We start from the raw sequence: 111313 nt of genomic DNA on the forward strand, positions 1-111313 counted from the left end.
TGATCTTGTGATTGAGGGTCCGTAGACCATCGATGGGCTCTTGTCAAGCTGCCATCTGAAGCAGTATTGTTTGGAATGTATGTACAACATTGTTCTCCAAACATACCGCAAACACCTCCCTCTCTTGCGAGGACAGCTATGCGGTTCTGGAACAATCACACCTCTGACCTCTGCGTTAACCATCCATGAACAGGATGTGAGACGCATCTTCAAACAACAAAAGATTAACAAAGCGGCAGGCCCGGACCACGTGTCCCCATCCTGCCTCAAAGTCTGCGGGGACCAGCTCGCTCCAGTCTTCACTCAGATCTTCAACAGATCTCTGGAAAAGTGCGAAGTTCCATCCTGTTTCAAACGCTCCACCATCATTCCAGTCCCCAAGAAACCTGCAATCTCGGGTCTGAATGACTACAGGCCTGTCGCTTTGACATCTGTGGTCATGAAGTCCTTTGAACGTCTCGTGCTGGACCACCTCAAGAGCGTCACAGGTCCCCTGCTGGACCCTCTGCAGTTTGCCTACCAAGCGAACAGATCTGCGGATGATGCAGTCAACATGGGACTGCACTTCATCCTAGAACACCTCGACAGTACAGGGACCTACGCGAGGATCCTGTTCGTGGACTTCAGCTCAGCGTTCAACACCATCATCCCTGAACTCCTTTCATCCAAGCTTCTCCAGCTCAGCGTCTCACCTGCCATCTGCCAGTGGATTTACAGCTTTCTGACGGGCAGGACACAGCAGGTCAGGCTGGGGAAGGCCACCTCATCCACACGCAGCATCAGCACTGGGGCGCCCAAAGGTTGTGTCCTCTCTCCGCTGCTCTTCTCTCTCTACACGAACGACTGCAACTCAGCGAACCCGACTGTCAAACTCCTGAAGTTTGCAGATGACACCACTGTCATCGGCCTCATCAAAGACGGTGACGAGTCTGCATATCGACAGGAAGCGGAGCGGCTGGAGCTGTGGTGCGGCCGACAACCTGGAGCTGAACACGCTCAAGACTGTAGAGATGATTGTGGACTTCAGGAGGCATCCTTCGCCACAGCTGCCCCTCACGTTGTCCAGCTGCCTTGTGTCAACCGTCGAGACCTTCAAGTTCCTGGGAATTACAATCTCCCAGGACCTGAAGTGGGCGACCAACATCAACTCCGTCCTCAAAAAGGCCCAGCGGAGGATGTACTTCCTGCGGCTTCTGAGAAAGCACGGCCTGCCACCGGAGCTGCTGAGACAGTTCTACACAGCGGTCATCGAATCAGTCCTGTGTTCTTCCATCACAGTCTTGTTTGGTGCTGCTACAAAAAAGGACAAACTCCGACTGCAACGGACAATCAAAACTGCTGAAAGGATTGTCGGTACCCCCCTACCCACCCTTGAGGACTTGCACGCTGCCAGAACCAAGACAAGGGCGTGCAACATCCTCTCGGACCCTCCCCACCCCGGTCACCAGCTCTTCCAGCTCCTTCCCTCAGGTAGGCGCTACCGATCAATGCAAACTAGAACTAGTAGACATTCCAACAGCTTCTTCCCTCTTGCAATCAACTTCTTAAACAGCTAACTTATAATTCCATTACAACAAGCTGGCGATTTTTTGACTTGAGTTCGTTGTCACATTTCTGTGGGGCCAATTATGTATTACTAGTGCACTCGCTGTAGTTGTCTCGCCATGCTGCACTATTTGCATATACTGGCCACTCATGCCAGAGTAGCATCTGCTCCATTTGCACACTGATTGAGGAGTATCCGTAACATTTGCACAACCATTGTCCCAGATTATCGCACTACTCGTCACTTTAAACCGCAAACACTCCTTGAAGTCTCAGTGCCCTTTGCACAATGGTCATTGCACCGGACTATTGCGATATTAGTCATTGGAACTGCTCTAAGTGCTAGAGGACTCTGCATCTTTTTGCACAATTGTTTTTTGTCAATGTCTTTATGTCTCCAAAGTGTTCTGTAAATTGACTGTCTGTTGTCGTACTAGAGCGGCTCCAACTACCGGAGACAAATTCCTTGTGTGTTTTGGACATACTTGGCAAATAAAGATGATTCTGATTCTGATTAAAGAGGTAGCCTTGATCTGCTCATGCACAGCTTCCAACCCACTCTGAGTCCAATTTCCTAATCTCTGTACATTGGAGTGGATATAGTTTATCCCATCAACATTTTTATTAATCGTACACCACCAGCATATTCAAATCCTCCTGCAACTTGGTCAGCTAAATTGTATTGATTAGGAACCCCACGAGGAACACCTATGGCGTCGATGTATGTTTTATGTTGGATAGTTTTGCCTCTGCCAGGATAAATCTCTTTTTTGTCTATGTTCTAGATTTGACAACAACATTGGTGCTTTTCCCATTAAATCTTGAACAGGCATAGGGTATACAGTGGTCCTAATTTCTTGCCTTTACTAATCATGTATATACAAGTAAAATTACTTGGTGCTACTAAAGTGGAAAACATTGGTTTGTGTTTGTCTGCTTTTGTTACGGGATATATAGGATCCCATGATTTACACCTCTCAGTTGGTATCATTCAGGGTGGGACGTCCCATATACCACATAAACAAAACCAACACCATAGTAGCCAAAGTTGCTACGTAACCACTTATCGAATGTCGTAACCACCGTGGGTGTGCCTTTCTGCTGAGTTCTCACTAAACGGGTTGGTGTCTTTTTTCTTCACTGACCAGCAAGCGTTTTCAGAATCTCCACATCTGCTCCCGCTCCGTTATCAGACTTTTGCTCACCTTCCCTATTTGAGTACCCAGCTGAAATGACTCTTTTACAGTGTGTTAAATGAACCCACGTATTTCTTTCTGCTATTTTTAGGGCTGTAAAGTGTCTGTGCCACCATCCCTCCGGTTGGGACGTGACACACCATGGCTCAATATATCAGTCCATTTGAATAGTTTTTTTTTTTTGAAGTGTTTGTTTCCCTTCTGTGCTAATGTAAATTTCATTTTGTAGTTTTGCACCTTGTTTTTCCCAATAATTGCATTCTTGTTGTGGACTTTGTTGTTGCACGTCTTTTAGTGTTTGGTCATCTAAGGTTTGTTGTTCAATTTGTTTTTTTAAACCTAAAAATGGTTTATAGGCTGCTTCTCTCGCAGCTTTGTCAGCAAATGCGTTTCCTTTAGAAACCTTGTCAGTGCCAGATGTATGTGCAACACATTTACAAATTGCCACTTTTCGTGGATGTTGCACTGCGTGGAATAATTGTTTAAGTAATTCAGCATGTGTTACTGGCTTCCCTGTTGACGTAATCATTCCTCTGTTATCCCAATATTGCGCAAACACGTGAACTGTGGAATACGCATATTGGCTATCAGTATAGATTGTAACATCTTTATTTATCATGAGTTTGCATGCCTCGGTTAATGCTACTAATTCAGCAGCTTGGGCAGAGTAATGTGACGTTAGTGACTCAGCTTTTAGCACAATAGTATCAGTTACCACCGCGTATCCTGTTTTTACCATCTACATATAGAACCTGTCCGTCACTTAATGGTTGATCTTTCAAATCACCTCTACATTTAGCAGTTTGTTCAGCCAATTCCTGACAATCATGCTGCGTGCCTTCATCAGGTCAGGGTATTAGTGTGGCTGGATTTAAGGTTGTGCATCGCTCAACAGTCAAATGTGGTTGTGACAGCAAGATGGCCATGCAAGATAAATGTCTTGCAGGTGATAAAAACGCCATATTGGTTTGCAATAGGAGAGCAGACACTGTATGTGGGACCTTAAGAGTTAATCGATGAAATAACACAATTGTGGAACTGCTCTCTACTGCCGTCGTGGCTGCCACAACTGCTCTGACACAATGCGGTAATGCACACGTCACGCTGTCCAATTTAGTTGAAAATTAAGCTATTGGTCTTAGCTTATCACCGTATTGTTGTGTAAGTACGGAGATCATGCAATAGCTTTTACAATCTACCATTTGAATGAATGTTTTATCATTACATTTGGAAGGCCTAGTGCAGCACTGGACACCAAATGTTGTTTAATGTCACAGAAGGCCTTTTCTGCCTCTGTACTCCATTAAACAGGTGATGTCATTTTAAGGTTGTCTTCATAGATTAATTTTGACAATGGTGCAACAATTTCAGCATAGTTTGGAATCCATGCTCTACAATAATTTGTCAGACCTAAAAATGATTATTATATGTTTCTTCGTCTGTGGTTTAGGATTTTTTAAGACTATAGCTTTCCTGTCTTCTAATATAGTCCTTCCTCCTACACTTAAATTATGGCCTAGATATTTGACTTGCCCTTTTACACAATTGCAATTTATTTTTGTTAACTTTATGTCCCTCTTCTGCTAGATGATGCAGCAAGGCCAATGAATCTTGGCATGTCTCTCCATCTGGAGATGCCAGGAGAACATAATCTACATTTAGTAAAATTTGGATCCCTCCTCTGGGAGTGAATTTCGACATGCGTGTTGTCATTACTTGTGAATAAATGGTTGGACTTTCACAGTAACCTTGTGGTAATCTAGTAAATGTATATTTTTTGCCCTCAAATGTGAATGCAAACCAAAATTGACTGTTCTTTTCTACTGGTACAGAAAAGAATGCATTACTTATGTCCACCACTGTAAACACAGTAGCGTCTGTTCTTAATGAATTTAACAATGTGTGTGGATCTGGTACGCATGCTGCTCTCTGTATTACTGCAGAATTTACTGCCTGTAAATCTTGCACCATTCGCCCAACCGACTGAAGGTGGGGCCTTTTTTACGGGGAAAATGGGTGTGTTACATGGTGATTCTGGACACTCCACTTTAACTCCTGTCTTAATTAGTGCTTCAATTACCGGTTTGATTCCTTCACGTGCATCTGGTTTTAATGGATATTGACGAATGCATAGTCTATATTCTGTTTTGGGTCTAGTTTAGTATATTTCTGTTTCTTCGTTGAGGAAGACATCTATCTTCTTCTTTTTGAGCCCAAACACTCTCTCTGCGTGGAGGGCATGATTAACATATTCCTCCAGAGGGCCAGTTGCTAGGTTTATCCAATGTTTCTCTACCCATCTGTTAATGTGTTCTTTCGAATTCGCATGTAAAGCATTTTATAACTGTTGTTGATAAGGGCCCTGAGGATTGGCATCCTCATTCAAGCCACTGTTTGTTTTAAAACAACCGGTCATTCTAACCCTATACAGTTCAAAAGGTTCCTCGTCTTTTTGTTTCACCCTCCTAATTTCCGTGTAATTTGCCCTTTTGCGGAACCTGGCTGTGGTTCTTTCTATTAAAGCCCTAACTCGATGTTGTAATTCTCTGTCATTATGTGGTATTACAACACCATGGTGTTTTGGGTCCCAATCTCCTCGGCAAAGGTGCCAATCAGGCACCATTGCAGTCATCCAAATTTGTTGAGTTTCTGTTCCATTTAAATGATAGGACTGTCTAAGATTTTCCATTTCCTCAACAAACTGGACAATGTCTACTTTTTACGGTGTGATGCCGGCTACGGCCTTTTTCACATCCTCATTAGTCCAGGTCCTATAGACCAAAATAGTTTCTTTGTGGTCCTCTTGTACGTTTGGATTTGCCACCTCTTCTTCTTCTTCTTCTTTTCCTTTCGGCTTGTCCCGTTAGGGGTCGCCACAGCGCGTCATCTTTTTCCATGTAAGCCTATCTCCTGCATCCTCCTCTCGAACACCAACTGCCATCATGTCTTCCCTCACGACATCCATCAACCGTCTCTTTGGTCTTCCTCTCGCTCTCTAACCTGGCAGCTCCATCCTCATCATCCTTCTACCAATATACTCACTCTCTCTCCTCTGGACGGGTCCAAAACACCGAAGTCTGCTCTCTCTAACTTTGTCTCCAAAACATCGAACCTTGGCTGTCCCTCTGATGAGCTCATTTCTAATTTTATCCAACCTGGTCACTCCGAGAGCGAACCTCAACATCTTCATTTCCGCCACCTCCAGCTCTGCTTCCTGTTGTCTCTTCAGTGCCACTGTCTCTCATCCGTACATCATGGCCGGCCTCACCACTGTTTTATAAACTTTCCCCCTCATCCTAGGAGAGACTCTTCTGTCACATAACACACCTGACACCTTCCTCCACCCGTTCCAACCTGCTTGGACCCGTTTCTTCACTTCCTGACCACACTCACCATTGCTCTGGACGGTTGACCCCAAGTATTTAAAGTCCTCCACCCTTGCTATCTCTTCTCCCTGTAGCCTCACTCTTCCCCCACCGCCCCTCTCATTCATGCACATATATTCTGTCTTACTTCGGCTAATCTTCATTCCTCTTCTTCCCAGTGCATGCCTCCATCTTTCTAACTGTTCCTCCAGCTGCTGCCTGCTTTCACTGCAGTCCCACGTCCACCTTAAATTCTTCTGTCACACCGACAGCACACCTCACCGCTGTTCTGCTGCCCTCGTACATGTCCTGTATTATTCTAACATACTTCTCTGCCACTCCAGACTTCCGCATGCAGTACCACAGTTCCTCTCTGGGTACTCTGTCATAGGCTTTCTCTAGATCTACAAAGACACAATGTAGCTCCTTCTGACCTTCTCTGTACTTTTCCATCAACATCCTCAAGGCAAATAATGCATCTGTGGTACTCTTTCTAGGCATGAAACCATACTGTTGCTCGCAAATACTCACTTCTGTCCTGAGTCTAGCCTCTACTACTCTTTCCCATAACTTCATTGTGTGGCTCATCAACTTTATTCCTCTATAGTTGCCACAGCTCTGCACATCACCCTTGTTCTTAAAAATGGGCACCAGTACACTTTTCCTCCATTCCTCAGGCATCTTCTCACGCACTAGAATTCTATTGAACAAGCTGGTCAAAAACTCCACAGCCACCTCTCCTAGATGCTTCCATACCTCCACAGGAATGTCATCAGGACCAACTGCCTTTCCATTTTTCATTCTCTTTAATGCCTTTCTAACTTCCCCCTTACTAATCATTGCCACTTCCTGCTCCACCACACTTGCCTCTTCTACTCTCCCTTCTCTATCATTTTCCTCATTCATCAACTCCTCGAAGTATTCTTTCCATCTACCTAGCACACTGCTGGCACCAGTCAACACATTTCCATCTCTATCCTTAATCACCCTAACCTGCTGCACATCCTTCCCATCTCTATCCCTCTGTCTGGCTAGGCTGTATAGATTCTTTTCTCCTTCTTTAGTGTCCAACCTGCCATACATGTCATCGTATGCCTCTTCTTTGGCCTTTGCCACCTCTACTTTTGCCCTGTGTCGCTTCGCAATGTATTCCTTTCGCCTCTCCTCGGTCCTCTCAGTGTCCCACTTCTTCTTAGCTAACCGTTTTCCTTGTATGATTTCCTGTACTGTGAGGTTCCACCACCAAGTCTCCTTCTCCCCTTTCCTGCCAGAAGATACACCAAGTACTCTCCTGCCTGCTTCTCTGATCACCTTGGCTGCAGTGGTCCAGTCTTCTGGACCACTGTCTTCTGAACACGTCCTGTCTCAGCTTCCACCACATGGTTCTCTTCTCTGCCTTTGTCTTCCTAATTTTCATCTTACACACCACCATCCTATGCTGTCTAGCCACACTCTCCCCTACCACTACCTTACAGTTGGTAACCTCCTTCAGATTACATCGTCTGCACAAGATGTAATCCACCTGTGTGCTTCTACCTCCGCTCTTGTAGGTCACCCTATGTTCGTGCCTCTTCTGGAAAAAAGTGTTCACTACAGCCATTTGCATCCTTGTTGCAAAGTCTACCACCATCTGTCCCTCCAAGTTCCTTTCCTGGATGCCGTACTTACCCATCACTTCTTCATCACCCCTATTACCTTCACCAACATGTCCATTACAATCTGCACCAATTACGACTCTCTCTCTGTCTGGGATGCTCAGAACTACATCATCTAGCTCCTTCCAGAATTTCTCTTTCACCTCTAGGTCACATCCTACCTGTGGGGCATAGGCACTAATCACATTACACATAACACCCTCAATTTCAAATTTCAGCCTCATCACTCGATCTGATACTCTTTTCACCTTCAAGACATTCTTAGCCAACTCTTCTTTTAAAATAACCCCAACTCCATTTCTCTTCCCATCTACACCATGGTAAAATAATTTAAACCCTCCCCCTAAACTTCTAGCCTTACTGCCTTTCCACCTGGTCTCCTGGACACACAATATATCAACCTTTCTCCTAATCATCATGTCAACCAACTCCCGAGATTTTCCTGTCATAGTCCCAACATTCAAAGTCCCCACATTCAGTTCTAGGCTCTGTGTTTTCCTCTTCTCTTTCTGCCGAAGAACCCGCTTTCCACCTCTTCTTCTTCTTCTTTGACTTCGACTTCGACCCACAGTAGCTGAATTTCCAACAGCGCCCTGCAGGTTGACGGCGCCGGTGGCGGACGTTGTTAACCCGGGCCACGACCGATCCGGTATGGAATTCTTTGGATGAACGCTCATATTTGTTTGGCAAGGTTTTAAGCCGGATGCCCTTCCTGACGCAACCCTCTGCATTTATCCGGGCTTGGGACCGGCCTACAGTTTGCACTGACTTGTGCCCCCCATAGGGCTGAATTTGGATTTGCCACCTCAATCATTGGATATAAATCCATGTCTCCCTCGTCTGTGGTTATATTTGTAATTTTGGGAATGGGAGACAATGTTCCTCCCATAGTTTTAGACCAATTCATTTGTGCCCCTTCTGATCGTAAAACTCGTTGAGGTTCTGACTCATGAGTTGGAGGAAGTTCATGAGGTGGCAAAAACGGGTACAAGGGTGCTGATGCCTTTGTTCCCTCATTCTTTTCACACCTTTCTTCAACCATCTTTTTCTCGCTAACTCTTACCACTGGTCCTGTCTCGTCATCTTGTTACCACTGGTCCTGTCTCGTCATCTTTGAAACAACATATCCCTACCTGCCTGCTCTTTCTGTTCACTTGCTAAGTCCTTCTTTTTCTTACTTCCTTTTTCTCTTTTAGACGCCATGTTTAGCCAGAAGAATAAGTCGTCATATCCCTCTTTTTGATATTATTTTTGCGTCGACATTTTATTTCGTCTCGAAGTTGAACCAATTTTTGCGAATTTAGCTGGCCAGCGAAACCGTATTTGGTTATCCACGTGTTTAAATGTTTTATTTTGGAAAGGTTTTGGAGTTGAACATATTTCCAGTCTTTACACGTTAGGCGTTCTTTTGGATCTGTTTTACTGTTATTTTTTCCCATTTTGTGAATTTGGAAGTCAGTTTATTTGCACCTAGAGTGACCTAAATACTGACTTTATTCAAAATGACAGGGTGACAATGAATGTCTGAGTTTTGGTAATCCTCAAACTTCTACACACACGGGGCGGAGGATTCTTGCATTTGCTTCCAAACCCAGTTGTCACTTACAATCCTGTCTTATACATTCATACTTTTACACATTCACACGATACTAGTAACGTTTTTACAAACACACGAAAACACGGAATTTAAGTACGTACAGGACTCCGCCGTCCTCGCGGAATTTGTCGGACTCCGCCGTCCCTCTTTTACTTGCCAGTGACTAGTATTACACAAGGTTTATTCTGCCGCAGACTTCTTTGTCGCGCAATTCACTCACTCTTTAATCCTTTTTCCTAAATTTTTTTTTCAAATTTAACTCACCAAAGTCATCTTCAATCCTGTGGATTGTCGTCAACCTTCAGATCCCAGTTGAGGAGAACGAAGACCAGTCCCGGAAAGGGTCTCACTTGCCGTGGACACGGTCTCTTAAATGGATGTCGGCTCCACAACTGGAATCCTCGGGTGTATTGACATCCGGCTCGAAGGACCGATTTAATGTTGGATCTATCTTACCCAACACCTATCAAAAATAGACACAAAAGGAATGAAGACGCTGGTTTCTTTTTCGCATGAGGAGGGCGTATGGGAGATTGTTCAGATCACAGTCTCTCAACACGCTCTAAACAATCTCTCCCGTCGCTCCTGCATTTATTTGAACTAGGAAGGTTTTACAAGACATAACGTACTAAGCAACAAGATACAACACACTAAGGGGAGGGTTTCAAGGTGAAGACATGGGACCAACACCTGCCACGTCCTTGGTCAAGGCGCCCTTCCATCAGATGATTCCTGCTGAGTCATCTTCTTGAAGGAGAGATATCTTCCTTTCTCAAAATCGTCTATAATACTAACGCAAGCTAAGTAAATAAATCATAACTTCTACAATACATTTAACAAAAAACAACAACAAAAAAACAGCTTGCTTGAGTTTCCAAACACCGCTTTGTTCAAGCTGGTATTACATCTTACATTGCTGTCATATATCATTGCACCACATGAACAACAGCTGGTACCACAAAATTATGTTCAATCACTAATTGAATGGGCTGAAAAATTGCTAATTTATTAGGGTGTCACCATTAAAATCATACCAACACGGTGGGCGAGTGCCACATCCTTGCAAGCCTCATGCATGAACCCCAAAAAAACATGGCTTAATGTCCAAAAACTGTCAACAATTTATGCGGACATCTTTACTCTTGGCAGCTTCAACCTCTGAAAATATTACAACAATAAATCCCCCCTTTTTTTATTTTATTTTATGGATCAGATAAGTTCAAATCAGATCAGCTGCAGTTTCGGGACATGAGGCGTCAGGCTTTAACAGGCCGACATGTACAAAATATGGGCGGGCCAAAATCTGGCTGAAAATCAAATAGTTTATCAGTATAGGATTCTAAAATTCTGATTTAATCTATTTTGGAGGGCTTTTTTTCTCCTGCAGATATCATTTATGAGTCCAGAACTATGGAAGAAGTGTCTATGTTCACACCATTAACTTGTCCCTTTCAAGTATTTTGGCATCAGTGCTAATTCTCAACATTTGCCCGTGGGAGGCTTTTCGAAAATATATGGACAAGAAGAAGATACAGTAAAAGCTGGGATACAAAAATCTGCATTCAGTAAATCCTTTTTAGATTAAACATTTCCATTAAAAGCATCTTGATCACTGCTATTCTCACCAGCACACTTGTGTGTCTTAACCCGAGACTTACGAGAGAATCTCTGACCGCAAACTGAGCAGGGAAAAGGTTTCTCACCAGTGTGGGTTCTTGTGTGTCTTTTTAAGTTTCCCTTGTCAGAGAAACTTTGACCACAATCTGAACAAGAAAAAGGTTTCTCACCAGTGTGAGTTCTTGTGTGTCTTTGTAACCTTCCTTTATGCGTGAATCTTTGACCACAAACTGAGCAGGAAAAAGGTTTCTCACCAGTGTGCGTTCTTGTGTGTCTTTTTAAGCTTTCCTTCACAGAGAAACTTTGACCACAAACTGAGCAGGAAAAAGGTTTCTCACCGGTGTGGGTTCTTGTGTGTATTTTTATGTGTCCCTTAACAGAGAATCTTTGACCACAAACTGAGCAGGAAAAAGGTTTCTCGCCAGTGTGGGTTCTTGTGTGTATTTGTAAATGTCCCTTTTCAGAGAATCTTTGACCACAAACTGTGCAGGAAAAAGGTTTCTCACCAGTGTGGGTTCTTGTGTGTATTTTTAAGTGTTGTTTCTGAGTGAATCTTTGACCACAAACTGAGCAGGAAAAAGGTTTCACACCAGTGTGGGTTCTTGTGTGTCTTTTTAAGTGTTGTTTCTGAGTGAATCTTTGACCACAAACTGAGCAGGAAAAAGGTTTCACACCAGTGTGGGTTCTTTTGTGTATTTGTAAATGTCCCTTCTCAGAGAATCTTTGACCACAAACTGAGCAGGAAAAAGGTTTCTCACCAGTGTGTGTTCTCACATGTTGTTTCATAATGCTCTTATAAGCAAATGTTTTCCCACAATGAGAACATTTCCATTGTTTGTTGTCAGTGTGACATGTCCTATCACCTTCAGACTGTTTATCATCATCTTCAGTGTGAGGAGAGTGTGACGTCATGTCGTCACTATCTGACAGTGGAGCTAAGAGTCCGTCTGCTTGTGATCCTCCACAGCGGTCTCCATCACCTTCTGTTGCCATGTGTTGACTTGCGCTACTGCTTGGAGGCTCCGCCCCTCTGCTCTCCTCACTTTGACCTGCATCTTCACACTTCAAAGGGACACCAGTCGATGGAAATGTGGTGATAGCCTCCTCTTCCTGTTTGATGTGGGACCGCGCTTCTTCCTCCTCTTTTTTAATCGAAATGGGCTCCTCTTCCCCTTTGATGTGGTGGACCTCTTCGTCCTCCACTTCATCTTTAATGTGAGGGGGCTCTTGCTTCTGCTGCTCAGTACGAAGATCTTCAGTGATGTCTGCAAGACAAGAAGACAAACACACACGGTTTGGCAAGTCTTTACTAACGTTATGACTTTAATGTTGTGTATGATGGTCTAGATTTATATTGAAGGTTAATGTGAAAGCCAGATGAGTTTGATATATGGGAAATAATAAAATTGGGCAGGTTAACAACAACAATAAAATGTGGAAAAGTGTAAAATAATAAAGTTCATAAAAACAAGTTGTCACGATTCAAATTCGTATGTGAATTGGACTGGACCCAAGAGCAGACTGAGGCGGAGGGAGTAGATTTAGAATGGTTTATTGCGGACTGTCTCACGGTAAGGATATCTTAGGCGAGGTGGTGGACCGTCGGGACAAGGAGTGAGCAGGAAGCGGGAACGTTAGCAGGTGATGAAGCTTGGCGGTGTAGTTGGAGCAGACAGCAAGGGCGGAAAGGCACTGTCGGAACACTGGAGACGGAAGAGAACAAAATCGGGTGAGTCCAGATACAGGTAGTCGGATGGTTACGGATGAAGTCTGTACACACTGAGGACAAGAGGGCAATTTGGGAAGAGGTCTATAGCAAACACACTTGGAGAACCGCTCAATAATGTTGAGGATGACGGTGTTACTTTCAGATGGGGGTAGGCCGGTGACAAAGTCCAGGGAGATGTGGGACCAAGGGCAGCTCGGAATGGGTAAGGGCAGACCAGCTGGGGGTTGATGTGAAGCCTTACCTCGGGCACAGACGGAATAGGCTAGTACAAAGTCTCGGGTGTCTTTGACTAGGCTGGGCCACCAGAAGTGCTGGATGAAATGGGTGGTTCGGGTGATGCCGGGATGACAGGTGAGCTTGGAGTTGTGGGGCCACTGAAGGACATCAGAGCATCCGGAATCGGGTACAAACAGCCAGTTAGGAGGTCCAGTCTTGGGATCCAGGTGAGTCTTCTGAGCCTCTTTAACCACCTGTTCGATCTTCCAAGTCATTGGTCCCATGAAGCACGAGGAAGGGAGGCTGGATTCTGGTTCTGTTGGACTGGAGGGGGGTGAAAACATACAGGAGAGGGCTTCAGGCTTGCCACTGCACGAACCAGGGCAGAAGGAGAGGCAGAAATTTAACCAACTGTGAAATAAAGCCCAGCAAGCCTGTCGGGGATTAATGGTGGAACGGAGATAAACCAGGTTTTTGTGGTCAGTCCATTGAAGGGAATATAGAATACTTTATATTGTAATATGTAATTCTAACTAGTTTGGAAGAGAATGTGTATTGGAGTATAGGAGTATATTGCAGGAAGGCCCCCATCGGGGGGTATTTGGAGACAGATGTCAAGGAAGAAAGGAACTGCGGGGAGCCACTATAAACATTGAATGCAGGAATCTGCAGGCGACACCTGGAGCAGAAGTCTGGAGCCAGATCAGATGGTCCGCAGAACAACGATGACGTCAGATTACGGACCAATCAGACGACAGCGATTCCATACTGGCCTGTTTGAAACATTGTATAAAGTCTGTGGTAGAGTCAGATAGTTTTTTGTTCGACTACTTTATCTGCTAAGGATAAAATATGGTAGTTACGAACCCAGAGCTCTGCAAATGTATAGACTCCTCTGTCGGGAATAAATTGGTTGGTTTTGATACATTGTTGTGAACGAAGTTCTTTCACGAAAACGAACACGCTTGGAACCACGGGAGTTAGGAGATTTTAAAACACAGGTTCCTTCACCATATAATAAATCAGAATCAGAATCATCTATATTTGCCAAGTATGTCCAAAAACACACAAGGAATTTGTCTCTGGTAGTTGGAGCCGCTATCGTACGACAACAGACAGTCAATTGACAGAGAACACCTTGGGGACAGAAAGACATTGACAAAAAAAAAAAAAAAACAGTCACTGAGCAGTAAAGGGTAAGTAAAGGGTGTAACGGTCCCCTCCAACCAGTGCCTCCACTTCTCCAGGGCCCAAACGATGGCGAGCAGCTCATGGTTCCCGACATCATAATTTTGCTCGAATGTGGAACGGTGACGGGAGAAAAAGGCACAGAGATGTAGTTTTGGGGAAACTGGGTCCCGCTGGTAGAGGACGGCTCCCGCCCCTGTGTTAGAGGCGTCAACCTCCACCACGGAGGGAAGGTTGGGGTGTCGCAGGATGGGAGCGCTGGTGACCAGTTCCTTGAGGCGTCCAATGGAAAGGGGTGCTGGTGGAGGCGAGACTCGTGAGCAGTATGGCAACCTTGCTGTAGTCACGGATGAAGCGGTGGTATAAATTGGCGAAGCCTAGGAAAGGATGTAGCTCTTTGCAGGTGGAGGGAATGTGCCAGTTGACGACTGCTTGGATCTTTGCGGATGATGCAGTCAACTTGGGACTGCACTTCATCCTAGAACACCTCGACAGTGCAGGGACCTACGCGAGGATCCTGTTTGTGGACTTCAGCTCAGCGTTCAACACCATCATCCCTGAACTCCTTTCATCCAAGCTTCTCCAGCTCAGCGTCTCACCTGCCATCTGCCAGTGGATTTACAGCTTTCTGACGGGCAGGACACAGCAGGTCAGGCTGGGGGAGGCCACCTCATCCACACGCAGGATCAGCACTGGGGCGCCCCGAGGTTGTGTCCTGTCTCCGCTGCTCTTCTCTCTCTACACGAACGACTGCACCTCAGCGAACCAGACTGTCAAACTCCTGAAGTTTGCAGATGACACCACTGTCATCGGCCTCATCAAGGACGGTGACGAGTCTGCATATCGACAGGAAGCGGAGCGGCTGGAGCTGCGGTGCGGCCGACACAACCTGGAGCTGAACACGCTCAAGACTGTAGAGATGATCGTGGACTTCAGGAGGCATCCTTCGCCACAGCTCCCCCTCACGTTGTCCAGCTGCCTTGTGTCAACCGTTGAGACCTTCAAGTTCCGGGGAATTACAATCTCTCAGGACCTGAAGTGGGCGACCAACATCAACTCCGTCCTCAAAAAGGCCCAGCAGAGGATGTACTTCCTGCGGCTTCTGAGAAAGCAGGGCCTGCCACAGGAGCTGCTGAGACAGTTCTACACAGCGGTCATCGAATCAGTCCTGTGTTCTTCCATCACAGTCTGGTTTGGTGCTGCTACAAAAAAGGACAAACTCCGACTGCAACGGACAATCAAAACTGCTGAAATGATTGTCGGTACCCCCCTGCCCACCCTTGAGGACTTGCACGCTGCCAGAACTAAGACAAGGGCGTGCAAAATCCTCTCTGAACCTCCGCACCCCGGTCACCAGCTCTTCCAGCTCCTTCCCTCAGGTAGGCGCTACCGATCAATGCAAACTAGAACTAGAAGACATTCCAACAGCTTTTTCCTTCTTGCAATCAACTTCTTAAACAGCTAACCTATAATTCCATTACAACAAGCTGGCAATTTTTTGACTTGAGTTCGTTGTCACATTTCTGTGGGGCCAATTATGTATTACTCGTGCACTCACTGTAGTTGTCTCGCCATGCTGCACTATTTGCATATACTGGCCACTCATGCCAGAGTAGCATCTGCTCCATTTGCACACTGATTGAGGAGTATCTGAAACCTTTGCACAACCAACATTGTCCCAGATTATCGCACACTCGTCACTTTAAACCGCATCCACTCCTTGAAGTCTCAGTGCCCTTTGCACAATGGTCATTGCACCGGACTATTGCGATATTAGTCATTCGAACTGCTCTAAGTGCTAGAGGACTCTGCATCTTTTTGCACAATTGTTTTTTGTCAATGTCTTTATGTCTCCAAAGTGTTCTCTGTCAATTGACTGTCTGTTGTCGTACTAGAGCGGCTCCAACTACCGGAGACAAATTCCTTGTGTGTTTTGGACATACTTGGCAAATAAAGATTATTCTGATCTGATTCTGATCTTTGCCGGGTCTGCTTGTAACTGTACTTTGGGGATGATGTATCCCGAGAAGTGAACGGACGAGAGGGGGAATTCACACTTTTCAGGTTTCGCAAAAAGACAATTTTCGAGTTGGCGTTGAAGGACTTGACGGACGCACTGGCGATGTTCTTCGGGGGAGCGGGAGAAGATGAGAATGTCGTCTAAATATACAAAGACGAACAGGTTGACGGAGGACGTCATTTATGGCGTTGGTTAACCCAAACGGCATGACCAAGTATTTGAAGTGTCTGAGGGGGGTGCTGAAGGCACTTTTCCATTCGTCCCCTTCTCTAATGCGGATAAGATGCTACGCACTCCGCAGGTCCAACTTTATGAATATTTGGGTGTCACAGAGGGGCTCGAAGGAGGGATCGATGAGGGGCAGCGGGGCTTTATTTTTCACTGTTAAGTCGTTAAGACCGCACAAGTCGATGCAGGGGCGAAGAGCGGTATCTTTCTTTTCAACGAAAAAGAAGCCGGCTACCGGGGGGCAAAGAAGAGGACCGGATGAGTCCGGAGGCAAGGGAGTCGCGGATATAATTTTCCATAGCTTCTTTTTCAGGAAGGGAAAGATTAAAGAGGCGGCTGGAGGGAAGAAGATGCCTAGGTCCTTGCTGAAAATGGGGGAGAGGTCATGATATTCTTCAGGTACCCGGGAGAGGTCGGTTGGAGGAACTGGTGGAGGTCGGGACGGCCGAAAAGAAGACAGTGGGAATGGCAGAAGTGACCACCCGTCTCATTCATGCACGTATATTCTGTCTTACTTCGGCTAATCTTCACTCCTCTGCTTTCCAGTGCATGCCTCCATCTTTCTAACTGTTCCTCCAGCTGCTCCCTGCTTTCACTGCAGATCACAATGTCATCTGCGAACATCGTGGTCCACGGGGATTCCAGTCTAACCTCATCTGTCACCCTATCCATCACCACTGCAAACAGGAAGGGGCTCAGGGCTGATGCCTGATGCAGTCCCACCGCCACCTTAAATTCATCTGTCACACCTACAGCACACCTCACCGCTGTTCTGCTGTCCTCGTACATGTCCTGTATTATTCCAACATACTTCTCTGCCACTCCAGACTTCCGCATGCAGTACCACAGTTCCTCTCTGGGTACTCTGTCATAGGCTTTCTCTAGATCTACAAAGACACAATGTATCTCCTTCTGACCTTCCCTGTACTTTTCCATCAACATCCTCAAGGCAAATAATGCATCTGTGGTACTCTTTCTGGGCATGAAACCATACTGTTACTCGAAAATACTCACTTCTGTCCTGAGTCTAGCCTCCACTACTCTTTCCCACAACTTCATTGTGTGGCTCATCAACTTTATTCCTCTATAGTTCCCACAGCTCTGCACATCACCTTTGTTGTTAAAAATGGGCACCAGTACACTTTTCCTCCATTTCTCAGGCATCTTCTCACGCGTTAGAATTCTATTGAGCAAGCTGGTCAAAAACTCCACAGCCACCTCTCCTCGATGCTTCCATACCTCCACAGGAATGTCATCAGGACCAACTGCCTTTCCATTTTTCTTCCTCTTTAATGCCTTTCTAACTTCCCCCTTACGAATCATTGCCACTTCCTGGTCCTCCACACTTGCCTCTTCTACTCTCCCTTCTCTCTCAATTTCCTCATTCTCAAATACTTCTCAAAGTATTCTTTCCATTTATCCAGCACACCGCTGGCACCAGTCAACACATTTCCATCTCTATCCTTAATCACCCTAACCTGCTGCACATCCTTCCCATCTCTATCCCTCTGTCTGTCTAGGCTGTATAGATCCTTTTCTCCTTCTTTAGTGTCCAACCTGGCATACATGTCATCATATGCCTCTTGTTTGGCCTTTGCCACCTCTACCTTTGCCCTGTGTCGCATCGCAATGTATTCCTTTCGCCTCTCCTCGGTCCTCTCGGTGTCCCACTTCTTCTTAGCTAACCTTTTTCCTTGTATGATTTCCTGTACTTTGGGGTTCCACCACCAAGTCTCCGTGTCTCCTTTCCTGCCAGAAGATACACCAAGTTCTCCGAATCAGAATCATCTTTATTTGCCAATGATGTCGAAAAAACACAAGGAGTTTGTGTGCCTGCCTGCCTCTCTGATCACCTTGGCTGCAGTGGTCCAGTCTTCTGGAAGAATTTGCACTGGCTTGTGCCCCCCCCCCATAAGGCTGCATTCTGAAGAAATTTACCTGTCCAATTTCAATTTCAGTCAGTCCTTTTCAGCTAGCTATAACAGCAGACGAGTAATCGCAATACTAATTCATAATACACTACTTTTACACTAAATAGCACAATAATTGAACCCAGAAGGCCGACACTTATTTTTTCATTCAACTATATTTAATAAATTATACAGATTAGTTAAGCTATATGCCCCTAATATTGATGATCCAACTTTTATTCACATTTGACCAATTTGTCACCTAATTCAACAATTATTATCGGTGGTGACTTTAACATAGTACTTAATCCAACCATCGACCTCTCAAATAAAAAACATAATTCCAAACAATCAGTCTTCCCAAATATTAGATGAATATATGCACAAATTCGGACTCGCCGAGATACGTCGGGAAAAAAAATAATAATTTCAAAACAAAAAGGTAACACTTCTGTTTACCGCTCCTTCTCTAGAATTGATTACTTTCTTACAAATAACAAAATTGCTCAAAACAGCACTTCGAAAATACATCCAATAATAACTCGAGATCACGCTCCAATTTCTCTCTGCCTCAAACATGATACCTTCCCCAACCTGCCGCTGTAATAGTTCTCTACTGAAAGATCCAGAATTCGATATATTTGGAAAGGAAGGAATGGGGACATTTTCTACATATGAATGAGGGGGGGGTCCGGTGCCCGTTCCCCTACGTTTGGGACTGGTCGGGGCGCTTCGGTCGGGCTGAGGACTTCACTTTCTCAAAACACGCCAGTTCGAAGTGATCAGCACAGTTTGGAATGCTTGCTCGGCACCCGTAGCTGAGCACGTTTCTTCCCCTGTCGATTGACTTTCCCTATCCGCTGGTCACACATTCATTTTTCTGCCTGAACCATTTTTACAACCAAATGCCACACAATAAACCATCGTGACATCGCTAAATCACACAACAACAAATATACAAGGACGGGAACAACAGCATGGAACAATAACACACAATGCCGTTTGGCTCGTGTGACGTCACGGCGCCGGAAAGAGACGAAGACCGGAAGGCGCCGGATGCAAAAAGCACAAGACGCATCCTGCACCATATTGAGCGATTTAACTGCTGTATATCTGCTATATAATCACTTCCAAATGGCAGATGTGGCTTGTCAAGGGCTTCAAAAGTTCTCAAGAAAAAGTTTCAAATCTCTGTCCTCTGAACTGTAAAGTTCGAATGCATGCAACAAGTGAACCAACCTGCTCTGCGTAGCACAATTCGAGGCTGCAGATTGAACACGGCGTCCACGAGTCGGCGCCGTGGCTCCTTCTCCTCTTTTGGGCCGCAAAGTTCCTCCTCGTACGCCGCTGTCCTTCTTGCACACATTTTCATCCGCCGATCACGACACTTTCTGCTCTACGTTGGAGAGATGAGAAAAGCAAGTGCAAGTCAGATATGTGAAACAATGACATCAAGATTAAAGGCGTCTTTATACTCCCGCCCGCATTGCATCACGTGAGCGACGAATTGCTGCGCGCGGCCCCTCTACAAGACAAAAATAGTTGCTGCGCGTCGAACGCCGCAGAGATCGTCTCTCGTGATTGGTCCGTTTTTGTCACGTGCCGCGATGACGTACTCGGCGTCCCCCTCGGTTCTACCGAGCATCTACGCCACCGCCATCTCGATTGATTTTGCAGCATCGTTAAACATATCATCTGGTCATCTCGGTCCATTTGTTCTCGCAGACACTGGTCCACGGTCGCCATTGTTGTTGCTCTGTTCCTTGTTCCGGAAAGGAAAGGAAAAACGGCTACCGGAAAATATGCAGAGGAAACGCCACCCTGTGGTGTCCTCGCCAATGCCTGCAGTAGCGACCCCCTCGACTTGGAGGTGAACTGCAGTACATTTTCAAAAGTGCGCGCGTGGGTTGCGCTCGAGTTTGAAGGCAAACAGTTTCAAGCAGCCTTTCAGATTTGGACACTGTGGGCGAAATACGACGTGAGTTCAAATGGCAAAGCTCCAAAGTCAACACGAGGAAATAGGGGAACGTAATTATGCATTGTGAGAAATATGACACGGAAAGAAGGCGGCTAATTTGTGATGGAACATTCTAGACGGTATTCTTCCGAAAATAATTGTTTCAGGATAATATTTCAGTATGTCAGACAAAGGAAGCTAACAGAACAACAACGTTGTTGTTTTGATTCGGGTTCATTGTTTTGGTGTTATCGTGAAACATTGTGGTCCCCACTCCTTACTGGTAGGTGGCGGAAAGAAAAACACTTTACCTCACGCTCAGTTTTGATCACAAACGCGTCTCTTTGTTAGCAAGCTAAGCTAAGCTAAGCTAAATTAAGCTCGGCCGAGAAGCTTCAACGTGCACGAGACGACTCCAACCGAAGTGACGAAGATTGCACGAATGATGTTTTCGTCCACTAAAGTAGTGATGAGGGGCGTCCCGCGTGGAGGATTCACAACATTCGCTCCAAATTCAACAAGATGGACTGAAGTACGATCGAGCCTCCTGCCGCCTCGCTCGTCCGTCGAGCTGCTGCTGCTGCTGCTGCTTCTTCGTCGTCTTTTTTTCAGTGTTCTGTGACGGTTGGCAAGAAACTTCTCAGTGCATTACCGCCACCTACTGGTATGGAGTCTTCGAAGCATCCATCCATTTTCTGAGCCGCTTCTCCTCACTCGGGTCGCCGGCGTGCTGGAGCCTATCCCAGCTATGATCGGGCAGGAGGCGGGGTACGCCCTGAACCGGTTGCCAGCCAATCGCAGGGCACATACAAACAAACAACCATCCGCACTCACAGTCAAACCTACGGGCAATTTAGAGTCTCCAATGAATGCATGTTTTTGGGATGTGGGAGGAAACCGGAGTGCCCGGAGAAAACCCACGCAGGCACGGGGAGAACATGCAAAGTCCACACAGGCGGGGCCGGGGATTGAACCCCGGTCCTCAGAACTGTGAGGCTGACGCTCTAACCAGTCGCCCACCGTGGTTATCAGCGGTTCATTAAATACACTGGTTAACAAATGAATTCTCAGTCCTCGCCTCAATTGCATTGTTGAAATCAAATGTTGAATCGGGCATGAATTGCTCATCAGTGCTAATTATTCACGTGTCTCTGGTGTGCAGATTTAGGAGAACAGTTTCCCAGCATCACCTCGAAGTGTCGCCAAAGCACCAACAGCTGCAGAAACCTGCGTACGCCAGCCGTGCAGTTGGCGCGAGGGACCGCACATTTCCACGCTCATGTCACTCTTGATACATCGGAACTTTACCGTGGAAAAGAACGGACGCCACGTTTTTGTGCGTACGCACCTTTTGGACATGAGGCCCCTGGGGTGGTGGAACAGATTTGTTTCAGTCAGGGCTAATGACAGCAAAATATGCGGTTTTCAGAGACTTTTATTTTGAAATCCAATATCAGATCTTCATCAAACCTCTTTTAGTGGAGTCCTTGGCGTTCTGTCACACAGATCTGGCCTTGTCTTTCGATACCAACGGGATTATGTTGGGGTGGCTTCGGCTCAGTAGGTAGAACAGGTTCGAATCCCTGCTACGACTGTCCGCATGTCGAAGTGTCCTTGAGCAAGACACTGAACCCTAATTTGCTCCCAGTGGGCCTGGCAGCGCCTCGCATGGCAGCAGTCGCCCATTGGTTTATGAACGTGTGTGTGAATGTGAGGCTTTGTCAAGCGCTTCGGGCGCCGTGATGATGTCGATAAAGCGCGACATAAGTGCAGTCCATTACCATTTATTTTTCCTAGAAGATCAACTAAAGTACATTTTTAATCTATCTCAAGATTCAAAGGAACTTTGCTGGTTGCATTCCTTAACCGAAGAGCACTGACGTCCGTATTATTGGCAAGCTTTTATTTTGAAGGTGGCTTTCGCCTGAGTAGGCGGCCTATTACCGTAATTTTTTTTCCCAGTCAGAAGTAGTGTATCACTGGGCTGGAGTCGGTGGCCTGTCGCTTTAAATAGTTCTGCCCTAAAGGATCACGGGTAATATAGCTCCTTTCCCTTCTCGCTCTGCGGGAGGAGGCACAATCGCGCTTCAGCAAATCTTCCTGAATTTGGACCGAATGTTGTGAATCGTCGACGCCGGGACGCCCCTGATCACGACTTTAGTGGACGAAGAGGAATTCGTGCAATCTTCGTGTCCGGTTGGAGTCGTCTCGTGCACGTTGAAGCTTCTCGACCTAGCTTTGTTTAGCTTAGCTTAGCTTGCTAGCAAAGAGACACGTTTGTGATCAAAACTTCGCTAAGCAGAGATCAAGCGGGAGGTAAAGTGTTCCACAATATCTAAACACGCACACGCTCACGTTCTATCAGCTTTGTTTGTCTGAGATACTGAAATCATATCTTGTACCAATGGTTTTCTGAATCATCATTATTATTGTTCTTATTAACCTAATTGAATTGTGAATCCTTCTGTAGAATACTGTCTATAATGTGTCAACGCAAACTTCCACTCACAAATTAGCTGTCTCTTTTCTGTCTGGTGTTTCTTACGACGCATAATTAATGACACATTCTACTGTTTTCTTGTTGACGACTTTGGTCGTTTAGCATTGAGGTGGATTTTTTTCGTCTCTGGTTCCGAGTCGGAGGTCAGCACGTCCGTTGGGCAGGGATGACTGAAGACTTGGAGACACGTTTGGGCTAATTGGATTTATTGAACAAGCCTTAGTGTCATAACAGCTGCTTACATTGCCAGAACAACGAAAAAGCCCCCGAAAACCCCTGGATCTCACTTTATCAAGGTTGAATTCTCTGGGCGTGGAATTAGCCCCTCCCTGGGTGCACCCGGAAGGCGGTGCTCCTCATGACCATATTTGGAGGGTTAAGCCGGCCTCTGTGTCCGTGAAATAACCCTACCCGCCTGTTGCCACCTCTCGGTCAAGCCCTTCTCTGCTATAATGCAAAACAGTCCTCTTTGAAGACCGGGACGCCTGTTGTAAACCCAAGACGGGTTACTGTGTGGGAGGAGCAGGACAACCCGAATAAACATACAATCGGTTAAAGGACGTCCTTTGATGTAGAATTCCAAAGAAAAGATGGTTGTTGCGAATACAGATCGCCAAACATTTGGCCCTCTCAAAGGAAGTCTGCCTTCAGTACTGTTGAAATATAATACACCATTTTAACTCACGTGCCGTTTAGCCCACAATGTCCAAATCTTTCACCTGTCCGATTTGCACTGGCCTTTTTCATCCCTCCGATGTAGAGCGGAAAAGCGGTGTGATCGTCGTGTGAAAATGTGTTCAAGAAGCACAGCGGAGTACGGGGAGGAACTCTGCGGCCCAAAAGAGGAGAAGGAGCCACGACGTCAACGACTGGACGTCGTGTTCAATCGGCAGCCTCCAACTGTCCCACGCAGAGCAGGTTGGTTCACTTGTTGCAGGCATTCGAACTTGAATGTCATCCAATAATGTGTACCATGTGGTTCTGTGGCAGGGGCAGAGCTACGTGGTGGCCGCTGCCACCCTGGACCGGGGGGGCCGGCCGCCCCGACGGCAAACCCCCGAATCAAAAAACGGTTAACAATTCTCTTAGCCTACCCCAATAGGAGTAAAGATGCGATCACGTACGTTATGCAGCTTACACAACGTGAGGACCAGCTGACATCCGTGGAATTCTTCCGTAATTCTTAAATACATCTTTCTAACCATTCTGAGTAAAGGAGCCAGGTGTTTTGAAAGGCTGCATTGTAGTTTGAATTCTTGAATTTTTTTAAAAGCACTCAAATAAGTAAAAGAAATGAGAATTAAAAGGTCTTTCCAGAGATGCTCAATTGGGTTTAAGTCGGGGCTCTGGCTGGCCATTCAAGAAGAGTCACGGAGTTGCTCTGAAGCCACTCCTTCGGTATTTTAGCTATGCGCGTAGGGTCATTGTCTTGTTTGAAGGTGAACCTTCGGCCCGGACTGAGGCTCTGAGCCCTCTGGAGAAGGTTTTCTTGGATGGATTTCCTACTAAAACATGGCGTACGCTCAAATCCAGAAAACGTCGTACGCACAAAAATATCCAGATGTATGAATCTGTGCGTACGCATGATTCAAGCGCATTTCCTTCGTACATTCCAATCAACGCGATCATGGGTGACGCTACTCTTTCGGGTGGTGGGAGCACATGTGGCTGACTCTGATCACCCAACAAGGTTATAACTCATAACAAATGTGTTCATCCGGTAACCTCCACTCAGCCCTGCGAGATAAAGGTTCATGCGTATATGTTGGATGTGTGGTATTTGTAATGAATCTTCATCCGTCCATCCATTTCCCAAGCCGCTTATCCTCACAAGGGTCGCGGGCGTGCCGGAGCCTATCCCAGCTATCTTCGGGCGAGAGGCGGGGTACACCCTGAACCGGTTGCCAGCCAATCGCAGGGCACACAGAAACATACAACCACATTCACACCTACGGGCAATTAACCTAGCATGCATGTTTTTAACAAATGAATTCCGAGTCCTTGCCTCAATTACATTGTTGTCATCAAATTTTGCCGGGCATTAATTGTTCATCAGTGCTAAATGTTCATGTGTCTCTGATTTATTATAGAGATGATGCTCGGAAACGGTTAAAAGTGTCGCCAAAGCACCAAAGGCTGTAGAAACGTGCGTACGCCAGCCATGAAGTTGGCGTGAGGCACCGGCCGTTTCACCCTTGATACATCTGAACTTTGCCGTGGAAAAGAACGTACGCCACGTTTTTTGGACACGAGGCCCCTGGTCTGCTTGACACATGCTAGCTATCACTGGATATGTTCTTCAGCTGGTAGAAGGCAGTTTTATTACTTGATTTGACATGAATGTTGAAAGTCAGGGCGGAATCTATCAGAACACTAAGGTTTCGGACTTGGTCTTTGAGTTTTAAAGAGAGTGACTGCAGGTATTTCCTAACAGCAATCCTCTTTTCTTTATTTCCAAAAATAAATTATCTCATTTTTTTTGTGGTTTAATTGAAGACATTTTTGGCTCATCCAGTTATGGTTTAGACCATGACACAATACCTCAATTGAACTCTGGTCATCTGGAGACACTGTTAGATATATCTGTGTGTCATCTGCATAGCTATGATAGTCAAAATTAAAGTTCTGGAGAATTTGACCCAAGGGTAGCATATATGGGCTGAACAGGAAGGGTCCAAGAACTGACCCGTGAGGGACCCCATAGGTCATTGCCATTCGATGAGATTGAACACTTCCATCCATCCATTTTCTACCGCTTACCCGGGTCGGGTCGCGGGGGCAGTAGCTTCAGCAGGGACGCCCAGACTTTCCTCTCCCCCAGCCACTTCATCCAGCTCTTCCGGGGGGATCCCGAGGCGTTCCCAGGCCAGCCGAAGGATGTAGTCTCTCCAGCGTGTCCTGGGTCGTCCCCGGGGTCTCCTCCCGGTGGGACATGCCCGGAACACCTCACCAGGGAGGCGTCCGGGAGGCATCCGAATCAGATGCCCCAGCCACCTCATCTGGCTCCTCTCAATGCGGAGGAGCAGCGGCTCTACTCTGAGATCCTCCCGGATGACCGAGCTTCTCACCCTAATCTCTAAGGGAGAGCCCGGACACCCTGCGGAGGAAACTCGTTTCGGCCGCTTGTATCCGGGATCTTGTTCTTTCGGTCACGACCCACAGCTCGTGACCGTAGGTGACACTTCCAATGGTTACAATAGAACTCCTTTCCTCCAGGTAGGACCTGAACCATTGAAGGACTGTTCCATTTAGTCCTACCCACCTTTCCAACCTGTTCAGCAGTATGTAATGATCTACTGTATCAAAAGCCGCACTGAGGTCCAACAAGACCAGAATTGACACCTTTCCCGAGTCAGTGTTCAACCTTATCATTTAGCACTTTGATAAGAGCAGATTCTGTACTGTGATGAGTTCGGAAACCTGATTGAAGTTTGTCAAAGTGTCCATTTAAGTTCAAGAAATTGCTGAGTTGATGAAAAATAACTTTCTTTCAACAATGTTGACTATGAAAGGGAGATTTTGAGAGGGGTCTATAGCTTGCTAACATGGAAGTGTCCTGCGTGCACACAAAATATTAAATGCCCACCAAATTCAATTGTATTAGTGCGCTTTTGCGCACCACACATCATTTTATTTTTTGGGGTGGAGCGCAGCGGTAGACGGCACTCGAGCACAGTGAACAAGTTTTTTTTTTCTTCACACACATATAAGACCTTATGTGTATAATTAATCTGATGTTAATTGAAAATGCAGTTTGACAGAAAAGCGTTTCAAGTTAAGCGTCCGTCGTGAGTAGGGTTGGGCATCGAGAATCAAGAACCAACCGGGGCCATCGCGCCGGCCCCCGGGAACCGCCCAAACCCCCCAAAAAATAAAAATACCCAACGCCCACAGTCCGCCCACCCCGAAGAAGAATTGGCGAAAACCAACGAAGAATCAGAATCATCTTTATTTGCCAAGTATGTCCAAAAAAAAACACACACACAAGGAATTCGTCTCCGGTAGTTGGAGCCGCTCGAGCTCACAGTTCTGAGGACCGGGGTTCAATCCCCGTCCCCGCCTGTGTGGACTTTGCATGTTCTCCCCGTGCCTGCGTGGGTTTTCTCCGGGCACTCCGGTTTCCTCCCACATCCCAAAAACATGCATTAATTGGAGACTCTAAAATTGTCCATAGGTGTGACTGTGAATGCGAATGGTTGTTTGTTTGTATGTGCCTTGCGATTGGCTGGCAACCAGTTCAGGGTGTACCCCGCCTCCTGCCCGATGACAGCTGGGATAGGCTCCAGCACGCCCGCGACCCGCGTGAGGAGAAGCGGCTCAGAAAATGGAAGGATGAATGGATGGATCTGAAATTGTTTGAGAGGCCACTGTTATGTAAAAAACCTATCCAGAAAAATTTGCAAATGCCAAACCGGGTGTATGCAGGGGTCCACTGTATTAGCTTGATTGATACTTGTTTTAATGAACTTGATTATTTTCCACTTTTTCCAGTTTTATTTTTGTTGATCTGCCCAATTTAATGATTTCCAATCTATCAAACTCATCTGATTTCACATTAACCTTAAATATAAATCTAAACCATAATACACATTAAAGTCACAATGTGAGAAAAGATTGACCAAACTTTCTTTGTTTTCTTGTCTTGCAGACATCACTGAAGATCTTCGTACTGAGCGGCAGGAGCCAGAGCCCCCTCACATTAAAGAGGAAGTGGAGGACAAAGCGGTCCACCACATCAAAGAGGAGGAGGAGCCCATTTCGATTAAAAAAGAGGAGGAAGAAGCTCGGTCCCACATCAAGCAGGAAGAGGAAGATATCACCAAGTTTCCATCGACTGGTGTCCCTATGAAGAGTGAAGATGAAGGTCAAAGTGAGGAGAGCAGAGGGGCGGAGCCTCCAAGCAGCAGGTCAAGTCAACACATGGCAACAGAAGGGGATGGAGAGCGCTGTGGAGGATCACAAGCAGACGGACTCTTAGCTCCGCTGTCAGATAGTGACGACATGACGTCGCACTCTCCTGACACTGATGATGATGATGATAGACAGTCTGAAGGTGCTATCACATGTCACACTGCAAACAAACGATGGAAATGTTCTCATTGTGGGAAAACATTTGCTAATAAGAGCATTTTGAAACAACATGTGAGGACACACACTGGAGAGAAACCTTTTTCCTGCCCAGTTTGTGGTCAGAGATTCACTCAGAAGGGACACTTAAACAGGCACACAAGAACCCACACTGGAGAGAAACCCTTTTCCTGCTCAATTTGTGGTCAAAGATTCTCTGAAAAAGGAAATTTTAAAAAACACACAAGAACCCACACTGGTGAGAAACCTTTTTCCTGCACAGTTTGTGGTCAAAGATTCTCTGTAAACGGAAGTTTAACAAAACACACAAGAACCCACACTGGTGAGAAACCTTTTTCCTGCACAGTTTGTGGTAAAAGATTCTCTGAAAAGGGAAATTTAATAAAACACACAAGAACCCACACTGGCAAGAAAACTTTTTCCTGCACAGTTTGTGCTCAAAGATTCTCTGAAAAGGGAAGTTTAACAAAACACACAAGAACCCACGCTGGAGAGAAACCTTGTGCCTGCTCAGTTTGTGGTCAAAGATTCTATTTGAAGGGAAGTTTAATAAAACACAAAAAAACCCACACTGGAGAGAAACCTTTTTCCTGCCCAGTTTGTGGTCAGAGATTCTATTTGAAGGGAAGTTTAATAAAACACAAAAAAACCCACACTGGAGAGAAACTTTTTTCCTGCCCAGTTTGTGGTCAGAGATTCACTCAGAAGGGACACTTAAACAGGCACACAAGAACCCACACTGGAGAGAAACCCTTTTCCTGCTCAATTTGTGGTCAAAGATTCTCTGAAAAAGGAAATTTAAAAAAACACGCAAGAACCCACACTGGTGAGAAACCTTTTTCCTGCACAGTTTGTGGTCAAAGATTCTCTGTAAACGGAAGTTTAACAAAACACACAAGAACCCACACTGGTGAGAAACCTTTTTCCTGCACAGTTTGTGGTAAAAGATTCTCTGAAAAGGGAAATTTAACAAAACACACAAGAACCCACGCTGGAGAGAAACCTTGTGCCTGCTCATTTGTGGTCAAAGATTCTATTTGAGGGGAAGTTTAATAAAACACACAAGAACACACACTGGAGAGAAACCTTGTGCCTGCTCAGTTTGTGGTCAAAGATTCACTTGAAAAACTCCCCACTTGTCCGATTTGGAGATGAACGTTTCTCTTGGCTCAGTCAATTAAATAAGTGGCTCAAAGAAGTGTGTACTCCGTTGTCCGTGAGTTTCATTGACAATTTCTGAGCACAGACATCTTTACAAGGCAGACTGTTTCATCTAAATAGACAAGGGGTTAGGTTATTCGCTGCCAACATTTTTTTACTGTGTACGTCATTTACCGGCCCGAAAAGAAAACAGTGGCCATTTTGACACGGCTGAAGGACAAAAGGATGCAGTTGTTCCCGAGAGATAAGGCGACATGAGGCGCAGACGGATTCATCAGCGTCATCCAAACTATCGGAGGATTCACACCACGATCTTCCTCCCATCCCCCCTCGCCTGAAACCGCCATCCACTAAGATGCGAAGGGCCCTTCCTCCCACCCATGAAGAATCTTATCTGCAAATCTGACTGATATCTGCGGGATCTTTTCCATAATAAGTCAGACTCAAAAGGAGATCAGGCATTTTTTTTTTATCCCTGTAATTACAAGGGACAGAAAGTTGGTCAAAGAAATATGGCACAAAAAATGTAGAACTACAAATTTAGTGAGGATAAAATGTGAGTCTATCAAACCACTGTCTCCAGTTATCTCTGCGAGACTTGCTCTTTTCAGTATCAGGTCACTGGGTAATAAATAAATGATGATGAATGACATCATTACAAACTATAATCTGGATCATCACCTGCCACCGTGCGGGACCTAGGTTCAAGACCCCGACCGGACCATCCTCCAACATCCCCCGGACTCACGGTGTCGAATAGGGTGGTATTGCTGTTATTTTTGTCATTATTTCAGTGTAAAGAAATTATACTGGGTGATTTTTAGCTCTTTTTTTAAGTTTTTGTTTTTAAGTTGAAGGTGACCCAAAGGTGATTGTTTTAATAATTTATGGACCTCCAAGATACAATGGAAAATTTATGGAGGATTTTTCAAAACTGCTGTCAGTTATTTGTCCTGACTCCAACTATTTTGTCATAACGGGAGACTTTAACATTCATGTTGACAATAACATAGGGAAAAAAATCGAAAGAACTCCCTGCTATACTAGACACACTTGACCTCTCTCAACATATTAAGTGTCAAGGTCACATCTTAGATCTGGTCATCTCTAAGGATGTTGAAATTCTATCAATTGACATAAAGGATTTGGCTATTTCTGACCATTTTTGGGTATTCTTTGAATTCCAGATTCTTCCAAAAGTTCAGACAACCTCTATGTCTATTCAGAAAAGGCACATAAATGTGAGCACCGCCACTAAGTTTATGGAGACCGTTGCTGTGCCACAAACTGTCAATGCTGAGACCGTTGATGATGATCTTTTTGACAATTTCACCTGGAAAATCTCAAATGTCATGAATGCTGTCGCTCCTATTAAAACTAAGACAATCTTGACAATCTCCCTTTCATAGCCAAGATTGTTGAGAAAGTTATTTTGAATCAACTCAGCCAATTCTTGAACTTAAATGGACTTTAATAAATACCTGGAGTCACTCTCTTTAAAAAGCAACGACCAAGTCCGAAACCTTGGTGTTCTGATAGATTCCGACCTGATTTTCAACAGTCATATCAAACCAATTACTAAAACTGCCTCCTACCATCTGAAGAACATATCCAGAGTGAAGGCTTGCATGTGTCAAGCAGACCAGGAGAAGTTCATCCATGCTTTTATCTCAAGTAGACTTGACTGTTGTAATGGTCTTCTGACTGGAATCCCTAAAAAGAGCATTAAACAGCTGCAGCTCCTTCATAATGCTGCGGTTCGGGTTCTGACCAGAACAAAGCGGTCAGAGTATATTACTTCAGTTCTAAAGTATTTACACTGGCTTCCAGTCAGCTTTAGAAAAGATTTTAAAGTTCTGCTACTGGTCTATAAATCACTAAATGGTCCTGAATACATGAATGAAATGCTAATGGGATATTGTTAGATAAATTGTAGAAGTTATCATTTATTTGCTTAGCTTGCATTAGTATAATGGACAATTTTAGATGTCTCGCCTTCAAAAAGAAGACTCAGCATCATCCGATGGAAGGGCGCCTGGACCAAGGACGTGATCGGATGTGGTCGGGTCGTGACAGGTGTTGGTTCAATATTATGTGTTGTGTCTTATTACTTAGAATACTATGTCTGGAAAAAACCCTCTTATTATCAAATATTTTGTGTTGTGTCTTATTGCTTAGAACATTATGATTTGTAAATCCCTCCTATTTCAAATAAAAGCAGGAGCGAGGGGGGGGATTGTTTAGAGCGTGTTGAGAGACTGTGATCTGAACAATCTCCCATACGCCCTCCTCATGAGAAAAAGAAACCAGCGTCTTCATTCCTTTTGTGTCTATTTTTTATAATGTTGGGTAAGATAAATCCAACATTAAATTGGTCCTTCGAGCCGGATGTCAACACACCCGAGGATTCCAGTTGTGGAGCCGACTTCCAGTTAAGAGACCGTGGCCACGGCAAGTAAGACCCTTTTACGGGACTGGTCTTCGTCCTCCTCAACTGGGATCTGAAGGTTGACGACAATCCACAGGATTGAAGACGAGTGGTGAGTTAAATTTTAAAAAATTTTTTGGGGAAAAAAGGATTAAAGAGTGAGTGAATTGCGCGACGAAGAAGTCTGCGGCAGAACAAACCTTGTGTAATACTAGTCACTGGCAAGTGAGATGGAGGACGGAATCCGATAAAATCCGTGGGGACGGCGGAGTCCTGTACGTACTTAAATTCCGTATTTCTGTATTTCTGTATTTCTGTGTTTCTGTGTTTCCGTGTTTTCGTGTGTTTATAAAAACGTTATTAATATCGTGTGTATGTGTAAAAGTATGAATGTATAAGACTGGATTGTAAGTGACAACTGGGTTTGGAAGCAGAAGCAAGAATCCTCCCCGTGTGGGTAGAAGCTTGAGAATTACCAAAACTCAGACATTTATTGTCACCCTGTCATTTTTGAATAAAGTCAGTATTTAGGTCACTCTAGGTGCAAATGAACTGACTTCCAAATTCACAAAAATGGGAATAAATAACAGTAAACAGGATCAAAAAATAGACCTAACGTGTAAAGATTGGAAATATGTTCAACTACAAAAAACACGTGGATAACCAAATACGGTTTCGCTGGCCAGCTAAATTCGCAAAAAATAGTTCAACTTCAAAACGAAATAAAGTGTCGACACAAAAATGATATATCACAAATACAAAAAGATGGATTTGACGACTTACTCTTCTGGTTAAACTGGACTAATGAGGATGTGAAAAAGGCCGTAGCCGGCATCACACCTTATCAACAACAGTTAAAAAATGCTTTACATGCGAATTCGAAAGAACACATTAACAGATGGGTAGATAAACATTGGATAAACCTAGCAACTGGCCCTCTGGAGGAATATGTTAATCATGCCCTCCACGCAGAAAGAGTGTTAGACAAAAAACAAAAAGAGAAGATAGATGTCTTCCTCGACGAAGAAACAGAAATATACTATCAAGGCAGAGAGAGAGATAATTTTAGAGGGCACGGCAGAGACCGTGGGAGAGTAAGATATGGTAGAAATCGAAATTATTATGATAATACCATCTGTTGGTGCTGTGGAAACAAAGGCCACATTGCACGTGAATGCCCTAAAAAAGAAAAAGAAAAGAGAATACGGACAAACTACTGCATGACTAGGCCAGCCTGCTTCCCAACTCAACAAATCCTCTTGTGTAAACATTACAGAGAATGAGGAGGTGGATTTCAATTTACAGGACATTCTGAGTTTGGACACTGAAAAACCTGAAATAACCTTGTAGAATGCCCATTTTCGAAGTCCCGGAGTGCCCTGTGAATTTGTTGGGAAGAGACGGCTTATGCCAACTAGGACTTGTACTCAAACATAAATTAAAAAGAGAGGACCTCGATGTAACACTGGAAAACAGAGAAAGTACATTCTATTACACAATCGATATCCCAGACAAACCACAGTTAAACATGGGGAAGGCCCTGTTGTCTGCAGCCTTGCAGCTTATCACAAAAATAAAAGATAAAAAAGAATGTGATGAGCTGCAGTAATACAGAGAGCAGCATGCGTACCAATCCCACGCACATTGTTAAATTCATTAAAACCAGACGCTACTGTGTTTACAGTAGTAGACATAAGTAATGCATTCTTTACAGTACCAATAGAAAATAACAGTCAATTTTGGTTTGCATTCACATTTGAGAAAACAAAAATATATATATATACTTTTACTAGATTACCGCAAGGTTACTGTGAAAGTCTAACTAATTATTCACAAGTTATGACAACACGCATGTCTTCTGGCATCTACAGATGGAGAGACATGCAAGGATTCATTGACTTTACTGCATCATCTAACAGAAGAGGGACATAAAGTTAACAAAAAATAAATTGCAATGATTTAAAAGACAAGTTAAATATCTAGGCCATAATTTAAGTATAGGAGGAAAGACTATATTAGAAGACAGGAGAGCTATAGTCTTAAAAAATCCTAAACCACAGACGAAGAAACATATAATAATCATTTTTAGGTCTGACAAATTATTGTAGAGCATGGATTCCAAACTATGCAGAAATTGTTGCACCATTGTCAAAATTAATATATGAAAACAACCTTAAAATGACATCACCTGTTTAATGGAGTACAGAGGCAGAAAAGGCCTTCTGTGACATTAAACAACATTTGGTCTCCAGTGCTGCGCTAGGCCTTCCAAATTTAATGATAAAACATTCATTCAAATGGTAGATTGTAAAAGCTATTGCATGACCTCCGTACTTACACAACAATACGGTGATAAGCTAAGACCAATAGCTTATTTTTCAACTAGAGAGCAGTTCACCCTAAAGGTCCCACATACAGTGTCTGCTCTCCTATTGCAAATCACCTGCAAGACATTTATCTTGCATTGCCATCTTGCTATCAGAACCACATTTGACTGTTGAGCGATGCACAACCTTAAATCCAGCCACACTAACACCCTTAATGACGAAGGCACGCAGCATGATTGACAGGAATTGGCTGAACAAGCTGCTGAATTAGTAGCATAAATCGAGGCATGCAAACTAATGATAAATAAAGATGGTACAATCTATACTGATAGCCAATATGAGTATTCCACAACAAGAACGCAATTATTGGGAAAAACAAAGTGCAAAACTACAAAATGAAATTTACATTAGCACAGGAAAAAAAAAAAAAAAAAAAAAAAAAAAAACTATTCAAATGGGCTGCTATATTGAGACATGCTGTGTCACGTCTCAACCGGAGGGATGATGGCACAGACACTTTACAGCCCTAAAAAATAGCAGAAAGAAATACGTGGGTTCATTTAACACACTGTAAAAGAGTCATTTCAGCTGAGTACTCAAATAAGGAAGGTGAGCTAAAGTCTGATAACGGAGCGGGAGCAGATGTGTAGATTCTGAAAACGCTTGCTGGTCAGTGAAGAAAAAAGACACCAACCCTTTTAGTGAGAACTCAGCAGAATGGCACACCCACATTGGTTACGACATTTGATAAGTGGATACGTAGTAATTTTGGCTACTATGGTGTTGGTTTTGTTTTTGTGGTACATGGGACGTCCCACCCTAAATGATAAAACCCATTTTTAGATAGAAAATCACCTACCAACTGGACCAATATGACAAACCCAATAATAAAAAAATTTGAATCATTAACTCGTGTCAAAAGGAGTACAGCTGATGATCAAAATTGTCCGCATGGCCTCCAAACGCGGCAAAAAGGTTTAATATTTTGTGCCCCCCAAAATCAAGCTGCTTTAATCATAATTCCATATGCGGCTTTCACCAATGATGCTCAAGAGAATGGGCAGAATTGGGGATTTGGATATGACTGGTATGCAACTATAGGCTTTGGATGGGAACACCTCATTGGTGAAACAAGTTATGATTGGTCCAGTTGGTCAAAAAATAAATAAAAAATAAAAAAACAGCAAAATAACATAGAAAGGAGTTTAACCTAAGCAAAACGGCTTGTGTTATGTTGTGTATTGTATATTGTGTACTGTGTTATAGGAACAGTGTTAAACCAAAAATGCCATTGAAAACTTCAAAGAAAGGTGGACAAATTTTAATTTAATTTTAACAACATAACTACTGATTATTGGTTCCTTGTAAATCATGGGATCCTATATTTCCCGTAAAAGAAGCAGATAAACACAAACCGATGTTTTCTACTTTAGTAGCACCAAATAATTTCACTTGTATAAACATGATTAATAAAGGAAAAAAAATTAGGACCACTGAACGACACACAGTTAAAGTAATCTTAAAAGTCAAACCAAATTTTGTGCCAGTGGCACGGAGCGACATCTGGTGGTGGTGCGGAGATGATAGACTGTTTGATAGATTACCTAAAGATATATCTAGATTATGCGCTATTATCACTTAGATATTGCATGTGTCAGTATACCCTATGCCTGTTCAAGATTTAATGGAAAGGGCACCAATGTTTTTGTCCAATCTAAAAACATATACAAAAAAGAGATTTGTCATGACAGGGGCAAAATAATCCAACATACATCAACGCCAGGTGTTCCTCGTGGGGGTTCCTAATCAATACAAATTGGGTGACCAGGTTGCAGGAGGATTTGAGTCTTTCATATGCTGGTGGTGTACGATTAATAAAAATGTTGATGGGATAAACTACATCCACTTCAATGTACAGAGATTAGGAAATTGGACTCAGAGTGGGTTGGAAGCTGTACACGAGCAGCTCAAGGACGTTCCAAAGACTGCATAGCTGTCAACATGCTCCTCGCAAGAGAGGGAGGTGTTTGCGGTATGTTTGGAGAACAAACAATACTGCTTCAGATGGCAGCTTGACCAGAGCCATCGATGGTCTGCGGACCCTCAATCAACACTCCTTGTGGGACAGCTCGAATGGACGTTTTTGGTAAATATAAAACCCTAATTACACCAATATTGATATCAATTGCTGTTTTTGCAGCCATTCTGACATTATGTGGATGTTGTTGTATCCCATGCATTCTGGCATTAATCAGTAAATTAATCACCACAGCCATAACCCCGATGGAGAAATCGTATGGAGCTGATGTATACTGTATGATGATAATGATGATTATGATGATAATGATGATTTTGCTTTACCTGATTTGTTACCTAATACAGATGATTACAATGTTTAAACTACAACATTCATATATGACAAGTTACTCTGAGTGTAAATGTATTTGTTTCATAAAAATGATTCTACAGTTAAAAATCGAAATGAAGTGACTGTAAAATGATATGAGAATTTGTGCAAATACATGATAAACAGGAGGGAAATGTTAGATAAATTGTAGAAGTTATCATTTATTTGCTTAGCTTGCATTAGTATAATGGACAATTTTAGATGTCTCGCCTTCAAAAAGAAGACTCAGCATCATCCGATGGAAGGGCGCCTGGACCAAGGACGTGATCGGATGTGGTCGGGTCGTGACAGGTGTTGGTTCAATATTATGTGTTGTGTCTTATTACTTAGAATACTATGTCTGGAAAAAACCCTCTTATTATCAAATATTTTGTGTTGTGTCTTATTGCTTAGAACATTATGATTTGTAAATCCCTCCTATTTCAAATAAAAGCAGGAGCGAGGGGGGGGATTGTTTAGAGCGTGTTGAGAGACTGTGATCTGAACAATCTCCCATACGCCCTCCTCATGAGAAAAAGAAACCAGCGTCTTCATTCCTTTTGTGTCTATTTTTTATAATGTTGGGTAAGATAAATCCAACAGATATAAACCCAGTAGGGCTCTGAGATCAACAGACTCAGGCCAAATAGTGGAGCACAGAGTCCAAAGCAAACATGGGGAAGCAGCATTTAGCTATTATGCTTGGCAGGGACTTGGCATGTTAGGCGAATGCAATAACCACTCCACTCAGGAAACTGTTACTCGATGCAACATATACAACGTGACCAGTAAACCACATACAACAGCTCCCTGACAGATGAAATATACACTGTTTACTAGGCTTTACACGATCAGGATTTTTGGGGCCGGTCACTCCTTTCGACTTTAACGGTGAAATCCGATTTACGCGGAAATTCGTGTTACGTCGCCAGCGTAGGAACGGAACTCGTTGGTAAATCGAGGACTTCTTGTATTCTCATCAGTCAGGTCAAACCAACATTACAGAAATAATGGGTGCTAACTTACTGTAATTAAATTACTCTTCTTTTTAATGAAAACGCCCGCGACCCTAGTGAGGAGAAGCGGCTCAGAAAATGGATGGATGTACCGGCATTACCAGATAACTAGTAACCCTTTACTGCTCAGTGACTGTTTTTTTTGTCAATATCTTTCTGTCTCCAAAGTGTTCTCTGTCAATTGACCGCCTGTTGTCGTACTAGAGCGGCTCCAACTACCGGAGAAAAATTCCTTGTGTGTGTTTTTTTTTGGACATACTTGGCAAATAAAGATGATTCTGATTCTGATATAAGTTGCAAACTGACAAGTGTCGAGGCTCTTTCTCTTTTAAAGGTTAGCTACTGAGGTCTTATGCTTATTGTCTTTTCTATTTTTGTGTAAAACGCAGTATGACGAGAGATGTAGCTCCAAAACAAATTGGATATCTTCTTGAGAATAGGTCAAACTAAAATAGAGGAGTTTAGCTTTTACTATCTCCCTCGATCTCTCTCTTCTGTGTCATTGCCTATTCTTAACTCGTAACTTCGAGGTTTTCGAAATATTGGATCCGATCAATCAAATGTTTCTTTTTCCATTTGAAGGGCATTTTATTCATTCATTCATTCATCTTCCATACAGCTTCTCCTCACTTGGGTCGCCTATCCCAGCTAACTTCGGGCGGGAGGCGAGGTACACCCGGAACCGGTCGCCAGCCAATCGCAGGGCACATATAAACAAACAACCATTCACACTCACATTCACACCCGCGGGCAATTTAGAGTCTTCAATTAAGCTACCAACCAATTTATTCCTGACAGAGGAGTCGATACATTTTGCAGAGCTCTGGGTTCGTAACTATCCCTATCTTATCCTTAGCAGATAGAGTAGTCGAACAAAAACTACCTGATTCTACCCCAGACTTATACAATGTTTCAAAAAGTGAAAGTATGGAATCGCTGTCGTCTGATTGGTCCATGGTGCCATCTGACGTCATCGTTGCTCTGCAGAATGATGACCATTTGCCGCTGGCTCCAGATGCCGTCTCCAGACAGATGCCGTCCCACAGTCTTTCATCGAATGTTTATAGTGGCTCCCCGCAGTCCTTTTCTTCCTTGACATCTGTTCTTTATTGTCTCCAGATACACCCTGATCGGGGGGGCTTTCCTGCAATAAACTCCTACCCCCTTATCTGATTATACTGCAATACACATCCTTGCTTACCTTCCAAACCAGTTACACCTTGAAACTCTATATTATATTATATTACATATGGAATTACATATTAGAATATAAAGTATTCTATATTACCTTCAATCTCAAAGGGAACATTTTATCTCATTGAAAGTGAGTCGGTTTCTCACTTTGTTCCTTTTTGTGAATTTCTCTAGTTTTAGTTTCATCATTTGTTCCTTTTTGTAATTTTAATATTTTATTTTGATTGAAGCTTTGCCTTTGCCAAATTCTGTCAATTAAATTAGCTTTTTCCAAAATAGAAAAATGTCCCTTCATTTTCTCTTACGAATGATTAGTCCAGTGTCGTCAATGTTAGCAGATTTAATATATAGATGCTACCAACGCAGTCATTACTTATTCTATCTCTCTCTTTGAAAGGTTATTTCGCTAGTATATTTTAAAGTTACAACAGGTCCTGGGTGTCGTATCGACACCGTCTAATCAAACCGAGGTCAATTACAAGTGCTCTAGACCTAAAAGAAGCGTGGTTAGAGTTGTATTTAAAACCAAATAAAGGTGACTCTATTAAGTAAATGTCATGGGTGTGGGTTAGGGTTGTTGTCTTCCCCCTGTCTCGTACACACCTGATCCTGAGAACATCTTCCCCACCTGTGCCTCGTTTACCCTAATCACCCCATGCATTTAACCTCCTGTCTCATTCTTTCTGGTCACCAGTTCGTTGTACCTTGTTGTCACATTCCGGCATTCCTTGTTTCCACGTCACCGACTCATAGACCCTGTTCTGATTTTTGACCTTGCCTCTTTGCCTCACGTTTTTTTGGTTACTGTTGCCTTTTTCGGATTGCCTGCCTGTGTACCGACCTCTGCTAGTTTATTAAACCTCTCTTTTTTTAAACTGTCCATCTGTTTTGGAGTCGTGCATTTTGGGTCCCGTCTTCTGTTCCGGTCTTGACAGAACGAACTGGCCATAACATGCACCCAGCAGACTCAGACCCGGTGCGCAAAGCCCTTCAAGCGCAGGGTCAACGCATCTCGAAGCAGGATGAGCAGCTTGCTGCCCTCCACCTTCATCTAAAGGGACTGTCAGAGCATCAGGACATTATGATGAGACAGGAGGCCTCACAGTTTGAAGTGCTAATGAATATGCTTCAGAAGAAGGAACCAGCTGGCACAGCATCCGATGCCGCCACTGTACCACCGTTTCCAGGTGAAGCGGTCACCATGCAGCCACCTGCCACCTCCACTGCTGTCTGTCCACAGCTCTCTCGACCGGACAGGTTCTCTGGAGATTCTGGGAACATTAAGCCATTTATCACTCAGTGCGAACTGGACTTTGAGTTCCAGGCAGCCGCCTTCCCCACCGAGCGGGCAAAAATCCCTTTCATTTACCACCTGACTGGTCGTGCGGAGGCATGGGCTACTGCTGAATGGAGCCGCAATTCCGCCGCGTGTCATTCTTGGGCTTCTTTCGTAAAGACTATGGAGCAAGTTTTTCAGTATTCCACACCAGATCGTGAGGCAGCTCGCTCCCTTGTCACCTTACAACAAGGCAAGCGCAGGGTGTCAGATTACGCGATTGAGTTTCGCATTCTAGCAGCTGAGAGTCAGTGGAACAACAGGGCACTACTCTGCATTTTTTTTTCAAGGACTATCCCCCGCCGTTAAGAATCATTTGGTCCCACTGGACCTGCCGACCGACTTGGACACACTCATCGCTCTCGGCGTAAAGATCGACAAAAGGCTTTTGGATCGCGAGCTTGACGGAGATCGGCGGAGGGATGCGTCACCGCGCACTTGAAGGACGAGCCTCGGTGACCAGCCAAACCAAGGCAGATCCCCTGTTGCCGGTCTCAATCCACTGGCTAGCGTCACCACGGATGAACCCATGTAACTGGGCAGGTTCCGTCTCTCGCCTGAGGAACCTCAACGTCGGCTGAGGGAAGGGCGGTGCTTCTACTGCGGGCAGTTGGGTCATTCCGTGAGCACATAGAAGTTGCCGGTGCCGGTAACAAAGGTAAGAGTCTAAATATCATTAAGGAAGACGCTACCCAGGTTCTTCTTAAAGTGACACAATCCTCTCCAGATCAAGAGATTCATACATCTGTATTTATTGACTCTGATCCTGTCTTGTCTCAAGTGCCCACCTGTTACCATGACATTAAATAAGTTTTTTTTCCAAATCCAAAGCTAAATCCCTTCCACCCCACAGCAGTTGACTTGCTACCTGGAACCACAGGTTGTTCTCTCTTTCAGGGCCGGAACACAAGGCCATGAAGGTGTATGTGGAAAAATCACTGGCAGCCGGGATCATTCACCCATCTTCATCCCCTGCGGGAGCAGGACTTTTCTTTGTGGACAAAAAGGACAAGACCCTGCGACCCTGTATCGATTACCGGGGTCTCAACGAGATAACTGTAAAAAACAGGTACCTTCTTCCTCTCATCTCCACCGCCTTTGAGTTCCTGAAGGGAGCCAATGTTTTCACCAAACAAGACTTAAGAAATGTGTATCATCTTGTCAGAATAAGGGAGGGGGATGAATGGAAAACAGCATTCAACACACAAACGGGACATTATGAGTATTTGGTAATGCCTTTTGGACTCACTAATGCTCCAGCTGATGATGTCTTGCGTGACATGTTGAATGTGTATGTTTTTGTCTATTTGACGATATTTTGATATTCTCCCCGGATGAGGAGACTCACATTATTCATGTCCGCTCTGTGTTGCAGCAGTTACTGCAGAATCAACTATATGTCAAGGCTGAGAAATGTGAGTTCCACAAGCCGTCCGTTTCTTTTCTGGGTTTCGTGCTGGGTCAAGGTGAAGTCAAAATGGACCCTTGCAAAGTTGATGCCGTGATTAATTGGCCCATTCCCACGTCACGCAAGGATGTACAAATGTTCTTAGGGTTCGCAAACTTCTACAGAAAATTCATCAGAAATTTCAGTTCTATAGCCACGCCTTTGCATGATCTTACCTCGCCACACACACTCTTTGTGTGGAACCCGTTTTTTCAGTCAGCTTTACAGAAACTAAAATCGAGCTTTACCTCCGCTCCCATCCTTACTTTGCCAGATCTCAAACAGCAGTTTGTGGTAGAAGTTGATGCGTCTGATGCTGGTATAGGAGCAGTGCTCTCCCAGAAGGTGTCAAGGATGGTAAGTTACATCCTTGTGCTTATCTCTCTCAAAAACTGACTCCAGCCGAGAGAAATTATGACATAGGTGACCGTGAACTGCTGGCTGTCAATGTGGCTTTAGTTGAGTGGAGGCACTGGCTAGAGGGGTCACAGACTCCGTTTTTAGTATGGAGAGATTAGAAGAACCTTGAGTATATTAAATCTGCTAAAACATTAAATGCGAGGCAAGCTAGATGGGCTCTGTTCTTCACTAGATTTAATTTCATGTTATCCTACAGACCTGGTTCTAAAAATGGTAAGCCAGATGCTTTATCACGTATTTTCTGCGAGGAGAATTCTTTGTCCGACCCTAAGACTATTTTGCACAAGTCATGTTTCATTTCTGCTTTTGTTTGGGACATTGAGACTGCGGTAAAGGAGGCTCTGAAGAACACTCTTAGCCCTGAAGATTGCCCTGACAACAGGCTTTATGTGGTTCCGACCTTAAGGGGAAGAGTCATCCACTGGGCTCACACTAACCGGACCGTATGTCACCCAGCCATTGCCAAAATGCAATCTGTGGTCGAACAGCGCTTTTGGTGGCCTAATGTTAGAAGGGATGTTATCGATTACTAACCATGGGAGAGAGCCCACCAGATGCTGCTACGCCAAGGACGGTCCTACAAGACCGCAGCTGACCGTAGGAGGACACCGGCCCCAGACTACAAAGTGGCTCAGCGTGTTTGGCTCTCCACCAAGCATATTACACTCGCGTGGAAGCTCGCTCCCAGGTTCGTTGGGCCCTTTCCCCATCACAAAGTTCATCAACCTTGTCACCATGAAGCTTAGGCTCCTGTGGTCGATGCGGCTCCACCCTGCATTTCACGTCAGCCTGCTCAAGCCCGCCCGGGAGTCCCCTCTGGTCCCGCCTTCCAGGCCCTCTCATCCCCCCCGGTTCGTGGATGGGGGCCCTGTCTTCACGGAGAGGCGGCTGTTGTTGTCTCGTCGGAGGGGGAAGGGGTTTCAATATCTGGTGGACTGGGAGGGCTATGGGCCTGAGGAACGTTCATGGGTGCCGTCTGCGTTTATCATGGATGATTCGCTCATTCGGGACTTCCACGTTGCGCCATTCTGGGGCTTCAGGGCCATCTGGGGCTGGCCATTCCGGGGGGTGGGTGGGGGGGGACGGGTGGGTGTACTGTCATGGGTGTGTGTTAGGGTTGTTGTCTTCCCCCTGTCTCGTACTTACCTGCTCCTGAGAACATCTTCCCCATCTGTGCCTCGTTTACCCTAATTACCCCATGCATTTAACCTCCTGTCTCATTCTTTCTGGTCGCCAGTTCGTTGTACCTTGTTGTCATATTTCAGCATTCCTTGTTTCCACGTCACCGACTCATAGTAAGACTAGACCCTGTTCTGATTTTTGACCTTGCCTCTTTGCCTCACGTTTTTTGGATACTGTTGCCTTTTTCAGATTGCCTGCCTGGGTACCGACCTCTGCTCGTTTATTAAGCCTCTCTTTTTTGAAACTGTCCATCAGTTTTGGAGTCATGCATTTTGGGTCCTGTCCTCTGTTCCGTTCTTGACAGTAAAGCCTAACATAAGTGGGGCCGACGCTTCATATTTTGCTGTGAGAACCGAGTCTCCCTCAACACCAGCTTAAGCAAGGACCATCGGGGAGCTTTAACCCTTTCAACGGAGAGCTGGTCAGAACTCCCTTAGTTCGAAAGAACAGGGGAGCCTGGGGTAAGTGAGGCCTGGCTCAGGGCGGCTGGCTTGACTACTTTTTCTCGATTGGAGGTTGCCTTGACAGCAGCTATCCGGGGTGCTGGATCCTATCCCAGCTGATTTCGGGTGAAAGGCCGACTACACCCTGAACTGTTCACCAGTCTGTCGCAGGGCTCATATAAACACAAACGTTTAAACCGGGAATGAAAGGAGTGTGGAAATGTTATTTTGAAATGATTCTCCATGCCTGATGTTGGAGGTTGAGGTCTGCAGGATGGGTGAGGTGAGACGTGAGGTGGACGGGCCTGAGAGGTGAGGTCTGCAGCCAGACTTTGAGCTTATCGCTTTAACTTCAATTTCCAAGTGTCCTCAAGACTTTAGGATTTGTTTCCCCTGGGGTTATGTGAAACTTGTTGCTGGCTGGAATTGCGTGGGCCGCTGTCAATAACTCCATGTCTGCTCTTTGCACTACAGTCACAGTAGTTTCCATAGTGTAGTTGTTATCACGTTCGCCTAACATGTGGAAGGTCCCTGGTTTGAGACTGGGTGGAAACAGGCTGCTTTTAAGCTGTCTTGTCAGGCACCTGTTGTACGTGATTTACTGGTCACGTTATAAATCTCAATTGGAGTGGAAGTTACCATAATTTGTTGGTGATCATGTGTACCTCACATGTGTGAGGTCCTTGGTTCAAAACTGGGTGTGAGCTAGCCCATATATATATATATATATATATATATATATATATATATATTTTTTTTTTTTTTTAATTTTTTATTTTTTTTTTTCAAATCTGCCATGAAAAACAGCTTCACCAAAAGGTGAAGCTGACAGAAACCCTCCGTTGGGGAATCGAATCCCAGTCTCCTGCGCGGACACTGTGAATAGTTTAGCCAGTGAAGTGGAATCAGGATTGAGAGGCTGTAGACTGAAAGTGTACATATTTTTGACTTATTTATTGAGCTTTTTTCTTGTTTAATTTTGAAACAAAGGCCAATATACATTTTTTTTTTAACATGGATATTATATTTGTGGCGGCACGGTGGACGACTGGTTAGAGCGTCAGCCTCACAGTTCTGAGGACCCGGGTTGTGTGGAGTTTGCATGTTCTCCCCGTGCCTGCGTGGGTTTTCTCCGGGCTGCGTGGGTTTCCTCCCACATCCCAAAAACATGCATTAATTGGAGACTCTAAATTGCCCGTAGGTGTGAATGTGAGTGCGAATGGTTGTTTGTTTGTATGTGCCTTGCGATTGGCTGGCAACCAGTTCAGGGTGTACCCCGCCTCCTGCCCGATGACAGCTGGGATAGGCTCCAGCACGCCCGCGACCCTAGTGAGGAGAAGCGGCTCAGAAAATGGATGGATGGATGGATTATATTTTTGTGTTAATTTGCAGTTTAAATGTGACAGTGTAAGATATGCTGCTTCCAATGAACATTCCAACATGCCATCTGAAACAAATGCGGCCATTGTTTCTCCTTTTTTCCCTCTGATAAGGCATTCAAGCGTTCCTCTACCTGCAACTGACCGTGACACCAAGAGATGGACCTGCTCTCAACACCAGGAGACGTGGATGAAGACAGAGCTGCAGGATCTGGGGCCGTGGCCGGGATGTTGCCCGGTGCGCAGAGCGGGCAACCCCGGCGCTTGACAAGCAGCTCTCGTGGCACTCTCTGACTGAGGGCAGCCGGACGGCCAGCGTTCCAGCGGTGAAGATGGAGCCGGCCGTCACGTGCAGAAACAAGGACCCGGCGGCCCTCGCTTTCACACGGCCTTCCAGGGGTAAGCGGGCAAGTACGTTTATTGCCCAACCCACGTTGACACTCTGTATAAGGGCACGGACAGGGAGAGGACCTGGTTCCAATTTCAGACATCCCCCTTCTATGACACAGCAGCAGCGATGGATGGACAGTCGTAAATGACTGTGTGCTTGTGTGCAATGTATTTATGTGAATAGTGTGTGTGCATAGTGAGTGTATGTGTAATATTGCAAATTCTGCATGGGTATAATGTCCTTTTTTTACTGTATGTTCATTGTATTATCTTTTGTCATGTTGATTCTTGTAAAAGTGGGCTAAAAAGATATCTGTGTTTTGTTTCTAAATACATTCAATATGTTTGAAATGCTGAAAACATGCAAAGATTTATAACAATATACAGCTGAATTGTTGAGCTATAGCTTATGCATCTTTTTCACCGTTTGAATTTATCTGATTTTGTGGGTGGGGCTCAAACAGGGCGTATACTTTCACAACGCGAGTTCCCCCCCCCCCCCACGATATAAGGACAAAGTGACGTCGTTTCGTTTGGCAATGCTGCTCAGTTGTGAGTTAGCTGTGCCGAGCTTCCATAACAAGGCCCATTTACCACTCCAGCGTGCAGTCAGCAGGCTAACGATGGCTACACCCCGATGAGGCGTCTTCGCCACATGCTTCGATTTTACAAAACAGCTCGGTGACGTTATTTTAGCTCGCCAAAAATGAAATAAAAAAGCGATGCGTTGACTTTTTGAAGACACGCAGATGGCGAGCTGAACATCACCACCACCAGCCGACGCTACAGTGCTCATTTTACGACGGATACTTTTGTAAACTTTCACCAGACAACATGGCTTCGTGGGTAACTTAATACTAGTGAATGGCGCAGTGGCGACTATCTAACTACCGTCCCGCTGTCGTCAGGTGCCGTGTTCGGCTGTGGCATTATGTCATTATTTTATTCATTCAAATTTGTCAGCCTTATTAACATTACTCTTCTCTGTGGTGTGTCGCATTTACGTGCCATTTTTTGGGGTCTGCTTAGTGCCACTTTCAAGGCGTTTCTATTCTTTTCAATGGGCAAAATGGATTTGGGATACAAGTAAATTGAGTCACTCTCACTGTTCGAAGAAGCACATTTTATTATGGATCACATGTACTGTACACTTTACAGTTTACCACAAAAAGTCAATGTTTCTTTACAGTCTAGTTCAATCAATAATTCCTTTATTTGACATGGACATCAATAAATTATTGGAAAACAAGGCATGCATTACTTTGTGGGTTTTGGCACCAGTGCTATTTCTTAATATTTGTCCAGAGGAGTCTTTTAGAAAAGACAAAGACAACACGAAGATAAAGGTGGTAGGTAAAATGCACAAATATAGATTTTGCCATTACTTTTGATATTAAACATTTACATTTTCAATGAAAGCTTCTTGATCACTGCGATTCTCACCAGCACACTTGTTCATTAACCCAATACTTAGTGGAGAACGTTTGACCACAAACTGAACAGCCAAATGGTTTCTCTCCAGTGAGTCTGCCCATGTGTCATTTGCTTTTACAGCAAACGTTTTCCAACAATGAGAACATTTACATACTTTGTTGTCAGTGTGACATGTCATATCACCTTTGGACTTTTTCTCATCATGATCTTGGTCAGTGTTGTAATGTGGCATCATGTCGTCACTATCTGATAGTGGGTGGGGCAAAAGCTGGCTGAAAATCAAACATTTCATCAGAAAAAATTCTTCAATGACTACAGTCTATTTTGGGGGGCTTTTTTGTCAGCAGACATCATCTATGAGTTCAGAACAGTGGAATAATTGATTGCTCACCTTGAAAGAATTTTGGCACCCGTGCTAATTCTCAACATTTGCCCACAGGAGGCTTTTAGAAAATGTATGGACAAGAAGATGCAATAAAAGCTAGTACAAAAGTCAGTAACATAGTAATTACTTTTTTTAAAACATTTACATTAAAAGCTTCTTGATCACGAATCACTTATTACCAGCACACTTGTGTGTCGTAACCCGATCCGTAGAAGAGAAGCTCTGACCACAAACTGAGCAGGAAAAAGGTTTCTCACCAGTGTGCATTCTCGTGTGTATTTTTAAGTATACATCCCGAGTGAATCTTTGGCCACAATCTGAGCAGGGAAAAGGTTTCTCACCAGTGTGGGTTCTTGTGTGTGATTTTAAGCTTTCCTTCAGAGAGAATCTTTGACCACAAACTGTGCAGGAAAAGGGTTTCTCACCAGTGTGGGTTCTTGTGTGTAATTTTAAGCTTTCCTTCACAGAGAATCTTTGAGCACAAACTGTGCAAGAAAAAGGTTTCTCACCAGTGTGCATTCTTGTGTGTATTTGTAAGTGTCCCTTCTGAGTGAATCTCTGACCACAAACTGAGCAGGAATAAGGTTTCTCACCAGTGTGGGTTCGTGTGTGTAATTTTAACCTTTCCTTCACAGAGAATCTTTGACCACAAATGTTGCAGGAAAAAGGTTTCTCACCAGTGTGCAGTCTTGTGTGTATTTTTAAGTTTCCCTTCCAAGTGAATCTTTGGCCACATTCTGAGCAGGAAAAAGGTTTTTCACCAGTGTGGGTTCTTGTGTGTAATTTTAAGCTTTCCTTCACAGAGAATCTTTGACCACAAACTGAGCAGGAAAAAGGTTTCTCACCAGTGTGGGTTCGTGTGTGTATTTTTAAGTGTCCCTTCTGACTGAATCTTTGACCACAATCTGTGCAGGAAAAAGGTTTCTCAACAGTGTGGGTTCTTGTGTGTAATTTTAGCCTTTCCTTCACAGAGAATCTTTGAGCACAAACTGAGCAGGAAAAAGGCTTCTCACCACTGTGCATTCTTGTGTGTCTTTTTACGTGTTCCTTCCTTGAGAATCTTTGACAACAAACTGAGCAGGAAAAAGGCTTCTCACCAGTGTGTGTTCTAATGTGTTTCGATTTACTCGTTTTAGCCAATGTTTTCCCACACTGAGAACATTTCCATTGTTTATTGTCAGTGTGACATGTCATATCACCTTCAGACTGTTTATCATCATCATCATAGTCAGAAGAGTGTGACATCGTGTCGTCGCGATCTGATAGTGGAGCTAAGAGTCCGTCTGCTTGTGAGCCTCCACACTGGTCTCCATCAGCTTCTGTTGTCATGTGTTGACTTGAGCTGCCGCTTGGAGGCTCCGCCCCTCTGCTCTCCTCACTTTGAGCTGCATCTTCACTCTTCAAAGGGTCACCAGTCGATGGAAACTTGGTGATATCCTCCTCCTCTTCTTGTTTGATGTGGGGGTGCACTTCTTCCTCCTCTTCCTCTTTAATGTGAGGGGGTTCTGGCTCCTGCCACTGAGTAAGAAGATCTTCAGTGTCTGCAAGACAAGAAGACAAACACATGGTTTGATAAGTCTTTTCTCATGTTCTGACTTTAATGTTGTGTATTATAGATTAGATTTATATTTAAGGTGAATGTGAAAGACAGATGAGTTTGATATATTGGAAATATTAAAATTGGGCAGGTCGACGACAACAATAAATGTGAATAAGTGTAAAATATTAAAACTCATCCATCCATCCATTTTCTACCGCTTATCCGAGGTCGGGTCGCGGGGGCAGTAGCTTTAGCAGGGACGCCCACAGTTCCCTCTCCCCAGCCACTTCATCCAGCTCTTCCGGGGGGATGCCGAGGCGTTCCCAGTCCAGCTGAAAGACGAGTCTCTCCTGTGTGTCAAGGGTCGTCCCTGGGGTCTCCTCCCGGTGGGAGGTGTCCGGGAGGCATATCAATTATCTGCCCAGCCACCTCATCTGGCTCCTCTCGATGTGGAGTAGCAGCGGCTCTACTCTGAGTCCACCCGGATGACCGAGCTTCACACCCTTTCTCTAAGAGAGACCACAGACACCCTGCAGAGGAAACTCATTTCGGCCACTTGTATCTGGGATCTTGTTCTTTCGGTCACAGGTGAGTGTAGGAACATAGATCGACCCTTAAATCGAGAGCTTCGCCTTTCGGCTTAGCTCCTTCTTTACCACAACGGACCGATGCAAAGTCCGCATCACTGCAGAAGCTGCACCAATCCGCCTGTCCATCTCCCGTTCCATTCTTTCCGCACTTGTGAACAAGACTCCAAGACACTTGAATTTCTCCAGGATATAAGCCCCAACCTGGAGAAGGCACGACACCCTTTTCAAACTGAGGACCACGGTTTCAGATTTGGAGGTGCTGATTCTCATCCCAGCTGCATCACATCGGCTGCGAACTGCTCTAGTGAGAATTGGAGATCACGGCTTGATGAAGCCAACAGAACCACATCATCTGCAAAAAGCAGAGATGCAATACTGAGGCCACCAAATCGGACCCCCTCTATGCCTCGGCTGCACCTTGAAATTCTGTCCATAAAAGTTATGAACAGAATCGGTGACAAAGGGCAGCCTTGGCGGAGTCCAACCCTCACCGGGAACGAGTCAGACTGCCGGATATGCAGACCAAACTCTGACTCCAGTCGTACGGGGACCGAATCAGGGGTTTCGTTACCCCATAATCCCGAAGCATCGCCACAGGACTCCCCGAGGGAAACGGTCGAACGCCTTCTCAAAGTCCACAAAACACATGTAAACTGGTTGGGCGAACTCCCATGCACCCTTGAGGACCCTGCCGAGCGTGTAGAGCTGGTCCACTGTTCCACGGCCAGGAAGAAAACCACACTGCTCCTCCTGAATCTGAGATTCGACTTCCCGATGGACCCTCCTCTCCAGCACCACCGAATAGACCTTACCAGGGAGGCTGAGGAGTGTGATCCCCCTGTAGTTGGAACACACCCTACGGTCCCCCTTTTTTAAGTGTTGGTGGTTCGCTGCTTCCCCCTCCTGAGACGCCGGATGGTGGAGCAGAACTTCCTCAAAGCCGTCCGGAAGTCTCTTTCTCCATGGCCTCACCGAACTCCTCCCATACCCGAGTTTTTGCTTCAGCGACCACCAAAGCTGCATTCCGCTTGGCCAGCCAGTGCCCATCAGCTGGCTCAGGAGTCCCGCCGGCCAAAAAGGCCTGATAGGACTCCTTCTTCAGCTTGACGGCATCCCTCACCGCTGGTGTCCAGCAACGGGTGAGCACAGAAGTCCAATAACAGAACACCGCTCGGGTTCTGATCGGGGGGGTCGTTCCTCCCAATCACGCCTTTCCAGGTCTCACTGTCATTCCCCACGTGAGCATTGAAGTCCCCCAGCAGAACAATGGAGTCCCCAGCGGGAGTGCTCTCCAGCACCCCCTCCAAGGACTCCAAGAAGGATGGATACTCTGACCAGCTGTTTGGTGCATAGGCACAAACAACAGTCAGGACCCGTTTCCCCCCACCCGAGGGAGGCTACCCTCTCGTCCACCGGGGTGAACCCCATCGTACAGGCGCCAAGCCGGGGGGGCAATAAGTATACTCACACCTGCTCGGCGCCTCTCACCGTGGGCAACTCCAGACTGGTTAGAGCGTCTGCCTCACAGTTCTGAGGACCCGGGTTCAATCCCCGGCTCCACCTGTGTGGAGTTTGCATGTTCTCCCTTGCCTGCGTGGGTTTTCTCCGGGCACTCCGGTTTTCTCCCACATCCCAAAAACATGCATTAATTGGAGACTCTAAATTGCCCGTATGTGTGAATGTGAGTGCGAATGGTTGTTTGTTTGTATGTGCCCTGCGATTGGCTGGCAACCGGTTCAGGGTGTACCCCGCCTCCTGCCCGATGACAGCTGGGATAGGCTCCAGCACGCCCGCGACCCTAGTGAGGAGAAGCGGCTCAGAAAATGGATGGATGTACAGTTTGCTTTGTAAACATTGTACAGTTTGCTTTGTTTGCATTTGCTTTCATTTTGCTTTCAATCAGCCCCTCTGAACAATTCCAAGTGACATAATATTGACAATTTGTTACTTTTTATTTCAGTTTTGATGTTTAATTCATTCAATACCATGTCTTGGCCCCATAATTGCTATTCTCACACGCAATAATGTGGTGACAGTTTTATTTACAGAATCACACACGAGAAGAAATATCAGGTTGAGTGATATTTTAAGCGAGTTACTGGAGTAGTTTTCCAAGTCAACAAAAACATGATTCTTCAATGAAATTAATGTGATTTCTCACATAGATTAATTCTGGATAATTTTACGAGGATTGGGTTGCTGCAGAAGCCTTGAGAGCAAAAAAACATTTGGAAATAAGTCTTGGGGGGAATCCCTATTCTGGCTGAGGATGGAGGATTGTTAACCTGACGTGCAAAAAAAAATAAATGTGCGCAGTGCAGTAACATTGCTCAATCGATTTACTGTAGTAGTAGTAGTAGTGGTGGTAGTAGTCGTATTTGCAGTTATTGGTGGTGGTCGTCGTAGTAGTATTAGTAGTAGTCATGATAGTAGCAATTGAAGTACAACCCCAATTCCAATGAAGTTGGGATGTTGTGTTAAATAAAAACAGAATACAATGATTTGCAAATCATGTTCAACCTATATTTAATGGAATACACTACAAAGACAAGATATTTAATGTTCAAACTGACAAACTTGATTGTTTTAAGCAAATAATTGTTAACTTAGAATTGTATGGCTGCAACACGTTCCCAAAAAGCCGGGACAGGTGGCAAAAAATACTGAGAAAGTTGAGGAATGCTCATCAAACACGTGTTTGGAACATCCCACAGGTGAACAGGCTCATTGGGAACAGGTGGGTGCCACCGATTGGCTAGAAAAGGAGCTTCCCTGAATTGCTCAGTCATTCACAAGCAAAGATGGGGCGAGGTTCACCTCTTTGTGAACAAGTGCGTGAGAAAATAGTCCAACAGTTTAAGGACAATGTTCCTCAACGTACAATTGCAAGGAATTTAGGGATTTCATCATCTACGGTCCATAATGTCAGCAAAAGGTTCAGAGAATCTGTAGAAATCACTGCATGTAAGCGGCAAGGCCGAAAACCAACATTGAATGTCCGTGACCTTCGATCCCTCAGGCGGCACTGCATCAAAAACAGACATCAATGTGTAAAGGATATCACCACATGGGCTCAGGAACACTTCAGAAAACCAATGTCAGTAAATACAGTGCGGCGCTACATCCGGAAGTGCAACTTGAAACTTTACAATGCAAAGCAAAAGCCATTTATCAACACCCTAAAATGCCGCCTGCCTTCTCTGGGCCCGAGCTCATCTAAGATGGACTGATGCAAAGTGGAAAAGTGTTCTGTGGTCCGACGAGTCCACATTTCAAATTGTTTTTGGAAATTGTGGATGTCGTGTCCTCCGGGCCAAAGAGGAAAAGAACCATGCGGACGCAAAGTTCAAAAGCCAGCATCTGTGATGGTATGGGGCTGTTAGTGCCAATGGCATGGGTAACTTACACATCTGTGAAGGCACCATTAATGCTGAAAGGTACATCCAGGTTTTGGAGAAACATATGCTGCCATCCAAGCAACGTCTTTTTCATGGAAGCCCCTGCTTAATTCAGCAAGACAATGCCAAACCACATTCTGCACGTGTTACAACAGCGTGGCTTCGTAGTAAAAGAGTGCGGGTACTAGACTGGCCTGCCTGCAGTCCAGACCTGTCTCCCATTGAAAATGTGACAAATACGACAACGGAAAACCCGGACTGTTGAACAGCTGAAGCTGTACATCAAGCAAGAATGGGAAAAAATTCCACCTACAAAGCTTCAACAATTAGTGTCCTCAGTTCCCAAACGTTTATTGAATGTTGTTAAAAGAAAAGGTGATGTAACCCTGGTAAACATGAGCCTGTCCCAGCTTTTTTGGAACGTGTTGCAGCCATCAAATTCAATGTTAATGATTATTTGCTAAAAACAATAGTTTATCAGTTTGAACATTAAATATCTTGTCTTTGTAGTGTATTCAATTAAATATAGGTTGAACATGATTTGCAAATCATTGTATTCTGTTTTTATTTATGTTTAACACAACGTCCCAGCCGGGCTGTTCGGTCCCTGTACGACCGGAGTCAGAGCTTGGTCCGCATATCCGGCAGTAAGTCGGACTCGTTTCCGGTGAGGGTTGGACTCCGCCAAGGCTGGCCTTTGTCACCAATTCTGTTCATAACCTTCATGGACAGAATTTCTAGGCGCAGCCGAGGCGTAGAGGGGGTCCGGTTTGGTGGCCTCAGTATTGCATCTCTGCTTTTTGCAGATGATGTGGTTCTGTTGGCTTCATCAAGCCGTGACCTCCAACTCTCACTGGAGCAGTTAACAGCTGAGTGTGACGCGGCTGGGATGGGAATCAGCACCTCCAAATCTGAGACCATGGTCCTCAGTCGGAAAAGGGTGGCGTGCCCTCTCCAGGTCGGGGATGAGATCCTGCCCCAAGTGGAGGAGTTCAAGTATCTTGGGGTCTTGTTCACGAGTGAGGGAAGAATGGAACATGAGATCGACAGGCGGATCGGTGCAGCGTCTGCAGTGATGCGGACTTTGTATCGGTCCGTTGTGGTAAAGAAAGAGCTAAGCCGAAAGGCGAAGCTCTCGATTTACCGGTCGATCTACGTTCCTACCCTCACCTACGGTCACGAGCTGTGGGTCGTGACCGAAAGAACAAGATCCCGGATACAAGCGGCCAAAATGAGTTACCTGTTGTTTTATTTATATCTCATTTATGGCAAAAAGAGAGGACCGTGTTTATGTCAGCCTATAGTGGGGGAAAAGGAATATAGTCAGCCACCGATTGTGCAAGTTCTCTCACTTAAAAAGATGAGAGGCCAGTTTTTTTTATTTTATTTTTTTTTATAAATCATAGGTACACCTCACCTATGAGAGAAAATGAGGGGGGGAAAAAATCCAGAAAATCACATTGTAGGATTTATAATGAATTAATTGGTAAATTCCTCAGTAAAATAAGTCACCTACAAACAAGCAAGATTTCTGGCTCTCACAGACCTGTAACTTCTTCTTTAAGAGGCTCATCTCTCCTCCACTTGTACCTGTTTTAATGGCACCTGTTTGAACTCGTTATCAGTACAAAAGACACCTGTCCACAACCTCAAATTGTCACACTCCAAACTCCACTATGGCCAAGACCAAAGAGCTGTTAAAAGGACAGACTTGAAATCAACTAAAGGAGCAAGTATTAGAAAATGGAAGACATATAAAACCACTGCTAATCTCCCTCAATCTGGGGCTCCACCCAAGATCTCACCCCGTGGGGTCACAAGAACAGTGAGCAAAAATCCCAGAACCACAGCAGGGGACCTAGGGAATGACCTGCAGAGAGCTGGGACCAAAGTAAGAAAGGCTAACATCAGTAACACACTACGTCACCAGGGACTCAAATCCTGCAGTGCCAGACGTGTCCCCTCTGCTTAAGACAGTACATGTCCAGGCCCGTCTGAAGTTTGCTTGAGAGCATTTGGTATACCTCACCTATGAGGTCTGGGAGAATGTCATATGGTCAGATGACACCAAAATAAAACGTTTTGGTAAAAATTCAACTTGTGTTTGGAGTACAAACCCTTCCACTGCCCTGTTGCATCCAAAGAACCCCATACCTACTGTGAAGCATGGGGGTGGAAACATAATGCTTTCTGGCTGTTTTCCTGCAAAGGGACCAGGACGACTGACCGGGGAAAGGAAAGAATGAATGGGGCCATGTATCATGAGATTTTGAGTGAAAACGTCCTCACGTTGTCCAGCTCCCTTGTGTCAACCATTGAGACCTTCAAGTTCCTGGGAATTACAGTCTCTCAGGACCTGAAGTGGGCGACCAACATCAACTCCGTCCTCAAAAAGGGCCAGCAGAGGATGTACTTCCTGCGGCTTCTGCCACCGCAGCTGCTGAGACAGTTCTACACAGCGGTCATCGAATCAGTCCTGTGTTCTTCCATCACAGTCTGGTTTGGTGCTGCTACAAAAAAGGACAAACTCCGACTGCAACGGACGATCAAAACTGCTGAAAGGATTGTCGGTACCCCCCGACCCACCATTGAGGACTTGCATGCTGCCAGAACTAAGACAAGGGCGTGCAAAATCCTCTCTGACCCTCCGCACCCCGGTCACCAGCTCTTCCAGCTCCTTCCCTCAGGTAGGCGCTACTGATCAATGCAAATTAGAACTAGTAGACATTCCAACAGCTTCTTCCCTCTTGCGATCAACTTCTTAAACACCTGACCTACAATTCCATTACAACATGCTGGTAATTTTTTGACTTGAGTTCGTTGTCACATTTCTGTGGGGCCAATTATGTATTACTCGTGCACTCACTGTGGTTGTCTCGCCATGCTGCACTATTTGCATATAGTGGCCACTCATGCCAGAGTAGCATCTGCTCCATTTGCACACTGATTGAGGAGTATCCGTAACATTTGCACAACCATTGTCCCAGATTATCGCACTACTCGTCACTTTAAACCGCATACACTCCTTGAAGTCTCAGTGCCCTTTGCACAATGGTCATTGCACCGGACTATTGCGATATTAGTCATTCGAACTGCTCTAAGTGCTAGAGGACTCTGCATCTTTTTGCACAATTGTTTTTTGTCAATGTCTTTATGTCTCCAAAGTGTTCTGTAAATTGACTGTCTGTTTTCGTACTAGAGCGGCTCCAACTACCGGAGACAAATTCCTTGTGTGTTTTTTGGACATACTTGGCAAATAAAGATGATTCTGAATCAGATTCTGATTCCATCAGCAAGGGCATTGAAAACGTGGCTGTCTTTCACCATGACAATGATCCCAAACACACCGCCCGGGCAACGAATGAGTGGCTTCAAAAGAAGCATTTCAAGGTCCTGGCGTGGCCTAGCCAGTCTCCAGATCTCAACCCCAGAGAAAATCTTCAGAGGGAGTTGAAAGTCTGTGACAGCCCCAAAACATCACTGCTCTCGAGCAGATCTGCATGGAGGAATGGGCCAAAACACCAGCAACAGTGAGTGAAAACTTTGTGAAGACTTACAGAAAACATTTAAAATCTGTCATTGCCAAGTATTGAGATTAACTTTTAATAATGACCAAATACTAATTTTCCACCATAATTTGCTAATAAAGCAAAAAAATAAAAAGTGATTTCATGGATTTTTTTTTCTAATTTTGTCTCTCATAGGTGAGGTATACCTATGATGAAAATTACAGGCCTCTCTCATCTTTTTAAGTAGGAGAACTTGCACAATTGGTGGCTGACTAAATACTTTTTTGACCCACCGTATACTATACCATTAGCAATAATGGGGAGGAGGAAGATGGTGGGGGGCATCGAGGGGGCTTGCAACAGGGTGCCATTTAAGGTATCACCGCCCCTGACTTGCAGTATGGGACACCGTGGTCATCTGATTTTGCACACTTTTCTGCGTGCCCGAATCATTTTTGCGCCACGGTCCGATTTTCAAGACATTTTGATGGAGCGTCATAGCTGCTGTCCAGCAAAACATAGGCGCCTGCACACTCCACGAAGCCTGCCGGGTTAGGGTTATGTGTGCCGCCTCGTTGGCGGTTACTGGGCGTACTCAAACACAGATGTCGGCTTCTGCCAATGTAGCGCCATTTGCGGACAACTTTCGTGTGCGCCACAGGCTCGCGGCTGTGTTCAACTAAAGTGAGGAACGAACAAATTAATTCGTGAAATGATTCTTCAGTACGTTCACTCAAACGATTGGATTGTTTGAACGAACCAGGAGGTGACGTGTGACATGCTCTGACACTGCGAGAGAATGAGAGATTTCCCAGACAAAATTTTGGCGGCCACGCTGAAAGATAAGATTAGCAATCCTTTGGCTTAATTTCCTCCTCATCCATTGTTTTTTCCTCTTACTACGGGGCTGATTATTATTGATTAATTTTTTCAAATGCCTGCTGATGCCAAGATACCATTGTGTCCGTTGTGGATCCACTTGACCATTTCATCGATGGATCTTTCGATCGCTTCATCATGCAAGCTAGCGGAGCCCACTATGACGACTGCGGCAATCCACTGAAAAGAGAGCTCGGAGCTGAATATTCAAGTCCTCTCCTCCATTGACAAAAAGCTGTTACTTCTCGATCTCTTACACCAGGAGATTAAGGAGTTCAAAACCATCTTGGAGTTCACGCACCAAGAAGTCAGAGAGCTACAAGAAGACTATGCCGAACTTCAGTCAGCCATGAAAGCGATGACAACGGAGGTAGAAGTTCAAGAAAAATAAAAAATAAATCAAAGCAATGCTGAATTTACAGTCAAGAAGCACATGGGATAACATTTTTCAGGCATTTCCGAGAGTACACCTGATAATCCAGATGCTCAAGTAAAAAAAACTTCATGTCGACAGTGCTGAATATCCGGGAGACACTCGCTAACATCACCTTCCACTGAGTTCACAGGCTCGGAGGACCGCGAGCAGGAAGTAATACCCATCCAATCATCGCCAAATTTGAACATTTACAGCAGAAAGTCTTTGTAAAGTCAAAAGGACGGGAGCTGAAGGGTACACAGCTTGGGATGAATGACCAGTTTCCACGCAAAATCAACAAGTGATGCAAACTTTTGTACCCTCTAATGAAGAATTACAGTTAACAAGGAAAACGCGCCTCACTGGTTGTGGACAAACTATACACAGATGGTCAACTGTTCCGCGATTCCAAAGTCACCCCTTGGCTCGTCTAATAGGAGTATTCTTTTCAAATACGTTTTAATATTTGGTATATAGTGTAGGAAAAAAATGAATGCAGCCCTAGGGGGGCACAAGCCAGTGCAAACTGTAGGCCGGTCCTAAGCCCGGATAAATGCAGAGGGTTGCGTCAGGAACGGCCTCCGGCTTAAAACTTTGCCAAACAAATAATTCCATACCGGATCGGTCGTGGCCCGGGTTAACAACGTCCGCCACCGGCGCCGTCAACCTGCAGGGCCCCGGTGGAAATTCAGCTACTGTGGGTCGAAGTCGAAGAAGAGGTGGAAAAAAAGCAAAAAGAAAAGCACAGAGCCTAGAACTGAATGTGAGGACTTTGAATGTTGGGACTATGACAGGAAAGTCTCGGGAGTTGGTTGACATTATGATTAGGAGAAAGGTTGATACATTGTGTGTCCAGGAAACCAGGTGGAAAGGCAGTAAGGCTAGAAGTTTAGGGGCAGGGTTTAAATTATTTTACCATGGTGTAGATGGGAGGAGAAATGGAGTCGGGGTTATTTTAAAAGAAGAGTTGGCTAAGAATGTCTTGGAGGTGAAAAGAGTATCAGATCGAGTGATGACGCTGAAACTTGAAATTGAGGGCGTTATGTGTAATGTGATTAGTGGCTATGCCCCACAGGTAGGATGTGACCTAGAGGTAAAAGAGAAATTCTGGAAGGAGCTAGACGAAGTAGTTCAGAGCATCCCAAACAGAGAGAGAGTCGTGATTGGTGCAGATTGTAATGGACATGTTGGTGAAGGTAATAGGGGTGATGAAGAAGTGATGGGAAAGTACGGCATCCAGGAAAGGAACTTGGAGGGACAGATGGTGGTAGACTTTGCAACAAGGATGCAAATGGCTGTAGTGAACACTTTTTTCCAGAAGAGGCACGAACATAGGGTGACCTACAAGAACAGAGGTAGAAGCACGCAGGTGGATTACATCTTGTGCAGACGATGTATTCTGAAGGAGGTTACCAACTGTAAGGTAGTGGTAGGGGACAGTGTGGCAAGACAGCATAGGATGGTGGTGTGTAAGATGACTCTGGTGGTGGGGAGGAAGATTAGGAAGACAAAGGCAGAGAAGAGAACCATGTAGTGGAAGCTGAGACGGGACGAGTGTTGTGCAGCTTTTCGAGAAGAGGTGAGACAGGGTCTCGGTGGACGGGAGGAGCTTCCAGAAGAATGGACCACTGCAGCCAAGGTGATCAAAGAGGCAGGCAGGAGAGTACTTGGTGTATCTTCTGGCAGGAAAGGAGAGAAGGAGACTTGGTGGTATAACCTCACAGTACAGGAAATCCTACAAGGAAAAAGGTTAGCCAAGAAGAAGTGGGACACTGAGAGGACCGAGGAGAGGCGAAAGGAATACATTGCGAAGCGACACAGGGCAAAGGCCAAACAAGAGGCATACGATGACATGTATGGCAGGTTGGACACTAAAAGAAGGAGAAAAGGATCTATACAGGTATGCCAGACAGAGGGATAGAGATGGGAAGGATGTGCAGCAGGTTAGGGTGATTAAGGATAGAGATGGAAATGTGTTGACTGGTGCCAGCAGTGTGCTAGCTAGATGGAAAGAATACTTCGAGGAGTTGATGAATGAGGAAAATGAGAGAGAAGGGAGAGTAGAAGAGGCAAGTGTGGTGGACCAGGAAGTGGCAATAATTAGTAAGGGGGAAGTTAGAAAGGCATTAAAGAGAATGAAAAATGGAAAGGCAGTTGGTCCTGATGACATTCCGTTGGAGGTATGGAAGCATCTAGGAGAGGTGGCTGTGGGGTTTTTGACCAGCTTGTAAAGTTGATGAGCCACACAATGAAGTTATGGGAAAGAGTAGTGGAGGCTAGACTCAGGACAGAAGTGAGTATTTGCGAGCAACAGTATGGTTTCATGCCTAGAAAGAGTACCACAGATGCATTATTTGCCTTGAGGATGTTGATGGAAAAGTACAGAGAAGTTCAGCAGGAGCTACATTGTGTCTTTGTAGATCTAGAGAAAGCCTATGACAGAGTACCCAGAGAGGAACTGTGGTACTGCATGCGGAAGTCTGGAGTGGCAGAGAAGTATGTTAGAATAATACAGGACATGTACGAGGGCAGCAGAACAGCGGTGAGGTGTGCTGTAGGTGTGACAGATGAATTTAAGGTGGAGGTGGGACTGCATCAGGGATCAGCCCTGAGCCCCTTCCTGTTTGCAGTGGTGATGGATAGGCTGACAGATGAGGTTTGACTGGAATCCCCGTGGACCATGATGTTTGCAGATGACATTGTGAAGTGCAGTGAAAGCAGGGAGCAGCTGGAGGAACAGTTAGAAAGATGGAGGCATGCACTGGAAAGCAGAGGAATGAAGATTAGCCGAAGTAAAACAGAATATATGTGCATGAATGAGAGGGGTGGTGGGGGAAGAGTGAGGCTACAGGGAGAAGAGATAGCAAGGGTGGAGGACTTTAAATACTTGGGGTCAACCGTCCAGAGCAATGGTGAGTGTGGTCAGGAAGTGAAGAAACGGGTCCAAGCAGGTTGGAACGGGTGGAGGAAGGTGTCAGGTGTGTTATGTGACAGAAGAGTCTCTGCTAGGATGAAGGGCAAAGTTTATAAAACAGTGGTGAGGCCAGCCATGATGCCCGGATGAGAGACAGTGGCACTGAAGAGACAACAGGAAGCAGAGCTGGAGGTGGCGGAAATGTAGATGTTGAGGTTCGCTCTCGGAGTGACCAGGTTGGATCAAATTAGAAATGAGCTCATCAGAGGGACAGCCAAGGTTCGATGTTTTGGAGACAAAGTTAGAGAGAGCAGACTTCGATGTTTTGGACCCGTCCAGAGGAGAGAGAGTGAGTATATTGGTAGAAGGATGATGAGGATGCAGCTGCCAGGCAAGAGAGCGAGAGGAAGACCAAAGAGAAGGTTGATGGATGTCGTGAGGGAAGACATGATGGCAGTTGGTGTTCCAGAGGAGACTGCAGGAGATATGCTTACATGGAAAAGGATGACGCGCTTTTTTCCACATCTGACCAATTTGTTGACTAATTCAACAATTATTATCGGTGGTGACTTTAATATAGTATTTAATCCAAACATAGACCGCTCAAATGAGAAAAAAAAAAAATCAAAACAATCACAGTCTTCCCGAATATTAGATGAATATATGCACGAATCCGGACTCGCCGACATATGGAGAATAAAAATCATACAAGAAGGTAATGCACTCTCTTTTCTTCGGTTCAACGCTCCTTCTCTAGAATTGACATCTTTTTCACAAAAAACTCAATTGCCCAAAACAGCACTTCCAAAATACATCCAATAATAGTTAGCGATCACGCTCCAATTTCTCTCTGCCTCAAACATGATACCTTCCCCAACCTGCCGCTGTAATAGTTCTCTACTGAAAGATCCAGAATTCGATATATTTGGAAAGGAAGGAATGGGGACATTTTCTACATATGAATGATTCCACAACTATATCCCCATCCTTACTTTGGGAAACCGGGAAAGCTTTAATTCGAGGCAAAATCATTTCTTACAAGAAAAAACAAGATAAAAAATGACCAAGAGAATTGGAGATGAAAATCAAACAAGTCACAGAGGAATATCCAATGATCCTTCCTCGATGTGCCGGCTCAGCAACTCCATATACCAGTTGACAACAACACAGGTTATACTAACAAATCAACTCACAGGTTCTTACAGGTGTTTAGACACCCACCGCATCACTCGTCAGTAGGACTGCCTTGCTCATTTTCCCCACATCCTGTCCTGCCCTTTTCTGTTCTCTCTGATCTCCTGATCTTGTTCTCTTGGTTAGTTATTGCATGTCCTAAACGGGTCGCCACAGCGCGTCATCCTTTTCCAATTAAGCCTATCTCCTGGATCCTCCTCTCGAACACCAACTGCCCTCAAGTCTTCCCCCATGACATCCATCAACCTTTTCTTTGGTCTTCCTCTAGCTCTCTTGCCTGGCAGCTCCATCCTCATCATCCTCATCATCCTTTGTCTCCAAAACATCGAACCTTGGCTGTCCCTCTGAAGAGCTAATTTCTAAATGTATCCAACCTGATCACTCCGAGAGCGAACCTCAACATCTTCATTTCCGCCACCTCCAGCTCTGCTTCCTGTTGTCTCTTCAGTGCCACTGTCTCTCATCCGTGCATCATGGCTGGCCTCACCACTGTCTGATGAACTTTGCCCTTCATCCTAGCAGAGACTCTTGTGTCACATAGCACACCTGACACCTTCCTCCACCCGTTCCAACCTGCTTGGACCCGTTTCTTCACTTCCTGACCACACTCACCATTGCTCTGGACGGTTGACCCCAAGTATTTAAAGTCCATATTAAAGTGCACATATATTCTGTTTTACTTCGGCTAATCTTCATTCCTCTGCTTTCCAGTGCATGCCTCCATCTTTCTAACGGTTCCTCCAGCTGCTCCCTGCTTTCACTGCAGATCACAATGTCATCTGCAAACATCATGATCCACGGGGATTCCAGTCTAACCTTATCTGTCAGCCTATCCATCACCACTGCTCAGGACTGATCCCTGATGCAGTCCCACGTCCACCTTAAATTCGTCTGTCACACCTACAGCACACCTCACCGCTGTTCTGCTGCCCTCGTACATGTCCTGTATTATTCTAACATACTTCTCTGCCACTCCAGACTTCCGCATGCAGTACCACAGTTCCTCTCTGGGTACTCTGTCATAGGCTTTCTCTAGATCTACAAAGACACAATGTAGCTCCTTCTGACCTTTTCTGTACTTTTCCATCAACATCCTCAAGGCAAATAACAGATCTGTGGTACTCTTTCTCTGCATGAAACCATACTCTTGCTCGCAAATACTCACTTCTTCCCTGAGTCTAGCCTCCACTACTCTTTCCCACAACTTCATTGTGTGGCTCATCAACTTTATTCCTCTATAGTTCCCACAGCTCTGCACATCACCCTTGTTCTTAAAAATGGGCACCGGCGCACCTTTCCTCCATTCCTCAGGCATCTTCTCACCTCTAGAATTCTATTGAACAAGCTGGTCAAAAACTCCACAGCCACCTCTCCTAGATGCTTCCATACCTCCACAGGAATGTCATCAGGACCAACTGCCTTTCCATTTTTCATCCCCTTTAATGCCTTTCTAACTTCCCCCTTACCAATTATTCCCACTTCCTGGTCCACCACACTTGCCTCTTTGACTCGCCCTTCTCTCTCATTTTCCTCATTCATCAACTCCTCAAAGTATTCTTTCCATCTATCTAGCACACTACTGGCACCAGTCAACATGTTTCCATCGCTATCCTTAATGACCCTAACCTGCTGCACATCCTTCCCATCTCTATCCCTCTGTCTGGCCAGCCTGTATAGATCCTTTTCTCCTTCTTTAGTGTCCAACCTGCCATACATGTCATCATATGCCTCTTGTTTTGCCTTTGCCACCTCTACCTTTGCCCTGTGTCGCATCGCAATGTATTCCTTTCGCCTCTCCTCGGTCCTCTCAGTGTCCCACTTCTTCTTAGCTAACCTTTTTCCTTGTATGATTTCCTGTACTTTGGGGTTCCACCACCAAGTCTCCTTCTCTCCTTTCCTGCCAGAAGATACACCAAGTACTCTCCTGCCTGCCTCTCTGATCACCTTGGCTGCAGTGGTCAAGTCTTCTAGAAGCTCCTCCCGTCCACCGAGAGCCTGTCTCACCTCTTCCCGAAAAGCTGCACAACACTCGTCCTTTCTCAGCTTCCACCACATGGTTCTCTGCTCTGCCTTTGTCTTCCTAATCTTCCTTCCCACCACCAGAGTCATTTTACACACCACCATCCTATGCTGTCGAGCCACACTCTTCCCCACCACTACCTTACAGTTGGTAACCTCCTTCAGATTATATCGTCTGCACAAGATGTAATCCACCTGCGTGCTTCTACCTCCGCTCTTGTAGGTCATCCTATGTGCGTGCCTCTTCTGGAAAAAAGTGTTCACTCACTACAGCCATTTGCACCCTTGTTGCAAAGTCTACCACCATCTGTCCCTCCAAGTTCCTTTCCTGGATGCCGTACTTACCCATCACTTCTTCATCACCCCTATTACCTTCACCAACATGTCCATTCCAATCTGCACCAATCACAACTCTCTCTCTCTCTCTGTCTGGGATGCTCAGAACTACTTCGTCTAGCTCCTTCCAGAATTTCTCTTTCACCTCGAGGTCACATCCTACCTGTGGCGCATAGCCACTAATCACATTATACATAACACCCTCAATTTCAAGTTTCAGCCTCATCACTCGATCTGATACTCTTTTCACCTCCAAGACATTCTTAGCCAACTCTTCTTTTAAAATAACCCCGACTCCATTTCTCCTCCCATCTTCACCATGGTCAAATAATTTCAACCCTGCCCCTAAACTTCTAGCCTTACTGCCTTTCCACCTGGTCTCCTGGACACACAATGTATCAACCTTTCTCCTAATCATCATGTCAACCAACTCCCGAGATTTTCCTGTCATAGTCCCAACATTCAAAGTCCCCACATTCAGTTCTCGGCTCTGTGCTTTCCTCTTCTCTTTCTGCCGAAGAACCCGCTTTCCACTACTTCTTCGACTTCGACCCACATTCGCTGAATTTCCAACGGCGCCCTGCAGGTTGACGGCGCCGGTGGCGGACGTTGTTAACCCGGGCCACGACCGAGCCAGTATGGAATTCTTTGGATGAACGCTCATATTTGTTTGGCAAAGTTTTAAGCCGGATGTCCTTCCTGACGCAACCCTCTGCATTTATCCGGGCTAGGGACCCAGTTTGCACTGGCTTGTGCCCCCCATAGGGCTGCATTTGTATTTACACAACATCCTATTTCAAAACAATGCATCATTTTCAGGTTCAAATGCGCTTCAGGTTAAAAGATGCCCCTAAAAAGTTATAACGTACACTTGGATCAGGCAAAAACACGGCTGCTTCATGAACTCCTGCAAAGCAAATATATCTTCATGGGATTTGACACCGTCTTCCTCTTAATTTAAGTGGCCATACTTTGGGGAATCATTTGTTTGTTCACAGTTTTGTTGTATTCAAATTGCAAAGCTTTTCTCAATTATTTCACATATTTGAGTGCTTTTTAAAAAATGTTTAATTGCAGCATAAAGAGTTGCTTTGAATTCAAACTACTATGCAGCCTCGGCACCTTTCCTCCGAAGGGTTAGAAAGATGGAGCCGATAAATAAATAGCACTTGCAGGCCAACAATTCCATGGATGTCAGCTGGTCCACGCGTTGCGTAAACTGCGCAACCTGCGTGATGACGTCTTTACTCCTATTTGGGTAGGCTCAGAGAATTGTTAACCGTTTCTTGATTCGGGGGTTGCCACCCCCCCCTGTCCAGAGTGGCAGCGGCCACCACATAGCTCCGCCCCTTCCGCAGACACAGATAGTACACATTGTAGGATGTTAATAACGTTATGTTAAATGTATCATCCAACGGGGCCCGTATATAAAACCAGAAATATTATTCAAATTAGAACGCATGCAACAAGTGAACCAACCTGCTCTGTGTAGCACACTTCGAGGTTGCAGATTGAACGCGGCGTCCAGTCGTTGACGTCGTGGCTCCTTCTCCTCTTTCGGTCCACAAAGTTCCTCCCCGTACTCCGCTGCCCTTCTTGCCCACATTTTCACACGACGACCGCAACACTTTCCGCCCTCGGTTGGAGGGATGAGAAAAGCAAGTGCAAATCACATATGTGAAACAAATAGATCAAGATGAAGATTTGGACACTGCGGATTAAACAGTATGTTCGTTAAAATGGCAAAGCACCAAAATCAACAAGAAAACAGCACAGTGTGAAAATGTGTAACTTCAGGAGAGGAAATGTGTGTTGAAACATGATTAGATGACAGATTAATAATAACGATAATCGTTACAGGACATTATTTCAGCCTCTCGGACAAACAAAGCTTATCGAATTTAGTTGTTCTTTTGTTTTATTAACCACATTTTAGCGTTAGCTGCGATTGGCTGGCAACCGGTTCTGGGCGTGCCCCGCCTCCTGCCCGAAGACAGCTGGGATAGGCTCCGGCACGCCCGCGACCCTCGTGAGGAGAAGCGGCTCCGAAAATGGATGGATGGATGGATGGATGGATTTTAGTGTGAGTATATATTGTGGTCCCCACGCCTTACTCGTAGGTGGCGGAAAGAAAACCACTTTACCTCACGCGTGATCTCTGCTGAGCGAAGTTTTGATCACAAACGCGACTCTTTGTTAGCGAGCTAGGCTAAAATAAGCTAGGCTAGGCCGAGAAGCTTCAACGTGCACGAGACCGAACACGAAGATTGCACGAATGATGTTTTCGTCCACTAAAGTCGTGATCACGGGGCGTCCCGGGTCGAGGATGAGGAACATTCGGTGTAAATTCAGGAAGACTTGCTGAAACCGCCCCTCCTCCCGCATCGCCAGAAGGGAAAGGCGATGTATTATTACCCGTGATCCTTTACGACAGAAATATTTAAAGGGACAGGCCACCGACTCGGAGCCAACTGAAGTCAAGCTAGCCGCCCCTAGTTTTGTTCATACGATGCATTACGGTAAGAAGCCGCCAACAAGCGGCGAAAGCCACCTTCAAAATAAAAGCCTGACAATAATTGCCCTCCAGCCACCTTCAAAATAAAAACCTCACGACAATTCATTCGAATCTTGAGACGCATTCAAAATGTAGGTTGATTTGAAATCCGCATACATGACTGCAAGTAGTATATCTTTAAAAAATAATAATAACAGGGGCCTCATGTCCAAAAGGTGCGTACGCACAAAAACGTGGCGGCTAAGTTGAGATGTATCACGAGTGACATGAGCGTGGAAATGTGCGGTCCCTCACGCCAACTGCACGGCTGGCGTACGCAGGTTTCTGCAGCTGTTGGTGCTTTGGCGACACTTCGAGGTGATGCTGGGAAAACAATTAGCACTGATGAACCATTCATGCCCGGCAACATTTGATTTCAACAACGCCACTGAGGCAAGGACTCAGAATTCAATTGTATTGAATGAACCACTGATATTTGTGAGGACACCTATTAATCGATCAAGGCGATCATTTCTCATTCCTTGTGACTCCAGCACATGCACTGAAAAAAAAAAAGTCCTTTGAATGTACTTCATTTGAACATGCACATGGGTTGCACATGATTAAATGACAAAGGGCGAGAAAAGTGAAATATGTGAATAATGTAATAAATCAATGAATAATGTAAATGTAAAAAAAAAAAATGTTAAAAATGTATATTTCCCCTCGCAACCCTAAACAGGATTAGTGTTACGGAAAATGAATGTACAGTATAATTTTTGCATTTGTAAATCATAATAAAGCAACCGTCTTGCAGATGTCTCCTATTGCTTTATTGCTATTTCGATAAGGAACACCATGAAAACTAGAAAAAAAATATTTGGTCAAATATTGTAATATAAATGGAGTACGTATGAGTGTTAAAGTGTTCATTTTGAAAGCAAACAAAAAAAAAAAAAATCATATTTACTGACCATCCATTTTCTGAGCTGTTTCTCCTCCCGCGGGTCGCACGTTGAAGCTCCTCGGCCTAGCCTAGCCTAGCCTAGCTTATCTTATTTTAGCTTAGCTTAGCTTAGTTTAGCTTGCCAACAAAGAGACACGTTGGCGAGCAACACTTCGCTAAGCAGAGATCAAGCGGGAGGTAAAGGGTTCTTCTTTCCGCCACCGACTAGTAAGGAGTGGGAACCACAATACCTAATGCTAACGCTGAAATGCAGTTTAAAAACAGCAACTCAATTCTATCAGCTTTGTACGGAGCCCCCCTGGTGCCAAGGTATGAGAAAAAATAACGTTGATTGATCATTTGTAAATTGAGGGTACGCTTTACTAAATTGAGGGTACAGTTTGCCAAACTGAGGGAACAGAAATTTTTCCCATACCTTGGCACAGGGGGGCTCTGTTGCTTTGTTTGTCTGAGGTACTGAAATAATATCCTGTAATGATTATTTTATGAATCGTTATTATCTCTTAATCTGGATTCTGAATCCTTTTGTTGAATAATGTCTATAAAAACAAACTTTTTCTCTCCCTAGGTCACAAATTAGCTGTCTTCTTTCTGTCTTTGATTTTGTACAATACATAATTACATATTCGACTGTTTCCCCTCGTTGACAATAACAACAACAATTCCATTGCAACATGCTGGCAATTTTTTGTCTTGAGTTTGTTGTCACATTTATGTCGGGCCAAGTATATATTACTCGTTAGTCTCGCCACGCTGCACTATTTGCATATACTGGCCACTCCTGCCAGAGTAGCATCTGCTCCATTTGCACACTGACTGAGGAGTATCTGCAACATTTGCACAATCGACATTGTCCCAGACTGTCGTACTACTCGCTTGACGTCTCGGCGCCCTTCGCACAATGGTCATTGCACCGGACGATTGCAATATTAGTCATTCGAAGTGTTCTAAGTGCTAGAGGACAATTGTCACAAATTTCTTTTTTACCGGCATTACCCGATAACTAGCAACCCTTTATTGTTCAGTGACTGTTTTTCTCTACGTCTTTATGTCTCCAAAGTGTTCTCTGTCAATTGACTGTCTCTTGTCGTACTAAAGCGGCTCCAATTACCGGAGACAAATTCCTTGTGTGTTTTTTGGCAAATAAAGATGATTCAGATTCTGATAATCACATCTACCACGTCGGTGCTTTGCCATTTTACCTAACGTACTGTTTAACCCAGAATGTCCAAATCTTAATCTTGATATCATTGTTTCCCATGTCCAATTTTCACTTGCTTTTCTCATCCCTCCAACCAGCCGGACAGAATAGGGTTTTAGGGGAGAGACAGAAGGACAGAGTGGACAAGGGGTGTAGGGGTGAAAACCACCGCAGGAACCGATCCCGGGAACCAAAATCTTCAAACCCAAACAATTCCGGGAGAATTGTTAAACGTGAACGTGGGACAATCTGCGCGAGTGTATTATCTATACATGTGGTAGGTAGATAACTCTCAGAAATATAATGTCTAATGGAAACTTTATTTCTGTGTAGCTGATAATATGAAGTTGTGTTAGGAGGTATTATGTATTGAACATGTTGTATCTGAGTTCAGCATAGAAAAAACGGAAGGGAATATATCGTTAAACGTTGAAGCACGAGTAGCATGCGAACTTTTTGATGGAAATGTTCAAATTTGGCGATGATTGGACAGGGATGACTCACTGCTCGCGGTCCTCCTAGCCTGTGGAAGGTGATGTTAGCGAGTGTCTCCTTTGGGATTTTCAGCACTGTCGACAGGAAGTTTTTTTTACTTGAGCCTCTGGATTATCAGGTATACTCTCGGAAATGCCGGGAAACATGAGGTTATCCCGCATGCTTCTTGACAGCATTGCTTTTTTGATTTTGATTTCTTGAGACCTTTCATGGCTGAGTGTAGTTCGGCATTGTCTTCTTTTAGTTCTCGACGCGTGAACTCCAAGCTGGTTTTGAACTCCTTCATCTCCTGGTGTAATAGATCGAGAAGTGATAGCTTCTTGTCAATGGACAATATGGGCGTCGGGAGAGCAAAGTTTTTTAGTAGGATACTCGAATACGAAACTGTTTGATAGCTACAGCCGTCAAATTTTCAGAGGTGTATGTGGACATAAATAGGAATGTGCTCATAAATTTTGGTGAAGATCGGCCGGCATTTTTGGACATAAAGTGACGTAACGGAGGTGGCTATATCATTCCCGTCGATCCACCTCGCGAATGTACGCTCCCTACCCAACAAAATGGACGAGCTTCATCTTCTGTTAAAGACCAGTAAAGACTTCGGACGTTCCGCGGCCATGTGCTTCACGGAGACCTGGCTTTGCGACGCTGTACCCGATGGCGCCGGTTTCCACATTCATCGAGCGGACCGCGACATGGAATCCTCGGGGAAAACAAAGGGCGGCGGGATATGCCTCTATATCAACCAAAAATGGTGTACGGACGTCACGGTGCTCAGCACACACTGCAGCCCGCATTTGGAGTCGCTATTGTTAAACTGTAAACCATTCTACTCGCCACGTGAGTTCGCATCCTTCATCCTGACTGCAGCCTACATCCCGCCTCAAGCTAACACGAACGCCGCACTGCTAACGCTCGCCGAACAAGTCAACGAAATTGAAAAAAAACACCCGGACTCACCCCTCATTATTCTCGGGGACTTTAACAAAGCTAAACTCGACCACGAACTCCCTAAATACAAGCAGCACATCGACTGTCCTACCAGGGAAAATAATACTTTAGACCACTGCTACACTACGGTAAAAACCGCATACCGTGCTATTCCTCGTGCAGCCCTGGGCTCGTCTGATCACTGCTTAATTCACTTCATACCGACGTACAGGCAAGAACTTAAATGCGCGAAGCCTACAGTGAAAACAGTGAAAAAGTGGACAAATGAAGCCAAGATGGAACTTCAAAGCTGTTTAGACTGCACAGACTGGAGTGTCTTTGAAAATTCAGCTGGTAGCCTGGATGAATATACGGACACTGTCACATCCTATATCAGTTTTTGTGAAGAGGTCTGTGTACCAACAAAATCTTTTCGCGCATTCAACAACAACAAGCCGTGGTTCACTGCTAAACTGAAACAGCTTCGCCAAGCTAAGGAGGACGCATATCAGAGCGGGGACAAGGCCGTGTATAATCGAGCTAGAAACCAGCTTACTAAAGAAATTAACATTGGAAAAAGAAACTATGCAGCAAAGTTGGAAAAACAGTTTAGCGCAAACGACTCTAAATCAGTCTGGCATGCATTCCAACCACTGACTAATTACAAGCGACGATCCCCCCAAGCTGAGAACAATAGCACACTAGCCAACGACTTGAATACCTTCTACTGCAGATTTGAAAAGGACACTTTCAACCCCACACTCATCCGGACGCACCCCCGACCACAATCACACCTCTGACTTCTGCGTTAACCATTCATGAACAGGATGTGAGACGCATCTTCAAACAACAAAAGATGAACAAAGCGGCAGGCCCGGACCATGTGTCCCCTTCCTGCCTCAAAGTCTGCGCGGACCAGCTCGTTCCAGTCTTCACTCAGATCTTCAATAGATCTTTGGAACTGTGCGAAGTTCCATCCTGTTTCAAACGCTCCACCATCATTCCAGTCCCCAAGAAACCTGCAATCTCGGGTCTGAATGACTACAGGCCTGTCTCTTTGACATCTCTGGTCATGAAGTCCTTTGAACGTCTTGTGCTGGACCACCTCAAGAGTGTCACAGGTCCCCTGCTGGACCCCCTGCAGTTTGCTTACCAAGCAAACAGGTCTGCGGATGATGCAGTCAACATGGGACTGCACTTCATCCTAGAACACCTCGACAGTGCAGGGACCTACGCGAGGATCCTGTTCGTGGACTTCAGCTCAGCGTTCAACACCATCATCCCTGAACTCCTTTCATCCAAGCTTCTCCAGCTCAGCGTCTCACCTGCCATCTGCCAGTGGATTTACAGCTTTCTGACGGGCAGGACACAGCAGGTCAGGCTGGGGGAGGCCACCTCATCCACACGCAGCATCAGCACTGGGGCGCCCCAAGGTTGTGTCCTCTCTCCGATGCTCTTCTCTCTCTACACGAACGACTGCACCTCAGCGAACCCGACTGTCAAACTCCTCAAGTTTGCAGATGACACCGCTGTCATCGGCCTCATCAAGGACGGTGACGAGTCTGCATATCGACAGGAAGTGGAGCGGCTGGAGCTGTGGTGCGGCCGACACAACCTGGAGCTGAACACGCTCAAGACTGTAGAGATGATCGTGGACTTCAGGAGGCATTCTTAGGGTGTCAAACAGTGCCTGAGAGATTGCCGATTTGTCAGCCCACAAGGCCAGGATGACGTTGTCTGTTGGGCAGTCATGCAAATGAATTCCACCAGCAACATTGGGGCCGTAGCGATCTTCGTACGGTGGTTGGACAAGATGGCAGAGAAACGTGTCAAGTTCTCTAAGTCGGTTCAGCGGTGGCGAGGTGGCTACAGGGGACTCGGCGGTGTCGTCAATGGGTGTGTCGTTACTTGAAGGAGTGCGGCCTGACAGGTCGCCGGCCTCCGAGTGGTCCAACACCAGGCACCGGCCTGAGGACAGTTCCCGAGTTGGTGGTGGTGGTAATGCCTGTTCCACCTGCGCCCACAGCTAAAGATTTTTGTAATCAATTAGTGGCTCGAACCGGCGGAGCAGGTCTTGGCTGATGAGCAGGGGGACGGTTTCATAGTTAAGGTGTTCAGCTCGGTATTAGTCACACAGATAGTTAGTGCGCAGCGTTTCAGTTGAAGGTCGCGGCCACTGGCTTGTAGCAATGGCAGAAGTTGATTGAACACAGCACGGGACATAACAGTGAATTCTGCTGCAGGGTCAATCAGAGCTTCTCGGACAAGTTCATGCTCAAGTGCAACAGATAAATAGAACTTTCGGGAAGTACCTTTCGCAGTTTGTTCACCCAAAAGCTGTCGGAATGGCAGAACGTTATTTAGGAGCGTGATGTCACGCGAGTCACGGGCCTCGCCTGGGTCTAAGTCAGACTATTAGGAGGGCACGAGAGGGGTTTAGGGATTGCTCGTCACAAAGTGGTCCGGTAAGGTTATGGTGAGGTGAGGTCGTCGAAGAGTCGGCCGGGGTCACGGAGGCACTTGGCAGGTCATTAGGGGAACAACGGTGGTTACCTGGTTGACATATTGCATCCTCTGTGGTCCTGTGTGACTAAGTCAGGCCTCGTCATAATGATGGGTCCCGCTTTTTGTCTTTGGACAAGCTGCGGAGCACCTCAAGTAATTCTTCTACCACGGCACTAAATTTCCGTTGGGAGCTGTTGGTTCGGGAGCCCTTTTCCTAGTCGTCACTTGTCGTTTTAGGGTCTCGGTTGGACGAATCAGATTTAGGCTGGTCATTACGTGTACCCTGTTTCGACATGCAAGTTTGGCGCGAATTAGAGCTGCGGTCATTCCATGATTTTGATTTGTCGTTGAATTGCCGTTGTAGCTCACGAGGACCATTGTTGTACGTGGGCCGAGATTGGTTGTATGGGTTAAACGACTTCTTTTGATTGTCGGGTTTAACATCGGCAGAACGTGGTGTGTCAGTCACACGCGGCCAGTTCAAGCCGTTGGGCACTGGACAGTGTGCGCGTTCACGCTTTGACTCTTGTTGTCTCTGTGACCTGACTCTGGGATTTACACTTCCAGCAATTCAAGGATACTTACATATTATTTGAAATGTGAAAAAATGAGCAGGATTACTTTGATAAAAGAAAGCGTAAACCCTCCAAGTGTGTGTCTGTGTGTGTGTGTGGAAATGATGAAATCACGGTCAGCGCTCATTGGTTAGTATTCGGGGCTTCGTTGCCAGGCAGGAGGAACAAAAAACATTTTGCTCTTCGGTTGTGTTCACCGGGGGCCTCTCCATCTAAATTCGTAGTCCCTGGATGGATCGCATACAAGCCAATCGGGTGTCGGAAACTGACAACTTATCAAAATTCACTTCCAGAACAGTTTGTCCAAATTTGTCTGAATTGCTATATTATTATAAAATTGTGTCAAGAATATTAGGCGGGAAAGTTATTGCAGTCTATTATGTAATGGGATGAAAATGATTCTGCATAATGTTAAATTGCAGAACATAATCATTATTCTGTCTAATTGTGAATAAATTATGGCTTCAATATCTATTTTATAAAATAAAATAACTGAATACAATGCTGTAAATGCCTTTATTTTGACATTTGTACATTCTTTGAGGGTGGCTGCCAGGGTAGAGGCGACACTTGTTTTCATCACCACACAAGATGTGAGCATAAAAGCGGTTGAAATGGTAATCTGTATTAAATGTTGATTAATATTCTTATCAATACAGTAAAATGTTGAGATGATTCACTTGATCGACAGTTTAATGCCTATCACGCCTTTCATATTAATTCATTGTAGTCGAGGCTATGAAAGAGAAATTCTGGAAGGAGCTAGACGAAGTAGTTCTGAGCATCCCAGACAGAGAGAGAGTTGTGATTGGTGCAGATTGTAATGGACATGTTGGTGAAGGTAATAGGGTGATGAAGAAGTGATGGGTAAGTACGGCATCCAGGAAAGGAACTTGGAGGGGCAGATGGTGGTAGACTTTGCAACAAGGATGCAAATGGCTGTAGTGAACACTTTTTTCCAGAAGAGGCACGAACATAGGGTGACCTACAAGAGCGGAGGTAGAAGCACGCAGGTGGATTACATCTTGTGCAGACGATATAATCTGAAGGAGGTTACCAACTGTAAGGTAGTGGTGGGGAAGAGTGTGGCTCGACAGCATAGGATGGTGGTGTGTAAAATGACTCTGGTGGTGGGAAGGAAGATTAGGAAGACAAAGGCAGAGCAGAGAACCATGTGGTGGAAGCTGAGGCAGGACGAGCGTTGTGCAGCTTTTCGGGAAGAGATGAGACAGGCTCTCGGTGGACGGGAGGAGCTTCCAGAAGACTGGACCACTGCAGCCAAGGTGATCAGAGAGGCAGGCAGGAGAGCACTTGGTGTATCTTCTGGCAGGGAAGGAGAGAAGGAGACCTGGTGGTGGAACCTCACAGTACAGGAAATCCTACAAGGGAAAAAGGTTAGCCAATAAGTAGTGGGACACTGAGAGGACCGAGGAGAGGCGAAAGGAATACATTGCGATGAGACATAGGGCAACGCTAGAGGTGGCAAAGACCAAAGAATAGGCATATGATGACATGTATGGCAGGTTGGACACTCAAGAAGGAGAAAAGGATCTCTACAGGCTGGCCAGACAGAGGGATAGAGATGGGAAGGATGTGCAGCAGGTTAGGGTGATTAAGGATAGAGATGGAAATATGTTGACTGGTGCCAGCTTGATGGAAAGAATACTTCGAGGAGTTGATGAATGAGGAAAATGATAGAGAAGGGAGAGTAGAAGAGGCAAGTGTGGTGGACCAGGAAGTGGCAATGATTAGTAAGGGGGAAGTTAGAAAGGCATTAAAGAGGATGAAAAATGGAAAGGCAGTTGGTCCTGATGACATTCCTGTGGAGGGATGGAAGCATCTAGGAGAGGTGGCTGTGGAGTTTTAGACCAGCTTGTTCAAAAGAATACTAGTGCGTGAGAAGATGCCTGAGGAATGGAGGAAAAGTGTACTGGTGCCCATTTTTAAGAACAAAGGTGATGTGCAGAGCTGTGGGAACTATAGAGGAATAAAGTTGATGAGCCACACAATGAAGTTATGGGAAAGAGTAGTGGAGGCTAGACTCAGGACAGAAGTGAGTATTTGCGAGCAACAGTATGGTTTCATGCCTAGAAAGAGTACCACAGATGCATTATTTGCCTTGAGGATGTTGATGGAAAAGTACAGAGAAGTTCAGCAGGAGCTACATTGTGTCTTTGTAGATCTAGAGAAAGCCTATGACAGAGTACCCAGAGAGGAACTGTGGTACTGCATGCGGAAGTCTGGAGTGGCAGAGAAGTATGTTAGAATAATACAGGACATGTACGAGGGCAGCAGAACAGCGGTGAGGTGTGCTGTAGGTGTGACAGATGAATTTAAGGTGGACGTGGGACTGCATCAGGGATCAGCCCTGAGCCCCTTCCTTTTTGCAGTGGGGATGGATAGGCTGACAAATGTGGTTAGACTGGAATCCCCGTGGACCATGATGTTTGCAGATGACATTGTGATCTAATATGGACTTTAAATACTTGGGGTCAACCGTCCAGAGCAATGGTGAGTGTGGTCAGGAAGTGAAGAAACGGGTCCAAGCAGGTTGGAACGGGTGGAGGAAGGTGTCAGGTGTGCTATGTGACAGAAGAGTCTCTGCTAGGATGAAGGGCAAAGTTTATAAAACAGTGGTGAGGCCAGCCATGATGCCCGGATGAGAGACAGTGGCACTGAAGAGACAACAGGAAGCAGAGCTGGAGGTGGCGGAAATGAAGATGTTGAGGTTCGCTCTCGGAGTGACCAGGTTGGATCAAATTAGAAATGAGCTCATCAGAGGGACAGCCAAGGTTCGATGTTTTGGAGACAAATGCTGTGCTCTTGTTGATTGTTTTGGGTTTCTCCCTTTTTTTCCCCCACCCTATCTCCTCAGACAAGGCATTCAACTCTGTTCCTCTCCCTGCACCTGACCATGTCACCGAGAGACGGACCTGCTCTCAACACCAGGAGACGTGGACGAAGACAGAGACGCAGGATCTGGGGCCGCGGCCGGTGCGCAGAGCGGGCGACGCCGCCGCTCAACGAGCAGCCCTCGTGGCACTCTCTGACCGAGGGCAGCCGGACGGCCAGCGTTCCGGCGGTGAAGATGGAGCCGGCCGTCCCGTGCTGAAAGCACGGAAGTCACGGGGCGGGAGCCAGGGAAGCGTTGCAGTTTTTTTCCCCCACCGAGGCCGTGTCGCTTGGGCCATTTTTTGCTTTCGGTTGCGATCATTTTGTTTCTGGGAGGTTCCCAATTATTCAAGACATTTCAATTCTTTTTCATGGGGGAAATGGATTTGATATTTGATAAGTCATCCTCACTTTTTAAGAGGTGTAGTTTATTAAGGATCACATATACACTTTACAGTTTACCACCAAAAGTCAGTTTCTTTACAGTCTATTTCTGTCAATCATTCACTTATTTGATATTGACATCACGAAAAACATTTGACCAAATGCATGCATTGCTTAAAGGAAGTATGGGTCTTCATGGTCCATATTTCACAAACAAGTTCATTTTAGGTATTTTTCCTGTATGTATTTTATATATCGTATCTGTCAGGTGGAATCTCCTCACCTTCAAAAGTTCAATAAGCAAATGTAATCGGCTCCTGCTCGTTATGTGTCAGGCTGTGACAGGCTGATGTCCAAAATGTGGACGGGCCAAAATCTGGTTGAAAATCAAATATTTCATCAGTAAACGATTAGAAAATGACTACTGGCTACTATTAAACATTTACATTTTCATTAAAAGCTTCTTGATCACTGCTGTTCTCACCAGCACACTTGTGTGTCTTAGCCTGATACTTATAAGAGAAACGTTGACCACAATCGGAGCAGGAAAAAGGTTTCTCACCAGTGTGAGTTCTTGTGTGTATTTTTAAGCTTCCCTTCACGGAGAATCTTTGACCACAAACGGCGCAGGAAAAAGGTTTCTTACCAGTGTGCGTTCTGGTGTGCATTTTTAAGTTTCCCTTTTGAGAGAATCTTTGACCACAAACTGAGCAGCAAAAAGGTTTCTCACCAGTGTGGGTTCTTGTGTGTTGTGTTAAGTTTCCCTTCCGAGGGAATCTTTGACCACAAACTGAGCAGGACAAAGGTTTCTCACCGGTGTGAGTTCTTGTGTGTATTTTTAAGCTTCCCTTCACAGAGAATCTTTGACCACAAACGGAGCAGGAAAAAGGTTTCTCTCCAGTGTGTGTTCTTGTGTGTATTTTTAAGTTTCCTTTCCGAGTGAATCTTTGACCACAAACTGAGCAGGAAAAAGGTTTCTCACCAGTGTGGGTTCTCGTGTGTATTTCTAAGCTTCCCTTCACAGAGAATCTTTGCCCACAAACTGAGCAGGCAAAGGGTTTCTCACCAGTGTGCATTCTTGTGTGTATTTTTAAGCTTCCCTTTTCAGAGAATCTTTGACCACAAACGGAGCAGGAAAAAGGTTTCTCACCAGTGTGTGTTCTTGTGTGTATTTTTAAGCTTTCCTTCACAGAGAATCTTTGACCACAAACTGAGCAGGAAAAAGGTTTCTCACCAGTGTGGGTTCTCGTGTGTACTTTTAAATATCCCTTCTGAGTGAATCTTTTACCACAAACTGAGCAGGAAAATTTTTTCTCACCAGTGTGAATTTTTGTGTGTATTTTTAAGCTTCCCTTCACAAAGAATCTTTGACCACAAACTGAGCAGGAAAAAGGCTTCTCACCAGTGTGGGTTCTTGTGTGGCTTGTCAAGTGTCCCTTGTGAGAGAACCTTTGACCGCAATCTGAGCAGGAAAAAGGTTTCTCACCAGTGTGGGTTCTCACGTGGTGTTTCAAAATGCTCTTATAAGCAAATGTTTTCCCACACTGAGAACATTTCCATTGTTTTTTGTCAGTGTGACATGTCATATCACCTTCCGACTGTTCATCATCATCATCATCTTCATCAGTGTGAGTAGAGTGTGACGTCATGTCGTCACTATCTGACAGTGGCGCTAAGTGGCCGTCTGCTTGTGATCCTCCACAGCGGTCTCCATCACCTTCTGTTGCCATGTGTTGACTTGACCTGCTGCTTGGAGGCCCCGCCCCTCTGCTCTCCTCACTTTGACCTTCATCTTCACTCTTCAAAGGCACACCAGTCGATGGAGACTTGGTGATATCCTCCTCTTCCTGTTTGATGTGGGGGCGTGCGTCTTCCTCCTCTTTTTTTATCAAAATGGGCTCCACTTCCTCTTTGATGTGAGGGGGCTCTGGTTCCTGCCGCTCAGGACGAAGATGTTCACTGTTGTCTGCAAGACACGAAGACAAACACACATGGTTTGGCAAGTCTTTACTAACGTGACTTTAATTTTGTGTATTATGGTTTATATGAGCAAGACACCAATACTTCTAACTGCTCCCCGGGCGCTTATGTTGCCCCCAGCTCCAGTGTGTGCCACTAACAAGTGTGTGTGTTTGCTGTGTTCACTACTGTGATGGGTAAATGCAGAGGAACAATTGTGCATATGATCACAATGAATAAAGATGATTCTGTTTTTTTTTTTTTTAGTTTATCCTTGGGCAGCCATGGGAAAGACTTGCCTATTCCCATTTTTCTGTTACATGGCAAGAAATGTTCAGTGTTTTGAATACATTTTAATGTCAAAATATTGTATATCATATGTAGTGTCTTAAATTGAGACTTACCAAACTTACGCTGAAAAGCAGAATGCTCTTGTGTGTGTGTTTGTGGGTGCGGGGAGGAGGGAAGTAAATAAATCTTTTCCTTTGGGCTTGTCCCATTAGGGGTCGCCACACGCGTCATCCTTTCCCATGTAAGCCTATCTCCTGCATCCTCCTCTCGAACACCAACTGCCCTCATGTCTTCCCTCACGACATCCATCAACCTTCTCACCACTGTTTTATAAACTTTGCCCTTCATCCTAGCAGATGTCACGTAACACACACGACACCTTCCTCCACCCGTTCCAACCTGCTTGGACCCGTTTCTTCACTTCCTGACCATCTTCTCACGCACTAGAATTCTGTTGAACAAGCTGGTCAAAAACTCCACAGCCACCTCTCCTAGATGCTTCCATACCTCCACAGGAATGTCGTCAGGACCAACTGCCTTTCCATTTTTCATCCTCTTTAATGCCTTTCTAACTTCCCCCTTACTAATCATTGCCACTTCCTGGTCCACCACACTTGCCTCTTCTACTCTCCCTTCTCTATCATTTTCCTCATTCATCAACTCCTCGAAGTATTCTTTCCATCGAGCTAGCACACTGCTGGCACCAGTCAACATATTTCCATCTCTATCCTTAATCACCCTAACCTGCTGCACATCCTTCCCATCTCTATCCCTCTGTCTGGCTAGGCTGTATAGATCCTTTTCTCCTTCTTTAGTGTCCAACCTGCCATACATGTCATCATATGCCTCTTCTTTGGCCTTTGCCACCTCTACCTTTGCCCTGTGTCGCTTCGCAATGTATTCCTTTCGCCTCTCCTCGGTCCTCTCAGTGTACCACTTCTTCTTAGCTAACCCTTTTCCTTGTATGAGTTCCTGTACTTTGGGGTTCCACCACCAAGTCTCCTTCTCTCCTTTCCTGCCAGAAGATACACCAAGTACTCTCCTACCTGCCTCTCTGATCACCTTGGCTGCAGTGGTCCAGTCTTCTGGGAGCTCCTCATGTCCACCGAGAGCCTGTCTCACGTCTTCCCGAAAAGCTGCACAACGCTCGTCCTGCCTCAGCTTCCACCACATGGTTCTCTTCTCTGCCTTTGTCTTCCTAATCTTCCTCCCCACCACCAGAGTCATCTTACACACCACCATCCTATGCTGTCTAGCCACACTCTCCCTTACCACTACCTTACAGTTGGTAACCTCCTTCAGATTATATCGTCTGCACAAGATGTAATCCACCTGCGTGCTTCTACCTCCGCTCTTGTAGGTCACCCTATGTTCGTGTCTCTTCTGGAAGAAACTGTTCACTACAGCCATTTGCATCCTTGTTGCAAAGTCTACCACCATCTGTCCCTCCAAGTTCCTTTCCTGGATGCCGTACTTACCCATCACTTCTTCATCACCCCTATTTCCTTCACCAACATGTCCATTACAATCTGCACCAATCACGACTCTCTCTCTGTCTGGGATGCTCAGAACTACTTCGTCTAGCTCCTTCCAGAATTTCTCCTTCACGTCTAGGTCACATCCTACCTGTGGGGCATAGCCACTAATCACATTACACATAACGCCCTCAATTTCAAGTTTCAGCCTCATCAATCGATCTGATACTCTTTTCACCTCCAAGACATTCTTAGCCAACTCTTGTTTTAAAATAACCACAACTCCATTTCTCTTCCCATCTACACCATGGTCAAATAATTTCAACCCTTCCCCTAAACTTACTGCCTTTGCACTTGGTCTCCTGGACACACAATATATCAACCTCTCTCCTAATCATTATGTCAACCAACTCCCGATATTTTCCTGTCATAGTCCCAACATATAAAGTCCCCACATTCAGTTCTAGGCTCTGTGCTTTCCTCTTCTCCTTCTGCCGAAGAACCCGCTTTCCGCCTCTTCTTCTTCTTCGACTTCGACCCACAGGAGCTGAATTTCCACCGGGGCCCTGCAGGTTGACGGCGCCAGTGGCGGACGTTGTTAACCCGGGCCACGACCGATCCGGTATGGAATTCTATGGATGAACGCTCATATTTGTTTGGCAAAGTTTTAAGCCGGATGCCCTTCCTGACGCAACCCTCTACATTTATCCGGGCTTGGGACCGGCCTACAGTTTGCACTGACTTGTGCCCCCCATAGGGCTGCATTTAGTAAATAAATATACAGTTAAAATTTTTCCAAAGACTCGCCGCATTCATCCCAACATCGTTGTTTAAAACGTTTGTGAGGGAAACTATACATGATCGCTGCAGCTGTTTTTAGCTTTCCATGAACCCTGTATTTAACAACTCCTATTATGAAATAACTATATCACATTGTACAGTTTGCTCTGCTTGTATTTGCTTTTATGTTGATTTGGTTTACTCACTTTCAATCAGCCCCTCTGAATAATTTTGAGTAACAAAATATTGCCAGTTTATTCCTTTTTATTTCAGTTTTGATGTTTAATGTATTCAATACCATGTCTTGGCGCTATTTTGCTATAGTAATATACAATGATTTAATGACACGTTAGAAGAAATATCACGTTTAGTAATATTTTAAGCGAGTTACTCGAACAGATTTACAAGTCAATGAAAACAAGATGGTCCAGTAGAATTATTATTCGATTTCTCGCATAGATTCAGCCTGGATAATTTTACTTGGAGTGGGTTGCTGCCAGCAGTCTCGACAGCAAAAAAAAAGTCCATCCAGCCATTTTCTTTACCGCTTATCCTCACTAGGTCACGGGGCGTGCTGGAGCCTATCCCAGCTACCTTCGGGCGAGAGGCGGGGTACAACCTGAAAAGATCGCCAGCCAATTGCAGGGCCCATATCAACGAACAACCATTCGCACTCACATTCACACTTACGGGCAACCTAACCCTAACCCTAAACCGGAGTACCGGGAGATAACCCGTGCAGGCACAGGGAGAACATGCAAACTCCACACAGGCGAGGCCGGGATTTGAACCCCGGGTCCTCAGAACTGTGAGGCAGATGTGCTGCCCAGTCGCTCACCGTGCTGCCTGAAAAACATCTACATAATAAATCTAGGGGTGTATCTTTATTCTGGCCAATGGAGGATTGTTAAACTGACATGCGCAAAATAATTGGATCAATACAAGGATAAATATTCGTTGTTACTAAAAATATTAGCAAAATAATCAAATGTCCAAAAATATATTGCAAATAACAATAAAAGTATTTTCTATAATGTGAGACCATATAATGCAGGTTCACACAGAATGTGTTTGGCCTCCGTAGACTAGCATAGTTTGTCTAAGTCGAGTTCCTGTTCTCCATCCACTGCAGATTTACTTCTTTCCAAATTGGTACTCCATTGAAGCCTCAACATCCATCACTACCGCGCTAAAACATTCATCAAATCTCCGTGTCCTGGTGAACTTGTCTAGTTGCATTTTGAATTTTGAATCTTTCCAAGTTAGTTTAGCCTATCTTAGCTTCCTAGCCGCAAACCAAGAGACACATTTGTTAGCAACAGATCGCTAAAGAGAGACCAAGTGTGACTATCAAGTGTTGTGACTGTTGTGTGAAATGTGTGCGAGTACAACAGCAAAGTACATGGCGGTACTTTCTGTACCAAACGCGAAGAACGAGCGACAACGTCAACCACGTGATGTTTCGCTACCGTTGCTAGTTAGCTGTTAAAATGCAATCAGTATTGTCATCCAAGAGTTTGAGGCACTAATCACTTGTTTAGGTGTTTCAAGAAAGCAAAGCAACGTCAGTGAAATGCCGGCGGGATGGTATCGGTGCAACGCGGCTCTACTGTGTTTATCATATAACGCAAGCCTTCACTTTCCACCGAGCTCAGAGGGCGCACGTCTTTGCGCACATGATAAGTCAACGAGTGTGTTATTTTGGTGGCACCCGTTGAAAAAAGGGTATTGCACGTTTACGACAATAGGTGGCAGCGGCGCGCATTGTCAGAGTGCTTCATGAGATATGCTCTGTCATGCTGGATGAATTTTATGAACAAATTATACTATTTAGAAATGGGGAGGGGGGGGAAATGTTTTCTTCCTGGGGGGAGGGGCAAGGGAAAATAACAGAGAAGCACTGATCTAACACGAACCACAACTAGTACTCCAGGGGTGGAGTGGGACCAAAAAAAAAAGTTTTGTTTTTTTTCAAAATGTTTAATTGCATGATAAAGAGTTGCTTCTAATGCAAACTCCTATGCAGCCTTTCAAGACACCTGGCACCTTTCCTCCGAAGGGTTAGAAAGATGGAGCCGATAAATAGCACTTGCAGGCCAACAATTTCATGGATGTCAGCTGGTCCACACGTTGTGTAAACTGCGCAACGTGCGTGATGACGCCTTTACTCCTATTAGGGTAGACTAACAGAATGGTTCATTGTTTATGATTCGGGGGTCGGACGACGTAGCTCCGCCCCTGCTGCCACCAGACCCAGATAGTACACTCTATTGGATGTTCATAATGTTATATTAAATCATCATCAAACAGGACCCTTTAAATAAATACAGGAATATCATTCAAATTAGAATGCATGCAACAATTGAACAACCTGCTCCGCATAGCACAGTTGGAGGCTGCAGATTGAACGCAGCGTCCAGTCGTTGACGTTGTGGCTCCTTCTCCTCTTTTGGTCCACAAAGTTTCTCCTCGTACTCCGCTGCCCTTCTTGCACCCATCTTCACACGACGATCGCAACACTTTCCGCTCTACGTCGGAAGGATGAGAAAGGCAAGTGATAATCGGACATGTGAAACAGCATCATCAAGATTAAGATGTGGACATTGTGGATTGAACAGTACGTTAGTTAAAATGGTACAGTACTCAAGTCAACAACAAGAAAACAGTAGAACGTGCAATTATGCATTGTAAGAAACATGAGACAGAAAGAAGAGGGCTAATTGTGTTGAAACATTATAGACATTATTCTTCAAAAGGATTCAGAATTCAGATGAAGATAACAATAATAATCCATCCATTTTCTGAGCCGCTTCTCCTCACGCGGGTCGCGGGCGTGCTGGAGCCTATCCCAGCTGTCTTCGGGCAGGAGGCGGGGCACGCCCTGAACCGGTTGCCAGCCAATCGCAGGGCACATGCAAACAAACAACCATTCGCACTCACATTCACACCTACGGGCAATTTAGAGTTGTCAATTAACCTAGCATGCATGTTTTTGGGATATGGGAGGAAAACAAAGCTAATAGAAAGTAATTGTTGGTGTTTTGATTTTTTTTTTTTTTTTTATTTTTTTTTTTAGTGTTTGTATTAGATATTGTGGTCCCCATTGCTAACTTGTTGGTGGCGGAAAAAAAGAACACTTTACCTCCCGCTTTTTCTCTGCTTAGCGAAGGGTTGCTCACCAACGTGTCTCTTTGTTAGCAAGCTAAGCTAAGCTAAAATAAGATACGCTCAAATAAGCTAAGCTAGGCTAGGCTAGGCCGAGGAGCTTCAACGTGCTCCACTCCAACCGGACACGAAGATTGCACGAATGATGTTTTCGTCCACTAAAGTCGTGATGAGGGGCGTCCCGCGTCGAGGATTCACAACATTCGGTCCAAATTCAGGAAGATTTGCTGAAGCGCGATGGTGCCTCCTCCGACATGGCGAGCAGGGAAAGGCGATGTATTACCCATGATCCTTTACGAGAGACATATTTAAAGCGACAGGCCACCGACTCGAGCCAGCCGCCCCTAGTTTTGGTCATACTACGCATTACGGTAAGAAGCCGCTGAACCAGCAAGGTTCATTCGACTAAATTAAAAGTTTGTTTGAAATCTGCAAGTTTATCTATCTTTTCCCCCCAAAATTATTGAATAAAAAATAAACCCATCAGTATCGCAAAACCAGTCCAGATCTATGAGACATGAGAGCAACCAAGAAGATCTGATATTTTATTTCCAAATAAAGGTCCAGTGAAATCTGCATATTTCACTGTCATTACCCCTGATTTAAAAAAAAGAATAAATCTCTTCGGTATCGCAACACCAGTCCAGTTCTGGGTGACACTAGCCCACCCCAGGGGCCTCATGTACAAAGACTTGCGTGGATTTCCTCCTAAAACATGGCGTACGCTCAAATCCAGAAAACGTCGTACGCACAAAAATATCCAGATGTATGAATCTGTGTGTACGCATGAATCCGAGCCCATTTCCTTCGTACATTCCAACCAACGTAGAATTATACAATGCTTTGGCTATTAATGAAGTTGTACAATAATACCCACCATCTGCAGAACATAAACCGGTTAATCTTCACTTTGCAGCAAGATTCTAACCCCTGGAACGGAGGCTCCAGCAGCTGTACGGAACTTTATTTCAATTCTGAATCGGTCATTGGGCAACGCCAGCACAGAAAGGAGTCAGGGACCGAGTGTGGATCAAGAAATTGCCAGGTCTAGCCTTTAAATCATCTTTAAGAATACATATTTTTAATACATCTAACAGTAATGAGTCTGGAGGACAAAACGCAGTACTGTAAACCTAATGGTCAAACAAAGCTTGTTATGATTTGAACATGCTGTGCAGTGCTGTTCATTTACTGTAACATATCTTTTTTGAAGGGAATATAGAATACTTTATATTCTAATATGCAATTCGATATGTAATAGAATGTAATATAGAGTTTCATGGGATAATTAGATTTTAAAACACAGGTTCCTTCCTTTCCAGGTCTTTCCCTGGAATCTTTGCAGTGGAAAGAAAATATCAGTTGCTTGTGATAATTCACCATTGAGCTTGTATGCTAACCGCCAGTAGAGCCCACATTGCGCTCACATTTTTCATGTTTCAGGGTTATGTGCAAACGAGTGTTACTGTGTTTTATGTTGCCCAGTTATGTGGGGAACAAATGCTATTCGTGTTTTATACAGTAAGGAAAATAGGGTTTTGTGCTCTCATTTTGTGTGCTTGCAGGTTATGTCGAGAAAAAAGGTCACTCCGGTTTTATACAGTACGATACAATGAAATGCAATTTTGTCTTCTTCAAAGAAACTGGCGTTTTGGGCAGGTGGGAAGGGAGACTGCATTTTTGCACCCTTTCATTTACTGGTTGTATTCTTTGCTGTCTGAGAAGGCTAATATCTAAAGTTGATTGTTTTTTATTGCAGAGTTCATGGTGGGTTCCGCGGGTGGACCAGTTTCAAAAGTATTATTAAGTCACAATACAATGTTTTATTTTTGAACTGGAAAACAAAGTCATATGCAATTGAACCCGGACAAGGAAATACGCAGCATCCAGTCAATTTTGAACAAAAGATAAGATATAGACTGAAAATATTTTTTTAACACCACATCAAAGAGGCACTGAATGAACAACAAATCATCTTTGGAAAAATAACCTCGAAACTAAATCTTGATTGTTGATACTACTTGAAACTTGCAGTCATGCACATAAATACTTGATAAGAAAATGTGCATTTTTACAAGTTTGCTGATAGGGTTTCATTTCAAAGTTGCAGTGAATGAATTAGACTTCACTCAGTCTTCACACAAGATCTAGTTTCTGAATGGAAACTTCGTGGTCACGCAAGGTCGATGTGATGGGATTTATTAATCACTGAAGGACATCAACGCAATGGTCGGACAGGGGGCGAGGGATGTCTGACACTACCACCCCATCATCTGGGTCAGGATCAGTGCTGTTATGCTGGAGAAAAGGCTTAAACCTGAAAGATAGGTTAGATTGACTGTTGACTTGAATGGGAGAGGTAGGACAGGAAGACCCTCCCCCTCTGAGGAGCTGAACCAACACCGCTTTGTGTCGTTGGAGGCAGGACGAAGTCCAACAAAAGATGACAACACAATAACAACAAATCCATTCAGAGTTGGACAGTGGGTGTGGATCAAGGCTCGAGACCAACCTAAGAACTCAGCAGTGAAAGTGAAGCATGATGTTTCTGACATAGTAACAGAGATGTTGGATTTGAATACAGTGTGCCTGAAGAAGCGGGGAGTCCAAGGGGTAGAGCAGTTGAAACCAATTTCAATTGCTCCAACTCAAGCCAAGATATAACCAGAGAAAAGGGCAGTTGGCGGAAGAAGCGGCCGCCGCACCGCCCTTTGTTAGATTGGCCGCTATCAAAGGAGCAATCATGACCAGAAGATCGATCTCTGAAATAACGGCCAACAATGCAAGGAAGGGATGGCTCTCCCCCAACAAAGAGGATTTATTTGGTGGCAAGCAGCCAACACCCCATGTGTCGTCTGTTTGACAGAAAAGTCCTGACAGACGATATGGATGGGACTGGGATTCATGAAACCCAGATGCCCCCCTGATGTACTCGGTCAAGTACTGACCGGAGGACCCAACCCAGTTAAAGTTCTGGGAGCCTATGTGTGTGCTCATTGCCAAGACAACTACCTCCCAAGACTGAAGATGTTCGCCCAATGGGACCTTGGCGGTGGAGATCGACTGCTTAAAGTGTGTACCTGTGCCTGGGACGGAAACCGGTTGTGGCAGTGCGTGGCCTGCTTAGGTGAGTCAGCTGCTGGTCGACTCATTTCAGCCAGCACTGTGGAAGGATGGCAGCTGACCAGGGCTGTCACTCCAATGGCGCCACTGCTCCCATTCACGGCAAGTCAACCTGTCCTTGCGAGGGAGCTCAGGAACATTTACAACAACAGTGGAAGAGACTTCATGACTCGATACATAAGTGTTGGCCTGTGTACCATCCAACTGAAATGGAGCCACCGACGGGGACAAACTCTACATGGTGTCAACAAGATTTGCAAGTTGAGAGGCAATTGTCGGCCAGCGCGGTTGTGGAGAAACGACGACGACAGAGGAGAGAGAAGGCGGAACCCCAGAGGAAAATGTGGGCTGTTAGAGATGAGACGACGTGGCAGCGATTCACCTGGGCTGAGCTAATTACACAAATGACTGATAGGGTAGACGTGGCCCTCAAACCATTGCTGGCTGCCCCAAGGGAAACCCCATTAAGGGGATGTAACCGGTTTTGTTTTACCACAGCGTTGGACTATTTTACGATAACATTTAAGTTTAAGAAGAATCTATATTTTGTATGGCTCCAATGGACAGCTAAATACAATTGACAACTCCCCAGGATCTTCGCTCAATATTCTATGTGAAGGTTAGAGTGAACATGGCTATGATTTCCTGCAGTGTACTGTATGCTATCGGAGTGGACATCGAGGCTATGCCCCAACCAGTTCAGTTTCTGCAGCTTGTAAGCCTCGCCAGCCGTTGAAGCTAGAAGAGAGACCGAAACAGAGGGCCAGAGGACTGAAATGGTGAAAGCAATCACATCGGTGCTCAAGTAGCAGCATACTGAGGTGTTGCCAGCTTCCGAGGAGACAGACTATGGCAACCTCTTTGCACGGAGTGGAATGGCAAAACACAACTTTCAAAATGGAGGCTGTGGACAATCAAGTTGCAACACCCACAGGATTTAACTCTCTGGAAGTACTCTCAAGGGCAGCAGCGCAGCAGGAAGCAGAGCGAAGGCAGCAAGAAGAGAGTCATGACAGTATTAGCCTCTCTGTGGAAGCAACCCGAGAGAGAAGATAACGAACCTCTTCGCCAAAACTAAATGATAAAATTAAGAAAGACCATGGATGGACTACGACGATATGAATGAGGAAAATAATCTACTGACTATTGGACTACTGTCAAGAGATGGTTACGTAACAGCAATTTAGAAGGGTCCGCCGAGCAAGAACCTTTTGAAGACATGTTGACTGACCGTTTGATAGGATATGGGAGACAGATGTACCAGACATGGTATGGGGACAGATGTCTCAAGGTTAAGACAACAAAGACACCACCTCCTCGTCGTAAAAAAGATAAGGAAGAACCGACATGGTGCCCATGGATCCTCAACAGCTGCAACATGTATGTTCAAGGTATGAAATTCAAGATGAGGTGGGGACCGAACTATTTTGACCCTGTCCAAGATGAAAATGTGGCGACCAAGTTGAACGACTTTTTAATTTGGACCACCAGTTATGGTATGTACCAAGCTCTTGAATCAAGAAGAACAGACCTAAAAAGGTATGTTCTTGAGAATGCCAAAAAGTCATTGAGGGTTTGTCAGAAAAAGTATGAGGTTTGGAGTCAGAGGGGAATAGAATGCTTTACACAGATGGGATCCTATGTGGGGAATCACGTTTATGGATGATTGGGCTGCTATAGGTTCACGGCATTGTTGGATGATGACCAAAACACACTTTATGAAGAACCTTTTTTTTTTCCTTGTCCTGTTCGGCTGTTAGGTCAAGCAGAATGGAGGATCTGTATCCTTTTTATGCCGGAACAGTTTCGCTGTGTCACAGTGGAGTTTTGAAGCTTCTGCTGTGGTTTCTTAATATTAGAATTGAAGTTTATTGAGAATCAGAGTCGATCAGTCGAACAGAACAAAGTTTCTAGTGGGGAGATAGAAACGAAGACAAAAGACAAAGCACAAATTGAAAACAGGATGAGAAAAGTAAATACTTACATATCTACAACAATGAAACATTGAATATGAGTGTTGCATGGGGCTGTAGTGCTACACCCTGTGAGGGAAAGACAGGACAAGATAGAACAGGACAAGGACAGTAGAAGACACATGCAGGACAAGGGTCGTGAACACGGCTGTACAACTGAAGTGTGGTGGGATTCACTGGTGAATTATAAAAGCCGATAGGACGAGAGTATAAGTGAGGGGATACACAATCAATTTGCATACACGAGTTATTTGAGTCCCAGGGGTGTCTGCCTGCGGACACCGAATTGACACCGTTTTACATGGACAACGACTGCCAGAAGGGTCCTGTAATTGCTGTGCCCGCACCGCGGAGGCTGAGGACCCCGCCCAATCAATCGAGGGGTGGGATCGGGCCCAGGGTCCACCCGAGAGCAGCCCGGTGGGTGGGACACGTCCCACACCGAGGGACCCAGGGCGGTCCGCCGGCCTCACTGAGGTGCCTCGGCAACTGGTCACCCGTCGTGGGTCGCAGGGACCCAATGCCAGTCCCCCAGCCAACCCCCCGCCCCCCGCATTCCCGCCAGCACCACTACCCGCCCCCGAGTGTGGGATACATGTGTAAGCTTGTACCCAAGATGGGAACCCTGTTGGCACTGCTTGTACCTCACCCAGCAACGAGCAAATATGAAGAACTTCCTGCATCTACGGTAGGTCCACGCATCACTCCCACGACATCTCAATCAAAAAGAAGAAATGTACCCTCTCGGGCCAGAAACAAGCAACACAAGGGACATTCCTTGGACCAACAGAGGAAAGTCATTTCGCACATACAACAACAACAAGCCGTGGTTCACTGCCAAACTTAAGCAACTTCGCCAAGCTCAGGAGGATGCATATAAAGGGGGGACAGGAAATTAACATTGCAAAGAGGAACTATGCAGCAAAGTTTGAAAAACAGTTTAGCTCTAACGACTAAATCAGTCTGGCATGCATTCCAATCAGAATCAGAATCAGAATCATCTTTATTTGCCAAGTATGTCCAAAAAACACACAAGGAATTTATCTCCGGTAGTTGGAGTTGGAATGGAATTGTAGGTTAGGTGTTTAAGAAGTTGATCGCAAGAGGGAAGAAGTTGTTGGAATGTCTGCGAGTTCTAGTTTGCATTGATCGGTAGCGCCTACCAGAGGGAAGGAGCTGGAAGAGCTGGTGACCGGGATGTGGAGGGTCCAAGAGGATTTTGCACGCTCTTGTCTTCTGGCAGCGTGCAAGTCCTCAAGGGTGGGTAGGGGGGTACCAACAATCCTTTCAGCAGTTTTGATTGTCCGTTGCAGTCGGAGTTTGTCCTTTATTGTAGCAGCACCAAAGCAGACTGTGATGGAAGAACACAGGACTGACAAATCGCTGACAAATTACAAGCGACGATCCCCCCAAGCTGAGAACGATAGTGTAGTATATTTCAATAGTACCACAATCAGAGTTCCTTTGCAAGGGCCAAATGTTTGGAGATCTGTATTCAAGCAAACCATCTTTTCTTTGAAGTTGTACATCAAAGGACTGCCTTCAACCATTTGTACGTTTATTAGGGTTTTCATTCTCCGCTTAGACAGTAACATGTCTTGGGTTCACAACAGGCGTGCCGGTCTGCAAAGAGGATTGTTTTAAATCTTAGAAGATAAGCGTAGCTAAAAGGTGCGGTGCCAGCAGGCGGGTGTGATTCCAAATATGGTCAGGAGGAACGGCCATCTGCCGGGTGCACCCAGGGAGAGGCTAATTCCACGCCCAGAGAATTAAACCTTGATAAACTGAGATCCAGGGGTTTTCGGGGGCTTTTTCGTTGTTCTGGCAATGTAAGCAGCTGTTATGACACTAAGGCTTGTTCAATAAATCCAATTAGCCCAAACGCCAAGTGTCTTGAAGTCTTCATTCATCCCTGCCCAACGGAAAGCCGCAGGTCTCCCAGGTGACCTCTGACTCGGAACCACAGGCGAAAAAATCCACCTCAATAGCACACTAGCCAACGACTTGAACACCTTCTACTGCGGATGATGCAGTCAACATGGGACTGCAGTCAACATGGGACTGCACTTCACCCTAGAACACCTCGACAGTGCAGGGACCTACACGAGGATCCTGTTCGTGGACTTCAGCTCAGCGTTCAACACCATCATCCCTGAACTCCTTTCCTCCAAGCTTCTCCAGCTCAGCGTCTCACCTACTATGTGCCAGTGGATTTACAGCTTCCTGACGGCCAGGCCACAAATAGGTGAGGCTGGGGGAGGCCACCTCATCCACACGCGGCATCAGCACTGGGGCGCCCGAAGGTTGTGTCCTCTCTCCGCTGCTCTTCTCTCTCTACACGAACGACTGCACCTCAACGCACCCGGCTGTCAAACTCCTGAAGTTTGCAGATGACACCACTGTCATCGGACTCATCAAGGACGCTGACGAGTCTGCATATCGACAGGAAGTGGAGCGGCTGGAGCTGGGGTGCGGCCGACACAACCTGGAGCTGAACACGCTCAAGACTGTAGAGATGATCGTGGACTTCCTGGCATCCTTCGGCACAGCTGCACTTCATGCTGTCCAGCTGCCTTGTGTCAACCGTCGAGACCTTCAAGTTCCTGGGAATTACAGTCTCTCAGGATCTGAAGTGGGCGACCAACATCAACTCCATCCTCAAAAAGGCCCAGCAGAGGATGTACTTCCTGTGGCTTCTGAGAAAGCACGGCCTGCCACGGGAGCTGCTGAGGCAGTTCTACACAGCGGTCATCAAATCAGTCCTGTGTTCTTCCATCACAGTCTGGTTTGGTGCTGCTCCAAAAAAAGACAAACTCCGACTGCAACGGACAATCAAAACTGCTGAAAAGATTGTCGGTACCCCCCTACCCAACCTTGAGGACTTGCACGCTGCCAGAACTAAGACAAGAGCGTGCAAAATCCTCTCAGACCTTGCACATCCCGGTCACCGGTTCTTCCAGCTCCTTCCCTCAGGTAGGCGCTCCCGATCGATTCTGATTCTGACATCAGAGGGCGATTCTGGCCAAGAATTATGATCCGGTATTCCTTCGACACATATTTTGGTCCTTAAACCTTTGCTACTGGAACCTTGGTGCTCCGTGTCCACGCAACTATCAAGTCATAACATTGAAAAAAGATTCTTATTTTGGTTCAGGTGCCCCGACAAGGGACATCATTAAAACGGCCCACAAAAGTAAAAGACTTTGAACACTGGCTGAATGGATCATTAAACTGGGTATGAGCAGGACAAATACGCCACCTTGTAGCCATATTAGGAACAGCCAGTCCACTATCTAGTAAACAATTTAGTGGGCCCTATCGCAGTCCAACGTACGAGCAACGCATGCAGACGCCCACAGATTTGCTCACAGTGCCTCAAGGGGACTTTGACAAGATTGACCAGTGTATAGTGAAGAAAACTTTTCAGAACCTGAATGCAACGGACTGGTCTGTTGGTACCTTCCCCGTTTTCCAATGAAACAAATTCAAGGCTCTGTTTTAACAAGGTGGAAATACGATTGTACAGGCCTGTTGAAAAATCAGAACGTTAGAGGAATCCAGCAAGCATGGAAGGAAGTTTACCAGAGGGACACATCCAGGACCTGGTGGGCATTCCAATGCCGAGAAATTAAAAACTGGGTCCTTCCCTGCTTAAAAGTAACTTCTAACTACTGGGTATAATATCAGTTCGTGTCTACTGTGTATTCCAAGGAACCGGACATCGTCCCAACGGGATACTATTGACCATACCTCTACGTGAGTCCCAGGCCATGGCGAAAGACTTGTAATAAAGACATCAGTGTTTGTACAATCGGGCCGGCCATAAGAAATTGTGGGAAAGTACCCGGATGGAAGGTACACTGTGACAAGCACTATCAAGGTCAGTATGACACCTTTGAGCAAGAAGCCACGTGGAAGAAAGATGACCAGGGCAGGTGGAGGAGGTTGATGCCCACCAACACAAGCTGTCTCCACAGGCTGGTGGGGGAGAGTTTAATGAAAAGGAAAAACATGCTAGGCATTGTTAAAGTTCCATTGGTATGTGACTCTAAGATACTTATTGCGGAAGCACATGCCTTTCGACAGGAAAAGAAGTGATAGGGTTCGACTGGATAGGAGAAAGTAAGATGTTCAACAACGGGACCTGTTACTCTCCTGAGGAAAGATGGATGCATTGTGGCCACGGCGTTAACGAACATGAGTGCACTTGGTATGAAAGAGTGGGACTTGCAATTGTCAAAGCTACAGGAGTCGTGGTAGAAACAGTTGCTGACATTGTCGAGGAAGGAGCTATTGGTTTGGGCCAATGGATTATCAAGGCAACCTGGCCCTGGCTGCTGGTGGGCGGTGGCATCATTGTTACCTCCATAGCAATCTGGCAGAGGAGGCGCCTATGCTGCATGCAGGGAATGGAAAAAGAAGAAAATCCCCAGGATTAAGGAAACTCGAAAAATTTTCATGAAGAGGCCCCACGTCGAGGGAGGGAGCCTTTCAACTTTTAAAAGACAGGGCTGGGTTGCACCCTGTGTAGTCCAGTTCCTGATTACGAGCTGACCACCATCCTTTGCAATCCAGTTCCTGTTCTCGAGCTTAGCCACACTTTTTTTTTCTTCTTCCTTTTTTTTCTTTTCTTCAAATTGAGCATAGATAGGAAGAAGATAGGTAGTTTGAACTATGGTAAGCAATATTAATAATGGTACAGTGAACTCGAGACCCGGAGCCCTGCATGATGTGAGTGAAGCAGAATATTGGTGTCTGTATTTAACATGGGTGTTACTGTTGTACTGGCCGTTGGGACCTTCACCAACCCACGCACACTTTTCTGTTGGTAGTATCTGCTGTTAAGACACTCACTTTGCGGTTTTACTTTAACATTTACACATTGGGACTGGGTCATTTTTTTGGTCTACTTACATGGCTGGATAGATATTAAAATGTCAACTCCTATGGCAATGCAGATGGACAGAAAAGGTGCCCCTCCCCGAACAGCCCTCACAATTTATACTATCGTCGTAGGAGGAGCAGCTTCATCCAATGGCTGTTGAGCCCCCCTTGCCGCCCCATCATCCTGTTCCACCGCTCTGTAAACAAATTAACACAAGCAGCAGAATATTTGCACAAACAGGGCAAAGTAACTTTTCTGCACTAGCAATTCTCCAAGTTGTCAAAGGCCACTTTCCAATTCTATGCAAGTCATACTAAGGAAAACATAATTAATATGACAATATAACATAATTGCTCTACTGTTATGGTATGGAATTGTCACTCAGATAGCTTTAATAACCTGGTTCATGACTTATGAAATATTCTTTACCTTACCCCCTACCACGAAAAATAGGGAGTCTAAAGCTCAGACTGCTGTGCTCAGTAATCAGATCGGAACTGGATCCCTTAAATGTAAATTTAGGGAACAACCCTCATCACCCTCAAATAATTGAGTATGGCAAGGGGATAAAAAGGATAAATTGAGGAAGTCAGTAGAGATTTTTTGTTCACTTTCTTTTTGTATTTTTTCTTTTGATGTTTAAGACTGCGTTGGACTCTGTTTTGTGAATTTTAGGCAAAATGCATACCGGCATGTGTTCTTTGCCGAATGTTTAATATGAGATGGGCCTGGGTCACTGGCAACACCCTCTGGAGGGCATGCTGCTTCCGCCGTGAAGCTGGTCATCGATGGTTCCTGCTTAATGGTCTGTATATGCCTGAGGGTGAGTCTTTCCCCCATAATGATCAGGATCGTCCAGAATTCTTGGGGGTGTTCACCAATGCTTCCCTTGTGAGGTCAGTGGGACAGGGACAGGACCCCTCGGCTTGGTGTAATTGCAGAGGGGGGCCATCTGGTAGCTTCCTCCCCCTATACCAATCCACTTGGCTGTTTCCTGATGGAAGGACCAGCTGCCTAGTGTCAACCGTCGAGACCTTCGAGTTCCTGGGAATTACAGTCTCTCAGGACCTGAAGTGGGCGACCGACATCAACTCCGTCCTCAAAAAGGCCCAGCAGAGGATGTACTTCCTGTGCCTTCTGAGAAAGCACGGCCTGCCACGGGAGCTGCTGAGGCAGTTCTACACAGCGGTCATCGAATCAGTCCTGTGTTCTTCCATCACAGTCTGGTTTGATGCTGCTACACAAAAGGACAAACTCCGACTGCAACGGACAATCAAAACTGCTGAAAGGATCGTCGGTACCCCCCTACCCACCCTTAAGGACTTGCACGCTGCCAGAACTAAGACAAGAGCGTGCAAAATGCTCTCGGACCCTCCGCGTCCCGGTCACCAGCTCTTCCAGCTCCTTCCCTCAGGTAGGCGCTGCCGATCAATGGAAACTAGAACTAGCAGACATTCCAACAGCTTCTTCCCTCTTGCGATCAACTTCTTAAACACCTAACCTACAATTCCATTGCAACATGCTGGCAATTTTTTTTTTTACTTGAGTTCGTTGTCACATTTCTGTGGGGCCAATTATGCATTACTCGTGCAGTCGCTGTAGTAGTCTCGCCACGCTACACTATTTGCATAAAGATTTCCATTTGCACACTGACTGAGGAGTATCTGCAACATTTGCACAACCAACATTGTCCCAGATTATTTGCACAATGGTCATTGCACCGGACCATTGCAATATTAGTCATTCGAACTGCTCTAAGTGATAGAGGACTGAGGACTCGTTTGCACAATTGTCCCAAAAAAAAAAATTGTACTGGCATTACCAGATAACTATTAACCCTTTATAGTTCAGTGACTGTTTTTGTCAATGTCTTTATGTCTCAAATGTGTTCTCTGTCAATTGAGTGTCTGTTGTCGTACTAGAGCGGGTCCAACTACCGGAGACAAATTTCTTGTGTGTTTTTTGGAGATACTTGGCAAATAAAGATGATTCTCATTCTGAATTGGTTTTTATTTTTCATTTATTATTATAATTATTATTTTGTTCATGTTTTGAATTTTCACATTTTGGACTGTTTTCATTCACCAACGTAAGAGACTCTAAATGTTACCAACCTTTGCCATGAACTGCTGTTTTTGGACCTGAAATATTTTATCTCATTTATGAGTGAGTAGATGTTTCATGTACAGTTCCTTTTTGTGGATTTCATAATTATTATTTGGTGCTTTAGCCCTTGCCAAATGCTATCTATTAAAGTGCCTTTTTCTGATTACTGAACAATGTCCCTTTTATTTTAAGAGTAATGAGCACATTGTTACTAATGTTAGCAGAAATATCACTTCATCCACACAGCTCATGAATATTTTACCCCAATCCCTGAGAGGTTGTTTCGGCTATAATTTAAAAAACAATGGGTCCTGACTGGGCGGCACGGTGGTCGACTGGTTAGAGCGTCAGCCTCACAGTTCTGAGGACCCGGGTTCAATCCCTGGCCCCGCCTGTGTGGAGTTTGCATGTTCTCCCCGTGCCTGCGTGGGTTTTCTCCGGGCACTCCGGTTTCCTCCCACATCCCAAAAACATGCATTAATTGGAGAATCTAAATTACCCGTAGGTGTGACTGTGAGTGCGAATGGTTGTTTGTTTGTATGTGCCCTGCGATTGGCTGGCAACCGGTTCAGGGTGTACCCCGCCTCCTGCCCGATGACAGCTGGGATAGGCTCCAGCACGCCCGCGAACCGAGTGCGGAGAAGCGGCTCAGAAAATGGATGGATGGATGGATGGGTCCTGACTGTCGTACCAAGACCTTCCAAATATCCTAGGTCATTCTAAGTGTAGTATAAAAAGGCCTTAAGCGGTACAGAAAATGGATGGGTGGATGGGTCTTCATGGTCCGTATTTCACAAGTTCATTTTATGTATTTTTTGCTCAAGGAAATGAAACTGACAGTCATTTCCAATAATATCAATACGTTTTGGAGCATTTGGTAAATAACTAATTCCCTTTTGAACACCCCCCTCCTTGAGCCGTCACCTTGTCGTGGTGGAGGGGTTTGTGTGTCCCAGTGATCCTAGGAGCTAAGTTGTCTGGGGCTTTATGCCCCTGGCAGGGTCACCCATGACAAACAGGTCCTAGGTGAGGGACCAGACAAAGCACGGCTCAAAGACCCCTAATGATGACGACAAACAATGGACTTCGTTTTCCCTTGCCCGGACGCGGGCCACCGGGGCCCCCCGCTGGAGCCAGGCCTGGTGGTGGGGCTCGAAGGCGAGCGCCTGGTGGCCGGGCCTGCACCCATGGGGTCCGGCCGGGCACAGCCCGAAAGGGTAACGTGGGTCCCCCTTCCCATGGGCTCACCACCTGTGGGAGGGGCCATAGGGGTCGGGTGCAGTGTGAGCCGGGCGGTGGCCGAAGGCGGGGACCTTGGCGATCCGATCCCCGGCTACAGAAGCTGGCTCTAGGGACGTGGAATGTCACCTCTCTGGCAGGGAAGGAGCCCGAGCTGGTGTGTGAGGTCGAGAAGTTCCGACTCGATATAGTCGGAGTCGCCTCCACACACACCTGGGGCTCTGGTACCAGTCCTCTCGAGAGGGGTTGGACTCTCTTCCACTCTGGAGTTGCCCATGGTGAGAGGCGCCGAGCAGGTGTGGGTATACTTATTGCCCCCCGGCTCGGCGCCTGTACGTTGGGGTTCACCCCGGTGGACGAGAGGGTAGCCTCCCTCCGCCTTCGGGTGGGGGGACGGGTCCTGACTGTTGTTTGTGCCTATGCACCAAACAGCAGTTCAGAGTACCCACCCTTTTTGGAGTCCTTGGAGGGGGTGCTGGAGAGCGCTCCCGCTGGGGACTCCATTGTTCTGTTGGGGGACTTCAATGCTCACGTGGGCAATGACAGTGAGACCTGGAAGGGCGCGATTGGGAGGAACGGCCCCCCCGATCAGAACCCGAGCGGTGTTCTGTTATTGGACTTCTGTGCTCGTCACGGATTGTCCATAACGAACACCATGTTCAAGCATAAGGGTGTCCACACGTGCACTTGGCACCAGGACACCCTAGGTCGCAGTTCGATGATCGACTTTGTGGTCGTGTCATCGGACTTGCGGCCGCATGTCTTGGACACTCGGGTGAAGAGAGGGGCGGAGCTGTCAACTGATCACCACCTGGTGGTGAGTTGGCTCCGATGGTGGGGGAAGATGCCGGTCCGACGTGGCAGGCCCAAACGTATTGTGAGGGTCTGCTGGGAACGTCTGGCAGAATCCCCTGTCAGAAGGAGTTTCAACTCCCACCTCCGACAGAACTTTGCTCATGTTCCGGGGGAGGCGGGGGACATCGAGTCCGAGTGGACCATGTTCCGCGCCTCCATTGCTGAGGCGGCCGACCGGAGCTGTGGCCGTAAGGTGGTCGGTGCCTGTCGTGGCGGCAATCCGCGAACCCGTTGGTGGACACCAACGGTGAGGGATGCCGTCAAGCTGAAGAAGGAGTCCTATCGGGCCTTTTTGGCCTGTGGGACTCCTGAGGCAGCTGATGGGTACCGGCTGGCCAAGCGGAATGCAGCTCTGGTGGTCGCTGAAGCAAAAACCCGGGCATGGGAGGAGTTCGGTGAGGCCATGGAGAAAGACTTCCGGACGGCTTCGAGGAAATTCTGGTCCACCATCCGACGTCTCAGGAGAGGAAAGCAGTGCACCACCAACACTGTGTATAGTGGGGATGGGGCGCTGCTGACCTCGACTCGGGACGTTGTGAGTCGGTGGGGAGAATACTTCGAAGACCTCCTCAATTCCACCGACACGCCTTCCCATGGGGAAGCAGAGTGTGAGTTCTCTGAGGCGGGCTCTCCTATCTCTGGGTTTGAGGTCACCGAGGTAGTTAAAAAGCTCCTCGGTGGCAGGGCCCCGGGGGTGGATGAGATTCGCCCGGAGTTCCTAAAGGCTCTGGATGTTGTGGGGCTGTCCTGGTTGACACGCCTCTGCAACATCGCGTGGACATCGGGGACAGTGCCTCTGGATTGGCAGACTGGGGTGGTGGTCCCCCTTTTTAAGAAGGGGGACCGGAGGGTGTGTTCCAACTACAGGGGGATCACACTGCTCAGCCTCCCTGGTAAGGTCTATTCAGGGGTGCTGGAGAGGAGGGTCCGTCGGGAAGTCGAATCTCAGATTCAGGAGGAGCAGTGTGGTTTTCGTCCTGGCCGTGGAACAGTGGACCAGCTCTACACCCTCGGCAGGGTCCTCGAGGGTGCATGGGAGTTCGCCCAACCAGTCTACATGTGTTTTGTGGACTTGGAGAAGGCGTTCGACCGTGTCCCTCGGGGAGTCCTGTGGAGAGTGCTTCGGGAGTATGGGGTACCGAACCCCCTGATACGGGCTGTTCGGTCCCTGTACGACCGGAGTCAGAGTTTGGTCCGCATATCCGGCAGTAAGTCGAACTCGTTCCCGGTGAGGGTTGGACTCCGCCAAGGCTGCCCTTTGTCGCCGATTCTGTTCATAACTTTTATGGACAGAATTTCTAGGCGCAGCCGAGGCGTAGAGGGGGTCCGGTTTGGTGGCCTCAGTATTGCATCTCTGCTTTTTGCAGATGATGTGGTTCTGTTGGCTTCATCAAGCCGTGACCTCCAACTCTCATTGGAGCAGTTCGCAGCCGAGTGTGAAGCGGCTGGGATGAGAATCAGCACCTCCAAATCTGAGACCATGGTCCTCAGTCGGGAAAGGGTGGCATGCCATCTCCAGGTCGGGGATGAGATCCTGCCCCAAGTGGAGGAATTCAAGTATCTTGGGGTCTTGTTCACGAGTGAGGGAAGAATGGAACGGGAGATCGACAGGCGGATCGGTGCAGCGTCTGCAGTGATGCGGACTTTGTATCGGTCCGTTGTGGTAAAGAAAGAGCTAAGCCGAAAGGCGAAGCTCTCAATTTACCGGTCGATCTTCGTTCCTACCCTCACCTATGGTCATGAGCTGTGGGTTGTGACCGAAAGAACAAGATCCCGGATACAAGCGGCCGAAATGAGTTTCCTCCGCAGGGTGTCCGGGCTCTCCCTTAGAGATAGGGTGAGAAGCTCGGTCATCCGGGAGGATCTCAGAGTAGAGCCGCTACTCCTCCGCATTGAGAGGAGCCAGATGAGGTGGCTGGGGCATCTGATTCGGATGCCTCCCGGACGCCTCCCTGGTGAGGTGTTCCGGGCATGTCCCACCGGGAGGAGACCCCGGGGACAACCCAGGACGCGCTGGAGAGACTACATCCTTCGGCTGGCCTGGGAACGCCTCGGGATCCCCCCGGAAGAGCTGGATGAAGTGGCTGGGGAGAGGGTAGTCTGGGCGTCCCTGCTGAAGCTACTGCCCCCGCGACCCGACCCGGATAAGCGGTAGAGAATGGATGGATGGATGGATTTTGAACACCCCTTTTTCATAGCCAAAATCAAAAATTGAAAAGCACTGGCATAGCTGGTGTGGGAAAAGGAATGTACGATGTAATGTCATAGCTGTCAGATGGAACCCCCAAACCTTCATAATAATATCCTTTCAGGAAAAAAAAAATAATAATACAGCTTGCTTGAGTTTCCAAACACCACTTTCTTTAAGCAAAGCAAAGCAAATTTATTTATATAGCCCATTTCATACACAAGGTACCTCAATGTGCTTTACATGATTAAAAGCATTTAAAAACAAAAACAGCTTATAAACATTTAAAACAGAGAAAAAATAAATAAAAGTACAATTAAAACAGTGTACAGTGCAAGAAATAGTAAAAAATGGAAATTAAAAAAAGAAGAGTTTTTAACCTGGATTTAAAAACATTCACACTTGGGGCTGACGTCACTTCTGTTGGCAACTTATTCCATTTGTGTGCAGCATAATAGCTAAATGCTGTTTCACCATATTTGCTTTGGACTCTGTGCGCCACTATTTGACCTCAGTCTGTTGATCTCAGAGACCTAATGGGTATATATCCCATTAGCATTTCTTTCATGTATTCAGGACCTAAACCCATCCTAAAACCCATCCATCCATGGATGGATAGGACCTAAACCATTTAGTAATTTATAGACCAGGAGCACAACTTTAAAATCTATTCTAAAGATGACTGGGAGCCAGTGTAAAGACTTTAGAATTGGAGTAATATGCTCCAAAACCTCTTTGTTTTGGTCAGAACCTGAGCTGCAGCATTCTGAATGAGCTGCAGCTGTTTAATGCTCTTTTTAGAGAGTCCAGTGAGAAGACCGTTACAATAGTCAACTCTACTTGAGATAAAAGCATGGATGAGCTTCTCCTGGTCTGCTTGACACATGCAAGCCTTCACTCTGGATATGTTCATTTAGTCCTACCCACGTTTCCAACCTGTTCAGCAGTATATTATGATCTACCGTAACACAAGCCTTACTGAGATCCAACAAGACCAGAATTGACACCATTCCTGAGTCAGTATTCAACCTTATATCATTTAGCACTTTGATAAGAGCAGATTCTGTACTGTCATGAGTTCGGAAACCTGTTTGAAATTTGTCAAAAAGTCCATTTAAGTTCAAGAAATTTGTGAGCTTGTCAACCACAGCAAACAGAGTGCGAAAATTGTTCAAGTTCTTCCTGATGATTTCAGAAAAGTGTTGTTGTCTAGCCCTGACTAACGCTTAGTTAAAATTACAAAGACTGTAGAGGTCATAGTCAATTTGGAGCTTAGTTTTTCCTCCACTTACGTTCTGCTTTCCTGCACTTTGATTTTGAGCTCTTTACCATCATTGTGCTCCTCCACGGTGTTTTAGGTCGCCTCAAGATTGTCTTAATATTAATAGGAGCGACAGCATTCATGACATTTGAGATTTTCCAGGTGAAATTGTCTCAGCATTCACAGTTTGTGGCACAGCTATGGTCTCCATAAACTTCGTGGCGGTGCTCTCATTTATGTAACTTTTCTTAATAGACATAGCGGTTGTCTGAACATTTGGAAGAATCTGTAATTCAAAGAATACCCAAAAATGGTCAGAAATAGCCATATCCTTTATGTCAATTGATAGAATTTCAACATCCTTAAAGATGACCAGGTCTAAGATGTGACCTTGAGTGTTGGTTGGACTCTTAATATGTTGAGAGAGGTCAAATGTGTCTAGTATACCAGAGTTCTTTAGCATTTTTTTCCATGTTATTGTCAACATGAATGTTAACGTCTCCTGTTATGACAACTTGTACTCAGGACAAATAATTGACAGCAGTTCTGAAAAATCCTCCATAAATGTTCTATTGTGTCTTGGAGGTCTATACATTATTTAAAACAATAACCTTTGGGTCACCTTTAACTAAAAAACAGATTCAAAAGAGCTAAAAATCACCCAGTATAATTTATTTACACTGAAATAATGACCTGCGATTGGCTGGCGACCAGTTCAGGCTGTACCCCGCCTCTCGCCCGAAGATTGCTGGGATAGGCTCCAGCATGCCCGCGACCCTTGTGAGGATAAGCGTTTTTTTTGTTTTTGTTTCTAAATTTCATTTAGAAACAAAAAGTCCTGATTATAGGTTGTAATGATGTCATTATTCATTTTTGATTTATTACCCAGTGACCTGATATTGAAAAGAGCAAGTCTCGCAGAGATAACTGGAGACAGTGGTTTGATAGACTCACATTTTATCCTCACTAAATTTGTAGTTCTCCTTTTTTTGTGCCATATTTCTTTGACCAACTTTCTGTCCCTTGTAATTACAGGGATCAAAAATGCCTGTTCTCCATCAGGGTCTGACTTATTCTGGAAAAGACCCCGCAGATATCAGTCAGATTTGCAGATAAGGTTCTTCATGGGTGGAGGAGGGGCCCTTAGCATCTTAGTGGAAGGTGGTTTCAGGCGAGGGGGGATGGGAGGAAGATCGTGGTGTGGGCTGGACTCCAATATTGACAATAGCCTTCACCCTATCCGTCACACTTAACATGGCATTTAGGCTTGTAGAGAGTGAGTTATGCATTGAGCTTGGCTCCAATTGGGCAGGGAGAGGTGTGGTAGATTCAACATGCTGGCTCATCTCATTTGTCATTCGCTCCTCCGATTGTTTGGATGACGCTGATGAATCCGCCTGCGCCTCATGTCGCCTTATCTCTCGGGAACAACTGCATCCTTTTGTCCTTCAGCCGTGTCAAAATGGCCACTGTTTTCTTTTCAGGCCGGTAAATGACGTACACAGTAAAAAATGTTGGCAGCCAATCACCTAACCCCTTGTCTATTTAGATGAAACAGTCTGCCTTGTAAAGATGTCTGTGCTCCCAAAAAACGCAGAAATTGTCAATGAAAGTCACGGACAATGCAGTACACACTTCTTTGAGCCACTTATTTAATTGACTGAGCCAAGAGAAACGTTCATCTCCAAATCGGACAAGTGGGAGATGTCCGCTTATAAAAACCTCAGCATCCAAACATTGCACTTTTGTTAGGCGATCAATGAAATATCGCTTCAGTACTTCTGATTGCTGCTTGAAAACATCCAGGGCCCCTATGTGTATAATGACAGATTTCCCAGTTGGGTGCTGATTAATGATCGCCAGGATTTATTTAGGGATATCATACACCGTGTCATTGGTAAAACACAGTACTTTAGTGTTCTTCTCGCTGCAAAAACGTTTCACATCCTTGACAGCTCCATCACCAACTATTAACATTTGGGGTGCCATTTTTTCCTTGTATGATTTAGTTTAATACCTTTCAATGGTGGTGGGCGATGAGCATTCTTGGCCAGGGTCTCGTCAAAGTGGCTCAAATCTATTTGGATGTCTGATGTCAATGTTTTGCATTGACTCGCGTTCTTTTTTCTTGCCCTTCTCTGTAGCAACCGTCCACGGCCGCTCACTCGGAGTTGAAGCAGCCCGCAACGCAGGCCAGCCAGATTCCTCTGTAATCTGCTGATGTTGTGTCCTCCCTTTTAGATGTTGTCCCATATCTTTGGGCTTTGCTCCCAGTAAATTCCAGGGAGAACTGCTGGATGATCCATTACTGTTTCCACAGTCCACATCTGTCCTTTGTTGAGCTAAGTGGCTGTCTGTTAGCACACTTCTGCTCACCATTTTGAGACAATGGTAGAGTGGTTTCACTCCCCGACTGTTCATTTACATCCACATACACTTCAAGACGGTGGATCTTTGTTTCCAGGATTGACATCCTCTATGATAGTCCTCAGTGGAAAAGGGAGGCATCTTGACTGTTGGTCTTGTTGCTTATACCAGGCTTATGCTAAGTAGCACGCCACGCTCACATAATGGTGAGAGGGTATCGGAAAATATTGGAATATGGCAACAACTGACTAGCTACAAAAAAAAGTACAGTCCCAGAGGTTTAAAAATATCCAGGAGTCGCTGCTTCTAATTTGCTTTTCTAAGAAAAACAAGCTTATCAGCAAGAAAAAAATGTAGACAGAGGCAAAGCAAGGAAAGCCAGCAAAAAAGCGTCTGCACTGTACGAGAGCGAGAGAAAGCTAAGCTGTTATCTAGGCTTAACACGATCAGGATTTTTGGGGCCGATCACTGATCAGCGGGTTTAAAAAAAAATGATAACCGATCACAAGATGGAGCAATGTGTCTATTTTAACAAATGTGTCTGTTCATTTACTGTATATACTTGTTTACTTAATTGCTCCAAAAATTATACTTAGAATAAATGTATCTTTTTTCATTTATGCCAGTGAGGCATAGTGACAGACAGAACAAATGAATGGTCTTCTATTAGATGGCAGGAAGTACATACAGTAATTAATGTATACACTTTTTGTGACATTTTTATTTGTTGGTGTGCCGTGAGATTTTCCAATTGTAAAATATGTTCCTTGGCTCCACAAAGGTTGGAACTCACTGCTCTAGTCGAGATTGTGTATTCTAATCAGTCAGGTCAAACCAACTTTACAACATGACAGAAAGAATGGGTGCTAACTTACTCGAATTAAATTACTTTATTGTAATTAAATTACTTCACCCAGACAGATATTTTAGAGCATGATTCGACAGAACGGCGGCATGTTTATGTACAACCGTTAGTGCTAGCACTACCTTGCTAGGCTACATAACGTTTTGTTGCGTGCTTGCGAGCCATATCTTATTAAAAGTACATGAAAATACCTCAAGCAACCCTTAAACCAACGTCAATGATCGCCAAATTATGAGTTTAAAGCCGATCAGCATAAAATGCTAATTATCGGCAGATACCGATCAGGCAGATAAAATCGGTGTAAAGTCTAGTATTATACCTTACATTACGTTCATATATCATTGCATCACATGAACAACAGGAAGTACGCCAAAATTATGTTCATTCACTAATTTAATGTCCTGAAAAAGAGCAAATTTATGAGGGTGACATCATTAAAATTATACAAACACAGCGGGCGAGTGCCACATCCTTGCAAGGCTCATGGATGAACCCGAGAAACGTGGTTTAATGTCCCAAAACTGTCAACAATAATCAGCCAAATTTATGCAGACGTCTTTACTCATGGCAGCTTGAACCTCTGAAAACATTACAACCATCAGCCCAATATTTTAGATTTTATGGATCAGATGAGATCAAATCAGATCAGGTGTCGTTTCAGGACATGAAGTGACGTATCACGTTCGGCCAGGAGACCATCGTCATGGGTCAGAAACGCCTTTGTGATCGATACATCCATTTGATCTATACATACATACATATATACGATACATTTGTGGTGCATGAATTCAAAATTGAGCTGACGTATGAGGAAATGAATCTGCAAGAATTACTTAATATGGGATGACGTGGCTGTCTTCTTTTCTCAAGGAGGCATTTCAACGGTCGATTTCTTTTAAACAAGCCTTCCAACATATTTCACTCATTATTGTCTAAAAAAATACATCCAGACTTTCAATACGAGCAAAAATGACACCATGGAAAACATGAAAGCTCAAAGAGGAAATGGCTGTGACAAGCTGACATGTCCAAAATGTGGGCGGTCCAAAATCTGGTTGAAAATCAAATAGTTCATCAGTAAACAATTCTAAAATGACTACTGAGTATTTTGGAGGACTTTTTTATCTGTAGACATTTTTGAGTCCAGTCTACGGAATAAGTCCCCATGTTCTCACCATGAATGAGTCCCTTGAAAGTATTTTGTCACCAATGTTATTTCTAAACTCTCGCGGGGCTTTTAGAAAATATATGGACATATATATGGAAGAAAATACAACGAAAGCTGGTACACAGAATACAAGAATGTATATTTTTGCAAGTCAATAATATAGTAATTACTTTTTAAACAGTTACATTTTCATTGTAAGCATCTTGATCACTGCTATTCACACCAGCACACTTGTGTGCCTTAACTTGATACTTATAAGAGAATCTTTGGCCACAAACTGTGCAGGAAAAAGGTTTCTCTCCTGTGTGGGTTCTTGTGTGCATTTTTAAGTGTCCCTTCCGAGTGAATCTTTGACAACAAACTGAGCAGGAAAAAGGTTTTTCTCCAATGTGTGTTCTCACATGTTGTTTCAAAATGCTCTTATTAGCAAATGTTTTCCCACAATGAAAACATTTCCATCGTTTGTTTTCAGTGTGACATGTCATAGCACCTTCAGACTGTCTATCATCATCAGTGTCAGGAGAGTGTGACGTCATGTCGTCACTATCTGATAGTGGAGCTAAGAGGCCATCTGCTTGTGATCCTCCATTGACCTTCTCGTCATGTATTGACTTGAGCTTCTGCTTGGAGGCTCCGCCCCTCTGCCCTCCTCACTTTGACCTTCATCTTCACTCTTCATTGGGACACCAGACAATGGAAACTTGGTGATATCCTTCTCCTCCTCTACCTGTTTGACGTGGGGGGACGCTTCTTCCTCCTCTTCCTCTTTGATGTGAGGGGGCTCTGGCTCCTACCGCTCAGTACGAAGATCTTCAGTGATGTCTGCAAGACAAGAAGACAAAGAAAGTTTGGTCAATCTTTTCTCAGATTGTGACTTTAATGTGTATTGTGGTTTAGATTTAGATTTAAGGTTAATGTGAAATCAGATGAGTTTGATAGATTGGAAATAATTAAATTGGGCAGGTCAACAACAACAATAAAATGTGAAAAACTGGAAAATAATAAAGTTCATAAAAAACAAGTATCAATCAAGCTAATATAGTGGACCCCTGCATACACCCTGTTTGGCATTTGCAAAATTTTTTGTGAAGCGTAACCCCGGCGAGGGAGGCGGGGTTTACTGTATTAGTAGTAAACAAACAAATCATTGTCTCCATTTAATCTATTTTGATTCATGACATTATCACAACCTATGATCTAAACGTCTTACTACTTAAAGGACCTTAAATGTCCCGCCCACATTTTGGACATGTCAGCCTGTCACAGCCTGACACGCAGATGGCGGAAGGCAAAAACATTTCCTAGTTGAACGTCTACGTACTCTGCGGTGTCAATGTTGCCTATATTGAAAGTGTGGATGGGTATTTTTATACAATAGTGAGTGAAAATTGTGATTGTGAAACATGTTGAAAGGGTTGTTGTTAAAAATATAATTAAATAAACAAAAACTACGCCGCGGTACCGTGGTGGCTGCGAGTTCTCTTGCTGGCGGTTGAGGTCAGCCTCTGCCTCTGTATCCAATGCTTTCTGCTAAGTCTCTCTCTAAACACGCCAGTTCGAAGTGATCAGCACAGAGTTAGGAATGCTTGCTAGGCACCCATAGCTGACCGCGTTTCTTCCCCTGTCCACTGGTCACATATTCCTTTTGCACTTGGAAAAAAAAAAAAAAAACCTCTTGCCACTGCCTGAACCATTTGTACAACCAAATGCCCCACAATAAACTATCGTGACATCGTTAAATCATACGACAACAAATATACAAGGACGGGAACAACAGCATGAAAACAATAGCACAACGCCGATTGAACAGGCTGTTTGGCTCGTGTGACGTCACAGCGCCAGAAAGAGACGAAGACCGGAAGGCGCTGGATGCAAAAAGCTGACCTTGAAGGAAGGATTAATGGGCAAATGTACCGAGACATTCTTGACAAAAGTCTTCTGGCATGTATGAGGATGATGACAATTAAACCATGGTGGACATTTGAGCAGGATAATGATCGAAAACATACTGCCAAGGAAACTTTCAATTGGTTTCAAAGAAAAAAATAAAGCTGCTAGAATGGCCCAGCCAATCACCTTCACACAGCGTCTATTTTTAAAAATATTTTTTGATGGGTGGAGCTGGGTGAACGCTGGTTCCTCTCCCGATTTTCACAGGTGGGGCACGAGGTTGGTGTTTGTGGTGCACTGGGACGGCTTTTGTGTGGGCTTTGTCCTGGATCATTGTGGTGTGGGGTTGTTGTGGTGGGGTCTTGGCTTGGTGTGGAGGGTTTTTTATCGCCCCTTATGTTGTTGGCGCTTGCATTGGTTTGGGGACTGGAGTGGGCGGGGGTGCCGTTTGCCTTGTTGGCTGCCTCGGTGTTGGCATGTAGGTGTTTTGTGGTTTCGCTCGCCCTGTTGACTGGGAGTGGGCTTTGATGGGGCTCCATGCGGTGTGGGCTGGGGCAGAGGCGGGCATTGCGCGTCGTGGGGGCATCCTTTGCGCGGTATGGTCTTGTTCCGGGTGTTGCGCTGGGGCGGCTGATTTTGGCGGGGTTGGGCCGCACTTTTATTCGCCGCCGCTGAGCGTGGGCGCGTCTTTGTGCGCGTTCTTCGTTGTTGGTTTTCACCGCTCCTTCTTCGGTGTGGGCTGACTATGGGCTAGGTTTTTTTTTTGTTTTGTTTTGTTTTTTTAAGTTTGGGCGGTTCCAGGGGGCCAGGGCCATGGCCCCGATTGGTTCTCGATTCTCGATGCCCAACCCTACTCACGACGGGCGTTTAACTTGCGCTCGCTTTGGCGGGCTAGAACCGTTTTTTTTTTTTTTGGGTGGCAGCTGACCCCTATGATGAGAAAAATGATTGGATTACGTTTTCCCTTGCCCGGACGCGGGTCACCGGGGCCCCCCTCTGGAGCCAGGCCTGGAGGTGGGGCTCGAAGGCAAGCGCCTGGTGGCCAGGCCTGCACCCATGGGGCCCGGCCGGGCACAGCCCGAAAGGGTAACGTGGGTCCCCCTTCCCATGGGCTCACCAACTGTGGGAGGGGCCATAGGGGTCAGGTGCAATGCGAGCTGGGCGGTAGCCGAAGGCGGGGACCTTGGCGATCCGATCCCTGGCTACAGAAGCTGACTCTAGGGACGTGGAATGTCACCTCTCTGGCAGGGAAGGAGCCCGAGCTGGTGTGTGAGGTCGAGAAGTTCCGACTAGATATAGTCGGACTCGCCTCCACGCACAGCTTGGGCTCTGGTACCAGTCCTCTCGAGAGGGGTTGGACTCTCTTCCACTCTGGAGTTGCCCACGGTGAGAGGCGCCGAGCAGGTGTGGGTATACTTATTGCTCCCCGGCTCGGCGGCTGTACGTTGGGGTTCACCCCGGTGGACAAGAAGGTAGCCTCCCTCCGCCTTCGGGTGGGGGGACGGGTCCTGATTGTTGTTTGTGCCTATGCACCAAACCCCAGTTCAGAGTACCCACCCTTTTTGGAGTCCTTGGAGGGGGTGCTGGAGAGCGCTCCCGCTGGGGACTCCATCGTTCTGCTGGGGGACTTCAATGCTCACGTGGGCAATGACAGTGAGACCTGGAAGGGCGTGATTGGGAGGAACGGCACCCCCGATCAGAACCCGAGCGGTGTTCTGGTATTGGACTTCTGTGCTGGTCACGGATTGTCCATAACGAACACCATGTTCAAGCATAAGGGTGTCCACACGTGCACTTGGCACCAGGACACCCTAGGTCGCAGTTCGATGATCGACTTTGTGGTCGTGTCATCGGACTTGCGGCCGCATGTCTTGGACACTCGGGTAAAGAGAGGGGCGTAGCTGTCAACTGATCACCACCTGGTGGTGAGTTGGCTCCGATGGTGGGGGAAGATGCCGGTCCGACGTGGCAGGCCCAAACGTATTGTGAGGGTCTGCTGGGAACGTCTGGCGGAATCCACTGTCAGAAGGAGTTTCAACTCCCACCTCCAACAGAACTTTGCTCATGTTCCGGGGGAGGCGGGGGACATCGAGTCCGAGTGGACCATGTTCCGCGCCTCCATTGCTGAGGCGGCCGACCGGAGTTGTGGCCGTAAGGTGGTCAGTGCCTGTCGTGGCGGCAAGCCCCGAACCCGTTGGTGGACACCAATGGTGAGGGATGCCGTCAAGCTGAAGAAGGAGTCCTATCGGGCCTTTTTGGCCTGTGGGACTCCTGAGGCAGCTGATGGGTACTGGCTGGCCAAGCGGAATGCAGCTTTGGTGGTCGCTGAAGCAAAAACTCGGGCATGGGAGGAGTTCGGTGAGGCCATGGAGAAAGACTTCTGGACGGCTTCGAGGAAATTCTGGTCCACCATCCGACGTCTCAGGAGGGGAAAGCAGTGCACCATCAACACTGTGTATAGTGGGGATGGGTCGCTGCTGACCTAAACTCGGGACGTTGTGAGCCGGTGGTGAGAATACTTCGAAGACCTCCTCAATTCCACCGACACGCCTTCCCATGAGGGAAAAGAGTGTGGGTTCTCTGAGGCGTGCTCTCCTATCTCTGGGGTTGAGGTCACCGAGGTGGTTAAAAAGCTCCTCGGTGGCAGGGCCCCGGGGGTGGATGAGATTCGTCCGGAGTTCCTCAAGGCTCTGGATGTTGTAGGCCTGTCCTGGTTGACACGCCTCTGCAACATCGCGTGGACATCGGGGACAGCGCCTCTGGATTGGCAGACTGGGGTGGTGGTCCCCCTTTTTAAGAAGGGGGACCGGAGGGTGTGTTCCAACTACAGGGGGATCACACTCCTCAGCCTCCCTGGTAAGGTCTATTCAGAGGTGCTGGAGAGGAGGGTCCATCGGGAAGTTGAATCCCAGATTCAGGAGGAGCAGTGTGGTTTTCGTCCTGGCCGTGGAACAGTGGACCAGCTCTACACCCTTGGCAGGGTCCTCGAGGGTGCATGGGAGTTCGCCCAACCAGTCTATATGTGTTTTGTGGACTTGGAGAAGGCGTTCGACCGTGTCCCTCGGGTGGTCCTGTGGGGGGTGCTTCGGGAGTATGGGGTCCCGAACCCCCTGATACAGGCTGTTCGGTCCCTGTACGACCGGAGTCAGAGTTTGGTCCGCATATCCGGCAGTAAGTCGGAATTGTTTCCGGTGAGGGTTGGACTCAGCCAAGGCTGCCCTTTGTCACCGATTCTGTTCATAACTTTTATGGACAGAATTTCTAGGCGCAGCCGAGGCGTAGAGGGGGTCCGGTTTGGTGGCCTCAGTATTGCATCTCTCTCTTTTTGCAGATGATGTGGTTCTGTTGGATTCATCAAGCCGTGACCTCCAACTCTCATTGGAGCAGTTCGCACCAGAGTGTGAAGCGGCTGGGATGAGAATCAGCACCTCCAAATCTGAGACCATGGTCCTCAGTCGAAAAAGGGTGGCGTGCCCTCTCCAGGTCGGGGATGAGATCCTGCCCCAAGTGGAGGAGTTCAAGTATCTTGGGGTCTTGTTCACGAGTGAGGGAAGAATGGAACGGGAGATCGACAGGCGGATCGGTGCAGCGTCTGCAGTGATGCCGACTTTGTATCGATCCGTTGTGGTAAAGAAGGAGCTAAGCCGAAAGGCGAAACTCTCGATTTACCGGTCGATCGACGTTCCTACCCTCACCTATGGTCACAAGCTGTGGGTCGTGACCGAAAGAACGAGATCCCGGATACAA

The 111313-nt window shown here is 45.7% G+C and overlaps 4 protein-coding genes across 6 annotated transcripts; 1 reads left to right on the forward strand and 3 right to left on the reverse strand.

The window, feature by feature from the left end:
- Positions 1-9858: 9858 nt before the first annotated feature.
- Positions 9859-18281, reverse strand: LOC133473629 (gastrula zinc finger protein XlCGF57.1-like). The gene is made up of 4 exons (XM_061765232.1): positions 18210-18281; positions 18043-18105; positions 12946-13244; positions 9859-12240 (listed from the first exon to the last, which is right to left on the reverse strand). The coding sequence occupies exons 3-4, from the start codon at positions 13202-13204 to the stop codon at positions 10940-10942; spliced, it is 1560 nt and encodes a 519-aa protein (XP_061621216.1). The 5' UTR covers positions 13205-13244; positions 18043-18105; positions 18210-18281; the 3' UTR covers positions 9859-10939.
- Positions 18282-22098: 3817 nt separating this feature from the next.
- On the forward strand, positions 22099-34823 carry LOC133473626 (gastrula zinc finger protein XlCGF57.1-like). The gene is made up of 3 exons (XM_061765227.1): positions 22099-22539; positions 23484-23641; positions 27372-34823. The coding sequence occupies exons 2-3, from the start codon at positions 23515-23517 to the stop codon at positions 28850-28852; spliced, it is 1608 nt and encodes a 535-aa protein (XP_061621211.1). The 5' UTR covers positions 22099-22539; positions 23484-23514; the 3' UTR covers positions 28853-34823.
- An 11205-nt stretch (positions 34824-46028) lies between these two features.
- Positions 46029-68235, reverse strand: LOC133473627 (gastrula zinc finger protein XlCGF57.1-like). Of its 2 annotated transcripts, XM_061765230.1 has the most exons (3): positions 65678-68235; positions 65013-65169; positions 46029-48280 (listed from the first exon to the last, which is right to left on the reverse strand). In XM_061765230.1, the coding sequence occupies exons 2-3, from the start codon at positions 65137-65139 to the stop codon at positions 46908-46910; spliced, it is 1500 nt and encodes a 499-aa protein (XP_061621214.1). In that variant the 5' UTR covers positions 65140-65169; positions 65678-68235; the 3' UTR covers positions 46029-46907. The 2 variants fall into 2 exon arrangements, with proteins under 2 accessions (XP_061621214.1, XP_061621213.1); XM_061765229.1 differs by having other exon boundaries at positions 65013-68234.
- Positions 68236-75999: 7764 nt separating this feature from the next.
- Positions 76000-83929, reverse strand: LOC133473625 (gastrula zinc finger protein XlCGF57.1-like). Of its 2 annotated transcripts, XM_061765226.1 has the most exons (3): positions 83624-83929; positions 82853-83009; positions 76000-77942 (listed from the first exon to the last, which is right to left on the reverse strand). In XM_061765226.1, the coding sequence occupies exons 2-3, from the start codon at positions 82977-82979 to the stop codon at positions 76411-76413; spliced, it is 1659 nt and encodes a 552-aa protein (XP_061621210.1). In that variant the 5' UTR covers positions 82980-83009; positions 83624-83929; the 3' UTR covers positions 76000-76410. The 2 variants fall into 2 exon arrangements, with proteins under 2 accessions (XP_061621210.1, XP_061621209.1); XM_061765225.1 differs by lacking the exons at positions 82853-83009; positions 83624-83929 and adding an exon at positions 78340-78852.
- Between the last annotated feature and the right edge of the window lie 27384 nt (positions 83930-111313).

The sequence above is a fragment of the Phyllopteryx taeniolatus genome, unplaced genomic scaffold (assembly GCF_024500385.1).
Source record: "Phyllopteryx taeniolatus isolate TA_2022b unplaced genomic scaffold, UOR_Ptae_1.2 contig_31, whole genome shotgun sequence".
NCBI lineage: Eukaryota > Metazoa > Chordata > Actinopteri > Syngnathiformes > Syngnathidae > Phyllopteryx > Phyllopteryx taeniolatus.

Excerpts from the sequence above, each read along its gene's own strand:
- LOC133473626 (XM_061765227.1), top strand. The coding sequence starts at position 23,515 with ATGTGTTCAAGAAGCACAGCGGAGTACGGGGAGGAACTCTGCGGCCCA. Across the intron at positions 23,642-27,371 it reads AACTGTCCCACGCAGAGCAG|ACATCACTGAAGATCTTCGT; the intron begins GTTGGTTCACTT and ends CTTGTCTTGCAG.
- LOC133473625 (XM_061765225.1), bottom strand. The coding sequence starts at position 78,574 with ATGAAGGGCAAAGTTTATAAAACAGTGGTGAGAAGGTTGATGGATGTC. Across the intron at positions 77,943-78,339 it reads TGCTTTTCAGCGTAAGTTTG|ACAACAGTGAACATCTTCGT; the intron begins GTAAGTCTCAAT and ends CGTGTCTTGCAG.
- LOC133473629 (XM_061765232.1), bottom strand. The coding sequence starts at position 13,204 with ATGGGACCAATGACTTGGAAGATCGAACAGGTGGTTAAAGAGGCTCAG. Across the intron at positions 12,241-12,945 it reads CTATTCCGTCTGTGCCCGAG|ACATCACTGAAGATCTTCGT; the intron begins GTAAGGCTTCAC and ends CTTGTCTTGCAG.
- LOC133473627 (XM_061765230.1), bottom strand. The coding sequence starts at position 65,139 with ATGTGGGCAAGAAGGGCAGCGGAGTACGGGGAGGAACTTTGTGGACCG. Across the intron at positions 48,281-65,012 it reads AAGTGTGCTACACAGAGCAG|ACACTGAAGATCTTCTTACT; the intron begins GTTGGTTCACTT and ends CTTGTCTTGCAG.